The 142,520-nt window shown below is 49.8% G+C and overlaps 4 protein-coding genes across 23 annotated transcripts in view; 2 read left to right on the top strand and 2 right to left on the bottom strand.

Annotated features, from left to right (window-relative positions):
- FBXO17 (F-box protein 17) overlaps window positions 1–18,135 on the bottom strand; it is a 26,933-nt gene extending 8,798 nt beyond the window's left edge. For 11 of the 17 annotated variants that reach the window (XM_082438078.1, XM_082438092.1, XM_082438091.1 and 8 more), the window contains exon 1: window positions 17,950–18,084. The gene's annotated coding sequence lies outside the window, so the exon portion shown is untranslated. Of the gene's footprint in view, window positions 45–17,933 lie in introns of all 17 variants that reach the window. The other 6 variants (XM_082438088.1, XM_082438082.1, XM_082438089.1 and 3 more) reach the window with 5 other exon arrangements.
- A 33,196-nt stretch (window positions 18,136–51,331) lies between these two features.
- On the bottom strand, window positions 51,332–54,668 carry LOC309648887 (F-box only protein 27-like; the record flags this gene model as incomplete). The annotated part of the gene is made up of 3 exons (XM_082438112.1): window positions 51,332–53,920; window positions 53,997–54,111; window positions 54,317–54,668. The coding sequence occupies 3 exons, from the start codon at window positions 54,666–54,668 to the stop codon at window positions 53,821–53,823; spliced, it is 567 nt and encodes a 188-aa protein (XP_082294238.1). The 3' UTR covers window positions 51,332–53,820.
- A 23,611-nt stretch (window positions 54,669–78,279) lies between these two features.
- ACP7 (acid phosphatase 7, tartrate resistant (putative)) lies at window positions 78,280–92,634 on the top strand. The gene is given in 17 exon segments (XM_082437194.1): window positions 78,280–78,724; window positions 78,726–78,745; window positions 83,512–83,712; window positions 84,028–84,210; window positions 85,313–85,339; window positions 85,342–85,435; window positions 85,657–85,719; window positions 85,818–85,882; window positions 85,885–85,907; window positions 85,911–85,931; window positions 86,015–86,122; window positions 86,217–86,274; window positions 86,366–86,397; window positions 86,399–86,434; window positions 86,553–86,624; window positions 89,700–89,837; window positions 90,972–92,634. Coding segments are annotated over 17 exon segments (1,338 nt in total). The 5' UTR covers window positions 78,280–78,638; the 3' UTR covers window positions 91,083–92,634.
- Window positions 92,635–95,767: 3,133 nt separating this feature from the next.
- Window positions 95,768–141,708, top strand: PAK4 (p21 (RAC1) activated kinase 4). Of its 4 annotated transcripts, none has more exons than XM_082438045.1 (10): window positions 95,769–95,946; window positions 130,007–130,080; window positions 131,421–131,678; window positions 134,559–135,020; window positions 135,213–135,653; window positions 137,015–137,148; window positions 137,405–137,531; window positions 138,675–138,800; window positions 140,065–140,199; window positions 140,722–141,708. In XM_082438045.1, the coding sequence occupies exons 3-10, from the start codon at window positions 131,475–131,477 to the stop codon at window positions 140,875–140,877; spliced, it is 1,785 nt and encodes a 594-aa protein (XP_082294171.1). In that variant the 5' UTR covers window positions 95,769–95,946; window positions 130,007–130,080; window positions 131,421–131,474; the 3' UTR covers window positions 140,878–141,708. The 4 variants fall into 4 exon arrangements, with proteins under 4 accessions (XP_082294174.1, XP_082294171.1, XP_082294173.1 ...); XM_082438047.1 differs by lacking the exon at window positions 95,769–95,946 and adding an exon at window positions 118,968–119,072; XM_082438046.1 differs by lacking the exon at window positions 95,769–95,946 and adding an exon at window positions 120,648–120,837.
- Window positions 141,709–142,520: the final 812 nt, after the last annotated feature.

The raw sequence follows: 142,520 nt of genomic DNA, 5'->3' as shown, positions 1-142,520 counted from the left end.
GCTGTTCCTTCCTCCTCCCTCTGATTTCAGTGTCAGGGATCGGTCTTTTTTTTAAAAAATAAATTTATTTATTTTTGACTGCATTGGGTCTTTGTCGCTGCGCATGGGCTTTCTCTAGTTGCGGCAAGCGGGGGCTACTCAGCTACTCTTTGTTGGGGTGCATGGGCTTCTCATTGAGGTGGCTTCTCTTATTGCGGAGCACAGGCTCTAGGTGCGTGGGCTTCAGTAGTTGTGGCACGGGGGCTCAGTAGTTGTGGCGCGTGGATTTAGTTGCTCCGCAGCATGTGGGATCTTCCCAGACTAGGGATCGAACCCGTGTCCCCTGCATTGGCAGGCAGATTCTCAACCACTGTGCCACCAGGGAAGTCCCAGGGCTGAGTCTTTGAACCTCCTGTATTCTCCATGAGTACTCCCTTTGGGATCTCATCCACTCTTATCACCTCTCACCTGGACCATCACTGTCTCCCTGCTCCTTTCCCCAGCTGTCAGGTGTGAACACCTGAGTCAGGTCCTGTCCCTGCCCTGCTCAGAGCCCTTCTGTGGCTCCACCTCACTCAGGGTCAGGGCAAGGTCCTCAATGCAGCCCAGAAGCCCCACACGATCTGTACCCATCACCTCCCTGCCCTCATCTCCCCCTCACTCACTCTGCCCCAGCCACACTGGCCTCCACACCTCAGGACCTTTGCACAGGCTGTTTCCTCCACCTGGAACCAGAGCATGTCTTTGCTCACCTCCACATTCCCTTCAATCTTTGCTCAAATGTCAACTTCTCCATGAGACCGTCCCTGGCCACATTATTTACTATTTCAGGGCCTCATGACCATCACCTACTCCTCCTACCCATTTCCTTACTTTATTCTTCCCTAAAGAAACCCACTTCACAGATGAGCAAACTGAGGCATAGCAAGGTGAAACACCTTTATTTAACAAGAACTCAGTGATTAGCTCAAGACCTAGTGAGAAACTCATTTCATTTCCCCATCAAGGCAGAAGAGCTTAGTGATGAAATGCTCATGCCTGGGTCCAGCCAGCCTGGGTTTGAGTCCCAGCTAAGCCTCTTGCCTCAAGAGCAAATCACTTCATCTTTTTATGCCTCAGTTTCCTCTTCTGAAAACGAGGATGTTAACCTTACCCACTTCATAGGGTTATTGTGAGATGAAACGAATTAATATTTGTAAAGCGCTTAAATAATCGCTGGCGTCTCATAAATAAAAGTGGTATTGATATAATATTAGAGACTAAATTATGTTAGTTGCTATTATTATTACACACTATAAAAAGATGGCGAGCAACCATTTAGCTACAATATTTTCATCTGGTGACATTTACTGAGCCCTTACTAAACCACCCGTGCTGAGCGGTTAAGCTGGATCATCGCACTGAATCCCATCATCGTGTTTTAATGGCCAAAACAATCCTTGGAGGTTGCCCTGGGTTAAAAGGCTTCAATGATCTAATGCTTGTTATATTATCTAATGCCAGTAAGTGCCCCATTCATGTCAGCTGCTACTATTTTGAAATAAACTGATTAAGGTCTTGTTAAGGATTAAGGCCCTATCAAGCCAGTGGTCCGTGGACGTGGCACAAAGCCCAATTCCCCTTCACCTCCACAACAGAGAACTGAAGTTGTGGAGACACGCTTTAGAGACTAGGGTGTGCTTTGCCCCAGGTGGTTATTAGCTGCATTAATAATTAGCTGCAATTTACAAGCGAATCCACCAGCTTGCCCGGTATGGATGTGAAACTCACCAGAGTGTATTTCCCTGGGTCGACTCTCCTTAGGAATGTGCCGATCACTGGCAAACAGGGGATCCCTGGAGCTGGGGGTGGTCCCCTCACATAACAAGGGCAGCCAGACTTCACTGAGGGGCAAGGACCTTCAAGTGATGTACCATACGAGCCCTGGGTATTCAAAATGCTTGTGTGTGATGCTCTCCTGAGGCCCACGAGGTGCCTTGTAGCCAACATGTCCAACACGGCTGAATGCCAACTACTGGCTGGGTCAGAATGGCACGGCACTGCCTGCTGCTAGGGTGTTTGGGAGTGTGTGTGTGTGTGTGTGTGTGTGTGTGTGTGTGTGTGTGTGTGTTTGGTGGGGAGGATATTGTATTGGTTGTCACAGTGACTGGGGCATGCTACTGATATTCGGTTTCCAGGGACCTGTGATGCATGGCAGACATCTTCCCCAGATGGTTATAACAACGTATCCAAACTGACGTGCTCTTTTCCAGGAACTGACCATTCTCCATTAAGGGGTGGCGTCCACAGCCCTCCCCTTGACATGGGCAGGCCTTTGGGACTGCTTCGCCTTTCAGAGCATTGCAGAAGTGACATTGCTAAGGGATTTCAGAGGCTGGGTCAGGAAAGAGGATACAGCCTCTGCCTGACTCTCTGGGGATGCATGCATGGGGAGCTGTGAGTCCAGTGGTGTGCTCCTAAACGTTTAACAACTGGCTCTGTAGGGGAAAAAAAGAAAAGAGTCTGGGTGTGTAGCATTTACTGACTTCTGTGGTGTGAATACACCTTCCATGGCTGACAGCAAGCTACCAACCCGACGTCCCTGGACTTTGGAGTTGGAAAGAGCTGTCCACAATGTGCTCCCAGGATCCGGTGTGAGCCAGCTCCAGCACACCACCGCCTGAGTCACCACGTAAGTCTGGCTGCCCTGAAGTCGTCACATTGGAGATACACAGGGAGACAGACATGCTTGGGAGCCCCAGCTGTTTGGGTGTCCCCAGCCAAGGTGCTACACAGAGGAGTGAATGAGCCCTCAGATGACCCAGTCCCAACCACTGCCTGATGGCACCTGCACAAGAGCCCCTGAGAACTGCTTAGCTGAGCCCAGTCAATCCCCAGAGCCATCAGAATGATAAAGGAATGGTTACTGTTTTAAGTCATTGCATTTTGATTGGTCTGTTATGCAGCACTTGCTAAATGTAACGATGCTCAGTGACCTGTATTTCAGGGGACAGGTACCACTCACAAAGGGTGGCCAAGAGAATTCCAGTCAGCATTAAAAGTTCCATCTGGAATGGATAAAGAAGATGTGGTCCATATATACCATGGAATACTACTCAGCCATGAAAAAGAATGAAATAATGTCATTTGCAGCAACATGGACGGACCTGGAGCTTATCATACGAAGTGAAGCAAATCAGAAAAAGACAAACACCCTATGACATCATTTATATGTGGAACTAAAATATGACACAAATGAACTGATCTGTGAAACAGAAACAGACTCACAGACACAGAGAACAGACTTGTGGTTGGTTGCCAAGAGGGAGGGGGGTAGGGGAGGGATGGACTGAGAGTTTGGGATTAGCAGATGCAAACTATTATAAATATTATAGAATGAATAAAACACAAGGTCCTACTGTATAGCCCAGGGAAGTATATTCAATATCCTGTGATAAACCATAATGGAAAAGAATATAAAAATGAATGTATATATATATATGTATAACTGAGTCACTTTGCTGTACAGCAGAAATTAACACAACATTGTAAATCAACTCTACTTCAATAAGTTAAAAAAAAAGTTCCATCTGGGCAGAGGAACTTTGCCTTTAGAAACATTTAGAAAGGTTTTTTTTTTTTTTTCTTTCATCCTGTTTCTTGATCTGAGGGCTGGTTACATGTGCGTTCGTTTGTAAAAATTCATCAGGCTGTATAGCTTGTGCACTTTCTAGAAAAGGTTTACTAGAAACGATAACAACAATAAAAACAGAGATGGTAGTCCGTGGAAAAGAACCAAAAGATGTCCAAAAAGCTCTCCCCAGTGTTATCAAACAAAAGATAGGATTATTATTATTACTATTATTTTAAAACATGGAATGCTTCACAGATTTGCTTGTCATCCTTGTGCAGGGGCCATGCTAATCTTCTCTCTATTGTTCCAATTTTAGTATATGTGCTGCCAAAGTGAGCACGATAGGATTATTTTTAAATTAAGGACCCCATGAGAGTATTAAGAGGTAGCTTCTCTCTCTCCTCAGTGGTTCCTCCAATCAAGTAGGGTCTTTTTATAGTGATGGAAAATTTTGCACAAAAATACCTCCGTGATTCAGTGGTGATACCACTGCCATGGTTTGGTGGCATATACTTATAATAACCGTTATTTTATGATTATTTTTTATGGCTCTGGGGACTGACTGTGCTCAGCCAAGCAGTTCTCAGCGGCTCTCATGCAGTGGTCCTCAGGCAGGGGCTGGCGCTGGGTCACCTGAAGGCTCATCACGCCTCTGTCGAGCACCGGAAGTGGGGACTCAAACAGCTGGGGGCTCCCCAGCATTTCTCCGTCTCCACGTGGTCTCCCGCTAGCGCATACTTTTCCCTGAGTAGCCACTCTTTTTTTTTTTTAATGCTTTTTGCCACATAAAAGTAAACACTTTATTTTCTTTGTTGTTGTACAAATCACGATGATGGGATTGTCCTTCTCTCTCTCTCTCTTTTTTTTGGCCGCGCGGCGCAGCATGTGGGATCTTAGTTCCCCTACCAGGGAATCAAACCCTGGTACACTTTGGTACTTGAAATATCATGTCGTTAACTTTTGTTTTATGAATTTGGAAGACTGAACAGTTACTGTGAATGGTAATATTTCAGTATCGGTCTAAAAAAATACATGGGTATTGTCCTTGTCTCCCTTTCTTAGGAGTCAGTGTTTATTCACTGTATAATTATTTCAGCTTTGGGAATTTCCTGGCGGTCCAGTGTTAGGACTCGGAGCTCTCACTGCTGAGGGCGTGGGTTCCATTCCTGGTCAGGGAACTAAGATCCCACAAGCTGTGCAGCGTGGCAAAAAAAAAAAAAAAAAAAAATCAGCTTTTCTGGATGCTTGAATTAGCTTTTCTGTCTCGTTGAATTTTTTCAGAATACAATCATGGGGGTAGAAAAGACCCAACTGTCAAAGATTCAGTGTCCGGGCTTCCCTGGTAGTACAGTGGTTAAGAATCCACCTGTCAGCGTAGGGGACACAGGTTTGAGCCCTGGTCCAGGAAGATCCCACATGGCTCGGATGCCACAACTACTGAGGCTGCGCTCTAGAGCCCATGAGCCACAACTACCGAGCCCGCGTACCGCAACTACTGAAGCCCGCGCGCCTAGAGGCCATGCTCTGCAATAAGAGAAGCCACCGCAATGAGAAGCCCGCGCACCGCAACGAAGAGTAGCCCCCATTAGCCGCAACTAGAGAAAGCCCACGCGCAGCAACGAAGACCCAACGCAGCCAAAAATAAAATAAATTAATTAAAATAAAAAAAGATTCAGTGTCTGTAAAGCCTATTAGGACCCTCTGCCGAGGGCAGGGAGCAACTGAAGGTTTCCTGGGCTGCTGCTCCCAGCAGGATAGCTGATGGTCAGGAGCTCCCACTATGGAGGCAGACGATCAACGTTCAAACCCTGGTTCTGCCTCTTCTTGGGCAGGCCATCACTTAGGCATGTTGCTGGCCTCTGAGCCTCAGTTTTCTTGTCTGTAACATGGGGATAACTATTGTTCTACCTCAAAGGATGGATGTGAGCAGTGAAAGACAAATATCCCTAAGCCATGCCTGGGACTCAAGGAATAAGACTCAATGGTCATAAAAGAGCTATAGGCTTTCGCTCTTTGGATGAGGATTTGATAATCTGAAAGAATTAGGAACCTAGTGAGATGCCCTCTGTGGATCCCCCTTGGGGAGAAGGGAAATGGGAGAGGGGGGTGGGCACACATCTACCTCATCACCCTTTCAAAACTCTGCCAACTACCCAGGGCACCCATGTTGAACTTGAACTCCTCAGGGAGAATGCATGAGCAAACCACCAAGCCAAAGCCAGAAACTACTTCCAATAACACCCCATGGAGAGATATGCACCTGCATAAGCTGGGGAATCTTGGTGGTGGGATTCGTGGTGCATTTCTGCTGTGTGTGTACACGTACATGTTCCATTTCTATTTGCACACAGGGAGCCCTGTTTCCCAGAATGGGTACCTTTTTAAAAAAATTACCTTCATGGATGTATAAATTACATCCAATAAGATGCACATACTTCAAGTGCACAATTTGTGTTCTAACAACTGTGTACAACTGTACAACCATGCCCACAGCCAAGATGTGGGATATTTCTTTCACTCTAAAAGGTTTACCCCTTCCCAGTTAAGCCCCACCTTCATCCCCGCCACTAATCTGCTTTATGTCACTATAAATTAGAGTTTTCTCTTCTAGAATTTCATATAAATGGAATCATATGGTGTGCCAGTTATTAATTTACTTCCTCACAGTTCCAAGTTGAGAAACTGGAATCTGGGCGTGTAAATCTTTTCCCTTTGCCGGCTGACATGTTAAGTTTTTCCAGTAGAGGGAGCCAGAGAGGCACTGCAGGAGGAAGTGCTGTGTTCGTTTCTGCTGTACAGCAAAGTGAATCAGCCATATGCATACATATATCTCCGTATCCCCTCCCTCTTGAGCCTCCCTCCCACCCTCCCTATCCCACCCCTCTAGGCGGTCGCAAAGCACCAGACTGATCTCCCTGTGCTATGCGGCTGCTTCCCACTAGCTGTCTATTTTACATTGGTAGTGTATATATGTCCATGCCACTCTCTCACTTGCCCCAGCTTCCCCCTCCCCCCACCCCGTGTCCTCAAGTCCATTCTCTATGTCTGCGTATTTATTCCTGCCCTGCCACTAGGTTCATCAGTACCATTTTTTTTTTTTTTTTTAGATTCCATATATATGTGTTATTTTCAGTGAGGTGGATGGACCTAGAGTCTGTCGTACAGAGGAAGGGGTTTTGCTTCCCACTTCCAGACTGCCGGGACAGGCGGCTTCTCCTGCCCCGTTCCCAAGCGTACACGCATGCTTCTCCGGTGTCCGGCAGTCAGCAGTATCCCTCAGCCAGCACCCTCCCCTGGCACCCACCTCAGCTGGTTTCCTAGCTGAGTGCCTCTGGTGAGATACTTCCTTGGGAACTGCTTTCCCTAGCATCCTAGAGGACTGACTTCTGGCAAGTTCCAGAGGGTGGATTTCCAGCAAGCTCTACAGGTGCAGCACCAAAGGGATTCTTTTGCCCTTTAGTGGGTCATCTCCAAGTGTTCTCCAAAAACACCAGGGATTCTGCGGCTGCCACGGATAGCCTGGGACTGGCATCCTTCTCAAGCTGTCTGTCTTAGATCTTAGGGGTAGTGGCTGCTCCTTGTATTTGCTATTTCTATATTCTTTAGCATTCTCTTATTTCTTAGCAGCTAATCCCTCTAACTTGAATCCTCTGCTATAATTAATAATTCTGTATATTAAACATTCTCCCTTCAAATTCCTGTGTGGTTCCAGTCTCCTGATTGGACCCTGACTGATAACTATAGAATGTGCCCCTGTGTCTTCTTTCCTTCCACATAACATTCTGTGATTCAGCCACATCGTTGCATGTATCAATCAGTAGTTCACTCCTTTTTATCGCCGAGTAGTATTCCATTGAACAGATTAAACCACGATCTGTTTACCCACCCACCATGATGGACATTTGGGTTGTTTCCAGCTTGAGGCTATTATGAATAAAGCTTCTATGGGGCTTCCCTGGTGGCACAGTGGTTGAGAATCTGCCTGCCAATGCAGGGCACACGGGTTCGAGCCCTGGTCTGGGAAGATCCCACATGCCACGGAGCAACTAGGCCCGAGAACCACAACTACTGAGCCTGCGCATCTGGAGCCTGCGCTCCACAACAAGAGAGGCCGCGATAGTGAGAGGCCCGCGCACCGCGATGAAGAGTGGCCCCCGCTCGCCGCAACTAGAGAAAGCCCTCGCACAGAAACGAAGACCCAACACAGCCAAAAATAAATAAATAAATAAATAAATTTAAAAAAAAAAAAAAAAAAGCTTCTATGAACATTCACATACAAGTGTTTGTGTGGACATATGTTTTCATTTCTCATGAGTAACTATGTAGGAGTGGAATTCTTGGATCACATGGTAAGTATGTATCTCACTTTACAAGAACATGCCCAATCATTTTTTCAGCATGATTGTGCCATTTGTGATCCCATCAACCATGCATGAGAGTTGCAGTTGTCAGTACCTTGTATTGTGAATCTTTTCAATTTTAGACAGAATGGCTTCCTTTTCATGCCCCGGGGAGATTTTCCTCTACCTGACATCCTCCTTTATTAATTTTTTTTTTTTTTTGGCCTCACCTTGCGGCTTGTGGGATCGTAGTTCCCCGACCAGGGACTGAACCCGCGCCCTCAGGAGTGGAAGTGCGCAGTCCTAACCCCTGGACTGCCAGGGAATTACCCTCTCCCTTATTAATTTTAACTCTTTACTCTTGAACTGTGGTGCCAGTGTTGTTTCTAACCTGAGACAAATGGTTACAGAAAAATCGTCAATAAAACAAGATCGAAAATTCTTTGCTCTTTAGAATTATTTGCATGTACAAAGATTTGGTGTGTCTTCTCGTTCAAGAAGGCAGACTGAGCTATTGATAATCAGAGCCTCTACTGGCCTGTAAGAGCTTTTAGGTAGATTTTTAAAAAACGGTACCCTTTCTGGGTGAATGCAAGCCTGGGGTAGCAGGGCCTGGTGATCAGAGCAAGGGCTAGATTCAAGCCCCCGGCTGGCCTCATAATAATAATAGCTGGTTCTGTGCTAGATGCTCTCAAAACAGAATCCCAGGAATCCCAAGTTCAAATGCCTACAAGAGACAGGCAGTATCCAAAGTGAGACCAACTTGGTGGAAGCAAACCGGAGAGAAGAGCCCAGCCTGGAGGCTGTGGCAGTGCTCACTCTGGCTGATTTACTGCCCAGTAGGAAGGTGGGTCCAGTTTGGCTACATTTTCCAGTTTGTCAAGTGATCGGAAATCCCTGTTTTTATGTGAAATCACCCAATTTTTAAATGTTAGCAGTGCATTTAAAGAAAAAAAAAATAAAGGACAGTGTGGGCCAGGTGAGACAGATCTGCAGACCCAGGAACTGATTGGGGGTAGCCTTTTGTGGCTTCTGTATTATCCCAGTTGATCTTCACACCATGAGGAAACTGAGGCCCAGAGAGGTGAAATGATGCACAAAAGGTCACACAGCAGTCAGAAGTGGAGTGGCGATGGGAATCTGGGTAGTCTGGTTTCCCTCTCAAAGGGCATCCTCCCTACGTACAGCAAAGAAATTAAAAAGCAAAGTGAACAGGAGGGGGACCATCACTAAGAAAGAAATGTCGATAAATTTCTGCAAGACAGAAAGCAGAAAGAAGTGTAGGGGCTAGGACAGAACTCAAGGTGGGGACAATGGAGCCTCAAGGACCCCCAGAGGCTCTGGACCCAGAGTCGAGGATCCAGAGGGGCCCAGGCTGTGGTAGAAGTGCAGGTCAGGAGTCGAGAGGGCAGAGTGAGGACAGAGGTTAGTCCATCTTTGAAAACCTGTGCCTATTGGCTCCCTGTTCCTTCACCTTCCTCCCCCATGCTTTGCCACACAGATCTCAAGCTGCCCAACATTCACATACAGGAAAAACAAAACAGTACTGGATGACTGTTCTTTGAAAAAATTGCATGAAGCATCCAGGAAGTGCCCAGGGTGCTGGTGTTCCTGAGGATAGCCTTCCCCACTCTGGCATCTGGGAGTGAGCTCCCAGCAGCTTGGTTTCCCCCAAGTTATCACTGACAAGTGCTGCCTCCAAACACAGGGTTCTCAGTCATACCTTCAGCTGGACAAAGAGGCCAGTGGGAAAGCAGGACCATATTTACGAAAGCCCCAAATTTCATACCAGTTACTTAAATAAGTCACCCAGCCCCTTGTTCGTTTGAAAATGTGATTGGACAAGCAGGGATCACCAGATGCTTAAAGAAAACCAGCAGCCTGAAAAAGAACCAGTAAGATAAATATGCAGGGCTTCCCTGGTGGCGCAGTGGTTAAGAATCCGCCTGCCAATGCAGCGGACAAGGGTTGAAGCCCTGGCTCCTGAAGATCCCACATGCCGCGGAGCAACTAAGCCCGTGCGCCACAACTACTGAGCCTGCAAGCCACAACTATTGAGCCCGTGTGCCACAACTACTGAAGCTCGCGTGCCTAGAGCCCGTGCTCCACAACAAGAGAAGCCACTGCAATGAGAAGCCCGCACACCACAATGAAGAGTAGCCCCGCTCACCGCAACTAGAGAAAGCCGCGCACAGCAACAAAGACCCAGTGCAGGCAAAAATAAATAATAAATAAATAAATTAATTAAAAAAAAAAAAAAAGATAAGCATGCAGAGCAAAAGTGAACTGACCCCAGAGGTAACAGAGACAGTTCAGAGGGTCAAAAGAATGTAAAGGAAAAGAAAAACCCTAATTAGTACACTCAGGGCCGGCTTCAGGCTTCATGGGTGTGTGACCTGTGGAGTTGTACTTAGAAGGGCTCCATGCTTGTTTAATGGTCTGCTACTGCCAACCTGAAATTCTTAATCGTTTTTGAACAAGGGGCCCACATTTTCATTTTGTACTGGGCCCTGCAAATTATGTAGCTGGTCCTGAGTACACATAGATTTGAGAAGAAATTCAAAGCAAAACAAGAACAGGATACTAAAAAAGGAAGAATGTCTTTAAAAAGAAAAAAAAACGGAAGACTGTTTTCAAGAAGAAAAAAAAAATTCCAAGAAATAGATGGGATGAGTTAAAAACAGGAAAATCCTTCTCTCAAAAGAGAAAAAGTAAAGCTATTAAAAAAAACTTCAGGAAAAACAAAAAACCGTTTAAGAAAGTCATGGCACAAATATGATATACACTAAACCATATCCATGTTATATCCATTTGATAAAGTACAAGAAAAAGGAATCCATTTGACCTGGAGTCTAAGGGCATTCTCCTTATACTAGCTCTGTTGATTGGTTTTCATGGGAAAAATATTGTTTTTGTTTTTTTAAGATATAATTAATATTGTGTAAATTTAAGATGTACAGCCTGTTTTTTTTTTTTTTTTGGCCGCAGCACATGGCCTGTGGGATCTTAGTTCCCTGACCAGGGATTGAACCTGGACCCCCGGCAGTGGAAGCAAGGAGTCCTAACCACTGGACAGCCAGGGAATTCTCCAGCCTGTTGATTTGATACATTTATATACTGCAATATGATTACCACTGTAGCATTAGCAACGCCTTTATCACTTCACATAATTACTTCCTTTTTTGGTGAGAACATTTAAGATCTGGTCTCTTAACATAAAGATTGTCTTTTCAAAAAAGGACAATCCTTTGGATTGTGTTAGGAAATCTACATGCAAAAAGATGAATTTAGGCCTTTACCTCACACCATACACAAACATCAACTCAAAATGAATGAGACCTAAATGTAAGAGTTAAAACTATAACATTTTTAGAAGAAGACAGGAGAAAAATCTCATGATCTTGGGTTAGGCAAAGATTTCTTAGATACAATACCAAAAGTATGATTCATAAAAGAAAAAATGGATTAATTAAACATCATCAAAATTTTAAACTTCTGTACTTCAAAAGACACCATTAAGAAACTGAAAAGACAAGCTACAGATTAGCAGAAAATATTTGCATACCATATATTTGATAAAGGACTTGCATCTAGAATATATAAAGAACACTTAAAATTCAATAATAAGACAATCCAATTTAAAAATTGATGAAAGATTTGAATAGACATTTCACTGAAGAAGAAATACAAATGACTAATAAGCACATGAAAAGATGCTCAACATCATTAGTCATTAAGGAAATGCAATTTGAAATCACAATGTGATGCCACTTCATGCCCACTAGAATGGCTATTGTCCAAAAGATTGGCAAGGACAGGGAGAAACTGGAACCCTCACACACTGCTGGTGGGAATGTAAAATGGTACAGCCTCTTTGGAAAACAGTTTCTCTAAAAGTTGAACATTAAAAAAAAAAGTTAAACATAAACTTACCATGAAACCCAGCAATTCTACTATTAGGCTATCTACCCAAGAGAAGTGAAAACATACGTCCATGCAAAGACTTGATTGCAAAAGTGCATAGCAGCATTATATCTTTGGAAACAATCCAAGTGTCCATCAACTGGTGAATGGATAAACAAAATGTGGTATAGTCATACAGTGGAATACTGTTCAACAATAAAAGGAATGAAGTACTGGTACATGCTACAATATGAGAATGAACCCCCAAACAGTATGCTAAGTGAAAGCTCCAGACACAAAAGACCACATATTGTATGATGGATTCATATGAAATGTCCGGAAAAGACATACAGAAAGATTAGTAGTTGCCTGGGACTGGACATGGGAACAGGAAGTGGTCACAAATAGGCACAAGGGATATTTTGGAGGTGATAGAAATGCTCTAAAACTGTGGTGATGGCTGCAAAACTCTGTAAATTCTCTAAATCACTGAATTGCACACTTAAAAGGGCTGAATTTTATGGTATGTAAATTGCACCTCAATAAAGCTGTCCAAAAAAACCCAAACCCGGCAAACTTTACAGTTAAAGCATGTAAGACTTAAATAGGGTAACAGAACAGACTGTAGAAGTAATCAACCTTGACAGTGTGAAAGCAAGTGTACAACTGACAAAAGATGGGAAAGGAAAAGGTGGGAGGAGGGGAAGCCAAGACGCTTCTCTCACTCACTTAGTATCATGGGAATCAAAAGTTGCCAGAATAAGAAATACAAGTGAAGCATAAAATTTAAGGTTACAAAGGTAAATAAGAAATGATCTTTTAAAAAGTACAATTATTAAAAATTAGTGGAGCAAATACACAGTGAGCTAAACACCATCTTTCACAGCAGACAGTAATAGACGACACTGAATTTCCCTATTTCTCTGTCATTTTCAACTGTCATCACCCTCTCAGTTATTCAGCTGTCTTCTGGGCCACAGCATGGGTGAAATGGGAGGCAAAGTTACTTCTGATTCTGGTATATTCTAGTTTAAATGTCATAAACATCATGCGTATTAAAATCAACCAACCAACCAGCCAACTAGTGCAATGTCACCATAATTTACTTAAAATGCCACCAGTGAGAACTCCCATACACACCTGACGAGAGTAAAAATTGGTGGAACCACTTTGGAAACAAGTTGGGAATTCTTTAATTAATTAATTTATTTATTTATTATGTGGCCGCACCACAGGGCATGTGGGATCTTAGTTCCCCATCAGGGATTGAACCTGCCCCGCCTGCAGTGGAAGGGCAGAGTCTTAATCACTGTACCGCCAGGGAATTTGTTGCGGAGCACGGGCTCTAGGCGCGCGGGCTTCAGTAGTTGCAGCACGTGGACTCAGTAGTTGTGGCTCGCCGGCTGTAGAGCACAGGCTCAGTAGTTGTGGTGCACGGGCTTAGTTGCTCCGCGGCATGTGGGATCTTCCCGGACCAGGGCTCGAACCTGTGTCCCCTGCATTGGCAGGCAGATTCTTAACCACTGCGCCACCAGGGAAGTCCCAAGGCATTTTTTACTGAAGTCAGAAATGTGCCTTCTCCATGACCCAGCAATTCGACCCCAGAGCCAGGAAACACATACTAGGATATTCACAACAGCACTGCCCCTAACAGCTCCAGCCTGGAAATGACCCAGGTGCCCATCCGCTGTAGGGTGTATAAACAAATTAAGGCCGTCACAGAATGGGATACTAAGTAGCAATAAAAAAGAGTTAACGACAAGTAAACACAACAACACAAATGGACCTCAAAAGCATAATTTTGGGTGAAGTTGCCAGACACGACAAGTCACCCAGAGCGCGAGTTCCAGGACAACCAGACAGCTGGGTGGCCTGGGGCAGTCCTGTCTACACCTAGTGTCCCAGGGTAATTAGGGTCATTGTTAATAGTGACCCTTATCACTTCCAAAATTCCCTGGTTTAGATGATAAATTATATATTCACACCAGTGGTTCTACTCTTAGAAAGTCTACAAACAAGCTAGACTAATCAATACTACTTATGGATGTACACACATATTAAAAGGTACTAATATCATATTAAAAAAAACAAGCAGGGAGACAAGCATTATAAAAGTCAGGGCGCTGGTTCCCTCTGTGGAGATAGAGAGGGCTACTAACCAGAGAAGCATCTGGGGGCTGGTAATGTTCTCCTTGTTGACCTGGGTGCTGGTTATATACTTTATAGTTATTTGTTAAACTGTACATGTATATTTTATGTACTTTTCTGTATGAGTGTTATATTTCGCAATTTAACAATTATTAGTGCTATCAGTGAACACCATGATTATTTAAGTCAAAGAAGGAAACAGTCACACTGCATCTTAGTGCAAATAATAGTTCACATTTGTCGATGCTTTCTTTGTGTAAGGCATCCTGAGAAATTCTTTACGTGCATCATCTCATTCCCTGGGGGCAGCCCTGACATTTCTGGGGCATCACAGGGCTAGCCGGGGACATTGGTTTTGGGAACTGCTGGTGACAGCCTGCAGAGGAGGTGGCACTGGGGAGAGGTGAAATGTTGCCAGTTACACATTCAGTCAGCCCTGGGTTAGCCCCAGCCCTAATTCAAACTTCTTCGTGAATTTGGGCATATGGCTTTCCCTCTCTAAGCGTAGATTTCCCCTCTGGAAAATGGGAAATGTGCAGGTCCACATCTCCTGTCCACAATCCCTAAATCCAAAAGCTCTGCAAACCAAGTCTTTCACAGACCCATCTGGTGGCAGAGCTGCCTGGAACTGATGGAAGGTTTTATTTATGATATGAACTTGCATTTCACTGAAGCAATATCAGTGTGTTTGATTACTCTCCAGCCCCACTAGGAATCTTATGTAATGTACAGGATGGCTCCTTATGGCTTGCCTCATATTCACTTCCCAAATGCATTGGGCCTCAAAAGTTTTGGCTAAGACACTGTGGACTTGTAGTAACTCTCACTTCCCATGGTGACGGGGAAATTCAGTGAGATCAAGGCCTGGCCCTCGACAAGTGTTAGCTGCCATTGTGAACGTCGTGACTATGATTAGCACTTAAGTCCATCTTATGTCAGAATCACGCAGCCATTGAAACCATGACTGGAGGAATGTGGGCTAAGGGGATCCGTGCTTAGGGAGTAACGAAACACAGCAGGACATGAAACTGCACCAATGGCAAGGTCAGAGCCATTCAGTGAATTTTAAAAAGGTAAAAGAAAATGCCAAGGTTGGGACTTCCCTGGTGGCGCAGTGGTTAAGAATCCACCTGCCAATGCAGGGGACACGGGTTCGAGCCCTGGTCTGGGAAGATCCCACATGCCGCGGAGCAAATAAGCCCATGCACCACAACTACTGAGCCTGAGCTCTAGAGCCCGCGAGCCACAACTACCGAAGCCCACGCGCCTAGAGCCCGAGCTCTGAAACAAGAGAAGCCACGGCAATGAGAAGCCCGCACACCGCAACAAAGAGTAGCGCCCGCTCGCCACAACTAGAGAAAGCCCGTGTGCAGCAGTGAAGACCCAACGCAGCCAAAAATAAATAAATTAAATTAAAAAAAAGAGAAAAGAAAGAAAATGTATCTCCAGAAAAAAAAAGGAGTAGAAGGAAGGGCCCAAGAGCAGTGATGATGTTATGAGTAGTTATTCCCAGGTGAGCAGACCATGGTAGTTAAGAAAAATCCTTCACAAAATACTAACAGCTACTGTTAACTGCACACTAACTGCTCTAGGCATGTGGAAAGTGCTTTACAAGATCTCACAGAAGGCTCAACAACAACCCCATGAGGCAGGCGCTATTTTTCAGCTGGGGAAACTGAGGCTTGGAGGAGGGAAGCAACCGACCCAAGGTCGCCTGACAAGCAAGGTGGCATGTTGGGGATTTGAACCTTGGGGTGGAGGACTCCAGGGTTTGTGCCACTGTGCACGTCTTCATCTCTGAGTTTCTAAACTGTCTTACTTTATTTACGTCAAATTTTACCATAAAAATGTCACCATACAGAAAAGTTGAATAGTTAAAACGAATATCTCAATGTGTTCCATATTTTGCCATATTGGCTTTCTCTCCCTCCCTCTCTTTTGATGAACTGTTTTTTTTTTTTTTCTTTTTTGATGGTCTTGAACCACGTGGCATTTTATTTGAATTGCATTTTACATTTTCTATCTTGGTATGCTGTGACTCCAGAGGACTAGCTACTGTTGCCAAGGCAAGATGACTGTGGGTAGCTGCAGGGATCCACAGGGGTTTTTGTTTGTTTTTAAAATTTTTTTTTATTTTTTAAATTATTTTTTATTGGAGTATAGTTGATTTACAATGTCTCTTTTGATGAACTATTAAACATGCATCTTCTAAGAAAGAATAAGGACCCTCTATAAGTCTATACTAACACTTAACCCACTAAGAGAAATCCATTCTACCGTCTAATCTTCACTCCATGAACACTTTTTCCCGTTGTCCCAAGGTCTTCTGGAGCTGTATCTTCCTAACAAAGATGGGGCTCACACACTGCTGGGGGTGCGCATGTCTCTCTAATATCTTTTAATCTAAAACACTGCCCCTGCCTTTTCCATTTTTCTTAAAGGGATTATATTTCTTTTATCAAAGGAAAAAAATAAGGCAAACTCTTTTCTATTTGATTTGTGAACCATATGCATAACTTGATTGAAAAATTAGCATTTAAATACATATAAAAACTTTATTAAAAATATTTTAGGGACTTCCCTGGTGGCACAGTGGTTAAGACTCCGTGCTCCCAATGCAGGGGGCCGGGTTCGATCCCTGGTCAGGGAACTAGATCCCACATGCATGCCTCAACTAAGAGTTCGCATGCCACAACTAAGGAGCTCGCAAGCCGCAACTAAGACCCAGTGCAACCAAACAAATAAATTAAAAATATATATATATTTTAAAGTAGATTCCTCAGCCAGGCCATACAAAAATGGGAGTCAACAGATTATATACATATATATATATATATATATATAACAAATATATATATAGTTATATATAGATATATTTAATGGAACAAGAAAACAAAAGTTTACAAAAATTATTTCATGTTACAAAAGTGCCAATAGAGAAACTAAAAGGAATGTCATGATTATATAGGAAGGAGGGAAACCCTGGAGATGATGAAAGCTGTCTCCATCTATTTTTAGCAAAGGATTAACAGACATTGTCTCAAAGTTGATAAACTAAGAAATAACAATGGAAGAATTTGCTTTAAAAATTTGGAAGTAACTACCAGAGTAATAAAAAGCAGAGAAAGGTTTAAAACCATGCACCACGGATCACAAGTTACTTTTGCCATTTCTGAAAAGTAATTTAATTACACAGTTTTAAAATTGGCTGCGGGGGAGGGTGCGCTGTTTAAACGATTTATATTTCATGCAAAGCTTTGTCCTATTTGTCTTTTGTTCTTGTGTTACTGGGACATTTAAAAAGTTGTTATTATTTATTTTAAAAGTAGGTTGATAATATTGTAAATTTGAATATTGGTAATATTCAAAATAGGGGGTAAACAGCTGCTGTCTAAAGTTGAAGGAGCAAGATACGGAGCGTTAACAAATATTACTGAACACTGCAAAAGTTAACTTAGAACAAAATTGAAATTGGGTGGAGCGGCCGCAGCTAAAAACATACTGTGCCCAAGTTGCTAAATCGAGAAACGGCGCTCTAAGATCTTCTGATTCACAGATTTTTCTGCCAGTCAGAGGAAACAAAAACCAGAATTGGTAAAAAGTGGTCTGGCCTTTCACCAGCTGCAGTGAACACGTGTTGGTCGGGTACGTTTTGGAGGGGGATTTATTTAATGGTGGCCTCCGCGGGCCAGCAGCCGAGCGGAGAGGCGAGGGCTTTAGAGGGCTGCTTTTTGCAAAGCCCTTTCCGAACGATCTGGGTCTTTCAAACGTGCGATTGTGTAACTCTGGACTTAAAGGGGCAGAAGCTGGCTGAGGCAGACCCGGAAGGGGCACTAGGGCGCAGGACCCTTGGGACACGCCCCTCCGGGCAGGGCCTGGGGCGGAAATCCTTCCCGGGGCGCCTCAGCCGCGAGTGGGGACGGGACACCGGTCCCGACCTGGGTCCCTACCTGTCCCGGCGCTCACCTGGCGGCCTGCTCGGAGGCGGCGGCGGGCTAGGATCCCCTTCCCCACCCTGCTCTGAGAGGCAGTCGGGGGGCTCCCCGGGAACGGCCCCGCCCAGGGAGCCCCGGGACCCGCGCTCTGGGCAGTCGGTCCTCTCCGTGGCGGACGGCTGTGAGATCCCGCGGGCGGGCGGCTGCGCGAAGCCGGAGCGAGGGAGGGGCGGGGTCTGGGAGGCTGTAGGCGCCGGGAGGAGGGCCCAGCTGCCGCAAGGCTGGCGGGAGGGGACCCAGCCCCCGCCCTCGCGCATCTCAGGGCCCGCTCCTCGGAGAGTCTACATTTTCTCCACGTGGTTACCTGCTGCCCAGGCGCCCCGCGATCTGAAACCCGGGTTCCCCGGCGCTTAGCGCAGGCACCTCCAGTGGGCGAGTCCCACCTCCCGGGGAGCCTCCCGCCGTGGGAATGGTCCAAGCTGCCCCCACCCCCACCCCCAAATCCTGTCTTTCCTACTTATTCCCGCCACCTGCCTACAACCGCCTCCGCCATTCACAACATCTCTCCCACCATCTGTCAACTTTTAGTAAATGGCCGAGCTGTGACTTCGACCCTGGGCCTGGTGTGAAACACTTGGATGGAAGTTTCTATCCACAGGGATTCTCTCGAATTTACATTGTGTCCCCAGGATAGTGTCTCAGAAGCCCAGGCTTGTTCTTAAGTTGAGCCTCTCTGCCACACATACTTCTCCGGGGCGACAACCTGGGCGCTCCTACATCAGAAACCTGCCCCCTCCCCTAAATTGCAGACAAGGTAATTAATCCGAGATTCACAGTAAGGATGGGGCCAAGACCCATTTCTCTCTTGACCTCTGCCCTTGGCCCTCCACAGTTTTTTTCGGATTGCCCTATATTGCGCAAGGAACCTCAAGGACTGGTCTTAGCCACCCCAGAGCCAGTCTTCTGAACTCCAGGCTTCCCACAACCTAGGAAATCGTCACCAGTCCCAGTTACCCCAGCGCTCACTCATCGGAGGCACTCTGAAACCGAGAGAACATGTCTCTGTACTTAGTAGAGCGTAGGTTCCTCTGTCTCCCGGCAGAGAGACTTCAGGGAGAGGCAGAGTGACAGGTAAGGAAAGAGTTTACAGTATTAGTATAGCACGCTTGTGAGGCCTACAAGCCGATGGGCAAGTGAGTGCCACGCCTGGAGAACTTAGTGGGCTACAGTTTTATAATCAAAGGAAAAGTGGAGAGGGGGAGAAGACCACCTTCTTCCTCATTCCTGAGTAGATGGCGAGCTTCCATCATCAGCTCCTCCTCCATGTCAGGTGGGGGAGTTTTCTTGTCCCTACATGGTCAAGCCAGGACTGTCATGGCGCAATGGAAATGAGCAAAAAGGCGGTAACGTATGCTAAAAAAATGGTAAATCATCTCAGGTTTCAGTATAATGTCACCCTTTCCTTATATTTTTGTTTTCAGTGCGCCCAGAGGAGCATGTCCTAGGAATCATTAACCTACTGTGCTCACTGGGCAAGACATGGGTCTCATGCCACCATAGTTTTGTTGTTTGGGGGCATGTCTCATGCTTCTGTTGCATAGTTTTGTTGCTAAGCAAGGCTGCTTGGTTTTGTGGTTACGCAAACATGCTTTCTTGAGTGATCATTAACTTACAGGGGTCTCCCATACTTTTTTCTCTACTTAAAATCCCCTAGTGGGATTAACTAATCACCTACTTTGTCCCTTTACTCTGTCCCTATCAACTATGCTAAATGCTTTATATGCATTATTCCATGGACACCTCTCCTGAGAAACTGAGGCCCAGAGATACGTAGGCTTTGCATGAGGTGCAAGTCACTTGCTTGGTGGTCACACAGGAAAGGGTTTAAGCCTCGGTTCCTCAGGTCCCCTCTGCCGGAAGCCTCAGAAAGGCACCACAACGCCATCGTGAGGACGGCGTGAGGTCCGTGCCTGCAGTGCCCAGTAAACGTTCAGCTCTCATTATTTGTACCATCTGCCTTTCGAAGCATTTTCTGCGGCGGGTTGTAAAATTGTTGTATTATTGGTAGCGTTTTTAGTATCGATCCACACACAGTCCCTTATCTGAAAGGCCTAGGACTAGATGGTTTGAATTCCGGATTTTTTATTTTTTATTTTTCAAATTTAGAAGGCAGTAGAATGCATATAACATATATACAGCATTCTGCAGTATTCCCAGTAGGATCAGGGCAGCATTCCATGATCACGTGATATTTCTGCGTTAAATCGTGTGTAGAAAGAAATACTTAGTGGAATAGTTATGAATACCTGATGTCAGTTCAGTCAGGTCTTATTTCTTGAAGAGATTGGGGCCTAATTTATGAAGAAAGTTTGTGGGTAAGAAACTATAACAATGTTTTTAAGTTGTTATTTATTTATGTATTTATTTATTGGGCCTCACTGCACAGCTTGTGGGGTCTTAGTTCCCCGACCAGGGATGGAACCCAGGCCCAGTGCAGTGGAAGTGAAGAGTCCAAACCACTGGACCTCCAGGGAATTCCCTAGTTTTTTTTTTTTTTAATAAATTTATTTATTTATTTATTCATTTTTGGCTGCGTTGGGTCTTCGTTGCTGCACGCTGGCTTTCTCTAGTTGCGGTGAGAGGGGGCTACTCTTCGTTGTGGTGCGCGGGCTTCTCATTATGGTGGCTTCTCTTGCTGCAGAGCACGGGCTCTAGGTGTGCAGGCTTCAGTAGTTGTGGCACGTGGGCTTAGTTGCCCTGCAGCATGTGGGATCTTCCTGGTCCAAGGATCGAACCCATGTCCCCTGCATTGGCAGGCAGATTCTTAACCACTGCACCACCAGGGAAGTCCCCTTGACTGGGTCTTGAATTGGTGATTTCCTTTGGGTTCTGTCTTGCTCGGGGCCGGTTTTCTTTTCCTGTCTGATGATCTAGCTTGTTCCTTGCCATTCTCAACTGAGGAGCAAAGCTGGTGTCTGGTAGGTGATGGGACTGTGCTTCCTGTTGTAAATGTTGGGCTGTTTTCCCGCCGGGTCTCAGGGTGAATGGGAGCTTTGTGTCTGGGTGTGGGGCTTGCTGCCGGGCTGGCCTCACATGTGGTGAGAGACCAGAAGCCCCACTTCCGGCTGCCCCTCCCCTCCTCCACAAGCGCCAAAATAGGACTGGCTTTTTCCAGAAGCTGACACCTAGCCTAGTTACCACCTCAGGCTGGCAGAGAGCTGGATCTCTTTAGGGAAGCGCCCTTCGATTCTTGTTTTCCTGCCCATGAATGTTGGGTGGCCTGTGCCCTGGGGAAGGGGGGGAGGAGAGGGTGCCGGAAGCGTGGAAAAACTATCATCTGAGCCTGCCTTGGCCATTTTTCTCACTCCTGCCTACTCCCTACAACCCGGGTCATGCTGGGCTCCCTCTTCCCTGCAGTCCTGTCCTGAATGCGATGACCTCTTCACTCTGATTCATGTCCCCAAGCCTCTACCAGGTTTGTCTACCAGAAAACTGTGGGAATCTCTTAAATGTGGGTGGTCTCTGTAGTAGGCTGAATAAAGACCCCTTGAACATATCCGTGCCCTAATCCTTGGGACCCGTGAATATTGCCGAATGTGGCACAAAATATTTTACAGACTTCTAACCTCCAGAACTGTAAAAGAATAACTTTTGTTGTGTTAAGCCATTGAGTTTATGGTAATTCGTTACAGCAGCAACAGGAAATGAATCCAGTCTCCTCCCCATCCCTTTGTACTGTCAGCTTATTTCCTTTTTTATTCCATTACTTTATAGAAATGGGAGTGTATCATAACCTCTAAGGTGCTAAGACGGTGGGCTCTGGGTCAGACTTTATCTCCTGGTGACACCGCTGATTACTGAGTGACCCGAGGCAGGTCACTTTGTTGTCTCACTGTGTTGTCATTTTCCTTGTGGCATGAAGGTCAAACTGGATGACGCAGAAGTCGCCTCCAGCTTCTATCAGGCCTACAGATCTGTTTTGTTTAGCTTTCAGTGTTTCAAAGTTTCTCATTGTATTTATTTTGAATTGGATAATATATTGACATGGTATAAAAATTTTAAAGTATAAGAAAGGTTTCTAGGGCTAATCTCTCTTCTACCACTGCCCTCAGCTACCCCAGTTTTCCCCTTGATTCAGACATGTTCTTGCAGAGATTTTCTATACATGTACAAGGAATAATGCAGACACACACTCTCTTCAAATAAACAATAACATACCATATACTCCCTGTTTGACACTTTGCTTTTACCATATAATATATATTAAAAAAATTCTTTTCCTTTATGGTGTATTACAGGATATTGAATATAGTTCTCTGTGCTCTACAATAGGACCTTGTTGTTTATCCATTCTATATATAATCGTTTGCATCTGCTAATCCCAAACTCCCAATCCATCCCTCCCCCACCTCCCCTCATTTAATATACTTTGATGATCTTTCCATATCATTACATAGAGAGCTTCCTTATTTATTTACTTTTATGTATGGGGGTACCCCATGTTTTACTCTCATCCTTTAATGATGGAAATATAGGGTATTTCTAATATTTTGTTGTTACCAACAGTGCTGTCATATACAGTGTGTGTCGTCATAGTATGTGTATATTTCTAAAAGTGGAACTGCTGGGTCACAAGATATGTGCATGGTTGTAATTTTAAAAAGGAACAATGACAAGTGTTACTGAGGGTGAGGGTAAATCGGAATCTTCATACACTGCTGCTGGTGAAAACATAAAATGGTGTAGCTGCTTTGGACAACAATCTGACAGTTCCTCAAAAAGTTGAACCTAGAGTTCCCGTAAAACCCGCAATTCCACTCCTAGGTATATACTGTAGAGAAAGAAAAACTTATCTCCACACAAAAACTTGTACACAAGTGTTCATATCAGGATTATTCATGATAGCCAAAAGATGGAAACAGCCCAAGTGTCCATTAATTAATGAATAGATAAGCATAATGTGATATTTCCATGCAATGGAATTATTGAAATGGGATTAGTGAGCCAGAAAAAGAAATGAAGTATGGATACATGTGACCACATGGATGAACCTTGAAATCATGTTGATAAGCCAGACGCAGAAGACCACATGCTGTACTGATTCCATTTACATGGAAATGACCAGAATAGGCAAATTTACAGAGGCAGAAAGTAGACTAGTGGTGGCCAAGGGCTGGAGGAATTGCAGAGAACGGGGAGATGATAATGTTCTGGAATTAGGTAGTGGTGATGATTGCACAAGATTGTAAATATACTAGAAACCACAGACTCAAACACCTTAAAATGATTAATTGTTTTGTTATGTGAATTCTATCTCAATAAAAAAGTGATACTCACGAAGAAGTATGTGCATAAAATTTTCTTAGCTACTGCAGAATTACCCATTACTCACCAGTAATGTATGCAAACAGCCATTTATCCATGCTGCTGGATTTGCCAACAACCATGGGGCTTGCGTGTAAACAGGAATACTAACTAATCTTTGTTCTTTGATAAAATCGTTAAGCAGTTATTCTTCTATATCAGAATTCCCTAACCAATTAAACACTCCTTCCAAATGCAGTCACTTAAACCCGTCACAAATCTAATATCAGATCTTTGCAAATGTTGTAAATACCTTAACGAATAGATGAGGCAATTGTGTGATATTATAATGATCATAAAACTAATTACTTGTACTGACACATGTCACAAATGTGCTGACACCATGGGTTTGAATTTGCTTCTTTACGATGGCTGTTCCAACGTGTATTCTTCTTTCCTGTTGGGAGTATGATTTTTATTTGCCAATGTAAAGAGTCAGAGTTATTGCCTCAGAGCTGCTGAGGTTTTGGGTGGGGGTGGAACCAGTTTCGGGGTGGCCGTTGATTCAGGACCAGTGATGGGATGGGAGAACACCCACCACGGAGGCCCACTGGCGTGGTCTTTCCTCAAGGCTGTCCGCGGCACTGGCCCTGAACAAGCAGGTAGGCTGGCACTCTTTGTTCTGAGCAGGATCTGTTTCTTTTTCTTCTTTCTTTCTTTTTTTAATGTTTATTTGGCTGCGTCGGGTCTTAGTTGCGACACGCGGGCTCTTCATTGTGGCGCGTGGGCTTAGTTGCCCTGCAGCATGTGGGATTCTAGTTCCCCAACCAGGGATTGAAGCCGAGTCCCCTGCATTGGAAGGCGGACTCTTAACCCCTGGACCGCCAGGGAAGTCCCTGAGCAGGACCTGTTTCTATACAGTCAAATCCAAAGCCTTTCGTCAGTGTGGCTTAATAAAACCCCAACTTATTTTTTTTTTTAATTAATTAATTTATTTATTTTTGGCTGTGTTGGGTCTTCGTTTCTGCGCGAGGGCTTTCTCTAGTTGTGGCAAGCGGGGGCCACTCTTCATCGCGGTGCGCGGGCCTCTCACTATTGTGGCCTCTCTTGTTGTGGAGCACAGGCTCCAGACGCGCAGGCTCAGTAGTTGTGGCTCACGGGCCCAGTTGCTCCGCGGCATGTGGGATCTTCCCAGACCAGGGCTCGAACCCGTGTCCCCTGTACTGGCAGGCAGATTCTCAACCACTGCGCCACCAGGGAAGCCCCAACTTATTTTTTTTAATAAATTTATTTATTTATTTATGTTTGGCTGTGTTGGGTCTTCCTTGCTGTGCGCAAGCTTTCTCTAGTTGAGGCGAGCGGGGGCTACTCTTCGTTGCAGTGCACGGGCTTCTCATTGCGGTGGCTTCTCTTGTTGCGGAGCACGGGCTCTAGGCACGCGGGCTTCGGTAGTTGTGGCACACGGGCTCAGTAGTTGTGGCTCGCGGGCTCTAGAGCGCAAGCAGTAGTTGTGGCGCATGGGCTTAGTTGCTCCGCGGCATGTGGGATCTTCCTGGACCAGGGCTCAAACCCGTGTACCCTGCATTGGCAGGTGGATTCTTAACCACTGTGCCACCAGGGAAGTCCTTAACTGTTTAATTTTCTTTGGACACCCAACAGAAGCTTCTAAAAAGCGAAACCTTCCCAAGTACTTAACTCTTACAATAAATTACAATAGTGTCAAGATCTTTTAAATATTCTAGTACCATTTACTCTGTTTGAAAAACTCCCTTTCACGTTTCAGTGACAAATTACAAGTCTAAAATAATATATTACTCAATTTCACACTTCAAGTTGGAAGACTTACATTTACAGGACACACTGGTCACATTTTCTCCTATGCCAAATTCTCTTAAACATTTCAAATATATTAAATACCAAATATCCCAGATGATTCTTAAACATAACACAAAAGTATTAATTCTGTGGGTTCACCTGACTTTCTCTGATTGTAAGCCTTCTTACAACTAACTGGGCATTAAAAGACACTCTTAAGGAAAATTTTACTAGTGAGGTGAGGTTGATTCTTGGCCAGGAATTTGGAACTGGAACAGGAGCTCTGACTTGCTGGTTATGAAAAAACCCACGGGGCCCTTTATAAATAGTTACCAAAGCAAAGCGGCTTCACAGGCTACCAAGTTCTTGTCCCCTGGGTTGCATCCCAGGTCGGGGTGTACCATTACCTGCCATGTGTGCCATTTCACAGCCAGTGAAATCAGAGGAAGTCTGCGGCACTAGACGGGTTGTTCACATCCGGATTGGCATCAGCTGGTCTGTCCACTGCCCAGCTCTATTCTGCATTCTTTCCTAAGACTCACTGTTGGGCCTGGCCATAACCCCTGGAGATAGCTAAATGATGTCCAGTGTGTTAATGGCATCATGTAGCATCCCTTTGCCTGGCTCTGCTCCTGGCCAGGCTGAAGTCAGGGCTGTGACCCGGAGATGAACAGGGATGTCTTAGAAGGTCCCACAGGGATTGGAGATCAGAGATTTGGAGATTGTCCCTGGGATGGATCAACTCTCACTATTATGTCAACGGAATGGGTGTGTGGCAAGGGTACAACAGCCTGGAATTAACCACCCTGGGTGTGGGGGGAGCAGCTGAGCTCAAATTGTTTTTGTTTTTGTTTTTGTTTTGGCAGTGCCATGTGGCTTGCGGGATCTTAGTTCCCTGACCAGGGATTGAACCCGGGCCATGGCAGTGAAAACGCTGAGTCCTAACCACTAGACCGCCAGGGAATTCCCTAGGTTCAAATTCTTAAAAACCCCAGAGGCGCCATGGCCTGGAGGAGGGGATGCAAGGGGCCGACGTGGAGGAAGATCAGAGATCAGGCTCTTGGGGGGGCGCTGGAGGGGGACAGTGGAAGGGTGGGAGGACGCTGGCCAAGTGAATTCACAGCCCAGCCAAGAGGGGGTGAGGAGGCAAATGAATCAGCCTGGACATGAGCACCTACCGCATGCAGCACCTACTATGTGCGGAGCGCCTTTCTGGGTCCTGCTGTCTCCGAACTAGATGAATCATAACTGAGGTGAGAGGTAATCCTGCCCAGGACCACAGCCAGATGGTGGCAGAGATGGGGCCGATTTTGCATGTATTTTGAAGGGCTCCAGAGCACGTGGGATCTTAGTTCCCCGACCAGGGCTCGAACCCGTGTCCCCTGCATTGGTAGGTGGATTCTTAACCACTGGACCACCAGGAAAGTCCCGGATTGAAATTTTTTATGACTGTTTAAATGTTAAAATAAGGATGCTGCTAAGTGTTCTACGAACCCCAGGACAGCCCCTTACGGCCAAGGATCAGCCAGGCCAAGACGGCAGTAGTGCTGAGGGTGAGAAACCCTGCCCTAGAGACACTTGTGCCCATGACCCCAGAGGCATGTACGAGAACGTTCATTGCAGCAGTGAGTAATAATAGTCCCCAAACTGGAGACAACACGCATGTCTGTCAAGAGTGGAAGAGACGCACATATTGTAGTTTATTCACATAATGAACAAAATTAACAAGCGATAGCTATTTCATCAAAATGGGTGAATCCCACTTCGTTGCTGAATGAAAGAAGCAGGTCACAGAATACATGCTGTATAATTCAAAAGCAAATATATATATATATATATACATATATATATATATATGAAATACATAGATACAAAACACTAAACACACACACACACACACACACACACACACATACCAAGAGATTATTACCAAAAATCAAGATGTTGATGATCTCTGAGTAAGCTGGAAGGGGAAAGACGGGGAAGGACCCACAAGGGGCTTCTAAGGCACTGGCAATGTTCTATTCCAGAACTTAGTTGGTGGACACATAAATATTTATTTTATTTTTGTTTAAAAATAAACACACATGGGACTTCCCTGGCAGCTCAGTGGTTAAGAATCCGCCTGCCAATTCAGGGGACACGGGTTCGAGCCCTGGTCTGGGAAGATCCCACATGCCACGGAGCAACTAAGCCTGTGCACCACAACTACTGAGCCTGCGCTCTAGAGCCCTCGAGCCACAACTACTGAAGCCTGTGTGCCTAGAGCCGGTGCTCCTCAACAAGAGAAGCCACCGCAATGAGACGCACGTGCACAGCAACAAAGAGTAGCCCCTGCTCGCTGCAACTAGAGAAAGCCCGCGCGCAGCAACGAAGACCCAACACAGCCAAAAATAAATAAATAAATAAATAAATAAATAAATAAATAAATAAAAATAAACACACATAACATCCACATTTTTGACACGTAGGGTTTCCTAGGAAACAGACTTTGAGGTAGAGATTTGCAGCCCAAACAGCTGGTTTCTGGGAAGAGCTCTCTGGGGCAACATTTATAAGGAAGAGAGGAGGCAGGAAAGGCACAAGGAGAAGTTGACGTGGTTGCAGCAAGGCCTCAGTCCATCCCACAGGGAAACTGGAGTGGGATGGCCTTCTGGGTTGTCCCTAATTGAGGCATGGAGCCAGGCTTTTTTTTTTTTTTAATGTATTAATTAATTTATTTTGGCTGCGCAGGATCTTCGTTGTGGCATGTTTAGTTGCGGCATGTGGGATCTAGTTCCCCGACCAGGGATCGAACCCGGGCCTCCTGCATTGGGAGCGCGGAATCTCACCCACTGGGCCACCAGGGAAGTCCCTGGAGCCAGGTTTTTGTCCCCTCATTGACCAGCCATGGAATATGGGCTGCTCCTAGGAAAGGGACATAAGCTTGAGCGAGATGGTTCTCTTCAGCTGAGGGCATTGCCCAGAAAGACGCTCAGCTCTAAGCCATCAGCTGCCAACACCCCTGACAGCTGGTGGAAAGAATTCCAACATCCTGAGAGGGGATTTGGGTGGCATATCATAGCAACCAGTCCACTTTCCTACCTATGACAATTTCACATCAAAAAAAATTTTTTTTAATCTACTAATGTGACACACCATATTATCAAATTAAGGGAGATGAAACATTAGATGGAGTTCAACACTCATTTATAACAAAACCTTTGTGACCAACTAGAGATAAAAGGGAAGCATCAGCGTGGTATAAGGACCCCACTGGAAACCTTAAAAAATCCAAGTTAATTAGAAAAATTCCCTGTAAAGAACAAAAACGAAATTTCAGCCAGTCTGCTGGATTAAAGATCAACATACAAAAATATCATTAAGACTCCTCTAATAATAGCAATGACCAATTAGAAAATATAATTCTTAAAAAAGATTCCATTCTCTTATACAACAGAAAAGTAAGGTGCATAGCCCAAATGCCAAGAAAAGACGGTCAGGTTCATTTTGGAGTAAATTATGAGACTTCATTAAAGGATGACAAAGATGACCTCAACAAGGAGACAGATGCTATGTCACAGAGTAGTTAAGATGAATGAATTAGACCAGACACAAAAGGACAAATATTGTAAGATTCCACTTTTATGAGGTGACTGGAATAGGCAATTTTATAGAGACAGAAAGTAGGATAGAGGTTACCAGGGGCTGGGGGTGGGGAGGAAGAATGGGGAGTTATTGTTTAATGGGTACAAAATATCTATTTGAGATGATAAAAAAGTTCTGGAATGGATAGTGGTGGTTGTACAACATTGTGAATGTACCTAGTGCCACTGAATTGTATGCTTAAAAATGGTTCATGCTATGTTTATTTTACCACAATAAAATAAAGAGTCTCAGGGAAACAACTCCTGAGGGAACCATGTAAAAACAATTTTTAATGAATTAGATACACATAAATCCATATGGATACATGTAAGGACTGTAATGTTGAGTGAAAAAAGCAAGTTGCAAAAGATGAGTATGAAAATATGACATTCTCTGTGTTCATTAGAATTTGGGTTTGGCTGTGTAAAATAGACACTCGAAATCATAGTAACTTAAACAAGATATAAGTTTATTTTCAAATGGGACCTAATGAAACTTAAAAGCTTTTGCACAGCAAAGGAAACCATAAACAAGACAAAAAGACAACCCTCAGAATGGGAGAAAATATTTGCAAATGAAGCAACTGACAAAGGATTAATCTCCAAAATTTATAAGAAGCTCATGCAGCTCAATATCGAAACAACAAACAACCCGATCCAAAAATGGGCAGAAGACCTAAATAGACATTTCTCCAAAGAAGATATACAGATTGCCAACAAACACATGAAAGAATGCTCAACATCATTAATCATTAGAGAAATGCAAATCAAAATTACAATGAGATATCATCTCACACCGGTCAGAATGGCCATCATCAAAAAATCTACAAACAATAAATGCTGGAGAGGGTGTGGAGAAAAGGGAACCCTCTTGCACTGTTGGTGGGAATGTAAATTGATACAGCCACTATGGAGAACAGTATGGAGGTTCCTTAAAAAGCTAAAAATAGAACTACCATACGACCCAGCAATCCCACTACTGGGCATATATCCTGAGAAAACCAGAATTCAAAAAGAGTCATGTACCAAAATGTTCATTGCAGCTCTATTTACAATAGCCAGGACATGGAAACAACCTAAGTGTCCATCGACAGATGAATGGATAAAGAAGATGTGACATATATATACAATGGAATATTACTCAGCCATAAAAAGAAACGAAATTGAGTTATTTGTAGTGAGGTGGATGGACCTAGAGTCTGTCATACAGAGTGAAGTAAGTCAGAAAGAGAAAAACAAATACCGTATGCTAAAACATATATATGGAATCTAAGGAAAAAAAAAAAAAGGTCATGAAGAACCTAGGGGCAAGACAGGAATAAAGACACAGACTTACTAGAGAATGGACTTGAGGATATGGGGAAGGGGAAGGGGAAGCTGTGACAAAGTGAGAGAGTGGCATGGACATATATACACTACCAAACGTAAAATAGATAGCTAGTGGGAAGCAGCCGCATAGCACAGGGAGATCAGCTCGATGCTTTGTGACCACCTAGAGGGGTGGGATAGGGAGGGTGGGAGGGAGGGAGACGCAAGAGGGAAGAGATATGGGAACATATGTATATGTACAACTGATTCACTTTGTTATAAAGCAGAAACTAACACACCATTGTAAAGCAATTATACTCCAATAAAGATGTTCAAAAAAAAAAGATATAAGTTTATTTCTCTCTAAGGGCAAATTCAGGAGTAGGCTGTGCAGGTTGGGCATGGTGGCTCTAGGATATAAGCTGCTCCTGGCTTCTCATTCTGCCAATATTAATTAGGATGCGGCTGTTGTCCTCATGACCCACGATGTAACTACAGCCATCGCGTCTACTTTCCGAGAAGCAGGAATGCTGAAGAAGGTATAGAAAGGGCATGCTGCCCCCCACCCTAAAGTCATATCTTAGAAGTTGTGCACATCACTTTCCCTACATTCCACCAGCTGACACTTAGTCACATGGCCACATTGGCTGCAAGGGAAGCTGGGAAATATAGCTTTTATTTTAGGAAGCCTTGTGATCAGAGATATCAAGGGCAGAATGGACATTGGAGGACATCAAGTAGTTAATCTCACATGGTCCATGACAGAGACTGCTAACTTCATCAGTTTCCTCATATCCATTTTCCCTTTCTTTCTTTTTTTTTTTAAATTTTATTTATTTATTGGCTGTGTTGGGTCTTCGTTGCTGTGCGCAGGCTTTCTCTAGTTGTGGTGAGTGGGGGCTACTCTTCGTTGTGGTGTGCGGGCTTCTCATTGCGGTGGCTTCTCTTGTTGCGGAGCACGGGCTCTAGGCGCGCAGGCTCAGTAGTCGTGGCGCATGGGCTTAGTTGCTCCGCGGCATGTGGGATCGTCCTGGACCAGGGCTCGAACCTGTGTCCCCTGCATTGGCAGGCGAATTCTTAACCACTGCGCCACCAGGGAAGCCCTCCATTTTCCCTTTCTTCCTTTTACTATTAAAAGCCCCCAAGTTTTAGCTGGCCACCCAGCCACAAACTACTTTTCCCAGTCTCCTTTGCAGCTAGATGTGGCCATGTGACTAAGTTCAGGCCAATGGGATATGGGATATGAGTAGAGATATCGTATGTGACTTCTAGCTCATCTCCTTGAAAACAAACCCAATTTCCCATACTTCCCCTTCTCCCCTTACCCACTGGTTGGGACAGAGCAATTTTAGCAGCTTTCTTGGCTCTGGAGATGGAAGACACATGTTGAAGATGGTAGAAATAAGCCAAGGATAAGAGCCATCTACCTGCCCCAGACCGCCCACCAACCTATAAATTATTACATAAGATATGAGCTTCCATGTTGTTGTCGATACTGTGTGTTCAAGTCTGTTACAACAGCCTAGGCTGCATCTTAATTAATATAGAAATTGATACCAGAAGTGGAATGCTGATGTAGAAAATAAAACTCGAAGACATGTGGCATTGTCTTAGTGATCATGCAGCAGGTGGCAAAGGCTGGCTATTGTAGGATGAGAACCAGTGACCTTTATTGTGCCAGGAGAAAACATTTTGTAGAACTCTCTTCTTTGACAATGAGGTTAGCAGCCCATTGTTCACCTGAGCTTGTAGCCCTAGGGAACTGGTTGGAAAACTCAAAGTATTGTTGGTGTGTATACTGCCCATTTTTGCTTTTTGCAATATCCTTATAAGAGAGATGAGCTCAGGCAGGAACTGGCCAGTTTGTAAGTAGAGATGGAAGGAACTGGACTCTACTAAGGGATTCTTCTCTGCCTGTGGCCTGTAGTCTGAGATAACAAGGCTCCAGACAGTCACCACCTAGTAAAGTTGGACAAGCTAACACTCTGTGCTCCTGTCATTCAGACCCCTTCTCAAAAGCTTCCATACAATGTCTCCATGAGACAGTAGAAGGCAACCCAGATGCAAACATCATATGGAAGATGCTGGCATCACACTCAAGCTAGTGATTCAGCTGGCCTGAAGGTTGCGACCCTTTAGTCAAGGGAGAGAGGGTTGGGCTGCTCAAAGAGTCAGAGAGATAAAAAAGGAAGTTCCTCATATTTTAGAACAGCAACTAGAAGAGATTTGGGGCTGTGGCTACATTCACATAGAACTGAATGGGGAACTGTGAAGAAAAGAGTCAACACAGCTGGCCTGGGGTTTCTATCTTTAGAAGGACCTGCTTACAAGATTGGCTCTTGGAACTTCCCTTGTGGTGCAGTGGTTAAGAATCTGCCTGCCAATTCAGGTGACACAGGTTCGAGCCCTGGTCCGGGAAGATCCCACGTGCCACAGAGCGACAAAACCCATGTGCCACAACTACTGAGCCCACGTGCCACAACTACTGAAGCCCGCGCGCCTAGAGCCCGTGCTCCGCAACAAGAGAAGCCACCACAATGAGAAGCCTGCGCACCACAACAAAGAGTAGTCCCGCTAGCTGCAACTAGAGAAAGCCCGTGCGCAGCAACGAAGACTTAACGCAGCCAAAAATAAATAAATTTTAAAAACACACACACAAAAAAACTTGTCTTAAGTATCAGTACCATGCAAATATTAAAAAAAGAAAAGAATGAGGTATACCTGTATTGCCTCCTGGGATACAGGGGTCAGATAGAGGAGGTGTGGCTCTGGATTGGCTCATTAGCATATCAAAGGGAGGCTCAGGCTGGGTTCTTCGCTACTGAGAAGAATCGGCCAGCCCTGGGAGGGGTGGTCTCTCCCCAGCCAGAAACGTCTTTTAAAAGCTGTCAAAATGTCATAATGAAACCGAGTGCGGCCCTTTTGTCCCCGTTTCTTGTAAGCAAGACTCCAGCCTTCATGACCTTCCCTGAGTTCCAGAGGGACAGTTGCTAATCAGGGGAGGAGCAGCCAAGAAATCACCTGAGGCGAGATTGAAGGGACCGGAGAAGCTCATCAAGATTACAAGACCAAGACTTCCCTGGTGGTCCAGTGGTTGAGATTCTGCACTCCCAGTGCGGGGGCCTGGGTTCCATCCCTGGCAACTAAAGAAAAGATCCCGCGTGCATGCCGCAACTAACAGCCAGTGCAGCCAAATAAATAAATGTTTTTTTGAAAAAAAGAAAGATTAGAAGACCGAACACCTGAGAGACGAGACTGAAGGAGTGCAGGTCCTACACACACCCTAATCTTTTCAGAGACCCCACCTTTGAATCATTGTTATAAAACCCCTCCTCAAATCCTCCCAGGTTGGGACACAGTTTTTTGAGGCAGAAGCCCGCTGTGGCCCCCTTTGCCTGGCAAAGCAATAAAGCTATTCTTTTCTACTTCACCCAAAACTCTGTCTCGGAGATTCGATTCGTCACTGGTATACAGAGAGGCTGAGCTTTTGGTAACAGTAATACAGAGAAAACAAACTATTGTGTATGTGTATAAAATACATACGTATTATATATATATATATATAAAATACATATGTACGTATATATATGTATACATTGATCATTGATTTTTTAAAATCATACATGCAGATGAAATACCCAGAAAATACAAATATCCCTTTTCCTTTGAGATATAATTGAGAGGTAATATTGTATTGTAGATTTCCCTTTTTCTTTTCCTCCTTGGAAGTTTACTCAAATCCCTAGAAGGAAATTCAGCATTCGGGGTTAACATCATGACCACCTGAATAGGTAGGGTTGCTGCAGCCTCCAGGCCTAAGAGCTGGAATGTTTTCTTTCTTCTTTTTCTTCTGGCTTATCTAAAGCTTCGATCCAGTCTTGGGAATGGCTTTTAACCTATTTTCCTTCTACTTGGAGAGGAGAGAACAATGAAAACTTTTAAACTTTTTAGTTCACCTAAAACCCATCTTTGGGAAGTCTGGCCCTTTTCTCTTCCCACCTAGAATAGGGAGCAACTACAAACTAATATTTATTGTCTTTAACGCACCCCAAACTCCCACCTGGAGGAAAGTGGGAAAAATCAAAGGCATCATCAGGCTGCATTATCTTCTTCACTTCCGGGCCAAAGTTAGCCAGGGGGTCCTGTGGGCCAACTCCCCAGGGGTTGGACCTATTGTTTTAATTGCATAGGTAACTTCTACCTCTCACAACATGTTTTTGAACCCAAGTTCATGAGCTTGACACACAGTGAGGCCAAACAAACGGAAACATCAAAGTTTGGAGCACAGAGAGATTTACTGCAAGGGCCAAACAAGGAGAACAGGCAGCCCATGCTCAAAAGACTTGAATTCCTTGAGGTTTTCAGGGAAGAGTTTTTTAAAGGTAACATTTGGACTGAGAGCTGCAGGGTGTATGACTTTCTTCTGATTGGCTGGTGGTGAGGTAACAGGGTGGTGTCCAAGGAATCTCAATCATCAGTCTTCTGGTTCTGACAAGTCTGGGGTCTCAGTATGTAGTTGCCATCCTCTGCCTGCATGGGGGCTTTAGTTCCTGCAGAAGTACTCAAAAATATGTATGAGATTGTTATGTATATCCCTTGAGGAGGAAGTAGGACTCTGTTTTTTTCCCTGCATTAGTGTTCCTTGACTCCTTTTCCTTTCATTCTGCATTCCCTCACTTCCCTAGTTAGTAACTGTTTGAATCTGCCCTTTGGAACTGTTGACAAAAATAGTCAATAAACAATCTATAATAGGAATAGAAAAGAGTTTATTTGAGCCAGACTGAGGACTATAGCTTGGGAGATGCCCTCTCAGATAACTCTGAGGAACTGCTCCAGAGAAGCATGGTTTTCAACACGGTTTAATAACTTGTCAGAACAAAGAACACCAAACAAGTCAGGGATACATTCCTTCAAGGTTTAAAAAAAAAAAAAAAAGAAAAGAAAAGAGAAAAGAGAAGAAAAAGATCAACATGTACACAGTGAGTCAGTATGGCCTTGGCAAGGGAGTCTTATCATGGAAGCAGTACCAGCATTGGCGTCCTAGGAAGGGAGGCATTTAATCTTTATTCTTAATATGGACATTTTTACTTCTGATCAATGCACCTTTTTCTTTAATAATTAAAGCAGATGTACAATGTATTTTTGATAGGTCGTAAACAGGCTGTTTTAGTTAGCATAAAATTTGAGTTACATCATGTATAAGCCACGATGTCTTTCCCAGACCTCAATATGTGAAAATTTCTTTCATCAGAAATCAGGGAAGGTCTAGGAGGCTGAAGCCTTTTCCCTACAAACAAGAAGGGCCTTGGAAAGACTTTTTACTCGGGAGGGCCCTGCGGGGTCCTCCTCAGTTTCAATCCCCCCTTTTCTTTGATACTCCTCATTCTTGAGGGGAATAGGGGTGGAACAAGAAAAGGACTAAAGTTTTGGGTAGAGAGGTTAATCATAGACTTGGTAGGGGTTACAGTTTTAGGGGGACTCGGTTTCAAACAGAGAGCAGCTCAGCTGTTTCAAACCATGAGCAACTCCATGGCCACCAGGCCCTGGGGTTTCACCATTCCCCACCCCCTCCCTTTCTCCCAAACAGGGTAACCATACTTTAGGTAGCTAGGATCCTTCTAGAAGTGCCACCCCTGCCACAACTGTGCACATGTTTGTGTGGCCCCAAGATTACCCCCATGGTTGGATATTTGCCAGAAGGACTTGGGGGACTCAGCATATAGTTGGACTCACTCCAGGGGTGCAGTAAGGATGCACGGTGGATCCTAAGGGAAAAACACACAAGCAGAGACTGGAAGAATCCATGTGCCTCTTCCTTCTGTCCTCTCCCTTCCCCGGGGGGTCACGTAGAATGTTCTCTTCTCCCAGCAATAAAAATGCAGTCACGTGTGTGTGATGTCCAGGGAATCTCATGAGGGACCCAGCACCCTAGGGTTTCACTGGGCCCTGGACACAGAGGACCCTCTCTGCCTGGCATGTACCAAAATTCCAGGCTCCCCATATGAAAGCAGGTGTTGAGCAGAAACCATAGTGTTTGCACAGTCTAAGAACAATGAGCCTTCTTATCAGTTAGGAAATGGTGGGACAACTTCCAAAATTCAAGTTCCCAGATTCCAGCCCACCTTGCAAACAGGCTTTCCAAAGAAGAGAGACAAGATATGTTAAGCCTTTCTGTTATTTTATCAATGTGACCTTCATTATTCCAATTGTAGTTATGTAGAAGAATGTCCATATCTGTAGAAAATACACATGAAAGGATTTTGCAGTGATGTCGATGGTGCATCAAGTTGGAAATGTACTAAATGTTTCAGGGGGGAAAAGCTCTATGTGCTATAACTACAATGTATCTTTAAGTTTGAGATTCTGTCAAAATAAAAATATATTAAAAAATACATTAAAAAAACATATAGAAGAGGGGACAACTGATGGGGGTGTGGATTGAGGACTGGCCATAAGTTGAAAACTGTTTCTGGGTAATAGATACATGGAGGTTACAAAACTTTTCTCTCTACATTTACTTATATATAGAATTCTCCAAAACAAAATTTAAAAACCCTGTCAGCAAAGATGTCTTCTAAATGTGGTTATTTCTGGAAAGGAAGGGAAATTGCACTGGAGGCCGCTTTGTATTTGTCTATAACATTGTGTTTCTACACACACACGCAGAAGATGAGAAATTCAGGTAAGCAAAATAGGAGGTACAAAAATCACCTCTATCCACTGTTCACCATTGCAGTCACCCTGTAACGCTTTAGTTCATATTCTTATTATGAATAGATATATCCAGAAGGTAATCCTGAATACAAATACAAGGAAATATATGTATCTAAGTAAATATATGTATAAGTTTAACTCGGCATATATGTACACACACCTACAAATACGCATATATGTACAGTACAACACGTAGGCGTATATATGTGAAAATTAAATTATAAGGCTGTTTCTTCAGGCAAATGTCTCCATCTTTCCCTCCCTGTAAATGCCTGTTTCATATTCCTCCTATCCAAATCTCTCCAGTTGACCCAAAATTATCCAAATCACTCCAGAGTTGAAGTGTCCAAACCAGTATCTACTCCAGGACCACACGCTACATGTGGTCATGACTCTTAGGTCTGTTTCAACCTGTCACACTCCCCTTTTGATGATACTGGAAAAACACTAACCCCTCTAGCTGTGTCTCCCTGCCAGGTGGGTGGGGCAGGGTAGTTACATCAAAGGCAGCAGCAGGCTTCATCTGCATTACATCAGGAGACTGGAACTCCTTAGGGATCCTGCAGCAGTGAGGCTAGCCACGACCCCTGGACTGGGGTGGGGACAGCCGGATCCCGCCATTGCATGGTCCCCTCTCACCCTCATCATGACTAGAATGTCACCAATGTGGTGTCACTGTGACACTGTACCCACATCCACCACCTGCCTAATGCTTTTAATCCTAATTGATCATCTTTGACTCCATGATTTCCGTAGGGCTTGGGAAACAGGGTGCTAACACTTCCATGCTCTCGACTGGAGAACACCTACTACTGGTGTTTTCTTCTGTACAGTTTTCCCTCCTCAACTGGGACAACTCCTTACTCTGAACCAAGTAGTCACCAAGGCTGTAACATTGTATTTCTATTAAAAAGAGCTGAGACACTTTTGGCAAAATGATACATTTATTACCTATGCTCGGCAGATATATTGCTCATTTATTCTCTCCATGTTTAAAAAGAATTTCAAAATAACAAAATAATTATATACCCCATACAATTCAGGGTAGGGTTGGGCTCGGGGGACTGCTTCATTTTTCACAGGGTGGGCAGAAACCTGTCTCCAAACATGTTTTGAGCTAGTTTAACTTTCAGCTCTGAGTCTTGGTCCCAGTCTTGAAATCACAGAAGGTTGGGGCCTGGAATTTTCTCAGCCATAGGGCTGAGGTTCCAGTTCACACAGGAGGAGAGGGCTTCCTGGAAGGGACCAATAAAGCCTCTGATGCAGAAACAGGAGGAGGCAAGGGCAGCGGGCACTGGGGCTGAGCCAGAGGGGCCTGGCATGGGGGGAGGGGGAGGAGCTCTCTCCCGGTCCAGCATTTCGCCGTGCTCACCCCTGCGTCTCCACTCAGTAGAACAGGGGCTGCCTTAGAGCGGCAGCAGCCGGTAAATCTGGTGCAGGAACTTTCTCCTAGTAGCTTCCAGAACCTGAAGACGGGGCCCAGTAGGAACTTCGACTGGATTCATGAGATCCCAGGATGTCAGGGAGCTACAAGCCCTTGATTACTGAGATGGCCCTGCCAAGGGGCCTAGCTTCTGGAAAGCACGGTCAGGTCGTTTTACAAGGACAGCCCACGACTAGGACAGACGGACCCGCACAATCACACTGGAGTTGAACAGATAGATTAAGTACGGCTGAGAACAGAAATCAATATCCCGGACCCAGTGTTCAAAAGACACAAAGTGGACACCTATCCTGAGGTTGGAGAACACGTGGCTGGCCTGTAGGCAGAAAAAGAAGTAAGCCTCATTGTGCCATGGCCTTCCCCTCAAAAGCTGAGTTGGGGGGCTTCCCTGGTGGCGCAGTGGTTGAGAATCTGCCTGCCAATGCAGGGCACACGGGTTCGAGCCCTGGTCTGGGAGGATCCCACATGCCATGGAGCAGCTGGGCCCGTGAGCCACAACTACTGAGCCTGCGCATCTGGAGCCTGTGCCCCGCAACGGGAGGGGCCGCGATAGTGAAAGGCCCGCGCACCGCGATGAAGAGTGGCTCCCGCTTGCCGCAACTAGAGAAAGCCCTCGCATGAACTGAAGACCCAACACAGCCAAAAATAAATAAATAAATAAATAAATAAAGTAGCTATAAAAATTAAAAAAAAAAAAGCTGAGTTGGGGGCCTTCTGACAGGTGTATTTTCCATAGATGGCTGCAACAATGTCTCCAGTTCCATATGCACTTCTAGAATCACGCCACTCCTCACCCAGGGGTGGAGTCTAATTCCCGTCCCCTTGAATCTGGGCAGGTTTCCTTATAACCAAGAGTGTGGTGGAAGTGATGATGAGTGATTTTGCCAAGTGACTTCCAAGGCTGGGTCAGAACGGCAATGCCGCTTCTGCTGGTTTCTCCAGAAGCCTCATGGTGGAGGCTTGAGCCACCAAGAAGCAGTCTGATTGCCCTGAAACCGCCATGCTGTGAGGAAGCCCAGACTAGACCAAACAGAGAGATCCCATGGCCAAGCTCTGAGACTAAACCAAGAGGTGCTTGGCCAGCCACCAGCTGCTGTACACACACTCACACCCCAACATGCCTTCAGCTCCAGCCTGTGTCTGAAATGCAACTACATGAGAGACCAGAGCCAGAAACTCCCAGCAGAGCCCTACTCGTAGAACCCACGAGAGGTGAGAAAATGAGTATTGTTGATATTAAGCCACTAAATTTGGGGGTGGTTTGTTATGCAGCAATAGATCAACAGAGGCCCCACTGTCCTTTCCCACCCCCCCGTCAGAGACTCACCTCAAAGGAGAAACTGTTTCTACACTGGGGGATGGGAAAAGGCAAAGGAGAGCAATGATACAGGATGGCCTGGCTGGCATCTAGACGTTGGACAATCAGCCGATATAAACTGTCAGTGTACTGTTGGTCTGTCCGCCTGTGGGAGAAGGGAGACCTTGAAGGCTGGATTCGTTGCCCGATCTCTTTGGGGGTTTGCCTGCTTCACCTGCATGGCTTTCCCATGTATGCAAACCCAAAATGGTGCTGGAGTCCTGGGAACTAGCACCATCAGTGTCACTTGGGAGCTTGACCCCTCTGCATATCCAGCCGAATCCACCTGCACGAAACACGCTCCCCAGCTGGTCTGCATGCACATTCAGTTCAGAAGTAATGACCTAGAGCCGTGCTCTTCAGGGTACCTCCTCCCGTCGTATTATTCCTCAGTCTATGTTTCAATGGTGGCAAAAGATGTCATTTCCAATGTGTACAGTGTTCATGTTTTAAGATACAATTTTCTTATCAGCCATGTAGAAGGACCCAGGGGCATCTAAATAAATTGGTGATGGGATATCCAGCAACATTCAAAGAAACAACATCCAATGTAGATGGATAAATTTTTGATGTTAGAAATTAAAATTTAAAAACTTAAGAGTAATGGGCTGTATAAGTACACAAACAACTACCTTTCACATCACCCCACTTCTTAGAATCAGATGTCCATTCTACTTCTCCCACAGTATTTTGTCCTAATTTAGTATTAATATATTTTTATGTTCTTATGACTTACCTTTCACACTGTTCTGTGCTAATCACACACACACACACATTCACACACACACAAATAGCCTGCCAATAGGATTTGGTGGGGGCTGGCCACATACACCTAGATAGTCACATAATGGGGGTGAGCCACTCCAGGAAGACCAACAATATGACTTAGGATGCAGTATGCCGTATCAGTTGACCGTGATAAAGCCCCAGCAAAAACTCAGGTGAGCTTCCCTGGTTGGCAATATTCCATGCATACTGTCACCCATGGATGCCAGGACAGTCATGTGTCCTGACTCCAAGGGAAGAGGGCAATGGAAGTCTGCTGTTGGATACTTCCCCTGGTTGCTGCCCCATGGTCTTCCCCTTGGCTAATTCTAATCTGTACCTGTTCCCTGTAATCAACTAATTGTATAAGAGTTTTCATTCCGTTTTGCCTTTCTAGTCAATTACTGAGCCTGAGGGTGGTCTTGGCATTGTGCCCCCTAACCTTGCAGTTGGCTCTAAACTTCTCACAGATGTTAATGCCTGGCTCTCTCACCCCAGACACTCCGATTTAATGGGTATGGAGTGTGACCCAGGCATTGGGAGTTTTCAGTGTTCCTGGGTGATGCCTGGCAAAACGTGAGAGTTACTGATTATCACAAACAAAAGGTACACCATTGCTCGAAGCAACACAAACACGCTACAGCAGTTGGATGAATGAATAAATTAAAAACAGAAGTTAGTTGTAAATACATCTGTAATAGAGGCGGGGCAGGCATGAGCTATAGCAGCCCTGCTCAGCCATTAGTTGGCGCCACAGTGGGCCCCTCCCCTTCTTGTGTATAAAAGGAGCCCAGATTCGGACTGAGGGAAGATGGTTTTTTGAGACTTTAGTCTGTCATCTTCTCGGTCTTCTAGCTTTCCAATTAAAATCGTTATTCCTGTTCCAACAATGCGTCTCCAGATATACTGGCCTGTTCTGCGGCGAGCAGACCGAGCTTGGGCTCCGTAACACATCTGCTGATGAGATGCACATGAGGAAGTGGGAAGATTATGGTGCCTTGAAAGTGAATGTGGTAAGGCCAAAATTTCAAATGATCACCTTGCCTGTCTCCCCAGAAGTCTTTACATCTGGGGACCATACACTATACTGAAGGGCTATTTCTGTAAAACTGGAGAAGGACCGAGAGATAGGAATTAGGAAAGCATAGTTATATGATGTTCCCACTATTGATGTGATCTGTAGCTGAGTAATTGTAGAACAGGGAACATAAAAGCGTAGAGAATTTGGAATTTGCCTCCCTTAAAATCATCTGGGTCATGTATCCCTTGGAAAGTCTTCATGGACCCCAGTTTCAAGACCATCACTACAGAACACAAGTTCTGGAGTCAGACAAGTATGAGCCTCATGCCAGTTCCTGCCAAGCCCTAGCTGTGCCACCAGGGGAAGTCACCTCCCCTTTCTGAACTTTGCAATTTGATGTTTCAAAACACACTTTCCCACAGGATCAAGGATCATGAAGGGTGCTGAAAGAGCTCACAGTTCAAAGCACTGGCTAGGTACCTGACATATAACCCAATCTTACAAAGATAGGGAAACTGAGGCACACTGTGACTTGCCCAAGGCCACAAAGCTGGGAAGCCAGGGTTTGAACTTGGGAGGTTCTGGCTCCAGAATCTGACCTTTAGCCAAACTCTCCTATCTTGCCTCCTCCTAAACCAAGGGGCATCTCATTCACAGACAAGACGGAATTGGGCCCAAGTCCTCTGTATAGGATCCAACCAGGCATCTTCCAATCCAGGTCCCTTTGGGGGTTAGGGGAGGGGTTCAGGGAATGTACTCTGCTAAGTACTAAAGCTCTGATGGTGGTTAAGTCTCATTTCCCTACCTGCTTTATCCTAAGGGGTTGTTAGGAGGTCTAAATAAAGTCACCCATGCCAATGTCAGCTGTCCGCAAAAGGGCTGTTTTATCATCACACTCACCAGTCAGAGACACAAATCTCCATCTTTCCACTGTCCAGGAGTTCTGGCCACAGACCCTCCTCCTCCAGGTCCAACACTTCCTTTTTGTGACACCACCTAGGAAAGAGGGAGAAAGGTCAAGAGGCCAGGCAAGTACTCACCACCGCCCTGGCCCTTGGGGAAGAAGGACATTCACCTGTAGGAAGACAAGAAGCTGGTCTGCCTATAGGCCCTGGGCGTGACCTCCCAGTTTTCCTCTGCCCCCCAGGCATCTCCTCCACTCAGCGCGGTCCATTTCAGGAAGGCTTCTGTTAAATAAAAAAGGTTTGTGACCAAGTTCCTCGCCAGCCCACTCGCCCAGGGACATGCCTCTCGGCTTTCCTGTGCCTGCCCCTCAGCACCTTCCCACTGGCTCCCATGAGGACCCCTTTCCTGGGCTCCCCACCTTCGCCCTTGGGGTTCCGGAGGAGATTGCGTCCTATGGGTGGAGCTCGCAGAAGCGGCCCAGGACGCAGGGCCTGGGGTCGTCGGCGGGGGGGCAGGCAGGTGCGGAGGACGGGCCACAGGGCGGCGTGGTCTCAGGCCAGGATGTTCAACCACAGGGCCTGGCAGTCCACCAGGGCGCGCCAGCGCCGGCAGTGCCCGAGCAGCACGTGAGGGGGCACGCGGCTCAGCACCATCTCGAGCAGCTCGGTGGGCAGTTCGCTCAGACCCAGCGGCTCCTCGGTTTCGGGCTCCCCAGCGGGGACTCGGGCGGGCAGGCCCCCAGAGGTCGAGTTGTCCATGGTCTTCTCACCAGGCCCAGCTGCAACGCGGGGGAGCCAGTGTCATACTTCAGGGTGTCAGGGATCTGCAGCCTCTACCAGCCCCACCCCTGCCAGCTACCCCCAAGACTGTCACCCCCTAAGCCCCCTCAGCCACCTCCCCATCCTCACCACCCCCAGCCCCATCCTCAAGGCCCCAAACTCCCAACCCATCCTTGCCAGCAGGCGATCTAAGCCCCTCTCTACCATTTGCATCACAGCCCCCGGCAGCCAACCTCCTCTGCGACCTTGCAGACCCCCGAGTCCTACCCTGCATCTCAGCCAGTGCTCCTCGCAGGCAAGCCTTCATCTAGCGTCATGGGCCCCCATCGCTACCTCTGCCCTTTTTATGCGCCTGCCCCTCCCTTCTTAATACCCAACACCACTGCCGGCCACCTCCCCCTCCCATGCTCCTTCTGACTCCACAGTCTCTGCCCGCCCCTCCTTTCTTACTGTCATGCCCCCTCCTCCCTCTGCCTTGCCCCGACTTACTAGCCAGCCCCTCCTGTGCCCACCTCCTGTATCCTCCAGACCCCCGCCTCCTTCAGGCTGTATTTGGACTGAGAGGGAACTGCCCAATCAAACCTCCCAGAGTAGGGGCTGCCAGGAGCCAGAGTCTGTAGCTCTTCGTCCGGACCAGTGGCCCTTTGGAGTGTCCCTAATTAGGCTGTAAGGCCCTTGGTGCTGAACAACTGCTGCTATTTCAGTAAGACAGGAGGCCTCATATCCATTAGCTCCTGTAAAAATTATCAGATTTAAGGACCCAGCATCTTGGAGATCATTGCACAGGAGAAAACAGGCTCCAGCAGGAGCCAGATGCATTTCTATCTGACTCCCTAAATGAGTGCTGTAACCAGTAATAACCCCAGTCAACCTTCATGGAGTCTTTTACTACCAGTCAGGGTAGCAACCCCTTGATGTAGGTATGGCTGTGTCCCCGCTTCACAAGTGAGGCCAAGTGACCTGCCCAAGCTCACACAGCTAGTATGTGACAGAGCTGGGATTTGAACCTAGCCAGGCTGGCTCAAGAATCCTTGCTTTTAACCTGTATACCAACTCTATGCAAGAAACATAAAAGGGGAGCTACCCATATAATTTTCAATATCAGCAAGTAAAACTAGGCGTGGATTCTTGCCCAAATGGAACTTACCTTCTAGGGGGAGAGACATGGTGAACAGGAGGCATAGTAAGCAAATTATATACTGTTGGGAAATTATTAAAAATAAAATCCCCTGGGACTTCCCTGGCGGTCCAGTGGTTAAGACTCTGCTTCCATTACAGGGGGCATGGGCTCGATCCCTGGTCAGGGAACTAAGATCCCACATGCCACTGGGCTTGGCCAAGAAAAAAAAAATTCCCTGCCAATCCCCCCAAATCCTCTCCACAAATATAGAAGAGAATAAAACAGTTTTTTTTTTAATGGACTAAGCATTAAATCAGACTGTAATTCACATGGGCCATGATGAGCAGTAGACGTGACATGAAAGTTGTGTAGTATGTTAGAAGGTGATCAGTGCTCTGGGAAATAGAGCAGGGAAGGGAAAATGGGGCCATAAGCAGTCTGGGAAGGGAGGCCCTGAATTCTGAGAGATGGATTGACTATTATACAGGCCAAATTTCTTTGCAATATGTACACTGTCAAAAAAATTTTTACTATTGTTGTTTTCTAACATATCCCAAAGTGGAATAGTGTAAGGAGCGCCAACAGTTAACTCCCGACCGATCTGGTTTCATCTCTACTCCCACCCACTTGCTCCCCCAGGCAATTTGAAGCAAATCTTAGAAACCACACCCTTCTGCCCTTGGCAATACATTATTTTTTGATGTAATGTTTAAGCTATGGGAATCTCTTTGATAATGAGATTATTAAAATTGATTATGACCCAATCTTGAGTTCAAAAAGTGGTTTAAAAATAGTTTAAAATCTTCAAGTAAGATTAAAGGGCAGATACTGACAAGCAAATTTTCTTCTCCATTCTTTTTTTTTTTTTTTTTTTTTATTTTTACAAGAGATAGATAGAATGACACCAAGCATTGTACATGGATGACCACAACAAAAGCAACAATGATTGCAATTACCAAACATGAAACACACTCATACTATGTCATAATATTGACATTCAGTCCAGTAATCCTCCACTGTAACAGCTCCTTTACTTTGCAGTGAAAATTGAGTTGTATATTCTTTGCCTCTGAGTCCTTGTGGGAACTTCTCCATTCTTTAATTTCCTCCTCAGAGACAGTCTCTGTTAATTCTTGGAATTACATCCCATGAGGTACTCTGATTAAGAAGGAAACCAAATATAATTGGGTTCCAAAAGGGCTTACCACCCAGAAGATAATGATTAGAGAGTAATAGCTCCCAGAAGAGGAGGGTGTACAAGGCACCCCAGGGGCCTTTTGGGAAAGTTATGGGTGCATTTTGGTGTCACAGTAATGGGAGTGCTATTGGGAAGCCGTGCACAGGACAGTGCCACCCAGGGGAGAACTATCGTGGATTCCTCCTCCTAGCCAATGTCCTGTGTGTTTTCATGTAGGAGGAAAGCTCCTGGATGAACAGCCACTCCCTGGAACTCTGGCTGGCATCATGTACAATTGGAACAAAGCCAGTGCTTGTGAGCACTTAACTTTTAAATGGCCCGGAGGGAGTTCTTTTGACATTCTAGAGAAAGTCAGCTTGATAAAACACCTCTTCAAAATTCTGACCTCAAGAGAATAAAAGTATTCCTCTGAGAAAGCTTGAAGTTATAACTCTGATTAGGTCCTTGAAATGTATATTGCATCTATATTCATCAAAGATATTGGCCTGTAATTTTCTTTTTTGGTAGTGTCTTCGTCTGGTTTTGGTATCAGGGTGATGATGGCTTCATAGAATGACTCTGGGAGTGTTCCCACCTCTTCAGTCTTTTGGAAGAGTTTGAGAAGGATTGGTATAAGTTCTTCTTTGTATGTTTGGTAGAATTCCCCAGTGAAGCCATCCGGTCCTGGACTTTTGTTTGTAGGGAGTTTTTAAATTACAGAGTCTATTTCACTTCTAGTGATAGATTTGTTCAGATTATCTATTTCTTCGTGATTCAGTTTTGGTGGGTTGTATGTTTCTAGAAACTTGTCCATTTCTTCTAGGTTATCCAATTTGTTGGCATATGACTGTTCATAGTATTCTTTTATGGTTTTTTGTATTTCTGCAATATCAGTTGTTATTTCTCCTCTTTCTTTCTTTTCTTTTTTTCCCTTTATTATTATTATTTTTTGGCTGTGCTGCCCATATGTGGGATCTTAGTTCCCCATCTAGAGGTCGAACTTGTGTCCCCTGTAGTGGAAGCTCAGAGTCCTAACCACTGGACCACCAGGTAATTCCCATTTCTCCTCTTTCAATTCTTATATTGTTTATTTAAGTCCTCTCTCTTTTCTTCTTGGTGAGCTGGCCAGAGTTTTGTCAATTTCACTTACCCTTTCAAAAAACCAGCTCTTGGTTTTATTAATTTTTAAAAATTAATTAATAAATTTATTTATTTATTTTTGGCTGCATTGGGTCTTTGCTGCTGCACACGGGCTTTCTCTAGTTGTGGCTAGCCGGGGCTACTCTTCACTGCGGTGTGCGGGCTTCTCATTGCGGTGGCTTCTCCTGTTGCAGAGCACAGGCTCTAGGCACATGGGCTTCAGTAGTTGTGGCTTGCAGGCTCTAGAGCACAGGCTCAGTAGTTGTGGCGCACGGGCTTAGTTGCTCTGCGGCATGTGGGATCTTCCCAGACCGGGCTTGAACCCCTGTGCCCTGCATCGGCAGGCGGATTCTTAACCACCGCGCCACCAAGGAAGTCCCAGTTTTATTAATTTTTAAAAAAAATTTTCTAAAGTGTATTTTATTTATTTCCTCTTTGATCTTTATTATTTCCTTCCTCCTGATGAGTTTAGGTTTTCTTTATTCTTCTTTTTCTAATTCCTTTAGGTGGTAATGTAGGTTATTTACTTGAGTTTTTTTGTTTATTTGTTTTTGGAGGAAGGCCTGTTTCACTATGAACTGCCTTTGCTGCATCCTGTAGATTTTGTATGGTTGTGTTTTCATTGTCATTTATCTCAAGGTATTTTTAAATTTCCTCTTTGATTTCATTGTTGACCCATTGATTTTTTAGTAGCATGTTGTTTAGTCTTCATGGAGTCATTTTTCCTTTGGTTGATTTCTAGTTTCATGCTGTTGTGGCCTGAAAAGATGTTTAAAATAATTTCTATTCTCTTAAATTTGTTGAGGCTTGTTTTGTGTCCCAGTATGTGGTCTATCCTAGAGAATGTCCCATGTTCACTTGAAAACACTGTCTATCCTATTTTGTTTTGTTTTTTGATATAATAAACTGAAAATATCAAGTAAGCCTAACTGTTTTATTGTGTCATTCAGGATCTCTATTGCCAAAAACAGACCTTTCTAGGCAGATAGGCCAAGGTCTGTTAATCCTTTCTGTTATTTCATCAGGCAGTTATTTAATCAATGTGACCATCATGATGCCAATGGTTGTTATTTTATTTATGTAGGAGAATGTCCATACTTGTAGAAAATACACATGAAAGGATTTTGCTGTGCTGTTGATGGCGCATCAAGTTGGAAATGTAATCAGTGTTTCACAGGGGAAAAAAAAGTTCTATGTGCCATTCCTACAACTTCTCTATAAGTTTGGGATTGTGTCAAAATAAAAATATATTAAAAATATATATATATATAGAAGAGGAGAGAATTGATGGGGGAGTGGATTGAAGACTGACCATAAGTTGATAACTGTTTCTGGGTAATAGATACATGCAGCATACAATACTCTTCTCTCTACGTTTGTTTATATTTAGAATTCTCTATAACAAAATAAAAACCCTGTCAGCAAACATGCCTTCTAAATGTGGTTATTTCTGGAAAGGAAGGGAAATTGCATTGGAGGATGCTTTACATTTGTCTATAACATAGTATTTCTACACACACATAGGAAATGAGAAATTCAGATAAGCAAAATCAATAGGTACAAAAATCTTCACCACTATATGCTGAGCACCATTGCAGTAACCCTGTAAAAATTTAGCACATATCCTTATTTGTCTGAATATATATATATCCAGAATGCAATCCAGAATACAAATATAAGGATATATATACATATATATATATATACGTATATAATTTAAATTTGCCATATATATACACATACCTACATATATGCACATATGTACAATATAAATAGAAGTATATATTCATCCAAATTAAATTATATGGTTGCTTTTTTTTTGAGCCAATTGTCTCCACCTTTCCCTTCCTGTAAATGCCTGTCTCATATTCCTCATATCCAAATTCCTCCAGTTGACCTAAAAATATCCTCCAGAGCTAAACTGTCTGAACCAGTATCTACTCCAGGACCACACACTACATGTGGTCATGATTCTTAGGTCTGTTTCAACCTGTCACACTCCCCTTTTGATGATACTGGCAAAACACTGTCCCCAGTGGGTGTGTCCCATGCTTATACTGCAGGTGGGTGGGGCAGTTCAGGGTAGTTACATCAAAGGCAGCAGCAGGCTTCATCTGCATTACATCAGGAGACTGGAACTCCTTAGGGATCCTGCAGCAGTGAGGCTAGCCACGACCCCTGGACTGGGGTGGGGACAGCCGGATCCTGCTATTGCATGGTTTTCTCACTCTCATCATGACTAGAAAGTCACAAATATGGTGTCACTGTGACACTGTACGCACATCCACCACCTGCCTAATGCTTTTAACCCTAATTGATCATCTTTGACTCCATGATTTCCTTAAGGCTTGGGAAACAGGGTGCTAACATTTCCATGCTCTCGACTGGAGAACAACTTCTATAGGTGTTTTCTTCTGTACAATTTTCCCTCCTCAACTGGGACAACTCCTTACTGTGAACCAAGTAGTCACCAATGCAGAAACATTGTATTTCTATTAAAAAGACATGAGACACTATTGGCAAAATAATACCTTTATTACCTATGATTGGCCGATATATTCCTGATTTATTCTTTCCATGTTTGAAAAGAATTTCAAAATAACAAAATAATTTTATACACCATACAGTTCAGGGTAAGGCTGGGCTCGGGGGACCACTTGATTTTTCACAGGGTGGGCAGAACCCTCTGTCCCCATACATTTTTTTGAGGTAGTTTGACTTTCAGCTCTGAGTCCTGGTCCCAGTCTTGAAACGCCATGGGGTTCAGTTCACCACCCGTGGGGGCTGGAATTTTCTCAGCCATAGGAATGAGCTTCTAGGAGACCAGGGTAGAGGGCACTGGGGCTGAAACAGAGGGCCTGGTGTGGGTGGAGGTGAGAAGCCCTCTCACGGTCCCGTGTTTCCCTGTGCTTATCACCGCGTCTCCACTCAGTAAAACAGGGGCTGCCTTAGAGCAGCAGCAGCCAGTAAATCTGATGGAGGAACTTTCTTATAGTAGCTTCCAGAATCTGAAGACAGGGCCCAGTAGGAACTTCGACCGGATCCAGGAGATCCCAGGATGTCAGGGAGCTACAAGCCCTTGATTACTGAGATGGCCCTGCCAAGGGGCCTAGCTCCTGGGAGGCACGGTCAGGTAGTTTTCAAGGACAGCCCTCGACTAGGACACACAGACCTGCACGATGACACTGGAATTCGTCACAGAGATTCCATACTGCTCATTTCTGAATTCCAAGTCCCAGATGCAGCATTCAAAAGACACAAAGCGAACGCCCTTCTTGAGGTTGGAGAACACGTGGCTGACCTGTAGGAAGGAAAAGAGGTAAGCTTCAATGTGACATAGGCTTCCTCTCAAAAGCTGAGTTGGGGTCCTCAGGTAGGTGGTATTTTCCATAGATGGCTGTGACAATGTCTCCACAGGTACTTCTAGAATCATGCCACTCCTTATCCAAGGATAGGGTCTAATTCCTGTTCCCTTGAATCTGGGCAGGTTTCCTTGTAACCAAGAGTGTGGTGGAAATGACGCTGAGTGACTTTGGCTAAGTGACTTCCAAGGTTGGGTCAGAAAGGCAATGCAGCTTCTGCTGGTTTCTCCAGAAGCCTCATGGTGGAGGCTTGAGCCACCAAGAAGCAGCTGACTGCCCTGAAACCACCATGCTGTGAGGAAGCCCAAACTAGACCAAGCAGAGAGATCCCATGGCCAAGCTCTGAGACTAAACCAAGAGATGCTTAGCCAGCCACCAGCCGTATACACACTCACATCCTGCCCTGCCCTTCGGCCCCAGCCAGTGTCTGAAGGCAACTACATGAGAGAATGGAGCCAGAAGCACCCAGCAGAGCCCTACTTATAGAAACCACGAGAGGTGAGAAAATGAGTTCTGATGCTATTAAGCCACTATATTTGAGGGCAATTTTTTATGCAGCGATAGATTATCATAAGCCTCACTGTCCTTTCCCACACCCCAGAGACTCACCCGAGGAGAGACGCTGTTTCTCCACTTCCAGATGGGAAAAGGCAAAGGAGAGAAATGATCCAGGATGGCCTGGTTGGCATCTAGAAGTCGGACAGTTAGCTGATATATACAGTCAGTTCTTTGTTGGTCCTTCCGCCTGTGGGAGAAGGGAGACTTTGAAGCCTGGACTTGCCGTCCCATCTCTTTGGGGGTCTGCCTGCTTCCCCTGAATGGCCTTCCCACGTATGCAAGTACAAAATAGTTTTGTGATCCCCAGGACTGACAACATTAGTGTCACTTAGGAGTTTGGCCCCTCTGCATACCCAATGAATCTGTCTGCACTAAACTCTCTCCCCAGCTGGTCTGCATGCACATTCATTTCAGAAGTAATGACCTAAAGCCGTGCTCTTCAGGGTACCTCCTCCCATATTATTTCTCATTCTATATTTCACTGGTGGCAAAAGATGTCATTTCCAATGTGTACAACTGTGATGTTTTAAGATACAATTTTCTTATCAGCCATTTACAAGGATCCAGAGGAATCTAGATAAATTGGTGATGGGCTATCCAGCAATATTCAAAGACACAACATCCAATGTCCTTCAACGGTAAATGGATAGATTACGGTATATTCATGTAATGGAATATTATAAAGCCATGTAAGTAAACTAACTGTAGCTACATACAATTATGGATGAATTTACAAATGTGTTGATTGAAAGAAGCCAGATACAAACTGTATACTGTATGACTCAATATGTATTAAGTACCAAAATGGACAAGACTTATCTATGGTGACAGAATTCAGGATGGTGCTACACTTGGGTTGAAAGTGATGGGGAATGGTGCATGAGGGATGCTGAGGGTGGGGTTTGCTGGAAACATTCTGTTCTTGATTTAGCGAATGTATTCACTTCGTAATAATTCACTGAGTTGCACAACCAAGACATGTGCATTTTTGATGTTAGAAATTAAAAATTTAAAAACAAGAGTAATAGGTGGTATAAATACACAAACAAGTAAGTATCTCCTTTTACAGAGATTTCACATCACTCCACTTCTTGGACTTAGATGTCCATTCTACTTCTCCCACAGAATTTTGTCCTAATGTAGTACTAATATATTTTTAAATTCTTCTCACTTACCTTTCATACTGTTTGTGCCAACCCCCCCCCCCCGCCCACACACACACTCAAAGAATATAATTAGAAATTTAAAATTTTTCCTGTGACCATAAAACTCTAAGCATTAACATTTTTTCTTTTGGATTAAATTATTTCCTACTAGCGATTCCCAGACATTGGTGCAGATTGGAATCATCTGGAATCTTGAAATGATACCTTATAGAAAAGCATTTAGACCTGTCCAAAGGTAACGTCTTTGCTGTCCACTACTGGGAGGTAATCTCTGGACCCTTGGACTGTTATGTCTGACGGGAGTATCTTTGTTCACCTGGGGACCTTGGGTCACATTGAATAGCCTGCCAATATGATTTGGTGGGGGCTGGCCACATCCACATAGATAGTCTATAATGGGAGCAAACCACAGCAGGAAGACCAACAATGTGACTTAGGATGCCTCACGCAATATCAGTTGACCTGGAGGCTGAGATGAAACACATAATAAAGCCCCTATAAACTCAGGTGAGCTTCCCTGGTTGGCAATATTCCATGCGTACTGTCACCCATGGAGGCCAGGACAGTCATGTGTCCTGACCCCATGTGGAGAGGGCAATGGAAGTCTGGTATCCCCTGGATGCTGCCCTGTGATCTTCCCCTTGGCTAATTTTAATCTGTATATTTTCCATGTAATAAACTAATTGTATAATAGTTTCCATTCAGTTCTGTCTTTCTAGTCAATTACTGAGCCTGAGGGTGGCTTTGGGAATCCTCCAAACTGGCAGTTGGAAGGTGGTCTTGACACTGTGCCCTTTAACTTCATAGTTGGCTCTAAACTTCTCACAGATGTTGATGCCTGGCTCTCTCAGCCTAGACACTCTATTTAATTGGTATAGAGTGTGACCCAGATATTGGGAGTTATAGATATTTTGGGTGATGTATGACAAAACTGGGGAGTCACTGATTATTACAATCAACTGGTACACCATTGCTCAAAGCCACACAACCATGCTACAATAGTTTGATAAAGGATTAAATTAAAAACAAAAGTTGATTGGAAATACACCTCCTAAAGATATGGATTTGCAGAGGGAGGAAGTTTACGGTGCCTTGATTGAAAGTGAATGTGGTAAGGCCAAAATTTTAAATGGTCACTTTTCCTGTCTCTCAAGTAGTCTTTACATCTGGGGACCACGCAACACAGTGAGGGACTTTCATTTTCTGTAAAACTGAAGAAGGACTGTGAGATAGGAATTGGGAAAGGATAACTATATGATGCTCCCACTATCGATGTGAACTGTAGTGAGTTGTTTTAGAACAAGGAACATAAAACTGTAGAGGACTTGGATTTTACCTTGCTTAAAATCATCTGGGTCCTGTATCCCCTGGAAGGTGCTCATGGACCCCAGTTTCAAGACCATCACTACAGAGCACAAGGGTCAGACAAGTATGAGTCTAATGCCAGGTCCTGCCAAGTCTTAGCTGTGCCACCAGGGAAAAATCACCTCCCCATTCCGAACTTCTCAGTTTGAGGTTCCAAAAATAATTTTCCCACAGGATCAAGGATCATGAAGGGTACTGAAACAGCTCAAACTTCAAAGCACTGGCTTTGTGTTTGACATATAACCCTATCTTATAAAGATAGGGAAACTGAGGCACACTGTGACTTGCCCAAGGCCACAAAGCTGGGAAGCCAGGGTTTGAACCTGAGAGGTTCTGGCTCCAGAATCTGACCTTTAGCCCACCCTCCTACCTTGCCTCCTCCTAAACCAAGGGGCATCTCATTCACAGGCAAGACTTAGTTGGGCCCAAGTCCTCTGTATAGGACCCAAACTGGCATCTTCCAATCCAGGTCCCTTTGGGGGTTAGGGGAGGGGTTCAGGGAATGTACTCTGCTAAGTACTAAAGCTCTGATGGTGGTTGTCTCATTTCCCTACCTGCTTTATCCTAAGGGGCTGTTAGGAGGCCTAAATAAATTCACCCAGGGACTTCCCTGGTGGCGCAGTGGTTAAGAATCCACCTGACAATACAGGGGACATGGGTTCAATTCCTGGTCGGGGAAGATCCCACATGCCACGGAGCAACTAAGCCCGTGTGCCACAACTACTGAGCCTGCGCTCTAGAGCCCGTGAGCCACAACTACTGAAGCCAGTGCGCCTAGACCCCGTGCTCCGCAACAAGAGAAGCCACAGCAATGAGAAGCCAGCAAACCACAACGAAGAGTAACCCCTGCTCTCCACAACTAGAGAAAAACCCACGTGCAGCAACGAAGACCCAACGCAGCCAAAAATAAATAAATAAACAAACAAACAAACAAATAAATAAATAAATAAAAATGGGCTGTTTTTATCATCACACTCACCAGTCAGAGACACAAATCTCAATCTTTCCACTGTCCAGGAGTTCCGGCCAGAAGCCCTCCTTCTCCAGGTCCAACACTTGCTTCTTGTGATACCCCCTAGGAAAGAGGGAGAAAGGTCAATGAGGACCAGGCAAGTACTCAACAACCGCCCTTGGGGAATAGCGACACTCACCTGTAGGCAGACAGGAAGCTGGTCAGCATATAGGCACTAGGTATGACCTCCGAGCTTTCCTCCTCCGCCGCCCAGCCGTCTTCACTGCTCAGCACCGTCCATTTCAGGAAACCTTCTGTTAAATGAAAACGGTTTTCCCCCACGTTCCTTGCCATCCCACCCGCCCAGGGATAAGTCCCCTGGGGTTTCCCGCGGGGACCTGCACCTCCCGCCCCTCCCTTGGAATCCAGTTCCACGCCACCCACGGAGTCCAAGCGCCCCCAGCATCCGGCCCCTCCCACCGGCTCCCTCGAGGAGGACCCCTTTCCTGGGCTCCCCACCTTCGCCCTTGGGGTTCCGGAGGAGGTTGCGTCCTATGGGGCGGAGCTCGCAGAAGCGGCCCAGGACGCAGGGCCTGGGGTCGTCGGCGGGGGGCAGGCAGGTGCGGAGGACGGGCCACAGGGCGGCGTGGTCTCGGGCCAGGATGTTCAACCACAGGGCCTGGCAGTCCACCAGGTCGTGCCAGCGCCGGCACACCCGGCGGCAGCGCCCGAGCAGCACGTGAGGGGGCACGTGGCTCAGCACCATCTCGAGCAGCTCCGTGGGCAGTTCGCTCAGACCCAGCGGCTCCTCGGGTTCAGGCTCCAGCGCGGAAACACCGACTAGCCAGTTCCTGGAAGCCGAGGCACCCATGGTCTCCTCACCAGGCTCGGCTGCCACTGTGGGAGAGCCAGTGTCAAAACGTCAGGGACCTGCAGCCATGACAGCCCGCCCCTGCCAGCTACACCCCAAGACTGTCACCCCCCAAAGCCCGTCAGCCGCCTCCCCATCCTCACCACCCCCAGCCCCATCCTCAAGTCCCCAGACTCCCAGCCCGTCCTTGCCAGCGGACCACTGCAGCCCCCTGCAGCCAACCCCTTCTGTGGCCTCACTGACCCCTTGGAGTCCTACCCTGCATCTCGGCCAGTGCTCCTGGAAGGCTGGGCTTCACCTTGTTTCATGTGCCCCCATCTCTAAGTCTGCCCTTTTTATAGGCCTGCCCCTCCCTAACACCCAGCACCACCCACACCCCTGCCCCTCCCCCGCCCCTCCCCCTGCCCCACCTTACCTGTCTCCCAGTCTCTGCCTGCCCCTCCCTTCTCACTGTCGTGCCCCCTCCTCCCTTCACCTTGCACTAATTTACAAGCCAGCCCTTCCCACCCCCCCCACCCCCCGTATTCTCTAGATACCCCCTCCATCGGACTGTATTTAGACTGGGGGGTTAATATGGAACCGAATGCCACACGGAAGACGTTGTCGGACATTAATCAATACAAATGTTCTAGAAATTATATGAAGTTCCTAAAATTTGAAATATCCTGTTATGTGGTCAGTCATAATCCTAGTTATTATCTTAAAATGTTGTATGTCACAGAAACAGCCAAATTTCCTTGACAATTGCATTGTAATCGGTCTTCAACCATGCTTTTTAAGTCTTTTGTCATTCATAGACAGTTATTGTCTTACTCTGATGCTTTTACAAACATGCTTGTAGATGACTTGCTTTTACACTACAAAACTAAATTAGACTTGGTAGCAAAGGGACTTTCACTTTGTATGATGGTTATTTCAGAAATGACTCTCTTATTTATTTTTATTTATTTATTTTTGGCTGCGTTGGGTCTTCCATTGCTGCGCACAGGCTTTCTCTAGTTGCGGCGAGCGGGGGCTACTCTTCGTTGCGGTGCGTGTGCTTCGCATTGTGGTGGCTTCTCTTGTTGTGGAGCACGGCTCTAGGCGGGTGGGTTTCTGTAGTTGTGGCGTTCCGGCTTAGTTGCTCTGCGGCATGTGGGATCTTCCCGGATCAGGGATGGAACCCGTATCACCCTGCACTGGCAGGCGGATTCTTAACCACTGCGCCACCAGGGAAGTCCCAGGAATGACTTTTATGGACGGCTTCTGAGGAAGTGGTAATAGGGTCTCCTTTAACTGTCTCACCATTAGTTGAGTCTCTTCTAAACTCTCAGCACACTCAGCACAATTCTATAAGCGAACTAACTTCTTATGAAGTATTGTTGCTTTCTGCACCTAATACTACCCTGGTTTTCCTTTTTCTTTTCTTTTTTTTTTTTTTTTGGCTGCACAGTGACAGACTTTTAGTTCCTGACCAGGGATCGAACCTGGGTGCCCGGCAGTGAAAGCACCAAGTCCTAACCAGGGAATTCCCTGGGAATTCCCAATATTACCCTGGTTTGATGTAATAACATTAATCTTGCAACTTTGCTTCCAGCATCACAGCAAGAAAAAAATCATGATTGCATTTTGTTAACAGATTATATTCTCGCTCCCAGGAATGACTTACAAGAAGTCCCTGTTGATAATGCTGATGTAATTAGATTTACAGATGGGTCGTACTTAAGGGATGAGCAGGGACATTACCGAGCTGGATATACAATAACGCCCACAGTGGACATAATTGAAAGCTCTTATTTACCAGAAACAAAGTCAGCACAACATGCCAAATTAATTTCCTTAACTCTAGGATGTCAATTAGTTAAAGACCAGGTAACAAATACTTATACTGACAGTTACTATGCTTTTGTAGTGGTACACAACTTTGGAATGCCATGAAAACAATGAGGCTTTTAACAACTTCAGGGCAACCTATAAAAAAGATAGAAAACAGGATGCCGAGTTACTAATTGCTATATAACTGCCAAAGCAGTTAGCAATTATTAAAACACCAGGGCATTCCAAATCTGACACTATGGAAGCTAAAAGGAATCAGCTTGCTGATGCTGCAGCCAAACAGTTAGCTTTAAACATTCATCCTGTCCAGCCTTGAAAATGTCCACTCTTCTCCATTAACCCTGCTAATCCAGTAAAAGATTTCTTTCTACAGGTTCAAGAAATCACCACTAATGAAGAGAAACAGATATGGCAACAAAAAGGAGGTATTTTGATCCCACCACACAAATATGGTTTAGATATGATAAAACAAAACAAAACAAAACAAAACAAAACAAAACTTACAGTGTCTATTGAAGCCCAATTTGCCGATACTCCAGCATGTACATTCTTTACCCCACTGGGCGTCTGAGAAAACGGTTTTATGGGGAAAACAATATTTTGGAAACTTTCACCCATGATGGTTCAAAGGAAACATATTACATTATTGGCAGGCCTTATTGACATACTTAAAAAAAATTGGGGGACTTCCCTGGTGGTCCAGTGGTAAAGAATCCGCCTGACAATGCAGGGAACACAGTTTTGATCCCTGGTTGGGGAACTAAGATCCCACATGCTGCGGGGCAGCTAAGCCCGTGTGCCACAACTATTGAGCTCACACACCTCAACTAGAGCCCGCGAGCCACAAAGTACAGAGCCCACACACCCAGGAGCCTGTGCACCACAACTAGAGAAGAGAAAACCCGCATGCACCAACTAGAGAGAAACCCGCGCACCGCAATGAAGAGCCCGCGTGCTGCAGCGATAGATCCCACATGCCTCAGTGAAGATCCTGTGTGCCACAACTAAGACCCAATGCAGCCAAAAATACATTAAAAAATAAATAAATAAAATAAATAACAAATAAATCTTTAAAAAAATTGGGATCTACTTTTACAAAGAGCTCCCAGGAGGTGGAAAGGATCATGGATTATAACCCAGGGATTTTGCTTATTGGAAAGGACATCAAATAAAAGATTCTTTGCAGCCACGATGGAAAGAAACTTTTCAGATATTATTAACTAATCCATGCACAGCCAAACTGAGACACATTAATTCAAGGATTCACATCGCTCATTCTCCACCTGAATGGACTTTGACGGCTGTTTCTAGCACCTGACTTCAACTAAGACAGGCATCACCAAGTTAGGAAGAGAAGATGACAACAGCAGTAGCAGACAGCTGACCCAAGAGTCTGAGCCAGGCCTGAAAGACCCATCCTACCAGTTCAAATGTACTGTTACCAAAAGTCTATCTTGAAATCAAAATTAAAAGTTGTTTTTTTATTTCTAGCCATGTTTTTGCCCCAAAACCCTTTAGTAATGCTATCACAAAGTATTACTACTGGGGGCAATTTAACTGATTGTTGGATTTGTCATTAAATTCCTCTGTCAATAAGGCCAATAGAAGCCCCTCATAATTCTCATCATTGACTTTTCAGATGTTCCTATAATCTACAAAAAGTTTCCCCATCAACATATAGCTCCAAGTTTACTACATTCAATTAATTTATACAATTCTGAAGTTTCTGGGATGAGACTGTGATGTTGCAAAAGCAAGTAGCTCTTGATTTTTAAAACTGCTTTGCAGGGGGAAGTGTGCTAGAATCCAGACAATGTTGTACTTTCATATCAGATGAGTCCTCTAATATACCCATCTAATGACTCTCATGCAAAATAAAAATTTCTACACTGAAGAACCCACTTTCTAGTCTAAATGAAATCTTTGGTAAATGGTTCAGTTTTGGGCATTCATGGCTTAAATCTCTACTTCTGACTTTGTTACTGTTATTGGTTCTGGCGATTGTGTTCTATATCATTTATAGAGTAATAATCTCTTGTACATCTCAGTGTATATATATTCAAAACTCCAACGAAAATAATGATGTCTAAATGACTTGAAACTATTGATCATATCTATTGTTCTATATAAAAGGGCACGCACAATGCACATACAGGGTAAAATTGGCATAAGTCCTATTGGAACTGACTGATAAAACTGACTATCAGTCCTTGTGAAGCATTCTACTAGCATAACCCCTAAAAGGAAAAGAACTGGGCTGTTAAGACTGGCAGCAGGGCTTCCCTGGTGGCGCAGTGGTTGAGAATCTGCCTGCCAATGCAGGGCACACAGGTTCGAGCCCTGGTCTGGAAAGATCCCACATGCCACGGAGCAACTGGGCCCGTGAGCCACGATTGCTGAGCCTGCGCGTCTGGAACCTGTGCTCTGCAACAAGAGAGGCCGCGATAGTGAGAGGCCCACGCACCGCGATGAAGAGTGGCCCCCGCTCGCCGCAACTGGAGAAAGCCCTCGCACAGAAACGAAGACCCAACACAGCCACAAATAAATAAATAAATAAATAAAATTTAAAATAAATAAATAAATAAATAAAATAAAATGAGTTAAAATATTACAGATAAACAGAACTAGTATTTAAAAAAAAAAAAAAAGACTGGCAGCAAAGGACATGATGGATCCAGGGCAGGTAAGCAACCACCATGGCATCAGAGGCCAAATATTTGATCACCTAATGCTTTCTATTGGAATATTAATGATCAAAAGGGGGAAAATGATGAAATAAAATCTATATTTTGAGGCAGGAAAAGAAAAAATTAAACATAAAATTGTCTCTGTGGTTTTTTAGGCCTCCTGCCTCCCTAATGTGGGATGTGTATATGCATTACACACAATCAGAGCTCCCCAAAGTGCTTGCTCAACCGAAAGGTCAATTTTTTTTCTTCTGATGCTGGTAATGTAACTTTCTAAAAAATAGTGTTCTTTCCCAGCTCTGTAGGGGGTCATGGTGAGTAGCTGCTTGCTTTGTACATTCTTACCTGGACTAGGTACCCTTGGTGAACTTTATGTAAAATATCAGTATGTTACACTGATGTGTAATGCTTTGCCTAGAAAATGTGTACGACTGTACCTTTGACTTCTAAAAGGCAGAAGAGTTCTCAGAGCTTTGTGAGAATCTGCTTCCTGGGTTATAATCCTCAGTTTGGCTTTTTTGCATTTTCATCTACAGGTGCAATTAATTGGAGCTCTCTTACCTGTGGGAGTGATGACATGGTACTATCACATTGGAAAATTGTTTGGCAGCACCTACTAGAGCTGAATATATACCTACACCATGACATGTATTCATGTAAAACAATAAAACAGCCAGTTATTTAACTAGGAAAACAAGGTTATTCAGAAGCAGTGAAGAATTGCAGTTTGGGATATGAAAATATGGTGAATCACATGCAAGTCCTCTAAAGCAAAGGAGAAAGAATTCTTTTATAGAGGAGAGGGCATGTTTTGAGGGACTGTTATAAACAAAAAGTCCATTGGAGGAAAGGAGATGTTCTAAGTATAGAGGCTTTTTCATTGGCTGAGTTGTGACAGTCTCTCATTGGCCGAGCTGTTGCCAGGCAAGGAGAAAATCTTTCTTCCTCCTGCTGGCTGTAGTAAAGTAGTGTCACTTCCTGCCAGAGATGCAAGGTAGGTCTCTTCCTTATGGGATCTGACATGGAGGGGTACCTGTGTGACAGCTCTCCTTTCTGGCCTCCCAACTCCATTTTATTTTATTTTTATTTTTTAAATGTATTACTTATTTATTTTGGCTGTGCCAGGTCTTAGTTGCAGCATATGGGATCTTTAATGGTGGCATGCGCGCTCTTAGCTGCAGCATGCATGTGGGATATAGTTCCCTGACCAGGGATCAAACTGGGCCCACTGCATTGGGAGCGCAGAGTCTTACCCACTGGACTGCCAGGGAAGTCCCCCTGACTCCAATTTAGCGAGGTTTCTCTTTGTTAATTTTCACATGGGCAGTTGTACTCCCAGGTATGAGAAATGTGTGCACATAAAGATAGATACTAGAGGACTTCCCTAGTGGCGCAGTGGTTAAGAATCCACCTGCCAATGCAGGGGACACGGGTTTGATCCTTAGTTGGGGAAGATCGCACATGCCACAGAGCAACTAAGACCGTGCACCACAACTACTGAGCCTGTGATCTAGAGCCCTCAAGCCACAACTACTGAGCCTGTGTGCCACAACTACTGAAGCCCATGCGCCTAGAGCCCATGCTCCGCAACAAGAGAAGTCACTGCAATGAGAAGCCCGAGCACCGCAACAAAGAGTAGACCCCGTTCGCCACAACTAGAGAAAGCCTGCCAAAGCCAGACCCAAAGCAGCCAAAAATAAATAAATTTAAAAAAAAGATAGATACTAGAATGTTCACTGCAGCTTTATTGATCAGAGACTCAAACCAAAAATGAACCAATGTCCACCCACAGCAGATGAATAAATCAAGAGTATTCAGCAAAGAGAAGAAACAAGCTACAGCCACTTGCAAAAACATGGATGGACTTTAGAAGCCTAAGGTTAAGGGAAATAAACCAATGCAAAGGAGTAAGTGCCATGTGATTCTGTTTAAAATACCTCAGGAAAGACGCCATCAGTGATGCTAAAAGTCAGGACAGCAGTTACCCTGAAGGCACAAGAGGCCGTGTCTGATTTCTCAGTCAGTGGCTGTTTATAGATGGGCTCGGGTTACACTTTTCTGTGTGCACATTATACTTCAATAAAAACTTAAAACACAAACATAAAAAAAAAAGTGAGCTTGTTTCAAAGTTAAAAAAATTTAAATTCCATAAATGATCCAGCAATCCCGCTTCTGGATAAATACCCAAAAGAATTGAAAGCAGAGTCTTGAAGAGATATTTTTACACCCATATTCACATAAATATTCACAACAGCCATAGGTGGCAGTAACCCACGTGTCCCTTAACAGGTAACTGGATAAACAGAATGTGGTGTTTACACACAGTGGAATATTATTCAGCCTCAGAAAGGAAAGAAATTCTGATACGTGCTGCAGCATGGACCTTGAGGACATTAGAGAAATAAGCCAGGCACAAAAAGACAAAAATTGTATGATTCCACCTATAGGAGGTTCCTAGAATAGGGAAATTCATTGAGACCAGGTAGAATGGTGGTTGCTGGGGGTTGAGGTGGAGGGAATGCAGAGTTATTGATTAATGGGTCCAGAGTTTCCACTGTACAAGGTGAAAAGAGTTCTGGAGATGGGTTGCACAACAATGTGAACATACTTAACATTATTAAACTCGAAAATGGTTAAGATGGTTAAATTTGACATTTTACAATTTAAGAATATTTTTTATTAAAAATTTTTTAAAATTCGATTTACAAAATCTTAAGGTGGCTCAGAATAAATCCAACAAAAGATATGCAATATTTTATGAAAAAATTTATAAAACTTTATTGAAGGGCATTAAAGAAGAGTTAAGTATTGACACACAAGAGGACAAGATCTCCAGGGAACAATATGGACTAATCCAAAAGCACATCCTCAGGGCAAACATGAAGCTTTGGGTTGATGAGTACAATATATCATTTCCATAAAACTTAAGAACACATAAAAAAAATGCTATATAATAATTGTGAGACAAACATATGTAGAAAAAGGAGAACGTAACCCAAAGCATGTGCCTTCCCTGGACAGTGGTTGGAGGTGGGGAGTGGCATTGGAGGGAGGGGGCAGATATGGAGTGTTTGGTTTGTCCCAGCTAAGGTTTGAGACCTGGCAGTCTTGGCTTCAGAACTGATGCTAACGGTTCCTCTAGGCTCCATGCCAAGTTCACGGACTGCTGGTGGAGAAGGGCCTGGGGCTCAGGGCACCTGCCTCCACCTGCCCCCCGAGAGCCAGCTCCTGGCTGATACTGGCTGCCTCCAGTCACCGCCTTGATCAGATGCCCCGCACAGCAGGTTAGAGACGGGCTCAGGAGTCTCCTCCCTGTGGACCTGGGTTCAGCTGTGTGACTTTGGGCAGGCTGCTGCCCTCCCCAAGCTTTTTTTCTAATTTTTTAAACTGGGATGGTAGCAAGGCCTACATCAAGGGGGAGTTGAGAAGAGTTGATGAAATAATGCTCCTAAGATGAGCAGCAAAGTGCCTGGGATGGGGGAGGGCACTGTTATTACTGATGTTATTATTATCTTTATGCTCCCCGGGTGAAAGGGTCAAGAAAGGTTGGCTGTCATCCAAGGGGGATCCCCATAGCCCTTGACCTCCCCATCCCATGCAGAGACAGAGTCCGCAACAGAAGTCTACTTCTCTAGGGAAATGGCAACCGCATCCCCACTAACACCAACCTCTCCACGGGGTGGCGCAGTGCTGGGGTTCAGACCCCTCTGAGCTGGGCAAGTCACTTGCCTTCTATCAGAAGCTCAATTTCTTCCTGAATTTTCTGTGGGCGGTCACATTTGTTCCCAGAGGTGGACACCAATTTCCTGACATGGCCCATAACTGTCACCCCTCTGCAGCCCCATGCAGAAGAATCTAGACCCTCGACTGGACCCAGGAGATCCCAGGATGCCAGGGAGCTACAAGCCCTTGATTACTGAGATGGCCCAGCCAATGGGCCCAGCTCCTGGAAGGCACGGTCAGGTCGTTTTGCAAGGACAGCCCACGACTAGGACAGACGGACCCGCACAATCACACTGGAGTTGGGCAGATAGACTCCATATTGTTCAGACAAGAACTCCACGTCCTGGACCCAGTGTTCACAAGACTCAAAGCGGACGCCCTTCTTGAAGTTGGAGAACACATGGTTGACCTGTAGGAAGGAAAAGAGGTAAGTCTCATTGTGCCTTCAAACACTGAGTTGGGGGCCTTCTGACAGGTGGTATTTTCCATAGATGGCTGCGACAATGTCTCCACAGGTACTTCTAGTTCCACATGTACTTCTAGAATCACGACACTCCTCTTCCAGGGGTGGAGCCTACTTCCCATCCCCTTGAGTCTGGAGGGGTTTCCTTGTAACCAAGAGTGTGGTGGAGGTTATGCTGAGTGACTTTTGCTAAGTGACTTCCAAGGCTGGGTCAGAAAGGCAATGCAGCTTCTGCTGGTTTCTCCAGAAGCCTCATGGTGGAATCCTGAGCCACCAAGAAGCAGTCTGACTGCCCTGAAGCCACCATGCTGTGAGGAAGCCCAAGCTAGACCAAGCAGAGAGATCCCACGGCCAAGCTCTGAGACTAAACCAAGAGCTGCTTGGCCAGCCACCAGCTGCTGTACACACACTCACACCCCAACATGCCTTCAGCTCCAGCCTGTGTCTAATGCAACCACATGAGAGACCAGAGCTAGAAACTCCCAGCAGAGCCCTACTCGTAGAACACACGAGAGGTGAGAAAATGACTGCTGTTCATATCAAGCCACTAAATTTTGCGGCAATTTGTTATGCAACAATAGTTCATCATAGGCTCCACCATCCTTTCCCCTCACCCCTCTCAGAGACTCACCTCAAAGGAGACGTTGTTTCTCCACTGCCGAATGGGCAATAGGCACAGAAGAGAAATGATCCAGGACGGACTGGTTGGCATCTAGAAGTTGGATAATTAGATGATATATATTGTCAGTGCCTTGTCGGCCAGCCCACCTATAGGAGAAGGGAGAGCTTGAAGGTTGGACTTGCCACTCCATCTCTTTGGATGTCTGCCTGCTTCACCTGAATGGCCTGTGCATGTATGCAAATCTAAAATGTGGTCCCCAGGACAAGCACCATCAGTGTCACTTGGCAGCTTGGACCCTGTGTATACCCAATGAATCCACCTGCACTAAACACAAGCTCCCCAGCTTGCCTGCATGCACATTCATTTCAGAAATAATGACCTAGAGCCGTGCACTTCAAGGTACCTCCTCCCATAGGCTTGTCCAAATGTATGGTCTTTGCTCTCTGCTTCTGGGATGTAATCTCTGGACCCTTGGAATGTTATGTGTGACAGGACTAACGTTGTTTGCCTGGGGACCTTGGGTCATACTGGACAGCCTGCAAATATGATTTGGTGGGGGCTGGCCACGTCCACATAAATAGTCTATAATGGGGGCAAGCCACTCCAGGAAGACCAAAAATGTGGTTTAGGATGCCCCACTCAATCAGTTGACCTGGAGGCTGAGATGAAACATATAATAAAGCCCCTATAAACTCAGGTGAGCTTCCCTGGTTGGCAATATTCCATGCGTACTGTCACCATTGGAGGCCAGGACAGTCAGGTGTCATGACTCCACAGGGAGAGGGCAATGGAAGTCTGGTGTTGGATACTTCCCCTGGATGCCGCCCTGTGATCTTCCCCTTGGCTAATTTTAATCTGTATCTTTTCCCTGTAACAAACTAATTGTATAAGAGTTTTCTTTCAGTTCTATGTCTTTCTAGTCAATTACTGAGCCTGAGGGTGGCTTTGGGAATGCCCCTATCTGGCAGTTGGAAGGTGGTCTTGACATTGTGGTGGTCATTAACTTTGAAGTTGGCTCTAAACTTCTCACAGATGTTGATGCCTGGCGCTCTCATTTTAGACACTCCTATTTAATTGGTATGGAGTGTGACCCAGGCATTGGGAGTTGTAAATATTTCTGGGTGATGTATGGCAAAACTGGGGAGTCACTGATTATTACAATCAACTGGTACACCATTGCTCAAAGCCACACAAACATGCTACAATACTTTGATAGAGGATTAAGTTAAAAACAGAAGTTGATTGTAAATACATCTTCTAATGAGATGGATTTGCAGAGGCGGCAGTTTATGGTGCCTCGATGGAAAGTAAATTTGGGAGACTTCCCTGGCGGTCCAGTGGTTAGGACTCCACGCTTCCACTGCAGGAGGCACGGGTTCCATACCTGGTCAAGGAACTAGGATGTTTATGTTTTGGCGTGGAGTGGCCAAAAAATTAAAATAATAGGGACTTCCCTGATTGTCCAGTGGTTAAGACTCTACACTCCCAATGCAGGGGGCCCGGGTTCAATCCCTGGTCAGGGAACTAGACCCCGGATGCCGCAACTAAAGATCCTGCAGGCAGCAATGAAGATCCCGTGTGCTGCAACTAAGACCTGGCACAGCCAAATAAATAAATATTAAATAAATAAATAAATAAACAAACAAGCACCTGGGTTTCCAAATTCCTCATCCCTCATTATCAGGTTGGGCAGAGAATGTACCATTTAAAAAAAAAAAGTTAATTTGGTAAGGCCAAAATTTCAAAGGGTCACTTTGCCTGTCTCTCAAGTAGTCTTTCCCTCTGGGAACCACACAACACAGTGAGGGGCTTTCTTCTTCTGTAAAACTGGAGCATTATGAGATAGCAATTGGGAAGAATAACCAGTGATACTTCCACCATAGATGTGATCTGTAGCTGATTAATTTGAGAACAGGGAACATAAAAGAGTAGAGGATTTAAAATTATCCGGGTCAGGTATCCCTTGGAAAGTCTTCATGGACCCCAGTTTCAAGGCCATCACTACAGAGCACAAGCTCTGGAGTCAGACAAGTATGAGCCCCATGCCAGGTCCTGCCAAGCCCTAGCTGTGCCACCAGGGGATGTCACCTCCCCTTTCTGAACTTCGCAATTTGAGGTTTCAAATCACACTTTCCCACAGGATCAAGGATCATGAAGGGTGCTGACAGAGCTCACAGTTCAAAGCACTGGCTAGGTACCTGACCTATAACCCCATCTTACAAAGATAGGGAAACTGAGGCACACTGTGATTTGCCCAAGGCCACAAAGCTGGGAAGCCAGGGTTTGAACTTGGGAGGTTCTGGCTTCAGAATCTGACCTCTTAGCCCACTCTCCTATCTTGCCTCCTCTTAAACCAAGGGGCATCTCATTTACAGAGTTGGACCCAAGTCCTCTGTATAGGATCCAACCTGGCATCTTCCAATCCAGGTCCCTTTGCAGGTTAGGAGAGGGTTCAGGGAGTGTACTCTGCTGGGTACTAAAGCTCTGATGGTGGTGAAGTCATTTCCCTACCTGCTTTACCCTAAGGGGTTGTTAGGAGGCCTAAACGAGGTCACCCATGCCAACATCAGCGCTCAGCAAAAGGGCTGTTTTATCATCACACTCACCAGTCAGAGACACAAATCTCCATCTTTCCACTATCCAGGAGTTCTCGTCAAAATCCCTCCTTCTCCAGGTCCAACACTTGCTTCTTTTTGTGACACCACCTAGGAAGGAGGGAGAAAGGTCAAGAGAACAGGGAAGTACTCACCACCGCCCTGGCCCTTGGGGAAGAGGGACTTTCACCTGTAGGCAGACTAGAAGCAGATCTGCAAAGGGGGCCTAGGCATGGCCTCCCAGCTTTCCTCCATAGCCAGGGCACCACAACCGTGCACAACCATCGATTTCTGGAGGACTTCTGTTAAATAAAAAAGGTTTGTGACCAAGTTCCTGGCCAGCCCGCCAGCCCACGGAGAGAACCCATGGGTTTCCCATGAGGCCATGCCACTCCAGACCCTCCCACAGGTTCCCTTGAGGATGCTTTTCCTGGGCTCCCCACCTAGGCCCTTGGGGTTCCGGAGGAGATTGCATCCTATGGGTCGGAGCTCGCAGAAGCGGCCCAGGACGCAGGGCCTGGGGTCGTCGGCGGGGGGCAGGCAGGTGCGGAGGACGGGCCACAGGGCGGCGTGGTCTCGGGCCAGGATGTTCAACCACAGGGCCTGACAGTCCACCAGGGCGCGCCAGCGCCGGCAGTGCCCGAGCAGCACGTGAGGGGGCACGCGGCTCAGCACCATCTCGAGCAGCTCGGTGGGCAGTTCGCTCAGACCCAGTGCCTCCTCGGTTTCGGGCTCCCCAGCGGGGACTCGGGCGGGCAGGCCCCCAGAGGTCGAGTTGTCCATGGTCTTCTCACCAGGCCCAGCTGCAACGCGGGGGAGCCAGTGTCATACTTCAGGGTGTCAGGGACCTGCAGCCTCTACCAGCCCCGCCCCTGCCAGCCACCCCCAAGGCTGTCACCCCCTAAGCCCCCTCAGCCGCCTCCCCATCCTCACCACCCCCAGCCCCATCCTCAAGGCCCCAAACTCCCAACCCGTCCTTGCCAGCAGGCGATCTAAGCCCCTCTCTACCATTTGCATCACAGCCCCCGGCAGCCAACCTCCTCTGCGACCTTGCAGACCCCCGAGTCCTACCCTGCCTCTCAGCCAGTGCTCCTCGCAGGCAAGCCTTCATCTAGCATCATGGGCCCCCGTCTCTACCTCTGCCCTTTTTATGCGCCTGCCCCTCCCTTCTTAATACCCAACACCACTGCCGGCCACCTCCCCCTCCCATGCTCTTTCTGACTCCACAGTCTCTGCCCGCCCCTCCTTTCTTACTGTCATGCCCCCTCCTCCCTCTGCCTTGCCCCGATTTACTAGCCAGCCCCTCCTGTGCCCACCTCCTGTATCCTCCAGACCCCCGCCTCCTTCAGGCTGTATTTGGACTGAGGTGGAACTGCCCAACCAAACCTCCCAGAGTAGGGGCTGCCAGGAGCCAGAGTCTGTCGCTCTTTGTGCACACCAGTGGCCCCTTGGAGTGTCCCTAACCAGGCTGTAAGGCCCTTGGTGCTGAACAACTGCTGCTGTTTGGGTCAGACACCTGGGCAGGAGGCTTTGTATTCATTAGGTCGTATAAAATTCTCATCACCTTTAAGGATCCAGCCTCACTAGCTTGGAGATCATTGCACAGGAGAAAACAGGCTCCAGTAGGAGCCAGATGCATTTCTATCTGACTCCCTAAATGAGTGCTGTAACCAGTAATAACCCCAGTCAACCTTCATGGAGCCTCTTACTACCAGTCAGGGTAGCAACCCCCTGAGATAGGTATGGCTATGTCCCCACTTCCCAGGTGAGAAAACTGAGGCCAAGTGACCTGCCCAAATCAAACAGCTAGTAGGTGACAGAGCTGGGATTTGAACCTAACCAGGCTGCATCTAGAATCCTTGCTTTTAATCTGTATACCAACTCTACCCAATAAAAATAAAATGTGTGCTACACATATAATTCTTCAATATCAGCAAGTAAAACCAGACATGGTGTCTTGCCCACATGGAACTTACCTTCAAGGGGGAGAGATATGGTAAACAGGAGACAGAACAAACAAGTTATATACTGATGGGGAAATCATTAAAAATAAAATCTGCCAACCCCCCAAATCCTCTTCACAACTGTAGAAAAGATTCAAAGAGTTTTATTATGGAATAAACATTAAATCAGACTGTAATTCACATAGGCCATGATGAGCAGTGGATGTGACGTGGAAATTGTGTAGTGTGTAGTGTAGGTGATCAGTGCCATGGGAAGCAGAGCAGGGAAGGGGAAAAGGGCCATAAGCAATGTGGGTGGGGAGATCCTGAATTCTGAGAGATGGATTGACTATTATATGGGCCAAATTTATTTTCGATACATACACTGTCAATAAAATTATTACTATTGAGGTTTTCCAACATATCCCAAAGTGGAAGAGTATAAGGAGCTCCAGCAGTTAACTCCCGACCCATCTGGTTTCATCTCTACTCCCACCCACTTGCTCCCCCAGGCAATTTAAAGCAAACCTTAGAAACCACACCCTGCTGCCCATAGCAGTACATTTTTTTTTTTTTTTTGGCCATGCTGCAGAATGTAAATTGGTGCAGCCGATATGGAAAACATTATGAAGGTTCTTCAAAAACTAAAAATAGAGTTGCCATATGATCCTGCAATCCCACTCCTGGGCATATATCCAGAGAAAACTATAATTCCAAAAGATACCTGCACCCCAATGTTCATTGGAGCACTATTTACAATAGCCAAGACATGGAACCAACCTAAATGTCCGTCCACAGATGGACGGATAAAGGATAAAGATGTGGTACATATATACAATGGAATACTACTCAGCCATTAAAAAAAAGAATGAAATAATGCCATTTACAGCAACATGGATGGACCTAGAGATTATCATACTAAGTGAAGTAAGTCAGAAAAAGATAAATACCATATGATATCAGTTATATATGGAATCTAAAATATGACACAAATGAACTTATCTATGAAGTAGAAACAGACTCACAGATATAGAGAACAGGCTTGTGGTTGCCAAGGGGGAGGGGGTTGGGGGAGGGAAGGATTGGGAGTTTGGGATTAGCAAATGCAAACTATTTTATCTAGAATGGGTAATCAACAAAGTCCTACTGTATAGCCCAGAGAACTGTACTTAGTGTCCTGTGATAAGCCATATGGCTAAACAAACAATAAAACCCCGAGAAGAAACCAGTAACAATCACAATAAATCCGTGTTAGTGAGACTGTGGAGTGATGAAATAAAATGTATATTTTGAGGCAGGACAAGAGAAAATTAAAAATAAAATTCTCTCCGTGTGCTTTTTTGGGCCTCCTCTGTCCCTCCCTAATGTAACGTGTGCCTGCATTATGCAATCAACCAGAGCTCCTCAAAGATGGCAGTGCCTGCTCAATTGTAAAGATCATTTTTTCCCCTTTCTTCTGACGTTCGCAATGTACCTTCCTGAAGAATAGAATTCTTTCCCAGCTCTGTGGGGGTCATGGTGACTTGCTGCTCGTTTTGTACATTCTTACCTGGACTAGGTATCCTTGGTGAACTTTATGTAAAATATCATACGTCATTTTGTTGTACAATCATTTGTCTAGAAAATGTATATGACTGTACCTTCGACTTCGAACAGGCAGAACAGTTCTCAGAGCTTCCTGAGAATCTGCTTCCAGCATTATAACCCTGTTTGGCTTGAAGAAAATTCCTTTTTTTTTTTTTTTTTTTTTTTAATGTGGGATCTTCCCGGACCAGGGCTCGAACCCGTGTCCCCTGCATTAGCAGGTGGATTCTTAACCACTGCACCACCAGGGAAGCCCTTTTTTTCTTTTTTAACTTGAGAGTTTATTGAATTTTCATCGACATTTTCTTGGCGTAGGCTGCAGGATATCGGAGACACCCACCAAAGGACACCAGGAGCCCCCCACCCTGAAACTTTGAGCCCCACCAGCTTCTCGGTATTCCTCAGGTGCTTCTCCAAGTTCTCCTGATATCCGGACATCATTGCTTAAATGCTGTCCTGAATTTTATTCCATCTCTTTTTCTTGGGACTTGGAGTCCTGAAGGGGTTCAGGTACATTTCCTAGGCAAGGACCTAGGGGGAAATCTGGAGCGAATTGGGTTGTCTTGTCCTTTTTTAAAATTTGGCTTAAATTGGAAAGATTATGTGTATATGGTCTGAACAAACTGTTTGCTAGTGAAATGAGACACTGAGTCTGCTCAGCTCTGAAGGAAAAGGGACAGCTGCTCCTGCTGGCCACGAGGTGGTCTGAGGTGACTGAGAACCTAGGGGAAGTGTCTGAGAGTCAATCCTCGTGACCTGTAGCAGTCCCACAGAGGATCCCACTACAACCATTAAGTAAACTCTGCTTGTCATCGGGGCGTAATAAAGGCTGATCATGTGCCCCGAGCACCCCTGGGAGTTTTAGACCACTGGAGGGAGAAAGTGAGACACGTAAGAGAGTCGAACCAACCCAAGGATAGAACTCCCTTGGTGAACAAGACTCAGAAGCAGCACGCATTCGCTCCATCACAACCGCCCTCAGAAAGTTGTTCAGATCATATCTGAATTAGGCTGCCAAATTAATAATGGGAAACTGTGCCTCAGAGGCCAGACAGCTCCTGGATGGGCAGCCACTGGCGGGAACTCTGCCTGGCTTCATGTACAATTGCAGCAAAGCCAATGCTCGAAAGCACTTATCTTAACTCTTAAATGGCCAGGAGGGAGCTCTTTTCACATTTTAGAGAAAGTCAGCTTGATAAAACACCTTTTCAAAGTTCTGACCCCAAGAGAATAAAAGTATTCCTAGGAGGGACTTCCCTGTTGGTCCAGTGGTTAAGACTCCACGCTCCCACTGCTTGGGGGCACAGGTTCGATCCCTGGTTGGGGAACTAAGATCCCGCATGCCGTGAGGTGGAGCCAGTTACAAAAAAAAAAAAGTATTCCTAGGAGAAGGCTTGAAGTTATAACGTTTATTACATCCTTGAAATGTAAACACAGCCCACATCATCTGAGGATACAGCCTTAGCTCAGTTAGTAGAACTTAAAACTGAAAGGAAGGAAAAACAGGGAAAGAGGCTTTTTAAGTTCAAGCAGGAAAATTATGAGGTCTCTGTGTCTGTCTGGATGTATCTATGTCTGTGTGTATGTTATAAATATGCTATGTCCCTACCTCCAGACGGTGTTATCAGAATTAATTTGTAAAAGAGCTCTGTTTAACGGACTTAAAAGCAAGTGCTTACAAATCAAATATTTCTAAATGTTACCAAAAATTAACCCAAATTTTTAAAAGATCACGTGATCTAGAATTAATCTTTAATGACCAAAAACAAGTTTAAATTGATGGTTTAATTAATATAGACATGTCTTTAGAGTCATCAACGTTAAGTATAATACTTTTATTGTACCTAGGGTTACTGAAAGTCAATAAGCTCATGTTATTTATGTTATAAAATTTGTCAACAAATAATTAATGGTATGATGATATTTTCACAAGTAATAAAATAGAGATAAATGGAATAAAAGCTTTTGGGTGATGCTTTAAGAATAATATGTTTTATTGTATGTCTACCTGCAAACAATTTCTCCAGATTTTTGGCAGCTTGAAACTTTAGAGTTCTGCTAACTCAAATTAAATGTTGCAAATTCATTGAAGGTCTAGATCATTTTTAATAAGATAAAATACTAAAACGTTAATTGCTAAAGAAGTCTCTGTTTACCTACTCTTGACCTCTTATTACAGAGAGACTACATATGTTTGAAACTATTAATAGATATGTTTTGTGCTTTATTGAAAGATTGTACTATGAAATGGCATATATTTCTAGAAATTAATTTTTAAAAGGGAATACTGAGAAGAGAGTTTTATGCATGATCAAGACTAAGTTTAGATTGAATTTAATTAAATAAATGAATTTTAATATTAAAGGTAAAATGATGTAAAACTAGAATTTGGTTTTTTCTCTGTTGAGAGGGCAAAGTTTTCCTGAAATATGGATCTGCTTTTGATAACAGATTGTAAAGTTTCTTTACCAGTGACTTCCTGCACTTGCACATCCTCAGGGCAAACATGAAGCTGTGGGTTGGTGAGTTCAATATATCATTTCCATAAAACTTAAAAAATAAAACAATGGTATATAATAATTGTGGGCCAGGTACTTCCTTGGTGGCGCAGTGGTTAGGAATCCACCTCCCAATGCAGGGGACGCGGGTTCGAGCCCTGGTCCGGGAAGATCCCACATGCGGCGGAGCAACTAAGCCCATGCGCCACAACTACCGAGCCTGCGCTCTAGAGCCCGTGCTGCGCAACGAGAGAAGCCACTGCAACGAGAAGCCCGCGCACCGCAACGAAGAGTAGCCCCCGCTCACCACAACTGGAGAAAGCCCACACGCAGCAACGAAGACCCAACACAGCCAAAAATAAATAATTAATTTTTTAAAAAGATTAAAAAATAATAATAATTGTAGGCCAAACATATGTAGAAAAAGGAGAACGTAACCCAAAGCGTGTGCCTTCCCAGGACGGTGGCTGGGGGTGGGGAGTGGCATTGGAGGGAGGGGGCAGATATGGAGTGTTTGGTTTGTCCCAGCTAAGGCTTGAGACCTGGCAGTCTTGGCTTCAGAACTGATGCTAATGGTTCCTCTAGGCTCCATGCCACGTTCACAGACTGCTGGTGAAGGACCTGGGGCTCAGGGCACCTGCCTCCACCTGCCCCCGGAGAGCCAGCTCCTGGCTGAGACTGTCTTCCTCCAGTCACTGCCCTGATCAGATGCCCCGCACAGCAGGTTAGAGGCGGGCTCAGGAGCCCCCCTCCCTGTGGACCGGGGTTCAGCTCTGTGACTTTGGGCAGGTTGCTGCCCTCTCCAAGCTTCATTTTCTCATTTTGTAAACTGGGATGGTAGCAAGGCCTGCATCAAGGGGGAGTTGAGAAGAGTTGATGAAATAGTGCTCCTGAGGTAAAGGGATGCCACCTGACTCAGACGTTCACAGGCGTCCTCTGCTGCTCGTAGGAACAGACCTTGGAGGCAGGAGGAGAGAGAGAGATGATACAAGTGTCAGGAGAAGCAGGTAGACTGGACCAGGGCAAGGTCACTGGGGAAGGGCCAAGTGGACGGGTTCTGAAAAGATCGGTAATCGGAGCTGACGGGATTTGTGGAGAAATGGATGTGGGTTGCAGAGCCACCCTGAGGGTGTGTGGACTTTCAGGCTAATATTTTTTTCTATGGAGTCCCTGTCTATCAGATGATTTGATGGAAAAATGTGTTACAAAATTCATGGACCCATGTGAGGTATAGTGGTTTACCAATGAAGATTTAGAATAATAGGTAGAGAAGAGGTACTTAGGTATTTGCTTATCTTTCAACCCCTGCCAGTGAGATTCTTTGGGATGTCCAAGTACCTATTGCCAGATGTGTCCTGTCTGGCTAATTTAATAGCCCTCATCATCGCCCGAAAGAGGCAGTGATGCTGTTATTACTCACTGTTCTTGCCTCTGCTGATCTCAAAGGCCATTTATTTAGCTCTGCTGACATTGGTGCTCATGACACTGCCTCATCCATTGGGCCATCGTGACCACCAGCTTCTGGTGACTCTCAAAGGTTTGACTGGGCTTCGTTGATCATGACCACAAATGCAATTCTTAACCAGAGAATGCAGGAAAGTGTGAGCGGGAATTTCTCTGCTTGTGTTAAAGGATCATGTGTGGGATTAATAGGGTGGATGTAGGACTTGTCTTCTGACCAGCTCTTTCTTACACTCTTTAGGCCAGAATCCCTGAATTCCTAGAGTCTTTCAACCCTGACCATGTCCTTGCTTCCATAGGATGCAGGAAGGAGGCAGGAGGGAGTTTGTGGAAACCTGGGAAGATTTGTTTCCTCACCTGGGTGGTGGGTACACAAGTGTGTTTGTCATAATTCATTAAGTGGAACATTTATGTTTCAGGTACTTTTCTATATGTATGTCATATTTCATAATAAAAAAAGTTTAAATAGTTAAAAATGACTTGGAAAAGTAGGTTCATCATAGCCTTATCTTACAAACTGGGCAGACTGGAGGTCTAGGGTATGATAGTAATTGGAAGGGATGTGTGTGGCACTTGCTCTGTGCTGGGCACTGTTCTAAGTGGTTTATATCTATTACCTGGTTTAATCCTCACAACAACCCTTTAAGACAGTTACTATTAATATCCCCATTTAACAGATGGAGAAACTGAGGCACAATGAGGCTCAATAATTTCCCTAAGCTTGTCAATGCTTGAGCTAGATCTAAATGCAGGCCATCTGGCCCCAGAGTAGATGCTCTGTTCACCACACAAGATTCTTCTCTCCAAGGAGGGAATAAGAAATAGGGAAATGGGAGTATATTTCTCAAAACACAAAGGTATCTAAAAAGAGAAACTAGAAATGATTCTATGGCTGTCCCGAGGGTAGGGAAGGGCCATGTGTATGACCAGGACAGGGGAAAGGGGCCGTAAGTGAGCTGTGACTCCTCTTCCACTACATCAGGGACAAAAAGGTACAATCCCAGTAGGGTTTTTGTTTTTTTCTTTAATCTTTTGGCCAGGCAGCGAAGCATGCGGGATCTTAGTTCCCCGACCAGGGATCGAACCCGCACCCCCTGCAGTGGAAGCGCAGAGTCTTAACCACTGGACCGCCAGGGAAGTCCCCCAGTGGAATTTTTTAACCTGAGTTGGCAGATGGAATTCAGGGGCTGCATGAACTTGTATTGGAAAAACAATTTTCCTTTGACAACCCTTCAACTCAATAGTCCTCAAAACGTGGTTTGGGACCCAACCTATTTTTATAATAATACTAATATGTGTTCCTCCTTTTCACTCTTTGGAGGCTACCTGACCTGTGATGACATCATCGCTGTGATGGCTAATGAAATGTATGCACGTGTATTCTTGCGTTTTAAAAATTTCCCAGTTTGGACTTCCCTGGTGGGGCAGTAGTTAAGAATCCACCTGCCAATGCAGGGGACACGGGTTTGAGCCCTGGTCCGGGAGGATCCCACATGCCGCAGAGCAACTAATCCCATGCGCCACAACTACTGAGCCTGTGCTCCAGAGCCCGTGCTCTAGAGCCCGTGCTCCGCAACAAGAGAAGCCACCTCAATGAGAAGCCCGCGCACTGCAATGAAGAGTAGCCCCTGCTCGCCACAACTAGAGAAAGCCCGCGTGCAGCAACAAAGACCCAATGCAGCCAGAGATAAATAAATAAATAAATAAATACCTCCCAATTTTGGGAATTCCCTGGTGGTCCAGTGATTAGGACTCAGTGCTTTCACTGCCAAGGGCCCAGGTTCAATCCCTGGTCGGGGAACTAAGATGCCACAAGCCGCGCAGCACAGCCAAAAAAAAAAGAAAAAAGAAAAAAACACTTCCCCGTTTTATTTTCTTACATGGTAAATATTAAAAGATATAACCCACACATACCAAAGCTCTCTGGGGTCCTCAAAAATTTTTAAGAGGGTAATGTTTATGAACTGTTGCTGTAATTGAAATTTACCAGGTCCTTCTGCCATGGTGGGTGGGGGCGAGTGTTGGAAGGGCCAACCACAGGACAGTTAGCAGATTTCTGGCTTTGTCATGAGAAGAAATTACAGCTGTTTTCAAACCCCACTGTAGTCGTCACAGGACTCTCAAACATCGTCTATACACTCAACAAAATTTCTAAATTACTATAATTTTCGGACCTGTCCCTAGATCTTGAAGTTTAATGCACTGATAAAGAAGTACATATATTACCATATTACATATCCAAAAAAAATTGTGTACCCGTAATTCAATAACATCCGTTTCCTTTGTATCCTGTGTTTTTTTTTTTTTCTTTTTAATGCATGTAAAAACATGGTTTGGAGAAGGGCTTCACCAGCCTGCCACAGGTGACTTTAGCAAAAAAACGTTCGTAACCACAGCTCCTGGAAGACCACCAGAAAAACTAGAACTAAGGGGAAGTTAAAATTGCTGAGGGTGAGCAGGGTCTTGAGGGTATTTGAGTATGGCCAAGAGAGTTGCTTTTTATTACATTTTAAGCTGTAATGGAGACTCCAGAAGGTGGGGGAAAAAATCCAAACAGTGCAAAAGCCCATCTTGAACCACCCCTACACCCTCAGTGTCAGTCTATGGAATCAGGGTCCCCAGTCTGCAGACACTGCTATACCTGAATTGACAAAGCCAAATCGTGGAGTCATTTTATCCGCAGACAGGAAGACGAGACAACTAAAACCTGGACCCTCTGACTTTTCCTGCTGCTCTGGGAAAATACCCAAGGGTATTTTGCAGCAAGCCACTCACAACCTTTAAACAGCTCACAAAGGTTCACAGAGAAAATTCTCACTTGCTCCCACCTAGACCCCAGGGCAATTTCTGGAACTCATGCATTAATAATAATAAAAATAACAGCTGATTCTTGTCCAGCCCTTACTCTGGGCCAGTTCCTGTTCTCAGCGTGAAATTTCATGTGTCAACTGGTTTAATCCTCACAGTGGCCCGTAGTGCCCATACTGTTACCACCCTCATTTCACAGGTGAAGAAACCAAGGCCCAGAGAGGTCGAGTAACCGGCCTCGGGCGCACAACTCAGAAGCAGCGCTGTCTTTCGGTGCACTTTGATTTTCTGTTTTCAGCATGCCCGGGGGCCTGAGGAGGAACCGGCGGGGACTAAGCTTGCAGGGTGAGGAAGGCGGAAGGAACTGCCGAGAATACAAAGCAGGCGCCGCGGGAAGGGATGGGAGAATGTCCCCACACCCACCTCGGTCGCAGGCGCAGGTGCCAGCACACCTGGGCACCTCGGGATCCGGCAGGGCCAGAGCTGGGGCCCGGTGTCAGTGCCCTGGGGGCTCCGTAGCTGCGGGGTGGGGCTCCTGGGGGACGAGCATAGACCTCCTGTCCGGGCGCTCACCTGGAGGCCGGCTTGGATGTGGCGGCAGCAGCTTATCAAATTTACCTAGGTCCCCCTTCCCTCGCCCAGCCCGGGGAGGCGGGGGGAGGTGGGCGCGTGGGCATGGGCCGCCCAAGACCGGCCGGACCTGTGGAACCCGGGGCCCCAGCTGTCTGGGGAGGCCGTCACCTGGAGAAGGCAGGCTCTTCCGGGGCTCGGATTGCTGTGGGCGGCGGGATGTCTCAGCGCCTACAAACTCTTAAGATACCGCTGTCGCACTGGTGCCCCGAGACGCGCATGCTGGGAGTTGGCGCCCCAGAGGGTGAGCCAGGGACCTGGAGGGAACCTCCAGCCCCAGCTCCCGGCCCCCAGACTGACGGTCCCGGCCTGGCTCTGCCCCGGCAGACAGGCAGGTCCTCGATGAGCTGGAGACCGAACTAGAGCGGGAGGGGAAGGGCTGGGGAGAAGGAGGGTGGGTATACAGGTGCAGGGCCAGGGGAGACAGGTGGAGATGGGGAGGAACTGGGGTCACTAAAGGCAGAATGGGATGCTGGGTAGGGGGCAAGGAGGACGGGGTTGCTCCAGCTGGGGTGGAATTCTTGGGTGGCCTGGGGATGGAGGGGGGGATTGGGGTTACTACGATGGAAATGGAAGGTTGGAGGATGGAGTAGAGGGCAATAAGGTCTCTGAGGGCAGGGTGGAATGCTGGGGATGGGGTTGCCAAAGGCAACTTCCTACACTGAGACCCCCCAGCCCCACTCCCAAGCCTCTTGCATTGAGAGTGAGCGGTGGATAAGAGCAAGGGCTCTGGAGCCAGGACCCCTGGGTTCCAATCCCCGCTCCACCACACCTGAGCCATGCAACTGAATCACTTCATTGCTCAGCTTCCTCACCTGTGATATGGGGCTGATGGTCACAGTGACCACCACACAGAGGAATGTCGTCAGGCTCCCATGAGTTAATCTATGTAAAGTGCTTAGCAGCCATCGAGGCTCAGAGGGCATTTGCCTCTCAGTAGTGATGATTGTTTTTGTTTTTTCTCCCGCATCTGGATAACCATCCCTGTGAAGACCTCCCTGCCGTCCTCCCTCCCTCTGTGTGACTTTGCCTGATTCCCCTTCTTTCCCCATCCTCCCCAGCCGCTCCTGCTGTTCTGAAGGGATCTGACACACTTTAGACCCTTCCCCTTCCCCCTTTCTGCTCCCCACCTTCCCTCTACCATGTGCTCCCTTCGCCCCTGCTGGTCCTGCTGCTGTCTGCTCCTCTTTTTCTCCCTGGGGGTCCAGGGGTCCCCAAAGGCTCCCAGCGCTGCCCCTGTCCTACCCAGGTAAGTGTCTGCGACCTCTCCCTGGGCATTTCCCAGTGAGGCTCAGGAATCCCACACTGATTGCTATGGGAGTCTAGGCTGGTGGTTCTTCCTGAGCCTCATTTGTCCACCTCTGTTAAATGGGAATTATAAGCAGCGGCGCATCTGGCTGTGTGGGAAATGATTCTGGAGCCCAGCCCATAGTAAGCGCTCTCCTAAGGGGGCTGCTGTTGTCCTCGCTCATTGTGTTCCCACAAAGCTCCCTCCTGGTCCTTGATCTTAGGGTGGAAGTGCAAGGAGGTAGTAAGACCTTGGACTCTGGACCCTCTGCACCCAGACTTCCTGGGTTTTAACCCCAGCTTTGCTGCTTACCTGCCGTGTGAACTTGGGCAAGTGACTTAACCTCTCTGGCCTCAGCCTCCTCATCTGGAAAATGGGGTAATATTAGTGCGACCTCACAGTGAGGAGTAAGTGAAATATCACCTGCGAAGCAGCAAAAGGGAACTTGGCGTGTGGCAGTGGTTGTCACACGTTTTTGTCTCAGGACGCCTTGGCACAGCTAAAAAAATTATAAGAACCTTAGAGAGCTTCAGTTTATGTGAGTTATATCCATAATAGCTGCCATAACAGAAACTAAAACGGAGGCATTTAAAAATATTGGTTCAATCATTAAAAATGAGCAATAATAAACCCATTCAGTAGTAAGGTAGATGACATTTTTCATGAAAAATAACTACACTTTAAAAAAGAAAAGGAATATAGTGAAGAGAGGCATTGATTTATATCTTTTTAAGTCTCCTTAATTACTCCTCCTATCTGTGACAATTCCTCAGTCTTTGCTTATTTTTTTGTGTCCTTGACACTTTTTTTTTTTTTTTTTTTTTTTTTAAATTTTATTTATTTATTTATTTATTTATGGCTGTGCTGGGTCTTCGTTTCTGTGCGAGGGCTTTCTCTGGTTGCGGCAAGTAGGGGCCACTCTTCATCGTGGTGCGCGGGCCTCTCACTATCGCGGCCTCTCTGGCTGCGGAGCACAGGCTCCAGACGCGCAGGCTCAGCAATTGTGGCTCACGGGCCCAGTCGCTCCGCGGCATGTGGGATCTTCCCAGACCAGGGCTCGAACCCGTGTCCTCTGCATTGGCAGGCAGATTCTCAACCACTGCGCCACCAGGGAAGCCCCCCTTGACACTTTTAAGGTCGTTTCTTAAGGGTTAGTTGCAATGAGAATCTGAAACCACATGAATGAACTGGCTTTGGCATTTGCTAGCTAAGTGACCTTGGACAAGGCACTTTGCCTGGAGGCCTCTGTAAAATGGAACAAAAATAAAACCCATCTCACTGTGAAAACCCAGTGAGATCACAGCTGTCCTTTGTTTGGCCTACACAATAATGATAATAATAACAAATATACTCTTACAAGTGATTCAGATGGAAGACTCATTTAACCTCTTATTGGACCTTAAGCTGTAAGTACTATTGTTCCTCCCATTTTACAAAAGAGTAAACTGAGGCTCAAAGAGATGAAGAGTCTGACCGCAGGTCACATAGTCTGGAATTTGAACCCAGGCAGGCTGGCTCAAAAGCCTGTCATATTTGTTTTTAAAACTGTAAATTTTGTACTAATTTTAGATTTAACAGAAATTTTGCAAAAATATTAGAGTTCTTATATCCCCCTCACCCAGTTTCTCCTAATGTTAACATCTTGACATTTTGGAGTACTGAGCTGTTGTCTTTCTGATTTTGTTTGGGTTTTGTAGGATAGTCCTCACTTGGGGGTTATCTGCTATTTTCTCATGATTGGAATTAAGCGTATTGAATTACGTATTTTTCTGGCAAGACTGTCCTAGTGGGATGTAGTGCCCTTCTCAGTGCCTGGTATCAGAGTGTTCATGACACTGACATGTCTTATTGCTGTCACTGGTAATGTGAACCTTCATTGCTTGGTTAAAGTGCTGCCTGCTGGGTTTCTCCACTGTAAAGCTTTTATTCTTTCCTTTGTATAAATATCTTTGTAATAAATATCTAAGGGAAGATTCCTTAAGACTGTGGAAATCAGGTCTCTCCTGAAATTTTTGTGCACTAATTTTAGCATTCATTGGTGGCTCTTGTCTGCAACAATCATTAGCATGGGGTGTCCCTAATTGTGATTTTGTAACTTTCTAATTCCCTCTCTCTGTCTAATTGAAATTTTACTGTAAGGAAGGGCTATCCCTCCCCCCCTCTATTTATTTGTTTGTTTGCTTTGATTATTTATTTATTCAGCATGGACTCTCGGATATTTATTTTATCCCACAAGTTAAACTCAGTACTATTGCTATTTATTTCGTGGCTCAAATTGTCTCTGATTTGGTCTTTTGGAATTCCTCCAGCTTGGCTTCTGTGTTCTTTCCACAACCCCACTCCCATCATGTCTTCAGCACTGCCTCACCTTGTGGCACCACCAATTATTCCAGACTCATCTTGTATATTTCCTACCCGATCTCTGGAATCAACTACTTCTCCAAGGAGCCCTGGTTCCTTTGATGGGAGAACGGGTATTTAGAAACTAAGATCTGAGCACTAGGTGTGCTCACTGCTACTGAGGCATTGCTGCTCCTAGGCCCTCTCACAAACAGAGCTTGACAATATATGTGGGTATGTTGATATGCATATGTACACACCTATATTTCTGTATATATATGAATGTGTATATATATATATATATATATGTATATATTTATATATAAAATACCATGAGATCATACTGAAACATCTGATTTCAGTCCACCATCAAGGGTTTATTTTAGCCTTCTTTCCTTATTTGTAACTTCTTTCTCCACCATTGAGAAACCAAGCTCCCCCTATCTACAATAGACTTATTTATTCGTTCAGTGCTAGAATAAGCATCAAGTGGTTTCAGAATCGTTTGCCTGTATCCCTGTGAGGAACAATTACTAGATGATGGCATTTATGTGCAGTCCTTTTTCTCTGTAGTCTTACTGTCCAGTCAAAACACGAATGCTCACTGTGACTTTTCTTCCCCAACACTTCAGTGTAGTTATTTGTCTTTTAATATAGTTACAGCCATTTGTTAGTGTTTATGTTCCATATTGGCTTTCCCCACAACCTGGGTGGCTTTAATTGTTAGTTAATTTTTGGGGGTGTGTGGAGGAACTATGAAACAAGACTGTAGCTCTGGGACTCAGGATTATAAGAAAAACACAGACTCAGAGAAGTGTCCTCCCTCTGCATCCCGACTACCTACTCCATTCCCAGTCCCCCTTTTTTCTACCCTTCCCCCATCCATCCCGTGTAATCCATCTCGTAAGTTTCTGGTGTATTCTTCCTGTATTTCTTATGTACAAATAAATAAGCAGGTACTTGTGTATTTTCTTATATCCTCTTATGTGAGGAGTAGCTGACTATAGATACTCTTGTGTACTTTGCTTCTTTTAACATTATGTCCTGGGCGTCATTCACCCGTTCCTAGAATTTGTCCTCTTTCTTTTTGACAGCTGCGAAGTGCTCCACGGTATGAATGTTACATAGTTTGTTCAGTCATTCTCTTATGTATGGGCATTTCTGTGGTTTCCGATATTTTGCAATTACAAACAGTGCTGCAATGAATACCCTGTGCACGTGCGTTTTTGTACGCATGTTGCAGGAGGAAGACCTCAGGCTCTTTTTTTAAAAAAAATATATTTATTTATTTATTTTTGGCTGCTTTGGGTCTTCATTGCTGCGCGCGGGCTTTCTCTAGTTGTGGTGAGCGGGGGCTACTCTTCGTTGTGGTGCGCGGGCTTCTCATTGCGGTGGCTTCTCTTGCTGTGGAGCACGGGCTCTAGGTGCGCGGGCTTCAGTAGCTGTGGCACGTGGGCTCAGTAGTTGTGGCTCGCGGGCTCTAGAGCGCAAGCTCAGTAGTTGTGGCGCACGGGCTTAGTTGCTCCGCGGCCTGTGGGATCTTCCGGGACCAGGGATCGAACCCCTGCCCCCTGCAATGGCAGGCGGATTCTTAACCACTGCGCCACCAGGGAAGCCCACTCATGCTCTTAACGTCATCCTATACCACACGGTATTTTTAAAACCTTGATTTGGTTGCTGACGTTTAAGAATTAGGAGCTATCACTTAAAAGTTTGTATGTCTACTCTTACATGCTTTGGGAATATAAAAACCACCATATAAAGATTTGCTCTAGAAGTTGACAGATTGAGTGGTACCGGGCCTACTTCATTCACAGCAGCCATCCCCAGAGCTGAACGATGGCTCCTCTCTGAGACAGGGCAGGCTCTACGCTTTGCCACATACCCCACGTCTCCCTGCTGCCTTCCTCCTTACAGCTGGCCCTTGTTCCCATGTATATTACCTAGCTGGCCTCTAGACATCTGAGTTTACAACCCCTAAACTATGTCATGTGTAAAATATGTGGAACAGGCCTGCACACAGTAACGATATTAATAATAATATTCATTCACTCATGTAACCCTGACTGTACTAGGCACTGTTTCAAGTACTTTACTTTTACTTATTCATCTAAGCCTCACAGAACACTATAGGGAAGACACTATTATTATTCCATTTTACTGAGAAGGAAACTGAGGCTCAGAGAGGTGAGGTGACTTGCCCAAGGAAAGCACAGCTTGGAAATGGTGGAACGGGGATTGAACTTGGAAAGCTCCAGAACCTGTGATCTTAACTACTAAATGTTCAAGAGCCCCTCAGTCTCTCGTTATTGCCCCTCACTCTCCGCACATCCCTCCCCACCCCTGCCCAGGCCCCACCGCCCGACCCCCATTTCCTTTCTCTCCAGGTGAGCCAGGCTGGATGACGGTAACTTGGACCACATGGGTCCCAACCCCCTCGGAAGTGCAGTTTGGGCTGCAGCTATGGGGGCCCCTGCCCCTCCGGGCTCAGGGCACCTTCAGCCCCTTTGTGGATGGGGGCATTCTCCGGCGGAAGCTCTACATACACCAAGTCACACTGCAGGGGCTGCTGCCCGGGGTCCAGTATGGTGAGAGGGGCCCGGGGCCCAGGTGTTATGGGGGGAATGGGAAGAGAAGCTACTATTGGGCTAGGGGCTAGAAGCTACTATTGGCAGGTGGCTCAGGTGGGCTGGTACCCCTTCTGCTTATCTGCAAGCCTACTGTATAAGACGCTGGGATGAAAATGGAAGGCTGGGGACCTGGGGTGAGGTCAACAGAAGGGGCATAGGGCAGACCCATTCCATCCCCGCACAAGTTGAAGACGGATGACGGTGAAGGAGACATCCTGGGGCGCCCCTCCACCCCACTCCCCAGCCGACTGTGACCTTTTCCTTTCCCCTCAGTTTACCGCTGCAGCAGTACTCAGGGCCGGAGCCGTCGGTTCCTCTTCAGGGCCCTGAAGAATGGGCCCCATTGGAGCCCCTGTCTGGCTGTGTTTGGGGACACGGGGGCTGACAATCCTAGGGCCCTACCCCGACTGTGCAGGGACACCCAGCAGGGCAGGTATGACGTTGTTCTTCATGTGGGTGAGGCATCGGCCAGGGTGCGCCTGGAGGTTTGGGGTCGGGGAGGGGGAGCTTGGGTGGGAGGCAACGCCAGGACCACGGAGGGGACCTGGGCCGGGGCTAGCGTGGCTCTGAAGGATGGGGGGTGAGACTGGCCACAGAGACGGTGCTGTGGTCACCCAGGCTGCCCAGGTTAAAATCAATCTTGACGCTTCGAGCTACGTGCGTCGGTTTTCTCCTCTGTGTTATTGTTATAAGGGCTAAGACTGGGTTAGAATTCATAGGGCTGTTGTGATGACTAAACAAGGCGATATTGCCTGTCCTGTTGTAAGTGCTACATAAGTGTTGTCATGATCATTTCTGTTGTGATTTGAGAGGACGGGAACCAGACGGGAGATGGAGATTGGGGCCGATATGGTTCAAAGCCGTAGTAGACTCTGGAATTAAGCTCCCAGGGTTCAATTCCTGGATCCTCACTAACCAGCTCTGTGACCTTAAACGAGCACTTAACCCCTCTGGGCCTCAGTTTCCCTATCTGAAACGGGGATGATAATAACATCCACCTCAGAGGGTGTTTTGAAGATTCAGGTGATCGAGCATGTAAATAAAGCATTTGAAAATGTGCCTGGTACAAAACCAGTACCTGACTAGACTATGTCAGTCTTTTTTTTTTTTTTTTTTTTTAAGTCACCCTTATATATATATTTTTTGTTTATTTTGGCCCCTCCGAGCGGCATGCGGGATCTTAGTTCCCTGACCAGGTATCGAACTCGTGCCCCTGCAGTGGAAGCGCCGAGTCTTAAACCACTGGACCACCAGGGAAGTTCCCAGACTATGTCAGTCTTCACGTTGTTATTACTCTGAGAAGGGATGAGGTGGCGGCTGGTGTGCTCAGAGCACAGGAGGCCGGCAAGGTCCTGCAGGGGTCCTCAGGGACCAGAGGCTCAGGAAATGGTTCCAAGCGCACACGCGGGTGGGTGTGAGGTAGGGATCGGAGAACCGGGATGCCTCACGGTGGGGGCGACCGGGACTTGCACAGCCCGCACGTGACCAACCAGGTCTCTCAAATCTGGAGAAAGCAGAGCCACGTCTGGGTCCTCATTCTCTCCTCCACCCCCCCCAGGAGACTTTGCCTGCAGCATGGATCAGGAAAAGCTCGCATCAGGGACAAGTTCATGAATCTCACTGAACCTGTGGCCGCCAGCCTGCCATACGTGACGTGTCCTGGGAATCACAAAGAACGCTAGTGAGGCCTGAGGGCTTCGGGGTGGGCAAGGGCCTGGCCAAAGAGAACAGTCCTTCCTAGTGTCTCACCTTAGTCTCTCGTACTGCAGCAGCTCATTCGTGGAAGTGAGAGGAAAGGAGATGAGGGCTGGGCTGGGAGCCGGGCCTGGCCTGACAGTGGGAGGTGGGGGTGAGTGGGGGCACCCAGACCCTCCCCCCACCGTTTTACTTCCTTTTATCCAGCAACTTCTCCAACTACAAAGCTCGCTTCAGCATGCCAGGGAACAGAGAAGGCCTGTGGTACAGGTAACCTGGGGGGAGCTGGGGGACTGGCCTCCCTCCCCTGAAGGATGGGAGATGCAGGAGAGACCCCAACTTTTACCCCTGCCCTTTGAACCTTCCAGCTGGGATCTGGGCCTGGCACACAGCATTTCCTTCTCCACTGAGGTATATTTCTTTCTCCATTACGGCACCACCTGGTAGAGAGACAGTTTTGATGGCTGGAGAGCGACCTCCAGGTAACCTGTGGATGTCCCCCTTGGACCTGCCTCGCCTCCCCCTCCTGCAATCCCTGCCCCTCACACTGCGCCCTTCTCTGCAGAAAGCCAATAAGAACCGGACAGCCCCGCCGTGGATCATTACCATGGGTCACCGGCCCATGTACTGTTCCAGTGCTGATTTGGATGACTGCATCTGGCATGAAAGCAAGGTGAGGACCCCCTCCCTGGGGAAAAGGTGCTGAAATCCAGCGGTTGTGGGGGTTGGCCTGAGTCACTCCTCACCTCCTTGCTCATCCGGCCCAGGTTCGCAAAGGCCTCCTCGGCAAGTTCTATGGGTTGGAGGATCTTTTCTATAAATACGGTGAGTGACCCCAGGGGACTCCCCAGCCCCAGGCCCCACATCCCATCTCTCCTGGATTCAGGGACCTGACCCCCGTCTTGCTTTGTATCAGGGGTCGACCTGCAGCTGTGGGCTCACGAACGCCTCCTATGAACGCCTGTGGCCAATTTACAACTACCATGTGAGGCCTGGGGTGGGCTGAGACCCATGTGGCTGGTGTCAGTGGACCACCCCCTCAACGTCAGACCCCCGGGGCCTGGCTGGGTATGACAGGCCCCTCCCCTTTGTCCCTTCTCCAGGTATTTAACGGCAGTCGAGAGATGCCCTACACCCACCCTCGAGGCCCCATCCACATCATCACCGGATCTGCCTTGAGCAGGGTGGGGGGAGGGGAGGTGCTGCTTTGGCCTCTGATCTATTGAGGGCTGCACTTGTACCAGCCCGGGTGCCTCATCCTTTATACAGCTGCTATCTCTTAGGCGGTTAGATGCACCTAGTATCAATAGCATGCCCATTGCACAGATGTGGAAACAGAGGCTCAGACAGTAAAATACTCCTTCAGAATCACAGGATCAATAAGTGGGGGGGGCAAGGGGTGCTTGCCCAGGTCTACTGGATGGATCCAGGGCAGAGGGCTTATTATTATCATTGTAACTGGACTCCAGACTTTATTCACATTGCACCAGCTTTCCCACTAATGACCTTTTTCTGTTTCAGGATCCCACACTGTATTTAGTTATTGTGTCTCCTTAGTCTCCTCCAAACTGTGATGGTTCCTCCGTCTTCCCTTGTCTTTCATTCAGGCCAGTTGTTTTTTTCAGAATGCCCCTGGATCTGCGTTTGTCTGATATTTTCTCCTGCCAAGATTCGGGTTATGCATTTGGGACCACACAGTCACAAATGATGGTCTGTCCTTCTCAGCGGGTCATACCGGGGGGTCCACGTCCTCACTGTGTCTCATTCCTGGAGGGATTTCTCTGAATCACCTGTTTAAGGAAGTGTCTGCTGGGTTCTTCCTCTGTAAAGTTGTTATATTTCCCTTTTTAGTTGATAAACATCTTGGGGGAGAAGCTTTTAGACCCTGCAAATGTCTTGTTTCTCCTCCAACTTTCACCTGCTGATTTTTGAACCCATCAGTGGGTCTTGTCTGTTACAGGGATTACTGGGGTGTTCTACTGGGGATCTTCTATTTCCCTCATTCCTCCTCGATTTATTAATTAGCATCCTCCTATGAGGAAGAGTTGTCCCTTCTGCCCCATTTATTTGGTTAGTTAGTTATGGATTTATACTAGTACGGACTCATGGGTAATTATCTTCTCCCGTGGGCTCTAATCCAATACTCCTGCTGTTCATGCTGCTGCCTAGATTGCTCTAACTTTGGCCACTGGGAACTCTTCAGATCAGGCCCTGTGTCCTTTCGATGTGTCCCTGTCGTTTCGTGGGCTCTCTCTTACTTTCTGGCACTCCAGGGCGCTCCAGGATCATCTTCTGTCCCCCTACCCCGACCCGCCGAGCCTTGGGATCAGTCACTTCCACAAGAAGCAAGGGCTTATCTTTTAAGCTGTTTCTTACAAATTAGTGAGATCAAAGTAAGAACCTCTCATGATAAAAATTCAAACAGAACAGAGGGCAAGAGGTAAAACTCTCCACACCCTTCTTAGTCCCACTCTCAATGGTTACATCTCGGGTGGCATTTGAGAATATTTTCCATGTATGCAAATGAGGCATTGTCTCAATAGAGATGTGTTACGGCATCACCCACTTTTTAAAAACCGCTTGGATCATGCTTCATACCCTAGCAGTTCTCAGCCTTGGTGCACGTTAGAATTACCTGGGGAGGTTTTAAAACTCCACTGCCTGGGCCCAACCCCAGAACAAACACCAGAATCTCCGAGGGCTCGGCCCTGGCATTGCCACCCCTGTGCGGCCACCACCTGCAGCAGGAAATAGAATGTTGTCAGTACAGGTGGCTCCTCATAGCAGTAGATGATCATTATTCTGGCCTTAATCAGTGCAGATTAGCTTTTTTCTTTCATTTTAAATTTTGAAATTATTTTAGACTTACAGAAAAGTAGCAAAAATAATACAAAGACTTTCCATATCCCCTTTACGAAGATTTCCCAAATGTGAACATTTAACCACACTTGTTTCAATCTCTAATTTTGTCTCTCTGTCTCTCTAAGTGTGTGTGTGTGTGTGTGTGTGTATACATTTTACTATTATTTTCAGATCCGATGAAGAGTACGTTGCAGAAATGATGCCCCTTTATCTTTCCATCTGTATTTCCTAAGAAAACGAGGACATTCTCTTACATCAGTACAGTATAATAATCAGATTCAAGTAGTTAACATTGATAATATACCATTATCTAATCTCATTCAAATTTAGCCAGTTGTCCTATTCATGTCCTTTAAATTAAAGAATTTTTTTTTCTGGTCCAGAATCTAGTCTAAGATCATACATTCTACTTCCGTGTCTTATCTCTCTCCCTTCCTTTAATGAGAAACATTTCCCCACTCTTTCTTCATTCTTCATGACTTTGAAAAATTTGAAGAGCGTAGCAAAGTTGTTTTGTAGACTATCCCTCAGTTTGGGTTTGTTTGATGTTTGCTGGTGATTAGATTGAAGTTACACATTTTTGGTAAGAATAGACAAAAGCGATACTGTGTTCTTTTCAGTGCACCCTATGAGGAGGTGCGTGGTATCTCTTTAGCCCCTTTAAGTCTCAGTTTACACATCTTCTCCACCATAGTTACGATTTTCCCCTTTAAAATTAACAAGTGTCTCCTGGAGGTGCTTTGAGACTACACAAATATCCTGATATTCCTCAAATTTTCACCGCTACTTTGACCATCCATTGATGGTTCTGGCTTCAATCAGTTATTATGATGATGGCTGCAAAATGGTGAATTTTTTTTGTTTTTGAGGGTGGTGGTCCCTCATCCTTTCTGCTCACATTACCTGGCTTTCTACTGCAAGGATAAGCACTTCCTCTCTCCCAGGCAGTGATGATTTTAATAGCTTTCGTGGAGAGTCTACTGTGCAGCGAGGATTGAGAGCCACCAATTTCTTCTATTCTGTAAATTGCATTTTCCCCTTAACCATACGTCTTGGCAATTTTTCTATACCGCCTCACTTTGTGATGGCTACCCTATAATTTATTTAACTGACCCCCACTGATGGCCATTTGGCTGGCTTCCAGCTCAGGGCTTTTAGAGAAAATGCTGCAGTGGACAGTCTTGTACAGCCATGCACTGTTCTAGAAGTCAAAGAACCAGGAAGCCTGGTTGGGTCAAAACACTCAACTGTGAGCATTATCAAGGTCAAGTCTTAACTGACTTTGTCTTCCTTGGGGGTGGCAGGGTCCCGGCCTGGCAGGTCTTTTCTGCTCCCCAGTGGGTACTCCACCTGCGCCAGCCCTGGGTCTAAATGATTCTCTCCGGCAGGGTTGTGAGGAGTGGCTGACCCCCTTAACCCTCTTCCCGCGGCCCTGGAGCGCCGTTCGCATCAAAGAGTACGGGTACACATGGCTACACAACCTCAATGGGACCCATGTCCACATCCAGCAGGTGTCTGGCGACCAAGTCAGTGAGCAGTGGCCCAATCACCTGCCTGAGTAACCAGGCCTTGCATGCTCTGGAGCCAAGTGGTTTCAAAAGTGGACGTGAAAGCTGGAAATCCTGGGTTCAAATCCTGACTCTGCTATTTACCAGCTGGATGACCTCAAGCAACTTTGAGCCACAGTTTTCCCATCTGCAAAATGGGGATGTTAATAGTTTCTACCTCACAGGATTGAATAGGGGTTGAATGACTTATTATATATAAAGTGCTTAGAACAGTTTCTAAAACACGGTTGATTCTATAGGTATTTATCAACATGAAGCAGGGGAAGAAAAAGGTAGGTGGTGGGAGACAGGTAGAGGGAAAGCAGTATGATGTGTGTGTGGTAGGGATGGCTTAAGGTTAGATGGACCCAAATAATCATGGCTCACCTTTCTTTATTTCTGTCATTGTAGTTTTATAAAGGTGCTAATAACTATGATTGATTGAACACCTGTTGTGTTCCAGACTCTGAACTAGATGCCTTATATTTAGTCCCTTTGATCACCACAACAATACCATGGGACAAATTTTCTTTCCATTTTACAGCTCAGAAAGGGGAGGTAATTTTCCCAGGGTCACACAGCCAGAGGGTGCAGAACTAAGATCTGACCCCAAAGACCATATTCTTTTTATGATAAATAACTATTTACTGAGTAGCCCATACACCACAGGCAGGCTCTTGTGTAAGTTATCTATTCAGTTCTCCCCATTTTATGGAATATAGAAGTTAGGCTCAGAGTAGGGTCATGTGCTGAAGGCCACATAGGGAGTGGCTTTGCTGGGATATAAAGTGAGTTTGTCTGACGCCAGGGTTTGTGCTCTAATAATAATAGCCTACACTTACCCAGGCCTTGCCTTGTGCCAGGTTCCCTTTTCAGCCTTTTCCAAATATCTCACTTAATTCTCACGATATCTGTGATGTAGGTACTATTACTATCATCCTCACTTCCCAGTTGAGGAAAACTGACACCGAGAGAGGTCTAACAGCTCACCCAAGGTCACAGAGCCTATCAGAGGCAGAGCTGGGATTTGAACTCAGGCCACTCGGCCCCAGAATCTGGGCTTTCAGCCTTCATTACCTCCTTTTTTTTTTTTTTTTTTTTTGTCCCTTGCAGGATGGGAAGATTGTGGACGATGTCTGGGTGGTGAGACCCCTGCTTGGCCGTATGATGTACCTCTGGGGATGGAGACAGCTTTCATCTGGAACCCTGGGCCTTGCTACCTAGGCTGGGGTACCCAGGCCCGGGAGGGGGTCAGGGAGGTCCTCGACTCCTCTACCTTCCTAGGCCCCATGTGGGGTGGATGCAGCCCCAAGGGAGCTGGAGCAGCTCTCCCCTCCCCGAGAAGTGGGGGTCCCAACCTGCTGTGTTGGGAGAGCACCTGTACGGGCAAAGTGAAGCAAGACAGGTCTTGGGTGGCACAACCCTGCCCTCCTGCATAGCATTGACTGAGCAGAGTGTCCACAGGGCCTCAGGAATAAAGAAGCTTATGGCTGTGTCTCCGTGGACTCTGAACTTCTGCTGGGGATGCCCCACTGGGCCGACTCCTCTCCTGACCACCGAGCACGGGCCATCACCAGCCCCAAGTCAGCAGGGGGGGCATGGCTGTCATGACACCACTGTCCAGCAGGTGGCGTCGGTGACTTTCTCCTCCAGGCCGGCCCTCAGTGCCAATCAGAGGCCTGTCTCCAATGGCCCAAGGAGCGCTAACCAGTGTCCTTCATGCCTCAGTTTCCCAGCCTGACACTGACTTATTCTGGAAGGGGGGAAGGGTTAACACTCCTAACTTCCAACTGGGGCAGCTGACAAGCTTAGGAGCTCACGGAGCTGCCATTTTCCTCCCTTTTTAAATTTTTCCCCCTCCCTCTGTTTCCCTTCTTCCTTTCCTGTATTCAATCAGTATTTATTGAGCACCTGTCATGTGCCAGGACCTGTTCTCCGTGCTGTGAACAACACAGAGATGTCTGCCCTCATGGAGCCGACATTCTTTCCAGGGTATCGGACAGCAAACACAATAAATAAGTAAAACATATAATGGTAAATAGTGATAAATGCACAGAAAAAGCAGGAAGGGGGATAGAGAGTAGTGGGGGGCAGTGGCAGTTTTCGCGAGGGTGGTCAGGGAGACCTCACCGAGAGGGTGATGTTTAGATCTGAAGGAATCTGAAGGAGGAGCCATAGTTCAGGCAGAGGAACAGCTAATGCACAGGCCCTGAGACAGACGCACGCCTGTCCTGTCAGAGGGGCAGAGGGAGTGAGAGGAAGAGTGTGGATGAGGGCAGGGAGGTGACTGGGGCAGATCGTGTGGGGCCTTGTGGGTCACAGGGAGGACTCCATCCTTTATCCTGAGTGACATGGAACCAAGGGAGGGCTCTGAGCTGGGGATGGACAGGATCTGACTCCAGAGGTCCTAGGCAAAGGCTGGGCTCTGGCCCCAGGGCTGAGGGCTCCCCCGAGAGAAGCCTGTGAGCCCCTAGCTCTGCAGGCTGATGGCACACGTATTCCTCCATTGTGCCATGCAGTTTCAGCCTCCTCACATCTTTTTCCCGCCCAGGCTCCACTAGGCCCAAGGCTCCTTGCAGTTTCTTTTTTTTTTTTTTTTAATTTACTTGGTTGTGCCGGGTCTTAGTTGTAGCAGTCGGGTTCCTTAGTTGCGGCAGGCAGTTTCCTTACTTGTGGCTCACCGGCTTCTTAGTTGTGGCTCGAGAGCTCCTTAGTTGCAGTTCACTGGCTCCTTAGTTGTGGCATGTGAACTCTTATCTGCGGCATGTGGGATCTAGTTCCCTGACCACGGATTGAACCTGGGCCCCCTGCATTGGGAGTGTGGAGTCTTAACCACTGGACCACAAATTTGTAAATGCTCTTTACATATAAAGGACAGGAAGCTTTGCTTGCCATCTATATATTGCCACTAATCTTTTTCCTTGATGTATTGAAATTTATCATTTTTATGAGGCCAAGTCCTCCTCGCTCTCCTCACCTGTATCCATCTATTGGGGGTCACCTCCTCACCAACCCCTCCAGGAAGCCTGCTATAGGTGGCTCTTCGGGCCCGATTTCCTCTCCCAGGGCCCTGAAATAGAAGGGCCTGATTGCCCATCCTGAGGAAACCCTTGGAGCAGATCTGCCACTGGGCTTGTTCCAGGGCTCTGATCTCTGACTGAGATCCCCAACTAAGTTACAAGAGGGCTTCCCCAAACATGGCTTCTAGAGCCTGATGCCCTGCAATGTGTGCAGGGCATTAAAGAGGCAAAGACTAGATATATGTATATGTGTAAGTGAATCCCTTTGCTGTACACCTGAAACTAACACAACACTGTAAATCAACTATAGTCCAATATCAAATTAAAAATTAAAAAAAAGAGAGAGAGACGGAGGCTGTACCCGGCCATCCTCCCATCACTGTGACTTGAATAAGTGCCATCGTCTCAGCTACTAGACTTGCTTGTTTTGGGGGGGGGGGGGTGAGGTGGCATTGCAGGGTCTTAGCTCCCCGCCCAGGGACCAGGGATCGAACCTGTGTGCCCTGCAGTGGAAGGGCGGAGTCCTAACCTCTGGACCGCCAGGGAAGTCCCAAGACTTGTTTTTTTTTAAAACGGAGACTCAGTAAGGCATAAAGACTTCAAAAGAGCACAAGAACAAGATTGTTTAATGCTGGCAAGGGTACTTTAAAGGGCATATTCCCTCTGAACACTGGCGGGTGTGTGAATTGGATCCCTGCAGCACAACTTGGCAATGTGTGTCCCAGGCCGTGGGGAGGCAGCAGAGGGCAGTTAGCGAGAGCCTTACTTGGGCATCAAAGCTGGGGATGAGCCCAGTGTGTGGTTTCGAGCAAATGAAGTTACTTCTCTAAGCCTCAGTTTCCTCCTCTGTGAAGCAGGGATAATCACAGCCCCTGCTGATTAAATTATGCAACTTAGCACCATGTATAGTACACAGAAATGTTTGAAGCATGGGAACTGTTACTATTATTAAATCTTAAAGATGTACATTTCCTTTGACCCAGCAGTTCCATCTGTGGTAATCTATTCAAAGGAAATAATTAAAGATGTGCACAAATATTTAACTGCTTGGATTTTTGGGGTGGGATAAATTATTTATAATAGCAAAATATTTATCACAGTTTAGATGTTCAACAAGAAAGAGTGGTTCAGACAAATTAGCATTCATTGATAGAATGGCATCTTATGCAGCCATTAAAACAAATGTTCTTGAAGAACATTTAATGAGCTGGAAAGATACTGGTGATACTTATAAACTTGTTTTAAAAAGATACAAAATTCTTTATAAATGTGTTTCCAATTCTGTTTTAAAAGGTAGGTAGGGGGCTTCCCTGGTGGCGCAGTGCTTAAGAATCCACCTGCCAATGCAGGGGACACAGGTTCGAGCACTGGTCCAGGAAGATACCACATGCCGCGAAGCAGCTAGGCCCAGGCGCCACAACTGCTGAGACTGTGCTCTAGAGCCTGCAAGCCACAACTACTGAAGCCCACGCGCCTAGAGCCCGTGCTCTGCAACAATAGAAGCCACGGCAATGAGAAGCCCGCGCACCGCAACAAAGAGTAGCCCCCGCTCGCCGCAACTAGAGAAAGCCTGTGCGCAGCAACGAAGACACAACACAGCCAAAATTTAAAATAAATAAATTTATTTAAAAAATAAATAAAAGGTAGGTAAATACACAGAAAAAAACGACATTATGCAATCACTCATTCATTGCTTCTGCAGATATTAATTAAATGTCTACTATGTGCTAGACACTGTGCTGGGGCAAGGGAGATGCACTAAATATTTAAAAGTACCTCTGAGGAGGTGGATTTACAACTCATCCAACCATCCATTCAACAAATGTTTATTCAACAAATGGGCAAGTACAGTGAACAAAACAGACAAAAATCAATGCTCTCATGGTGCTGACACGACAGCAGGGGAGAGAGCCAAAAAACAGTAACTATGATTATCTAATCATCTAGTATGTTAGAAGGTGATTTGAGCAACAGAAAATAAGAAAAAGCAGACAAGGTAAGGGGTTTAGTAGCACGTGAGAGGGATGTTTGCTGCATTAGTCAGGATGGGCAGGAACAATCCCACTGATAAGATGACATTTGAGTAAAACCCTGAAGGACAGAAGGGAGGTAGCCATGACGATACCTGGGGGAAGAGTCTATTCCAGACAGAAGGAAAAGGCAATGCAATGACCTTGAAGTGGGAGAGCACCTGATTTTTTTTTTTTTTTTTTTTTTTGGGAAGAGCAAACTGGCTGGAGCTCAATGAGTGCAATCACAGAAAAAGATGTCCGAGTTTAGATTACGGGGGCTTTTTTTTTCCCAAAAAATCTTTTACAAATAAATACTAAAAACAAGCAAACAACAAAACAAAAACAAACAAAAATACCTTATAAAAAGATTAAATCAAACTGTGCCTTGATTCCGGGCCAAGTTCCCGGACTCAGACAGACTGACAGACGTCGTCCAAAACTCATTATTTACTTCCTGTGATCCCGAACCAGCTCGTTCGCCCCTCTAAACCTCAGTTTTATCTGTAAAATGGGTATTAACATACAATACGGCTGTTGTGAGTATTCAGCGAGAAATTTCACTTGGCGGGGTGTCTGACACATAGTAAATGCTTACGAACTGTTTCTGGTCATTATTACCATTACTGCCTTCCACCCCCTAACTCCTTTTGAGGGAAGGTGGGAAGCTCTGTTACCAGAGGATATCCATTTTCCCCTTTAAGAATCCAAGTGGGCTGGGAGCCAGCCTCTCCGCACCCTTTCCAAATTTTCCAATCCCTGCTTGGCATTTTCCTCCCGAAGGTCTCCGATTGGACTATCAGCACCAATCAGAGGCTGGAGCGGCGCTGCCCGGAGCCCAGCTCCGCCCCTGAGCGGGCCCTGCCCCCGGCCCAGTCAGCCCCGTTGCTATGGGGACTGGTGGACGGCGAGGGGGGAAAGCCCCGGATGTTCGTTGGGGATTCAACATGGCGGCGGCAGTGGCAGTGGTGGCGGCGGCGCAAGAGAGCTGAGGGCGGCGTGAGGGCGCCGAGTTCCGGGCCGAGCAGCTAGGCCGCGAGCGACTGCGGTGCCGAGCCGGTAGGATAAGCGGTCTGGCCAGGGGATTGGGGTGCGCCGGGCGGTTGTAGAGCGTTTAGGCGAGTAGGGGGCGGGGCCGCTGGGGTCAAAGTTCACTTGTGGAGGGAAGGGTCGCGTCCTGGGGGTCGTGGGTCTACGCTGAGCGGGAGGGAGGGAGGTGTATAGGAGGTCAGAGGTCAAACTAACGAAGGGGGCGTGGCGAAGGGGGCGCAAAATTCGAAATTTGAAGTGGGAATTCGTTGGAGGGGCACGGGGTGAATGTCAAAAAAGGGGGGTCAAATTAATAATTCGATAGAAGGATGTGCCTACGAGGGCCAGAGGTCACAACCGTGGGGGCGGCGGGTTGGAGTTAAGCAGCAGCCAGTGGAGCAATTGTAGGAGATTTAGGTTGGGGGGCATCTTTATGGGATCAAAGGTGGGGCGTGACCAAAGCGAGCAAAAATCATAATCTGATGGCCCGACAGATGATGTTCCCAAGGGTCAAAAGTTAAAACCCAAGTGGGACATATTGCTGGAGAGGAGGGGTAGGACATTCAAGAAAGAAATCAAAGGTGCTTTCTGGTGGGGGAGAAGGAAGCCCCCCTCCCGCAGATAATGAAAAGAATTCCAAGCACTCATAAAGCACTATGTGTCAGACCCTGTTCTAAACGCTTTCCATGTATTTAATCCTGACCACAACCTTATGGGCTTGGTGCCATTATTAAGAGGCTAAGTGATTTGCCCAGGGCCACCTCATGAGTAAGTTTTGCAGCTGAGATTGGAACTCTGGAGTTCTGGGCCCAGAGTTCTATGCTCTGCTGCCTCTCAGATACTCATAATGTTGCTTAATACTTAATGAGGGCTGACACTGTGCTCAGCGCCTGGTCTTATTGTACTACAATCTAGACACACCCACTTTACAGCCACAAAAAGTGAGGCTCAGAGAGCTTCTGCTAAGTGACAGAGGCAGATTCCAGGCTGGATCTGAATGATTCCAGACCTCCTGCCTCTGGTCTCCACACTGTAGATTGCCAGAGGTCTGTTCGTGGAAGCAGGGGGCTGGGCAAGGCTGGGCCTCTCCCTGGGCAGGAACAGATTGTCTGTTTGGCCTCCGTGGAAGGGTGTGATTTGGGAGGAGAGGGTCCCCTGGGCCGATGGGATGGGGTGTTTGTGGGTGGCACGGAGTCCACGTGAGTCTGGCAGGCTCCTGTCTGGGGAGGGTGTTGTTGGGTGGTGCCCTGTACAAAGTTGGGTGTTCTCTGCCCTTAAAACCCCAGCCTCTCCTCACGATCCTCAGTCACTGCCACATCTTTTCTCCCTGCTCTCCCGCATCCCTCCCCGAGGTCCAACCACACTGGCCTGTTTGCTGTTCTTCAACTCTGTAGGCTCATGCCTGCCTCCCGGTCTTTGACCTTCGTGTTCCCTCTGCTTGGAATCTCTTCCCCACTCTGCACCCTCTCACTCACGAGCCACTCACTCACAGCCTGACCAGGACCACCCTGCCCCCAGACAGTGTTTTGTGGTATTTTGGCCATGCTGTGTGGCATGTGGGATGGTTCCCGGACCAGGGATCTAACCCAGACCTCTGCAGTGAAAGCGCTGAATCGTAACCACTAGGCCACCAGGGAACTCCCAGCCGCCCTCCACACACACTCTTTATCTCACTAGTGTTCTCTCCCAGCCCTTCACTAGGTCTTTAACTTATTTATCAACACGCAGTTTATTGTCTGCCTCCCACTAGAATGTGGGCCCCTCACAGGCAGGAATTTCTCCATGTTGTTCTTCCCCTGAATCCCGACTTGAAGCACTGCCTGGTCCACGGAGGGGGCTCGGTTGGTGGTGGTTGAACGTTGGGCATGGTGCTGGGTGCTGGGTCTGCAGCAGTGGACAAGACACACAGAGCCCCTGGCCCCTGAGGGCCCTCAGTGTCCCTTGATGGGAGCGGACACATGGCTACATCTCTACCAGCAGTGACGTGGCCTGCGAGGACATGCTCAGAGGACCAGGAGAGTGCCCAGACCCTGCGCCTGGTACTCTGTCCCTTGGAAAGTCCCCTGGGCAAGCTCTGAAGGATGAGTAGGAGGAATGGGAAAGGGTGCACCAGGCAGAAGAAAAGGCGTGAGTGGGAGGTCAGGGATGCAGAGTTGGGGGCTTGTTGGCAGCATGTAGCCTGTGTGAGACCCCTAGGGTTCCTGGCCTTGGAGGAGGGTGGGCAGTGGAGCAGGGGCAGATGAGTAGCTGCCCTGTGTGTGTGGAGCTCCGAGACACCACTGGGGAGTGGTTCAGAGAGCGGACACTGGAGCAAGGATGCCTGGCTCACATCCGTCACTCACAGGCTGTGTGACCGTGGGCAAGTCGCTTAACTTTTCTGGGCCTCAGTTTCCTCCTCTGCAAAATTGGCATAATGATAGTGACTACTTCATAGAACTGCTGTGAGGATGCAGAGCATAAAATGCTGGCCCAAGGCCTAGCACACAGTAGGTGCTGTGTAAGCACTGGTCTTGAGGCCGCTGCTGCTACTGCTACCTGAGGAGGGCCTCAGAGGTGGTGGCCGGGCCTCTCTCCACCTGCCTCCTGGCTTACTCTGGCAGCTACCCCTCCCCCACCTGGCTCTGGCAGGGTCACTGGGTGGGTACAGGGCCAGGCAGCCCTATGAGGCCAGCCAGCCTCGGGCCCTCACGGCAGCAACTCGCTCAGCATCTCAGGGCTTGGCACAGATAATGGGGGAATGATAGGGCTTTGGCACTAGACACCCACATTCGGGTTCCTGCCCCATCACTTACCAGCCATGGGACCTTGGGCAAGTGATTTCTTATTTGCCAGTTTTGTTCCCGTGATACATTTTAGACTAGGGAAAAAAGTAGAGCTTTCAATGTAGCAAAACACCCACGCTTCCAGTGTCCAGCCTGGGACAGAGCACGCAGTGGGTACAGTTAAAGGCCCCTCTTCTCTGCCCCGCCCTCCTCTCCCGTCCTCCCTCCCAGCGGTAGCCACTGGGCTGGATTTGGTGTCCAACCTTCCTCTGCAGGTTTTCCTACTGTTCCTGCCCTCCGATGGATTCACGAACAATAGAGTAATAGCTCTCAACCCTGGCTACATATTGCAGTCACCTGGAGAGCTTTCAAAAATACTGCTGCCCAGGCCCACCCTAGAGATTCTGGCCTGGTCTGGGGTGGGGCCAGCATCGGCACGTGGTTCTGATGGCCAGCCAGCGTTGCCCACTGTTTTACAGTTTTACGGATCATATAAATGGTACCACAGTAAACAGCCTGCCTCTTCTGCTCTGCGTTAGTTTGGCTTTTTCTCCATGTGGACGTGTGTCGGTCTAGAGCAGGTCATTCGTTTTCCCTTTCTGCGTTTCTTTTTGTATTGGTGACACACAGGAGTTACCGTTCACCTTTCGGTGGCCATTTAGGTGGTTCCCACTGGGACTGTAACGAACAACACTGCAATGAACATTCTAGACATGTTTCCTTGTGTACCACGGCCAGAGTCTCTCTTAGGCATATGTCTCGCAGTGGAAATGCTGGACCTTCCAAATTGCTCCCCTAAGCGTTTGTACCAACGTGCTTCCCAGCAGTGCTTGAGGGTTCCCTTGCCTCCGTGTCCTGCTTCGGGCAAGTCTGCGGCCCTTGCTGAAACAATTTACTCAGCCATGAGGTGGTAGGTTTTATGCCACCTGCCTGCCCCCCTCACCCCAGGCTGGTTGGAAACAGGGGGATGGTTCATGTGACGGGCTTAGCTGGGGCCTGACACCTGCTGAGGCCTCACACCCAGAGGAGAAGGCAGGCTGGGCTTTGACCTTCGCCCTCTAGGGTATCCAGGACAGTGGCTGAAACTTTGACCCAACTCTCCTTGGGGATCATCTCCCAGGACTGACATTTGGGAAGGGAAACGGTACTGACTTAAACCTCCTCAGGAAGGAGGCAAAGAGGAAGGAGATGCAGCTCGGGAAGGGATGGGCAAAGCCTTGATACACTCGTGTGTGTCAGATCACTGGTCCCAGTGGTGACCAACACAGTCCAAGCCCTGCCCTCGTGGGTTACAGGACAGTGAAGGAGACAGACCTGTCCCCAGACAGTGCCGGCCCACAGCGGTTGCGCTGGGATGGGGATGCACGAGTAGAATGGTTGGGGCTGGGATGGGGGGTGCACGGGGACGGTAGGAATCCGGAGGAGGCGTCTGACCCAGCCTGGGGAGCCAGCACAAGGGCTTTCTGGAGAAGGAGACATCTGATTGATGAGAGGGAGCCAGGCCCTGGAAGAGCTGGAAAGAACAGAACAGGTAGTAGGTATGGAAAGTGCAAAGGCCCTGAGGTCCAAAGGAGCTTGGGATGTTCAGGTTCCACCAAGGAAGCCAGCGTGGCAGAGCTGGCAGTGAGGTCAAGGAGGTGGGGAGGTGTGGCAGATACAGCAGGGGGTGACAGGCTGGGGTGAGGAGTGTGGACTTCATTCTGTGTGTAATGGGAGTCATTGGAGGGCCTTAAGCAACATCTGCTTTGCCTTTTATAAAGATTGCTCAGGCTGCCATGTGGGGAGCAGATCAGGGAGGGTGGGGGCCGGGAGACCTGACGGGAGACTGCTGGGATAGTCCAAGCAGAAGAGAGTGGGTAGCATGAGGGTGGCGGTGTTGGAGGAGGGTCCCGTGTGCTGGCCAAGATTGTGAGTCCTTTACCCATATGGACTCATTTGATCTTCACAACAACCTACGAGGTAGGTACTGTTATCAACCCCTTTTTAGAGGTGAGAGAATTGAGACCCAGAGAGATATGTGACCTGCCTAGGGTCACACAGCAGGCAAGTGGCAGAGGCAGGACTGAACTCCAGGCCTTCGGGCTCCAGAGTCACTGCTTGTTGCAGTTGCCCTGCAGTGTTTTGGAAGTGGTCTTGATAAGACAAGGCTACTTCCTGTTCTTCCAGGCTCCTGTTTAGATAGAAACTCTTCGGGGGCCTGTTCAGCCTGGGTGGTTTCTGGGCACTGGGTCCCTACTTCCCTCAGGACCTCCCACAGCCCCCTTCCCTTTCTTGTCCACTGCCTCACCCCTCCTTGTCCTGCTGGCTCACAGTGAGCCAGACTTCCTGGCCAGACGCCGGTCGGGGTGTCCCCAGCAGCTGTTTCTCCCATCACCCAAGCCGGGCGGCCACAGATGCTGCCAGCAGGAAGCAGTCTCCTTCCAAGTCACAGCCAGGGAAATGGGACCCTTCCCGGCCCAGCCACCCATCCGGGGCTGGGGCTTATTGTCTGCCAGCTGCCTTGGCCCACAGGAACGCTGGTGGAGGGGGGCAGGGAGCGTCAGAAGGGGAGCTTTCCCAGGTCCCAGGGGAGCCAGCTACGGCAGATGTGTCAGAAGCCACCACTCACTGCAGCCTGTCTCACAGGACCCTCTGGTCCTGCCCAATGGCACCTTCCCTGCCAGGGCCACACATTCCGCTCACACGTCCCTCAGCCCGACCCCCTACTGGAAGAGCCAGAGCGTCCCCGGGCCTCACCTTCCTCACCTGTTAAATGGGCTATCGGGAGGATTGGAGGCGACCGTGCTGTCGAGTGCTTAGCACATTACCTGGTATATAGTAAGCTCATGGTACGTGTTCCCCTCTGGGCTGCAGCCTCCTCTTCGCCTGCTCCCAGCCCCTCGTGATTCTGTGCTAGCCGCCAGCTCCCTGAGTGCCAGGCGCCAGATGTGTGCTTTATGAGCATCCCGCCGTGGCTCGGCCTGGAGCCCTGAGGAGGAGGTGCTATTAACCTCATTTCTCTTTTCCTGCATTTTAATTTTAAGAAGGCCCATTTTTGCCCTGTCTGCATGTATTCCTATTTGCAGTTGAGAAACCACGCACAGCGCAGAAGGGTATACAGCGATAAAGTCTCTTTCCCACCCCAATGGTCGGGCCCCTTCCCAGAGACAGCATTGTTCCCGGTTTCTTTTCTTTCTTGGGTGTTTGTTCCTGCACATGTTCTCCCCCGCTTTTGTTTTTGCTCACATGGAGCCGACTTCCCATGTTTGTATTCTGTCCTGCCCCTTGCATTTTTCACTCTTAAGTTCTGTGTCAGGATGTAGAGGGCTTCCTCGTGCTTTCTGTGGCTGTGTGAGGTTCCATGGCATGGTGTCCCTCCCCACGCGTGTGAGCTGTGGGCACACCTCTGGAGGTGCTCGGGGGTCTGAGATGTGTGCCCCGGTAGCTCTGCTGGCAGTGTCCCGGTCTGCCTGAGAGCATGCTCCTGTTTGCACCCCACTCCCAGAGTCTGGTGGCGCCAGGGTCTCCTCGCGTTCTCACCATGTGGATGGGTGTTACCTGATACTTTTTGACCTCTGCCAATCAGGCAGGTGCCAAGTGGTCCTTATTGTGGTTCTGATTTTTGAAAAATTATTCTTGTTATTTATTTTATTTTAATTTTGGCCGTACCACACAGCATGTGGGATCTCAGTTCCCCGACCATGGCCCCTGCAGTGGAAGCTCAGAGTCTTAATCACTGGACCACCAGGGAAGTCCCCTGATTTTAATATGAGTAAAGGGGAGCATCTTTGTGTTTGTTGAAAGCCATCTGGACTTCCTTTCCTGTCTATTTGTGATATTTTTGCTTTCCCTAAAAAGAGGAAACTGAGGCATAGGCTGGAAACCCCACAGCGAGTGAGTGGCAGATTTGGGACTCAAATCCAGGCCTGCCTGGCTCCAATCTGGAGCTCTTAACCTGTTGGATGCAGTGGAGATTGAGGGCATAGACTCTGGAGCCAACTTTGCCACTCTTAGCTGTGTGATCCCAGGCAAGTCAGTTCACCTCTCTGTGCCTCCACGTCCTCATCTATAAAATGGGGATGATAATGATACCTCCTTTATAGGGTTGTTTTGAGGATATAAATGCATACTCATCAGACAGAATGCATAGTAAGTGTTCAAAGATGGATAGCTGCTAGTATTAGTACTCATAGTATTACTCTATATTATTAGTATTAGCAGGCACTGTTTTGTGTGTTTTGAGTGAACGAACTTATCACATCCTCCTAGCAACCCCAAGATGTAGATGTTCTTGTTTTTTTGGTGGTTGTTGTTTTTTGTTAGCGGCATGTGGGATCTTAGTTCCCGGGCCCCCTGCAGTGGAAGCCCAGAGTCTTACCCACTGGACCACCAGGGAAGTCCTATATGTAGATGTTCTTATTATCCCTCTTTTAAGGGGAGGAAATGGAGAACCTGGGAGACCAGCCTGGTGTCAGAGCCAGCAGGGCTGGGGTTTGGCCCCGGGCTCCCTCTGCCACCCGCTAACTGAGCGGAGGGATTAGAAAGCTCCTCCCTTCCCAGCCGGCTGCAGCGGAGCTCTGGAGGGCACACCTTGGCAGGTGGGGACGCCGGGCAGGGGCCCCACATAGAGAGCCTCCCTCCTGGGCCCTCTGCTCCCGCCCCGGCGCCCCAGCCCGGCCCTGGAAACTCCTGATAAAGCGGCATTGTGTGGCAGTTTCGGCTTGCTTCCCCTGGCGGCTTTCGGCCACTCCCACACATGGGGAAGCCGCCTCGGCCTCCTCCCCCTCCCCCGCCCCTCCTGCCAGCCCTCCACGCAAGTGCTGGGAATGGGGAGGAAGTAGGGCATTGCGGGAGGGCTGGGCTCCTACCGTCCCCCAGGTGAGGACAACCCCGCAAGTCCTGTGCGCACGCATGCGCGCTCTTTCTCTCGCTTTCTTTCTCCCTAGGGACCCCGCCTCTGCTGCCTACAGCCACCTCCCCAGCTCCCTTCTCCCTCCCTCCAAATCTGGCCCCGGATTATTTGTACATTTATGTACCTTGATAATTCCACCTCTTTAAACGTTCCACAGTAGTGAAGGGTAACATGCCTATAGAAAAGTGAATGAGTGCCCATGTCAGTTTAACAGGTAATTAATTATAAGGTGAGCAGCATTTCACCACACCTGGGCGAAGACTGCGAACACAGCACCCCAGGAGCCTCCCACGCCCTCTTGACCACAACCCCAGTAGAGGCCACCTCCCTGACCTTGGGGGTCACCAGGCCCCCGCTTTTCCAGAGGTTTTACCAGGTGTGCATCCTGAGTTATAGCCTGCCGCCTCGCCTGCCCGGGGACTCCACATAAATGGACTCCTGCAGCACATCCTCGTGTGGGTCTGTCCTCCCTCATCCGTGGTCTGTGAGGCACAGCCATGTGGTTGTGGGTGTGGGTGGTTCGTTCGCCCTCGTTGCTGGGCAGCCTTCTAACCATAACTTACTTCTCCGCCCCTGCTGCGCGGGGGTGACCGTGCTCTTTGAACGCATCTGCTGGGGCCTGTGTGCACGCACTTCTCCAGGGATCACGTCCGGGCTGCGGTGCTCAGCTCAGAGGGTCGCGTCTCACCCGCTTAGCAGAGCCCGCCGCGCAGCTGTCCAGAGCGGCCGTGACTGCGCGCCCGCCCGGCAGCGGCTGCTCCTCCCCTGCGCTGGGTCTCTCAGACTTCGTAACCGACCTTGGAACACTTTATATTCTCTTCTCCTACGGAAGTGACATGTGTGCTTCCTATTGCCGAGGCGAGTCCTCTTGTCCTTTTCTCCTCCCCGCGTTCCTCTCCATGCCAGCTCTTACCCATCCCACCTGTGGGAGTCAAGTGCTTACTCGTTGGTAAGCCCTGTGCTGGGGCCCCGGGCTCCAGGACCCGGAGGTGAACACAGCAGGCTCCCTCGCTGGGCTCAGTCTGGCAGGCGACCCAGACCTTGACCAAAGAGTGACACGGAGACAGGTAAAGTAGACCAGACTCCCAAGCCCCATCTTCTCCCAGCACCCCTGCCTCGTTCACGGGCACCCCACCCGTCCTCTCGATGGGGCCGGGAATCTGGCGTCATCCTGGCTCCCCTTGTCCTCGTCCTCCACATCCACGACGTCGAGAAAGCCAGCTGTTCTGCCTTCAAATTAGAACCTGGCGCCTCCCACTCCTTGTTGTCACCGCCTGGTTCTAGCCACCCTCCCCTCCTGCCTGGACCGTGCTGGCAGCCTCCTCGCTCCCCCGCTGCCCCCACAGTCTGTCCCCATGCCCAGCCAGGGGCTCCCTGCCCTGCTGGGCGCCCTCCCGTGGCTTCATCTCTTTTGGGAAACGCCTCCAAGGCCCCGCAAGATCCTGGCCCAGGTTCCCTGCTCGCCTTCACTCCTCTCCTGCCGCCCAATTCCTGGAACATTCCAGGCTGGTCCTGCCTCAGGCCCTCTGTTCATGCTTCTCCCATGTGTTTGCAGCACCTCGCATCCCTGCATCCAGGCAGATCTCCCTGACTCCCGTCTACAGTAGCGCCGTCACTCTCTCTCCCCACCTTCCCCTGCTTGGTTCTCCGGGTCCACTCGGCATCACTGCTGTTCCCTTATGACTGTGGGCGTGTGGGTTAGTGTCCTCTCAGCCCGCCCCCCGCCCCGCCCCGAATAACTTAGCTTCATGGCGGTGGGGGGGGGGATTCTTGCGTCCCTTGTTGTGTCTCAGGGCTTGGCTTGTAGTCGTCGCTCAATAAACACTGGTGGGCGGAATGAATGAACAAGCCGTAATAAGCGGAGAGTGTCACTGCCAGAGTGTGTGATGTGGGGGGGGTGTGCTTCCCCCACCCGCCCGCCCCGCCCCCAACGTGAGAATTACAGGGCAGGCTTTCCTAAGGAGGAATTGCCGCATGAAGGATGGACTCAGGGAGGAGGAGGGTGAACAGCAGGGAGCTGCCTGTGCGGAGGTCCCAGGCGGGAGAGCGCAGGGCGCCTTCCAGGAGTCAAAGGAAGACTGGCGTTCTCCCACTGCTCTGGATTCCAATCTTGACAGCCATGCGGGCCTCTTCATGTCTCAGTTTCTTCCTCTAGAACTGAGGCTCCTCTGGGTGTCCTAGGGCATGTGTAAAGTTCTGCTCCTAACATACTTATCCTAGTGCCTGGCATAGAAATATGAAGGTGATTGGTTTATTACCTTTTTTTCCAACAAATACTCTGGAGTTCCTGGCCCTTTGTGGCCTCCAGGGATACTGTGGTAGATAAACAGACCCAGTTGCTACCCAGATGGAGCCTATCTCTTGGACTCTCAACCTTCTGGCCACACCCCCGACCTCCCAGCTCAGAGGCAGGAGAAGGCCTGAAAAGACCTTGGGCCTGGGGAGTCCTTATTCCTGAGGCTGATTAATAGGGAGAACTAATCGCGGGTTTGCACATGCCAGGCCCAGTGCCCGCACACAACTCCCATGCTGTTTCTACTCAGTCCTTCCTGGAAGGATTCGACCCGTTTCAGAGATGAGGGAGGTGAGGGTGGCACCAGTGGTGAGTGCTGGGTCCATCCTGCCGGCTGGTGCTAACCTGATGTGGTGGTATCTCCTCGGGGTGTTGGAGCAGCTTTTCACATGCTCCTCAAACATCTGGAGCGCCCCTCCTATGAAGGGCCCATTCGGGTCACTTGCCTCTTTTTCCTCTAGCTGGCTGTACTTTTTTTTTAACCACTAGACCGCCAGGGAATTCCCTGTCTGCATTTTTATTTAGAATTTCTGTTAGTTAAATTCTAGATTCTGGTCAAGAACATGTGTTTCCTAGATGGTACTCCTGCCTTCTCTCAGTCCATGGCCTGTCTTTTCACTTTTTTTTTTTAATATTTATTTATTCATTTGGCTGCATCAGGTCTTACTTGCAGCACACGGGCTCTTCATTGCAGCACTCAGGCTTCTCTCTAGTTGTGGCACGTGGGCTCTCTAGTTGCGGCCACGGGCTCAGTAGTTGTGGCGTGTGGGCTTAGTTGTCCCGCGGCGTGTGGGATCTTGGTTCCCTGACCAGGGATCGAACCCGTGTCCCCTGCATTGGAAGGCAGATTCTTAACCACTGGACCACCAGGGAAGTCCATTCACTTTTTTTATTGTGTCTTTTGATGAACAGAAGCCTTTAAGTTTAATGCAGTCAGTTATCACCCATTTCCTTTATAGTTTTATAGTTCTACTTTTCACATTTAGTCTTCCTTTGTGCTGGAACTGGAGTGTGTATGTGTGTGTGTGTGTGTGTGTGTGTGTGTGTGTGTGGTGTGAGATAGGCACCCAGTTTCACATTTTCCATCTGGATCCCCAGTCATCCATGTACCATTTATTACAAACCAGCATATCTCCCCTGCCACCTGTGTCATAAATTCTCTCTCTGTATAAGTGGGCCTGTTTCTGGGTACTTTCTTCCTTTCTCATGCTTGGTTTGCCTATTCCTGTGTCAGTACCCCACTGTCCTAATTTCTATAGTTGATAGTAAGTCTCGATGGTGTGGAGAGCAAGCCCTTCCACACGTCCTTCTTCCCAAGTGTCTAGGCCATTTGACTTTTCATAATTCCATTTAGATATGAGACAAGCATCTTGCCACACACACAGACGTGACACTGAGTCTCCCAGTCCATGAACGTGGTCTGTCTCTCCATTTATTTATGTCTTCTCTGATGTCTTTCAGCAAAGTATCACACTTTTCCAGCCTGGGCCTTGCCCACCGCTTGCTGGATTTATTCCAAGGCACTTTGTGATGTGGCAGGGGGAGCCTGTGGCCTCCTCTCCCACGAGGCGCCTTGTTCACTGGGCTTGGCTTTGCTGGGTGAGGCTCTCACAGCAGAGGCAGGAGCCCACCTCCCCCATTCCCTGCTTTCTCCCTGGCACCGCCCCTGGGCCCTGGCAGAGGGCAGGCAGGGTGCCAGAGAGGAGGTTGTAATTTTCCTGAATGATTTCAAGGGCTAATTAAAGGTTTTCCTTGACTAATCAGCTTACGATTTAATTATCGGGAAACAGGCTCAGGGATGCAGGAAGCAGCACTGCTGGGGTCTCCTTACAGCGTGGCGGGAAGGAGCCAGGGCCCAGCCCTTACTCCATGGCCATGGCAGGATCTGGGGATACCCCGGCACCCCCAGGAGGCCAGCTGCGGTTCTCCATCCCTGGGAGAGAACGGAGTGGAGGGCAGCAGATGCCGGTGAGGTCAGAGTAGGTCCCCGCCCTGCTTAAAATCCTTCTATGGTTCCCACTGCTGGGGTGGTGGGGGACCCAGTCCCGCCTCTGGTCAGCAAGGCCCTGTCCCCCTCCCTTGCTGGCTGCACTTCAGCCTCTCTGGCCTTTTTTTAGTGCTCTCACCTCATTTATTCTTTGGGTCCTGGCCTAAAGGTCACCACCTCTGGGAAGCCTTCTCAGGCCACTCCTGCCCCCAGAGCAGGTGATAAACTCTGCCAGCCACAGGCTGGCTGTCAGCGTCACTCCCTCCACCACTGATAAGTGCTTCGCGCCTGGGCTGCGCCCTGTGGTCCAGCATTGGGTTTGCGGAGGACCCAAGAGGAGAAGGGGTTCAGGATGGGTGCTCTGAGGAGAGGGCTGGGCGCGGGCTTCAGGCCCGGAGGACTGAGTGATTGCTGAGGCCTTCCCGGGGGAGGTGGTTGGCAATCTGGCCAGTGACCTGACCAAGGAAGGGCTCTTGGGAGTTTGTGAAGGGGGAGGGGACCTGGAGATGGCCGTGCCAGGCCTGGCTTCATTCCTTGCATTCTTCAGCAGGCCCCAGACTCCCGGTGGCTAAGGTGGGGGAGGGTGGGCAGCCAGAGAGGGGGGCCTCCTGGGCGCTCACCCTGCCCCGCCCTTTCCCTTTCAGCCCCTCAGGCCTACACCCCCATCAGTCTGTCTCACTTTACACCACCCCTCGAGGACGCAGGCCTGGGACTGTGTGTCCAGGCCCCCCACCCCTAATCCCGTGCTCACCCCTGGCCACACGTTAGGGTTACCTGGTGCAGGCATCCATGCGTGGGTCCAGGGTCAGACCATTTGAATCCGAATCTCTGGCTGTGGGGCCTGAGCATTGGGTTTTGTGAGGTTTTTTCAAAGCTCCCTGGGTGACTCTAGGGCAATTCTGAACCGAGATGAGAGCCACTGGCTTACAGAATGATAGAAAACATGTATTAGCTTTTGCGATGTTTGGGCACTTTCCTGGGTTTCTGACATGGCGTGATTAAGTCATGTCACCTCCGTAAGCACACTATAGGAAGATATGATTATTATTCCCATGTTACTGACAAGGGAGCTGAGGCCCAAAGAAGGCGTCCGTGCCTGGCGGTGCAGCCCCTGTCGCTGTCCTGTCTTCCCATCCCTGGGCCCTCCAGGCCCCTGTCTGAGTAGCTCTCTCCTGTCCCCGCCCCGCTCCTGTCTTTCGCTACCTGTGTCTCTGCCTCCTCTCTCTCCCTCTTTCCCTCAATTTCTGCTTCCCTCCTCCCCTGAAGAGGCTTTCTTAGCTTCCCTGTTTAGAGCCAGGATCCTGCTGAAGCCACAGAGGGGAGATGGTTTCTACAGGCCCAGGACAAGGACGGGAAGGATGCTGACGTCACCGCACTCCAGCCTCCCTTGCTGCTCCTGGCACCCGGCGTGGGAGAGGGTGGGAGGCAGGGCACCCGTCCCGCTGATGGTCAGGGGCAGGGGGTACTGGGGCTGGCTCTGCAACCTCATGGGGAGGACCATCCGGGGGGTGGAGCCTAACAAATCCCGTGGGCCCCAGGTCTGGTGTTGTCATCTGTTGCTGGTGACCATTTCAGGCTCCCGGGGGGTGGCTCACGGTTCAATTTCAGGAAAGGTTTGTGCTAAGATGTGAATATTGCATTGCAGGAGCCGTTATTATTTGATGGGAACGAGGGGGACCAAGAGTCCAGTGCCCCTGTGTGTCCCCAGTCACCAAGGGCTCCCTGGCCTCCTCTCCCCGACCCCATCCCGGCAAGGGCTGGGCATCCAGCTCCCCTGCCGGCCTCACCGCCTCCAGCAGAGCTTCCTCTGTGACCTGAGGCCAGGCCCTGAGCCCTGGGCATCTCTGCACTGGTTCCCATTTGGAGCAGGAGGAGAAGGATTCTTGTTGCCTCCCAGGGTAGCTGCGAGAATTAAGTGAGTCAGCGTGTGTGTAACGCTCAGCACAGGGCTGTCATCATTATGTCTGGTTACTGGTGCCGTGATTACTGTTACAGTTATTAGAGGCAGGATATGTGTTTGGATTTAGCAATTAAGGTTCACGGGGTGAGCGATCCATAACTCTTCACTGTTATGACTAGGTCACATTTCCTTTTGCAAAACATTTAAAACCTTTGTCTAATTGAAGTGTCCACACATGCTCTGAAGAATGGTCTGATGCCCTCCCCACTTCCCCGTCCCCGTCCCCAGCTTCAGCAGTTATCAGTCACCACCAGCTTTTTCATCTGTACCCCATCCCCACCTCCCTGATTCTTTTGAAGCAATTCTCAAACATCATAGACTTCAGCCATAAGTATCTCAGATTTTTTTGCCTGAGAGATAAGGAATCTTTAAAAACACACACACACACACACACAATACCATTGTCACAGGAGAAGAAGAACCAATACTTCCTTAATACCCTCACATTTCCCCAGTTGTCTTATCATCCTTTTTCAATGTGTTTGTTTGACTTGGCATCCAGGCAAGGTCTGCTTTGCGTTTGGTTGATAGGCCCCTTAAGTCTTCTGTAGTCTGTAGGGTTTCCCCTGTCGGCTCTTTCCTGTGCTTGCTTATTGGGTCCTTGATCCATCAAAAACCCTGGTCCTCTCTCCTCTGGAAGTTTCCACACTCTGGATCTCACTGATGCATCCTTGTGGTGTCATTTCACATGTTCCTTTGTCCCCTGTACTTCCTGTATATTGGGCCTTAGGCCTAGAGGCGCTATTGGATTCAGGTTCCCTTATTTCATAGGTGGTGCTCTGTAGGAACATCAGGCCAACATTTGTGTCTGAGTGACTATTTTAAAATAAATTAAGTTTTGGTTGTTTTTTTTTTTAAGTGAGTGGATTGAAAAAAAAATGCTTAAGTCACTCCTAGTAAGGCTGGTACCCAGCTACAGCAGAGCAGAGCAGGAGGAACCCAAAGGCCTGACTTTCAGAACGACCGGGGCCTGGGAGCAAAGGGCTGTGTGTGAGCCCCTGGCTTCCAGTGAACCATCGTCATAAGTGCACAGCTTTGGGCTCCTGCTTTGCTGGGACCAGAGGCCCCCAGCTGAGAGCCATCCCTGACCCCGAGCCGCACCCCCATTCTTCAGCCTGGCCTGGTGGTTAAGCTTTAGGGACTCCTGCCCCAGCTCTGCCCTTGGCCAGCAGGGCCACCCTGGGAAGCTTTCCCATCCCCCACCTGCTTCCTCCTCTGTAACATGATGCTGGTAGGGGGACCACACCTCCCTTGGAGGGCTGTGGTCAAGAGGCCTGGGCTCCAGGAGCTGCTGTTCTGCATTTAGTGTAGACTCTCTTTGACCTCAGCCGGGCCACTCTCCCCTTCCACCCTCCTTCCCTTCCTGCCACGCCAGCCTCCTTGGCTGGCCTCCTCGGGCATTCTGGAATGTGCCAGGCAGGCTTCAGTCCTTGGGCCTTTGCAGTTGTGGTTCCTTCCACCGTGAAAGCTCTTCCCTAGATCTGCACGTGGCTCCCTCACTTCCCCTGCTCTTGCTCAAATGCCACCCCCTCAGAGACACCCCTCCCCCCACCGTCCCCTCTCCCACTTGTTACGTACTTTTTTGTTTACTTTTGTGTTGTCTTAACTCCCTCACTCACTAGGATGTCATCTCTGGGAAGGAGGGACTAGCTTACTCACTGCTGTATCCCCAGTGCTTAAAACAATGCCTGGCACATACTGAGTGCATAATAAAGAATTGTTGAGTACAGACCGAATAAGAGCCTGAACGTGGTTAAGTGAGTGGACTCTGGCCTGGGTCAGACCTGCCATGGAATCCTGGCTCTGATACATGCTGTGTGACCTTGGGCCAGCACCTCCCCTCTCTGAGCCTCACTTTCCTCCTCTGCAACATGGAGGCATTCACAGCACCCTGCTCACTGCCTTGTCTTGCACTAGTGTGGTGCGCGCACGTGAGGCTCTGTAGCTGGCCTCGCTGGTGTCCTGTGTCTCCAGCGCAGGGCACAGGTGAGCCAGCTAGGGCTGTCCCCACCCTGGGGACTCTACCAAATCTTAACTAACTCCTTCCACTCTGGGTGACCGGCTGTGGCACCCCAGGGTAGGGACGCCGTGGATAGATACGTCCCCGTCGCCAGAAAGGCTCCACGGAGAGTGTGATCCGCGCAGGACATCAGAGTGCTGGGCACGTGGAGAGACCTGGGTGTTGGGGCTGAGGCGGAGTCTGGCTGCTTCCAGGCCTTTGTCTCCTTTGCAGGAAACAGGCCAAGAGCTGCAAGGGGCCAAGGAGGGCTACTGCTCTGATCGCGGCAGCAGTTACAGCCTTGGGAGTGTGTGTGTGTGTGTGTGTGTGTGTGTGTGTGTGTGTGTGTGTGTGTGTGTGTGTGTGTGTGTGTGTGTGTGTGTGTGTGTGCGCGCGCGCACGCGCGCGCGCGTGTGTGTGCGTGTGTGTGTGTGCGTGTGTGTGTGTGTGAGAGAGAGAGAGAGATGGACAGAGAGAGAGCAAAAGAGACTGTCTGTGGACACCTGCAGGTATGGAGGAAGCTTCCAGCTGTCAGAATTGCTACCCCTGGTGTTTCCTGCACCAGAGTGTAAAATATGACACATGCACAGAAAACTGCGTAAGACCTGCCTGTTCAGTCTAGTGAATAATTATAAAGCACACGCCTTTCTAACGACCACCCAGATCAAGAAGACAAGCATTGCCAGCACCCTAGAAGCCCCCTCCTTCGTGTGCTCTTTCCAGGTTTATCAAATAAATTCAGCCCTGTTTTCTTCCTTTTAATTGTTGCCTGTTCGTTTGTGAATCATGAAAGATTACAGTTGCCCTCAAGAGATCAGAGAATCACCTGCGGGACTCCCTTGGGCCTGTTGCCCAACTCAGAGAGAAAAACGCTTGCCACGGTTCAAGTCCCCTGGGTCCCCTCCCGCAGGTACTCGCTGTGCTTCCTTGTTGCTTCCATAAACGTATCCCGTATTGTTCTGCAGGTTTTAAAACTATGTAAATGGTTCCAGACCACCAGCACTCAGCTGCGGCTTGCTCTCAATAGGGTGGATAAGTGAAGTCGCATGCCAGTGGGAATGCTCCCCAGCATGGGTCAGATGGAAGCCCCTCCCCATAGCCAGATGAAAGCAGCCCTGCCCCGGTGGAGCCGCAGGAGGGCGCTCTGGGGCTCCTCTCGGCTTGCCACCCCCTGCTCCAGCTGGGTGTGACACCACTGCCTCAAATAAAGGTGGGTACTCCCTGTCCATAGAGGGCACTGCCAGCTTCCCAGGTTGACAACTGGGATTCAGCTATAGGCCCTTGACCTGTAAGGGGCCTTCCCTGACACCTGTTAAGGTGTGAAGGGGGTTCTGGTACCATCCCAGGTCTGTCAGTTCCGCGGAGGGGCCTTCCCTGGAGAAGGGTGAGACCCCCCCCCACGTGGGAATGGATTGGGGGCTGGGTGCAGGGAGGGTCTCTTCTCTTCCCCTGCCTCCTCTGCCCCTCTGCTTCCCCTGTTAGCCAGTCTCATCCAGCCTTTCATGGAGAAGCCCTGTGGGGTGGAGATGACTATCAAAGGCTCTGGATCTGAAGGCCTGGGTTTGCTACCCAGCTCCGCCACCTACTAGCTGGGTGACCTTGGGCTCGTGGCTCCCCTCCAGCCCCCCCTCAGCCTCATTTTCCCCATTTGTAAAATGAGATTGTTATAAAGGTTATTTTATCCATGTAAAGCACTCAAAAGAGAGCTAGCACATAGAAACCTCTTAACAAGTGTTAGCTGAGAGTATTATTGTCATTATTGTCCCTCACTCTTTCACTGTGTGCCTCCTCTGAGTCCAGCCCTGTGCTGGCTGATGCCTGGGACAGGATGGTGACCTGTCTGTCCGAGGCCCTGCCCTCATGTCCAGTGATGGGAGAAAGACACAGCACTAAGCAGTGACAGCCCAGAGTGACCCTGAGGAAAGCACAGGCCTGAGTGTCATGGCTTTGGTGGAGGAAGCCCCGAGAACTTGAAGCAAGCCCTGGCTCCACCCTAGGAAATCAGGGAAGGCTTCCTGGAGGAGGAGACATCTGAGCTGAGGGCTGTAAGAGGAGTAGGAGTTAGTGTGTGGAAAGCTGTGCGTTCCAAGGAGAATGAATAGCATCTTCTAAGGTGGGAAACGGTCTGGCATTTTCAATAAATTATTAATATTTTTAATTAAGCTTTTCATTGTGAGATCATTGTAGATTAACTTGGAGGTGTAAGAAATAACACAGAGAGAGCCCCTGTGCCCTTTACCCAGTTCCCCCAGTAGTAACACCTTGCAAAATTATGGTTAGTACAAGACCACAACCAGGATATTGACACAGATACAGTCAAGATATAGAACATTCCATCACAAGGATCCCCCCTGATGCCTTTTTATAGCCACATCCCCTCCCTGGCCTGTCCCTAACTCCTGGCAACCACTCATCTATCTGATCCCCATTGTTATAATTCTGTCATTTCAGCGTTATGTAAATGGGATCATACTGCACGTCACCTTTTGGTGTTGGCTTTTTTTCTCTCAGCATAGTTCTCTGGAGATTCAACCAGGTTGTTGCCTGTGTCAATAGTTCATTCCTTTTTCTTGCTCAGCAGTGGATGTGCCATCGTTTATTGAACCATTCACCCACTGAGGGACATCTGGGTTGTTGCCAGTTTGGGGCTATTAGAAATAAAGCTGCCATAAACAGTCTCATACAGGTTTTTGTGTGAATGTAAATTTTCGTTTTTCTGGGGCAAATACCCATAAGTGCAACTGCTGGAAAGTAAGGTAGATGCAAAACTGCCAAACTGTTTTCCAGAATGGCTGTTCCATTCTACATTCCCACCAGCGGTGTGTGAGTGATCAGTTTTTCTGTGTCCTCACCAGCATTTGGTGTTATCACTATTTTTTATTTTGGCTGTTCTAATAGGCATGTAATGATAACTCATTGTGGCTTTAATTTGCATTTCTCTAATGGCTAATGATGTTGAACATCCTTTCATGAGCTTATCTGCCATCTGTGTATCCTCTTTGGTGAAATGTGTCACGTCTCCTGCCCATTTTCTAATTGGATTGTTTGGTTTTTTTTACTGTTGAGTATCGAGAGTTCTTTATCACTTCTAGATATTAATCGCTTGTCAGATATGTGGCTTGCAAATATTTTCTCCCAATCTGTGGCTTTTTATCCTCTTCACATGGACTTTTGCAGAGCAGAAGTTTTTAATTTTGATGAGGTCTACTTTATTAATTTTTCCTTTTATGGGTCATGCTTTTGTTATCAAGTCTAAGAACTCTGTGCTTAGCCCTAGATCCTGAAGATTTGTTTGTTTTCTAAAAGTTTTATAGTTTTACATTTTATTTTTAAGCCTGTGCTCCATTATGAATTAAGGTTTGTGCGAGTGTGAGGTTTAGGTGAAGGTTCGTTTTTTAGCATATGGATGTCTGATTGTTCCTGTACCATTTGTTGAAAATGCTCTTTCCTCCATTGAATTGCTTATGCTTCTTTGTCAAAAATAAGTTACCACAGTGAGATACCACTTCACACCTACCAGGATGGCTATTATCAAAAGAAAAAAGGAAAATAACCTGTATTGGTGAGGATGCAGAGAAATTGGATCCCTTATGGATTGCTGGTGGGGATGTAAAATGGTGCGGCTGCCGTGGGAAACAGTTTGGTGGTTTCTCAAAAGGTTAAATATAGAACTACCATATGACCCAGCAATTCGACTGCTAGGTACATATCCAAAAGAATTGAAAGCAGAGACTTGAACAGATATTTGTATACTTTAATGTTCATAGATGCGTTATTAACCATACCTAAAAAGTGGAAACGATCCAAGTGTCTATCAACAGATGAATGGATAAACAAAATTTGTTGCATACACACAATAGAATATTATTTAGCCATAAAAAGGAATGGAGTTTTAATTTATGCTACAATGTGGGTGGACCTTGGAAACATGCTTAGTGAAATAAGCCAGACATAGGAGAGATATTGTGAGATTCCACTTACGTATTCCACCTAGCACAGGCAGATTCATAGAGAAAGAAAGTAGAATAGAGGTTACCAGAGGCTGGGGGGAAGGAGGGAGTGGGGAGCTATTTAATGGGTACAGGGTCTTTGTTGGGAATAATGAAAAAGTTTGAGGCATAGGCCTTGAAGGTGGTTACACAACATTGTGAATGTATTTAATGCCACTGAAGTGTACACTTTACAAATGGTTAAAATATAAATATTATGTATATTTTACCAAAGTGAAAAAAATCAATGTTTTAAAAACCAGTTGGGTGTATTTGTAAGGGTCCGTCTCTGGGTTCTCTATTCCGTTCACCGGGCTCTGTGTTTATCCCCACTGTCTTGATTACTGTGTTTATCCCCACTGTCTTGATTACTGTGCCTGTACAGCTGGTCTTAAACTATCGGGGAAACTACTGGGGAAAGTGAGTCTTCCCATTTTATTCACCTTTTTCACAATTGAGTTCTTCTAGGGCCTGGGCCTGGCATTTTTGGAGACCCTCTCGCACTCCCTTGTGTGGAAGATGGCACCAGGGCTTACCTACTTTCAAAGTCACCCTTGGCACCTGCCTTGCCCTCAGCCCCCATATCTGACTCATCAACAAGCGTTGCTTTTTTGGGGGCAGACGTAGCTCTGGTCTGTGCCCCTCTCTCCGTGTCCAGCCTTCCTGGCTGCTTTCATCAGTCTCCTGGAGCACTGCTTCCGTCTCGTCACTTGTCCGCACACCCGCTCAGGCCCCCTTGATCCCATCCTCCACAGACAAGGCAGCCAGAGTTACATCTCCCAAATGCCAGCCCGTCCTCAGCACCTGCCTCTGCTCCCCCGCCTCGCCGGTGGCCTGGCTCCTGCCCTGCTCCAGCCTGGCTCCCCTGCACTCTCAGCCCTCCAGCCACCCGTCTCCGCTGGAATTTCACACTTCATCAGGCGATGCTGGACTGCAGGCCCCAGCGGGCAGGGACCGTGCTGCACCATCACACCAGCCGGGACTGGACTTGGTGGACGCACATTGGATTTCTATTGACAAACTCCATGAATGTGGGAAGGAGCCCATGGCTGGGGGTGGTGCTGGGGAGATGAGGCTGGAGACATGGGGATAGCTGGGGTGAGTTTACAGAGGTCTCCCTGACCCTTGCAGAAAAATAGGAAAAGGCTTTTTTTTTTTTTTTGGCCATGCCACATGGCATGTGCGATCTTAGCTCCCCGACCAGGGGTCAGACCCCCTGCATTGGAAGCGCGGACCCAGAAAGTTCCAAAATCAAACTTTTTTTTTTTTTTGGCCATGCCGCGCGACGTGCAGGAAGCAAAGGCTTTGAAGAGACACTTAGCAGAAAAGGAATTGTGGTGCTTTTATAAATATGAAAGGATGCACAATTACTAAGTAGAAAAACGCAAATGAAAACTAGGCTGAGAGGGGCCAGATTTCACCTGTCTGACTGGGGAAGATGGGAGAGTTTGACAACACCCTGGGCGTGAGGCCGAGGGAGGGGCTGAGAACGGGCAACTTGGCAGTGCTGAGCTTTGCCCGGCAATCCCACTTGTAGGCATTTGGCCCACAGACATGCTGGCACACCTGTGAAATGACATCTGCACACGGTTATCAGTGCTGCACCCTTTGTGAGAGCAAATGCCTGGAAACCACTGACCTGGCCCCGTGGGGACTGGCTCAAGACATCGTGGCCCTTCCACACAGCTGCTAAAGCAACAAGGCTGTGCTTTGCAGAGATGGAAGCATGGAAATATCACTAGACATATATATATTTTTTATTTTAAATTATTAGCCTACCTAAGGCAAAAATGTATAGTATGACTAGTTACTTTAAAGGGAAGACCTACGTAACCCCCGCCTCCAGTTGAAGACACAGATGGTGCCAGCCCCCCAGAAGCCCATTCCAAGCCCTCTTGCTCCCCGGAGGCAGCTTCTCCCCTGATTTTTGAGGCAGTTGCTGCCTTGCTTTTCTCTTTGGTTTTGCTACCTCTGTATGCATCCCTAAAGAGCATATTTCATTTTGTCTGGTTTTAAACTATTTCTGAACTAAGTCCTAGGATGTATCGGTTTTTGTTTTGCTTCTTCTGTTTAATATTGTTTTTGATATCCATCCACACATAGCTGTGGGTCATTCATTCTCACTGTCGTGTACTGTTCCATGAGGCTAGTAGATCACAGTTCATCGTCCATCTCCTGTAGACGAGCATTTGTGTTGTTTTCAGTCCCTCGCCGATTCAGACTGTGCTGTGTGAACCTTCTCACATGTGTGCCTGGGAGCAGACGTGGGAGAGCACTTGCCAGGTCCCCAGTGTGTCTTCACCTCGACTGGATACTGCCAAACTCCTCCTGGTGCCAGCGGCGCAGAGGAGCCAAGGAATGCTGTTGGCAAAAGCAAGGTGCAGAATCGTATGTGTGGTGTGCTGCCATTTATGGCTTTTTAAAAAGTGTGTAAGCATCTCTGTGTGCGCGTGTGTGCACACACGTGTGTATAAGCTCTCTCAGAAAGAAAACAAACTCTAGTAGAGGTGACTCCAGGGCTGAGCTGGGGTGGGGCAGGGCAGGAGGGCATCGTCCTGTCACTGTTTACCCTTTGGTGCCACTGGCTTTCGAACTATGTTCCATATTATAAAGGGACAGAGACTGAGACGGAGAGAAGGAAGGGAAAGGGAGGGGATAGATGAAGCCTAAATGTGGCAGAATGTTAATAGTTGAGAATCCGAACGATGGATTTTATGGGGGTTCATTGGTTTAGTCTCTAGCTTGGGGTGTGTTTATAAAGTTTGATAATGAAGATCTGTTCCGGTGTGAGCGGCTCTTGAACCGACCTCTCCTTGCCCCTGAGGCCTGTCCCCAGGAGGACCCCTTGATTCCAGTGAGACTTCCTCCTGGAGGAGGAGTGCTCCCTCCTTCCTCCCCCCCTCCCCTGTCCCTTCCCTTGGGACCTAGTTTCCCTGGCTGGTCAGAACTGCCCAGTCCTGACCGCCTTCCTCACCAGAGCCCAAACCAGCCGGTCCGGTTTGGGGAGCCCGCCCCATTTGGCTCCTCTCTGGGTGGTTGCCTGACAGGTGCTCCACCCTGACGGGGGAGGGGGTGGCCTGGGATCTGGGGCATGGTGGGGGCGGGAGGGGCCAGACCTGCCCTGCCGTGGCCCCAGGCCTGGCTGGAAGCCCCTGGCTTAGTGAGCAGGTGGTAGACAGAAGGGGGTAGACGGGATTTCCAGGTGCTTGGAGCCAGTGAGTCGTCCTGGTCCCCGTGATGAAGCCCTGGAGGAGTCGGCATGGGCAGCAGCTGTGGTAGGTGCCGGAGCAGGGGAGTGGGAAGGACCCGGGCACCTCTGGCCACCTGCCGCCCGGGCCACCTGCTCACTCACTGTTCTCCCTGGGCTCCCCGTCAGCGGAGTACCTGCCCAGGGCCCAGGGCCCTGCTTGAATCCGGTCATTGCCGCCGCTCACACGACCACCCGCCCCCCACCCAAGTCAGGGAGCAGTCCTACTCTTCCGTCCGCCCCCAGGGCAGGGAGTTTTGTCTGGTTTGTTCACTGCTGAATTGCCAGGGCCTCCGACAGGCTTGCCTGGTATGTGCCAGGAGTGGGGCAAATGTGTGAACCAATGGGGGAGACAAACAGGTCAGGGATGGTGACAGCCTGAGGGTCGGCGCGGGGATAGAGCCCGGGGTGTCATGGAAGGCTTCCTGCAGGAGGGGCCGCAGTAAAGGGATGAACTGGGCAGCCCTGGCCCCTGCCCCCCACAGGGGAGACAGAAAGAAACAGATTTCGTGCCAGGAGCTGTGCCCCGGGCCAAGGAAGGCATCTCAGAGAAAGTGAGATCTGAAGGGGGGAGAAGGTGTGAGGCAGAGGTGGGGCAGGGCCCGCACAACCCCCTCTAGATTCCCTTTCTCTGAGCGTCCTTTTCTCCTGTTCTGCCATAGGGGTTCTGGGCCCCCTAGCCTCCTGCTCGGAGCGGCTGGTCTAGGACACAGGCGCTGGGACAGACGGCCCACTTGGGCAGGTCACTCAGCCTCTCCAGGCTTCAGTTTCCTCTGTTGTAAAATGGGCCTGATAAAGTACCTGCCCATTTACGGCAGTGGTGAGCTAAAATGACTTAATGTGTGTCGATGCTGAGAGCAGGACCTGGCCCAGAGGAAGTTCTCTGGCAAGTTGGGCCACTTATTTTCAGAAGGGTTAGTTACATCCTGGCAAGACAGCCAGCATAGCGACACGGGAGTCCCAGCCGTCCGCACCCTTCCCTCTCCGCATTCCCGCCATCCAGCCCCGCTCTCACGCCTAGGTATGGCCGGGGCATGGGGCTGGCGGCTGTTCACCGTGCTCTCCCCTGGTGAGGCTGCAAGTCTCGGGTTCATCCTGATGGGTGAGTGGGGCGGAGCAGGAGGGGCCCCCTTCGTTGCACCCTCTGGGGCTCTTGCTGGCATTGCAGCCTGGGTGTGCGGGGAGAGGGGGACACAGCGAGCCCCGGATCTCCAGCCACCCTCCCCGTCAAAGGGGCCACTCATCCCCCGTCGCTGTGTCCTGCACCACAGCCCCAGCCAGTGTTTCACACCTGGCTGCCCCGCCAGCCACTCTCGGGCACTCAGCCCCAAGCTGAGCCACTGCTTCCCTGGCCCCTGGCACCTGGCCTGGCGTAGGGAGTGAGATGGGGGTGTGCGTGTGTGGTGGGAGACTGACCCTGCCGAAGCAGGGGCTGTGGTTGGGTCCCCTGCTCCTGTGTCCCTGCCCAGCCCCTCCCTCCGCTGGGACAGTTGTGGGCCCCGTGGCCCAGGCTTTCCAGGCTCAGCCCCGCCTCCCTCCGTCCCTCCCTCCACCCTCCACCCTTCCCCTCCCCCTCCCATGGGCTGGAGCCACAGCCAAGCTCAACTCCTGCCAGGGCAGGGCCGCGTCACCAGCCACTGCCAGGGAGGCCGGGGCGCAGGGCCCAGCCAGCTCTCTTCCGTGGGCCAGGGGAACCCCTTGATCCCAGCTCCCTGGTCTTTCAGCTGGAAGCATCTGTCTGCTGGCCTGCCCCACTGCGGGTGGCCCAGGACAGAGGGAAGAGGATGGTGGAGGTGAGCTGGCCCAGGCCTTGGGGAGGAGTGGAGGAGGGGGAGGGCTGCCTGGATTGCGGGAGGGCAGCCCGGACACGCGGCCACCTGAGCCAGCGTAAGCACGTGAGCCAGGGGCCACACCTTTCTTGGGGCCGGGGGCGGGGTGGCCGTGTGTGTGTCCGTCTGTGTTGGCGGTGGCAGGTGTCTGTCTGCTGGGGCTTAGCCCACACCTCGGCGCAGGTCCCCCCCCCCCCCTCCGAGCATCTCTGTGGGAGCGCATTCCTGGGGTCTGGTCTGCATGGAGGTGTTTCCAAGGGGCTGTGCCTCCCTGGGCCACTGGTGACCCTGGAGTTGGCTGTGGGCATGCCTGGGTCTGTGTGCGGATCTCATGGTTTAACTCTGTCCCAGGAGGGTTCCTAGGTGTGTGGAGGGTCTTGGGGTCTGCCTTCCTAGTGAGTCCAGCCATAACGGAGCATTTGTGGGATTATGTGTATGCAAGCATGTGGCTGTGTTTCTAGGTGGTGGCTAAAGTCCGTATCGTTGTGTCATTTGGTTCCCCCAGGATCCTTGTATGTGTCTCTGGGTTTCTCCGGAGTCCCTCCATCTCTGGGGTGTACGGGTCTTTACATTGTGGAGGGGCTCCCGGGTCCTTGACTTCTTGGGGTCCCAGCCGTGGGTCCCCAGTGTTGCGGCCCTTCCGTTCTGAGAACTTCCTCTGAGCCAGACCCGTCTTAAGACTGCTTTCCCCACCTTCTCCCATTGCCACCTCACAGTTGCCTCCGGCCCACTTGCTGGGGCCTGTGTTCCTGAGGCGGGAGCTGAGGCTCCGGGTGGGATGTTCCTTTCTGCGCCCAGGCCCCTATACAGCCGCCAGCAGGGTGCCCGGGTAGTGTGGGGCAAGCGGCTGCTCCGTCTCAGGCTGCGTGGGGACTTTTCCGTGCGACCAGTGTGTGTGTTCTTGTGTGTCTGTGGTTGTGTGGCTGGACGTCTGTGTTGCATGTCTGTGTCAGTCTCTGCGGACAGCTGTGCACTGTGGAGCGACTTCATTTGCTTCTGTGTCTCGGGCGCGCGCGCGCGCGCGTGCGTGTGCGTGTGTGTGTGTGTGTGTGTGTGTGTGTGGAGGGGAAGGACTTAGGTTGGAGGGGCTTGGGAGGCCACTGGAGCCTCTTTTCTGCCTGTTGCCCCCTCCCTCCTTCCTGCCCCACCTCAGGGGAGGAATGAATGAAGTCTAATCTGATTTCCCCAGTCCCTGGGGGCTCGCCCACACTCTCAGGTTTGTTGTGGCATCCATCCCCACCCTGGGCACCTCCAGGGGGTGAGGGACACCAGCAGTGCCCTTTGTGTCTGTGCCCTATTGAGCCTGGCCAGGCGGGGAGGGGGGCACCCGAGCCTGGGGCTGCCACAGGAGCCGCCTGGCCTCCCTGGGGGCTTAGAGCACCTCGGGGTAAAGGAAGCACCATCTCTGCATTCAGCCACACTCTCTGAGCTGTGCCTCGCCCTGTGCTGGGCAGGGCTGGGGACACAGGGTGGCTGAGAGGGCCCCAGGCCCTGTCCTTTGGGAGGGCAGGGGTCATCAGAGCATAATGGGGACCCGTTATGCTCCCCCATCCCAGCCCTGGAGAAGCAAAGTCTTAATCAGAGATAGTCAGACTGGCACATTTGCTCTGGGAGACCGTGCTCAGCATCCTCTGTCCTTTATTTGTTCCTTCCTTTATTCGTTCAGCAGCAACAACAACAGCAGTGCCAGTAATGATAACAGCAGCTAGCCTGTAGTAGTGAGGACCCACTTGGCGGCAGGTACTGTTCTAAGCACTTTGCGTGGGTCATCTTGTTCGATCGTCCAAACACTCCCAGGAGATGGGGACCATCGTTACCCCCAGTTTGCAGATGAGGATACGGAGGCCCAGAGTCACCTGCTCACGGGCACACAGCCTGGCAGTGGTGAAGCGGGCACGAGCCTGGGCTGTCCGCTCTTACTCATCGGCTGCCTTCTGAGTCCTTGTCCGGCACACTCAGTGCAGAGGCCTGTTGAGGGGAGGATGGCACTTATGTGGCCAGAGCACGGAGAGCAGACCGCTCCTCACTTCCCACGTGGCCGACTCCAGGCCCTGCTCCCCAAGGCTGGGGTGGCCCTCCATCTGTGTCTTTTTATGGGATCTCACCCATCGTGGGGAACGCGGATCTCTGGCGGCACACCCCCTGTATGATGTTCTTCCTGCTTCTGGCCAAAATGTACCACCCCTTCCTCCCATTCCCAGCCTAGGCCGTGTGGCGGGGAGGGCCTGGGGAAGTGGGCTCACAGCCGGCGCTCCTTGTGTTTGGAACACACACCAGGTCATTCACGAAATAGCCGGATTCAGTCTCTAAAGAGGCTCAGTTCCTTCACAGGCATCAAGGTCAGACTTCCAGGCAGTGTGGACAGGCCTTGGGGACTCCTGTCTGCCCTCTGCCCCACCACCCTTCCCTGCTCCTCCTCAGGGTCCAGCCTCATCACTTTGGCAATGGCGTCACTCATTCGTTGCACAGATATTTTCCAGGTAGCTGCTGTGTGCCAGGCCCTGCTCTAGCTGCCAGGGGTACGACAAGAATGAGACAGAAAAAGGCCCCTGTTCCTGGGGAGCCCATACTCTGCTGGGGGGAGGGGAAGGAGGGGGGACCAACAGTCAATAGGTATATAATGCCAGATGATAATAAATGCCATGGAGAAGTATAAAGCAGGGGTGCAAATTTTGTCAGGGGGTCAGGGAAGGCCTCTCAGGGGAGGTTTTCTTTGCACTGAGACCTGAAGATCAAGAAAAGGGAGCCATGCAGCTCTGGGCAGAGGAAACAATGGGTGCAAAGGCCCTGAGGCTGGAACAAGCTTGATGTGTCCAAGACTGAAAAGGAGGAGGCCAGCGTGGCTGGAGTGAAGTGCAGGGAGGAGATGGGGCCCCTTGGTGGCAGGGCCCAACTGGGCAGGGCCTTGCTAAGTCACAGTGGGGAGTTTCATCCAGGTGGGAAGCCCTGCAGAGTTTTGTTTAACATTTCTTCAGATTCCCTGCTAACCACAGCAGCCTTTCTGATCTTGGTTTTGGTCATCGGAAGCAGAGTTGTCTCTGTTCATGTTCCTGTCCCATAAACCTCTGAGGTCCTTTGTCTGGAGTTGAAGCTTTGTCTGGAGCCGGGGCTGCTGGGAAGCAGGAGGCTTAAAAGGGCAGTGACAGGCCTCCGTGGGTCAGAGTCGACGCTTTTGTGCCCTGGCGCTGGGCAGCCCTGGGCAGTGACTTCCTCTCTGGGCCTCAGTTTCCTAGTTTGGGAAACAGGAGGGAAGAGGACTCTCCACCCACACACCCAAGAACCACTGGGAGGGTTCACTGCAGCCTGGTCCGCATGCCTGGTGCAGGCATAGGCCAGAGTCAGCGCTGAAACACGTGCGTCCGCTCCATCCACCCAGCAGCCCCTGAGGGGAGACCTGGGATCCAGCCGGTAACCAACCAGAGCATTGCTCCTGGCTGCGCCGAGCCACCGACTTAGCAGGGAGACGGCAGACACAGTCATAACCATATAACATGTTAGGTGATGCCAAGGGCTGGGAGAGCATGGACCGGATGCCAGGATGCCAGGCTCTGGGGGATGCGGCGATGGGCAGGACCAGACCAAGCCCTGCCCCCGTGGAGCTCACGCTCCAGCTGTTGCAAAAGGTGGTGTCAGTCCTCAGCAATCCTGCCGTCTCAGCCTCTACAGGGTGCCCAGAACCTGCCTGTTCCTTCCGCCGCCACAGGCTCCACGTGGTCCCGTCCCCCCCTCTTCTCCTGCTGGACTGTCGCACCCTCCTCCTCCCAGGTGTCCCTGCTCCTGCCCTGCCCCCTCACGCAGCCACCGGGAGCCTGTGCACACCTGCGTCTGGCCACATCCCTCCCCTGCTCAGAGCCTTCCTGTTTCTCTGTCTCACTCAGGTAAAAGCCGGAGTCCTGGGGACTTCCATGGTGATCCAGTGGTTAAGGCTTCGCCTTCCAATGCAGAGGGTGCAGGTTTGATCCCTCCCTGGTCGATCCCTGGTCGGGGAGCTAAGATCTCACATGGCTCACAGCCAAAAACCCAAAACATAAAACAGAAGGAATATTGTAACAAATTCAATAAAGACTTTAAAAATGGTCCACATAAAAAAAAAATTTTTTTTAAAAAGCCAGAGTCCTACCCATGGCCCACAAGTGCCTACACAGTCTGCCCTCCTCTCTCACCTCGCTCACCCTGCCCCAGCCACTCGGCCTCCTCTCTGCTCTTTGACCACATCAGGCATGTTCCTGCCTCAGGACATTTGCACTGGCTGTTCCCACTGCCTGGGTACTCCTCCTCCAGCTGCCCACAGGGCTCCCTCTCCTCTCTCCACTCGGGTCCCTGCTCAAGTGTCACCTCCTCAGCAAGGCCCTCCCTGACCACTTCATTGAAAATTCCCACCTCCCCTCGCCCTCCACACTCTCCTGATCCCTGCTGTATTTTTCTCCTCAGCACTTACCACCTGCCATACTAGCTATTTTTCTGATTTATCTCATTTATTGACTGTCTCCTTTCCCCTAGGATGTGAGCTCTGCAAGGGCGGGGATATTCCTGACGCTCCTGGCCTCTGCTGTCGGCCCTGCCCCGGGCCTGGCAGAGATCAGTCCTCGGTAGACATTGATGATTGGATAGAGAGGTGGGGGGCTGAGTGTGATGGATCATTTGTGGGTAGAGTAGGTGTTTGCCAAGGAGGGGGCTTGAGCACGTGTCAGTCCCAAAGCGTGAGGCAGGGTCTGGGGACAAGGTGCCAGAGGGTTCCTCGGTGGAACTAGGCTCAGGGCAGGAGGAGAATGCGGGGGCGGGGGGTGGGGGGGGGGACACGCAGGTGCGCAGCAAGAGCTGAGCAAAGGTGTGAAGGAGGAACGGTGTGGGGTTTCGGGGGGCAGTGAGAGCCTGCCGTGGGCCGCCACGTTAAGACAGACTCCCCCTCCATCAGAGCACAGCCCAGGGAGGTAGGCGGTAAACTGAGGCAGGGAGGAGGCTTCTGGAGCTGGTGGGTGAAGATCATGGCAGAAGGGTGGGCGGGAACCAGTGGTGGAAGCGCTGAGTGCAGGCTGGGGCCAGTGAGCCCTTCTTCATCGTCCCCTTCCTGCTTTAGTTTCATTTTGGTGACTAGGAAGGGGTGGCCGTTGACCCCTGCCGCATCCTCTGCTCTGCCTCTGCACCCTGGGGCCCTGGCTGAGTCAGCTCCCTCCACTGCTGGGGTGGTGAGGGGGGCAGCTTTATTCAGGGCTGCCGGGGCAGGTGGAGGGCAGGAGGGAAGGAGTTCTCTACACGCGCACACACACATATACGTGCACGCGCACACACACTCCCTTGACCGTGTTATCACACTAGCAGATCTGGCTCTTTCCACGTGCGCTGATTTCCTTGGTGGGGAGAGTGGTGCCGTTTTTTTCTCATGAAAGGTCAGATGGTAGAACACATGAGCATAGGAGGTGACTGGAAAATGTGAGGCTTTTGCTAGGACAGGTCGGAAACTGCCCGTCCCACATGTGAAATAATTCAAAAGACTTTTTTTTGATTGAAATAAACATTTTAGAGTAGGATGGAAATGTGCCTGCATTTGAGGGATCAAACACTGGGCTTCAGAGGCATCTATGTCCCGGCTGGTGGCTGCAGGCTGCACCCTGTCCTCCTTTGTTCCGTGTCGCTGGGGTCACTACTTCACCCTCTGCCTCTGAGTTCCAGGGGTTTCTCTGCCAGAGTTTCACAGGTACTGCCTGGGCAGAGTCTGAGGTGTCTGAGCAGGGGTGTAGCATAGCGGGTACAGGCGAATGTGTTCATTCACCAAGTGTTCCTTGAGTGCCTGCCACGCAGTGTTGTAGGCATTGGGGTACAGTGGGGAGCAAGACAGAGGACAGGCCCTGCCCCGGTGGAGCTGACATTCTGGTGGGAGAAGCAGACACTAAAGAATCTCACACACACAAACACATACACACACAGTATATGGTGAGTGCAATGAGGAAAAATAAAGCAAGGAAAGGGGCATAGAGGGTGGTAGGACAGGAACAGGGACATTTGTGCGCAGACGTGGGTGGAGGGAAGGAGGGAGGGAGCCATATGGAGATCACTGAGAAGAGAGTTCCAGCAGGGGGCGTGGGGGGGCAGTTGTAAGCTGCCAGTGCAAAGGCCCTGAGGTGGGGGCATGTCTGACGTTTGAAGAACAGTGAAGAGGCCAGAGTGGCTGGGGTAGAGTGAGCGAGGGGCCGTGTGGGAGGCGAGCTGATGGGGCAGATCTCTCAGGACCTCGTGGGCCACGGGGAGGAGTTTAAGGATGTTGACTCTAGTGGATCATACTGTCTTCCAGGCCCACCTCTGCTTGGTGACCTTAGTGAGAGATTTCACCTTTGTGAGCCTCAGTTTCCACATCTGCAAAATGGGAGTGAGAATAGCCACTGCACCTAAGTGCCGGGGAGTCGGTGAGCTCAGCATGGGCGTCTGCGCAGGGTCATGGGTCCCCCGTGGTGGTGGTGATGGTGGTGGTGGTAGGGGTGTGAGTGCTGGGGCTGAGCCTCAGTAAACCACATTTGGTGGTGGGGACTGGCTCTTGGACAGCTTTTCTGCTGCAGACCGACAGGCCAAAGGCCCGTGGAAAAGGTGAGTAAGGATCCCTGGGTGGGGGGTGGCGGTGGTCGGAGCCCCACTTTGTGCTGCCTCCCACACTACCGCTGGGGGCCTGGGCAGGTCGGAGGAGCTGGGGACCCTCACCCCCAGGTGGGGTCAGGGCAGGAGAGGAAGAGCAAGGTCTGGGTGTGGATAGAGAGGGTGGAGAAGGGGTGAGGAAGGGTTGGAGGCCAGGACCTTGATGGTAATGACAAAAACAAGCACCACCGCAGGACAGGTGGGTAAGAGCCTGGACTTTGGTCCCCGACTGCCTGGGTTCAAATTCTAGGTGCCCTGGACAAAGGATCTCCCCTCTCTGAGCCTCAGTCTCCCCACCCGTGAACTGGGGATGAGCGTGCCTGTCTCACAGGTTAGCGGTGAGGGTGGAATGCGATTAGACACAGAACACCGAGCAGGCCCGGGCACACACGAGTCTCCGAGGACGCACCGGTTGTGATTCTGAGAACTGGCGGGGCCCCGGGCTCTGTGTTAGACAGGCCTGGAGTCTTGTGTCCACTCTGCTCCCCAAGCTGTGTGACCTGGGCAAGTGGGGTGCCCTCTCTGTGCCTCGTCTTCCTTGTCTGTAGCACAAGGCCCAAAACGGCCCCTCTGTCTGGGGTTGGGCGTGCAGATTAAATGAGGGACTCTGGGTCCAGTGCTTAGGAGAGGAGCTGGCACGGTAGGTGCTCCCCAAGCGTTGGCTGCTGCTGGGATGGTGACTGACATTTACCGCACGCTTCCTTGCTGTGTGCGCTTGGCCTTGGGGCCAGGCCATCAGTGCCTGGGTTCTCTGTGACTCCTTATAAGAACTCCAGGAAGCAGGTACTGTCATGGTCCTCTTTTAACAGCAGAGGAAACTGAGGCGCAGAGCAGCTGAGCTGCTAGCCCAGGGCCACGCAGTGAGCTCCCACGGTGGGTCAGCTCACCCACACTTCACGGGCGGAGAGCTGGGCTCCTGGCCCTGGGCTGTCTGACTCCTAAATTCTGGGCTTGCCTGGGAACCCCAGCGCCTACTCTGCCCGCCCCCTCTGCTGCTGGCGCAGGCCGCTTTACATGTAGCAGCTCCTCTCCCTTCCCTCTGTGGCCCCCATAAAGTCAGCAGCTCGGGGACTTGGTGGGAAGGGGGGGTTCTGGTCGGGGGAGCCGGCAGTGCTTGGAGCTGCCCCAGGGCGGGGCTCCCGCCTGATCATCATAAACACGGTTGGTTCCTCTGTTTGTCCTGCCCTCCAAGCAGCGCCCAGAGGGAAGGGCTGGCCCCAGGCAAATATCCGGAGGTGTGCCCCTCTGTCCCCTTCCCCCGCAGGTCACACAGGCAGCTGGGGGCGGGGCCGGGGGCGGTGGGCAGAGGCGACTTGGGGGTTTACAGCAGGGGTTCTGGCTTGGCTGCCCCGTCTTCCAGGCTGCCTCCTGCCCACCCCGTCTGGATCCTGAGCGCCTCCCTCTCCTGGGTTTAGTGGGGGGTCCTGTGGCTAACCCTGTTCGTGCAGAGGGCTTGGAGCTGACTTGGGGCCCGCAGGTCCTGGGCTGGGGGGCGGAGGATGGGCAGGCGGAGTGAGAGAGGCAAATCTGGGAAGACAGTGAGGAGGTGGTGGGACATGGGGTACACATCTGGAGTGACGGAGCGGAGCGGGGAAGATGGGGGAAGGTCAGCGTGTAGGCATGAGGCTGGGAGCTGGAACTGGGAGAGAGTCGAGGGCAGAGAAGCCTGGAGAGAGGACAGGGTAGGTCAGGGCCTCTGGCAGGTGGGCCAGGAATGGAGGCCTGGTCAGGCGGGATAGGCAGCGTCCTGGGGGCTGGAATGCGGGAGCGACACTGAAGGGGCTCCTGGCTCGGGGGGTAGAGAAGGGGCTGGGGCAGAGGGCCCCCCACCCTGGCCAGGCCTGTTCCACCCCAGAGCAGGCAGGGAAACTGGACCCCTGGGGGAGCCCTGGCTCTGGTCACCTGCTGGCCAGGAGGCCCAGGCCAGTTGAGGCAGGTTGACTGCTGGGTCCCCACCCGCCTCCCACTGGGCGGCTCCTGCTGCCAAACCGGTTCCCCTGGATCGCTGCCCACTGATGGCCCTACCTCTGGCCTGGGGATGGCGGCCTCTTCGTCCTTACCTCACAGAGCTGCTCCGCGAAAGGAGCCAGGAGTGGAACCAGGGGCTGCAGGGGCCGCATCCCAGACACACGCAGGCATCCTCGCTAGGTCACGAGACTTACTGAGCTTGGGCCCGACCCTGTGCTGGGCACTGTGCCAGGCTCTGGGGAGCCAGCCATGAACCAGACAGAAATCCCCACCCAGTGCATTTCTCCTAGTTCTTTGGGTCTTAGTTCACACGGGCCCTCTACTGGGAAACCTCCCTTATCCCCAGCCTGCCATCCCTCCAGGCTGGGTCTGGCGCTCTGTGACCCCAGCACCGACCACTCTGGGCTGTCAGAGGCTGTCTCAGTCACCGCAGTATCCCTAGCACCAACCAGCACAAGGCTGGGCACACAGGAGTGAGCTATTGCTGAATGAATGAACGAACGAATGAATGGACAAATGATGTGTTCTTCCCACTTTACAGATGAGTAACCCGAAGCCCCAAGAGGAGACATCTCGTGCCCAAGGGCACTTCTAGCACAGCCAGCATCAAACCAGGTCTGTGGGACTCAGGGCCCGTGTGCGGGTTGGGGGGCTGCACCTGGGCCCCCCTTCCCCAGACATGGCTAGGAGTCATCCTAATCATCAGAAGAGCAAATGCCGACGGGGCCCTCCCTCCGTGTCCCAGCCCTGCACCCAGCTCTGCTCATATTAACTCATTAATCCTCCAGGCAGCCCTGTGGGGGCTGATCCGAGGCACAGACAGGTTAAGTCACTTGCCCAAGGTCACACGTAGTAGGCAACAGAGAGAGATTTGCACTCTGGCCATCTGACTCCCCTGCCCATCATTTCTCTGGTCCCCCTATGGGACACCACCATCACACATGTCCTCTTTGGCCCCTTTGGTTTTTAAATCAGCTTTCATTGAGCATTTACTCTGTGCTGGTACTGTTCTGAGTACAGGACTGGAGACCACAGGCCCTAAAGACAGGGACTGTTTGGTCTGTTAGTAACTGTTATGAAGTGGCTCTTTCCCCGCTCTGTGATCTTGGTGAGGAACTTCCCTCCTCTGAGCCTCAGTCTCCTCATCTGTAAAGTGGGCCTATAGCAGTGAGGCTGCCTAGGGGTCATGCATAGGACAGGGGCTTGGTAACCATTTGTTGAACAAGTAACCAAAGGTATGTGGTGCTTCCAGCCCAGGGTGCAGGCTGGCAAAGCAGGGATAGTGTCGGTGGGCCTTTAGGAACCAGTCACTGAGCCCATACTGTGTGCTGGGCGTGGCCGAGACAAGGGAGTGGGACGCCAGGAAACTGGGCAGGTGAGACCTGGCCTGGGGCACTGAAAGTCTAGTGATGGGGGTTGTAAACACTGAACTAGTAAACACAAGACTGAGCAGCAGAATTTCCAGAAGTTAAACATGCTACGAAATGTGATGGAAGGACAGTGGGGAATGGGGGCTCTTTTTCTTGGGGTGTTCAGGAAAGGAGTCACCAACGACTCTGACACCTGAAGGAAGGGAGGGAGGGGACCATGTGTGTGGATACTGGGGAAGAGTGTTCCCCACAGAGGGAACAGCCAGTGCAAGTCCCTGAGGTTCGGAAGCCAGTGTGAGCGAGAGGGAGAGATGAGAGCAGAGAAGTGACGGGGCAGGTCGTGTGGGGCGGGCCACCGGAGGACTGAGCTTCTCCCCTGAGTGAGGTGGAGCCACAGGAGGGCTCTGAGCAAGGGGCCTGGCTCGGGTGTTCACGGGGTCCCTTGGGCTGCATGTGGGGGACAAACTGGGGAGGGGGCTGGGGGGAGTGGGGAGACCAGGGAGGAGAGGAGGATGGATAGGACCAGGGCGGGGCCAGAGGATCGAGGAGAAATAGCAGGTTCTGGCGAGCTGTCCCCTCCCACAGGCCTGCCGGCAGGAGCCCAAGTCTGCGCCCTCACCACGCTGAGAGCCTGGCGCCATGTTTGGGAAGAAGAAGAAGCGGGTCGAGATCTCGGCACCGTCTAACTTCGAGCACCGCGTGCATACGGGCTTCGACCAGCACGAGCAGAAGTTCACGGGGCTGCCCCGCCAGTGGCAGAGCCTGATCGAGGAGTCAGCTCGCCGGCCCAAGCCCCTTGTCGACCCCGCCTGCATCACCTCCATCCAGCCTGGGGCCCCCAAGGTATGCTGGTGCCCACCACCGCCTCTCCTGACCCGCGCCAACCCCCTCGGGGTGACCCCAGCCCTCAACCCCACACTTGACCCTGCGGCCAACACCTCCGCCTCCCTTGCTGACCTCCACACAGACACGGCCCAATCCTCACCTTTCACTCACCCCTCCACCCACTGATCCCTCACTTGGCCTCAGCGCTGACCTCCCCCCCCTTACCTTGCTGAGAACCCTACAGTGACCTTGACCCTCCGACAGTCCCCCACACCAGCCCCAAGTCGTGCTCCTGTCCTGGAGCCTCGCGCCCTGAGCTCTATGCTCCGGTCCCCAGCACCACAGACTTGTCCTGGGCCTTCACCGGGCTCCCATCTCAGGGCGAGGGACAGACTTGTTCCCTCATGGCGACTGCCCCAAGTGCTCAGGGCTGGGCTGGGGGAGCCCAGAGGGGGCTCCTGACCAGCCCCAGGGTCCAGGCCAGCCTCTTGGAGTCAGGGACACCGGAGCTGAGCCCTGAGGGCCAAGGATGAGGAGGAGTCATTCGGGCAAATGGTGGAGAGGCAGGGCTTTTAGTGGAGGAAGCGGCCCACGTGAAGCATTGGGGGTTTTTTGGTTTGGGTTTTTTCCCTGCCATCTGAGCAAAAGGGCAGAGTTGGGATTTGAATCAAGGTCCGTTTCCAAGGCCCATGTTCTTAACCCCCTTCCTGTCTCCGTGGTCCCAGTGCCGGGCGTGGCCTACGGTGAGGCTGGTCTGGGGGCAGGGGGTGCGGCACCCCGCAGCCTGCGAAGCCGGCCTTGGAGCACGGACTTTATCCGAAGGGCAGTGGGAACCGGGAAGGGCCACGGGCTCGCAACCCGGGTTGTTCGGAGGGGTGGCGGTGGGCGGGCTGGTCAGCAGGCTCAGCGTGCCCGGGGGTGGGGGTGGGGGGGCAGGGGGGCGGGGCAGGCCCAGGGCTGACTCATCCTGCCCCGCCCCAGGCGGGCGCAAGCTCTCCCCCAGGGTCTCCAGCCGGCGGCCCACTGAGGCATTCATGTGCCCCAGGCAGGGGGCTTTTGGATACTTTGAATTCTCTGCCACTGCCTAAAAAAGCAAGAGACTTCGCATCCAAATCTCTATTTCTGGCTTCTCCTGACAGTTTGGCTGGGGCCACTGGAGGGGCAGCTGCCGCCGCAGGCAGGGTGCCAGCTCTTCTGGGCCCGCAGGCCCCACCCAGCCCACTTCAGTTCCATCCCCTACCCGGCCCTGTGGCTGCTTGTCTGCTGGTTATGCCCGCACTAGGGCGCTTCCTAAAATCTAGCCCCTGCTCGGCCTGCCAGCCACGAGCCCTACCTGGGACTGTGTCTGCCAGGAGGAAGGGGCACCTTAAGTCACACAAAGGTGCCACACGGGCTGGCACTGTCCTGGGGCCCCTGTGGGCACTTGTGTTTGCTGCCCTCGGCTGGAAAACTCCCTAGTCCTCCCAGACCCTCCCCCAACCCCCAGGGACTTCTCGACCTCTTATTCCAGCACCAAAGCCTGACCAGGTGTCTCCCTTGCTTCGCTGGGCCCCTGGGCAAGGCCAGGCCTCCAGGCTGGCAGCCAATCCCAGGAGAGGCAGGGGGCAGGGGCTGGCCCCACAGGGGTATGGTGGCCTGTAGGTGGGTTTTGTGGGATCTGTGTTTCGGCACATTTGAGGTGGTTCTGGCTTTAGGATGTCTGGCAGCCCATGTCCCTGCCTGCCAGTGATTGACAGCACAGGGCTGAGGGGCATGGCCTCTGCTCCCCTCAGCCTCCTCCCAGCCTGCCTGCCTTACTCACTCACTCACGGGTTCAGCAAATGCTTATTGAGCACCTTCTGCATACCAGCCACTGTTCTAGGTGCTAGATGCAGCCAGAACAGAAAGAGACAGGCGGAAACCATGGCGTCCCGCACCATCATTGCACTGGGGGAGCAGGCCATGGACAGATGTGCGCATGCTTTATGTCAGCTGGTTTTAAGTGCTCTAGAGAAAAGGAAAGCAGGGGAGGGGGACAGGGAGTGTTAGGGGCTGGCGTTTCAGACTACGGGTGGTCAGCGAAAGCCTCCAGCAAAGACCTGAAAGGGGGTGCGTTGGGGAGGAGAGCTCAGGGCAAACTTGGGGGAAGATGTTCCAGGCAGCGTGAACAGCCAGTGCCTGAGGTTGGAGTGTGTCCGGTGTGTTTTAGGAGCAGTTAGGAGGCCCATGTGCCTGGAGCTGAGTCGGGGGCAGGGGGAACCCTGGAGGCTGTGACCTGGATCAGGATGGTGGCCATGGCGGGTGAGGGTGGATTCAGGACAGGCTTTACATGGGCATTCGCATTTGCCAGCCCTGCTCCTGGGGCACTCCTGCCCTCTACTTTGGGCCCAAACCTTTCTGACTCTCCCTTTAACCCACCCTCAGCCTCCAGAGGAACAGAGAGCGTGGTTTGGAGTTAACAGCCCTGGCGGGCTGCAGGGGAGGAAGTGCCAAGCTGGGCCCTGGCCCCAGCATCCTGTAATTTGCAGCTCTCCAGGGCTGATTATGGGGTGGCGTGGTCTCTGCCCTTCTTCCCCTGCACCCCACAGGGCAGGGACCACCTCCCAGTCTGGAGAGCAAGGAAAAGACAGGGGTGCATCCAGCTGGGGGGCAACAGCCTGACCAATGGGCAGGTTCTCCTTCCGCTCCCCTCCTGCCACCCATGGCTGGGTGCTGGGGAAGGGGCAGCAGGGGCCTCCCTGGTCCTGCCCCCCCCCCCCCCCACCGCCCAGCCCTGTCGTCATCCCATGGCATTTCTTCATTCCGTCTCTGTCTTGTCTCTGTGTGTGTTGTGTTGTCCTGTCCTCGTGTGTCGGATACACGTCCTGTGTCCCCCTCGTCCTTGCCCGGCCCCCACCCTGCCATTGCCCCGGACCCCAGACCATCGTGCGGGGCAGCAAAGGCGCCAAGGATGGGGCCCTCACGCTGCTGCTCGACGAGTTTGAGAACATGTCGGTGACGCGCTCCAACTCCCTGCGGAGAGACAGCCCGCCGCCACCTGCCCGTGCCCGCCAGGAAAACGGGATGCCCGTGGAGCAGGCCGCCACGGCCAGAGGGGGCCCAGAGAAGGCAGGCGGTCCAGGCCGGGTCGCCGGTCGCAGCGAGGCGGGTGGCAGCAGTGGAGACAGGCGGCGGGTGGGGCCGGACAAGAGGCCCAAGTCTTCCAGGGAGGGCTCAGGGGGGCCCCAGGAGTCCTCCCGGGACAAGCGCCCCCTCTCTGGGCCCGACGTCGGCACCCCCCACCAGCCTGCCGGTCTGGCCAGCGGGGCGAAAGTGGCAGCTGGCCGGCCCTTTAACACGTACCCGCGGGCCGACACGGACCACCCATCCCGGGGCGCCCAGGTAACTGCTCCCCCTGCCCCAGGACCGCCCCACTGTCCCCTTGCCCGGAGCTTCCCCGTTGCCACCCACCGACTCCAACCCATGCCCAGCCCACCGTCCATCTCCATCCTGACCACCATGTGTCTGTCCCGCAGCCGGGGTCCCTGTCCCTCTGGCCCCTCCACTGACAGCCGCCTCTCTTTTCTGTTGCAGGGGGAGCCTCACAACGTGGCCCCCAATGGGCCATCGGTGGGGGGCCTGGCCATCCCCCAGTCCTCCTCCGCCTCCCGGCCCCCCGCTCGAGCCCACGGCCCCCCCAGCCCTGGAGTGCTGGGCCCCCACGCCTCCGAGCCCCAGCTGGCCCCTCCAGCCCGCACCCTCGCCGCACCCCCTGCACCCCCCGCCCCCGGGCCCCCCGGCCCCCGCTCGCCACAGCGGGAACCTCAGCGAGTGTCCCACGAGCAGTTCCGGGCTGCCCTGCAACTGGTGGTGGACCCCGGCGACCCTCGCTCCTACCTGGACAACTTCATCAAGATCGGCGAGGGCTCCACGGGCATCGTGTGCATCGCCACCGTGCGCAGCTCGGGCAGGCTGGTGGCCGTCAAGAAGATGGACCTCCGCAAGCAGCAGAGGCGCGAGCTGCTCTTCAATGAGGTGGGCCTGCTGCCCCCGCCCCCGCCCTTCACCTCTCCTCCTGGGGCTCCTCCGCCCCGCGGTTTTTGAGGGCACATGGGGTGAGGATGGGAGAGGGCCTTCGGGGATGGGGTTCCCCAGGGCTGGGTTCTGGGCCTGGCTCCTGTCCTCACTCGTCACACCTCCCACCTCCCCAGGCTGTCTCCTCTGTCCCCACGATACCCACGGCCACGGCTGTCCTGTTCCTGGCCAGGCCCCGAGCCCCAGCTCCAGGCTCCCTCAGCCCCCTGAGCCCCACCCTCTGCGTGCCTTCCAGGCCCCTCATACCCACCAAGTCCCATTCTGGCCCCAAAGCGTGTACTCCAAACCTGCCTCTCCTGGTTCCCTGTCTCAGAGAGGCCCCGCCACGCCTGTCCCCAGGCCAGAGCTCTGGACCTCCCCGGCCCCCACCCCGGCTTGTCAGCCCTGAGCCTGTCACTCCTTCCCCGTCCCCATCCCCATGTAGCCCATTTGCTGCTCGGCCCTGCCCCCTGGGCATTCCCCACACCACAGCCAAAGGACTGCCACACACCCCTTTACTGCCCTTTTCAGCGCCCCCTGGTGCCCTCAGGACAAAGGCCTGGCCTCTTGGCCGTGCATCTGAGATCCGCCCCCATCTAGGCCTCGCTTCTGTCTGACCTCAGGCTTTGGCCCTTGGGGGCTCACTACCAGTGAGCGTGTTGCAAAGGCAGACCCCTGGCTGCTTCCCGAGAGGAATCTGTGTTGGGAGCAGCCCCCAGCCTCTGATGCAGGAGTCCCAGGAGGATGTCAGGTCCGGGGTCGTCCGACTCTAGCTCTTGCCTCCTGACCTGTCCACACTCCTCAGCTGTGCCCCAGTGTAACGTGGCCCCTGTGGGCGTCGTGTTCCCCCAGCTCCGTGAGGCTTTGCCTTGCTAGGCCTTCCTGCCCCTGAAATCTCTTCCCCCACCCCCGCCCCCGCCTTTTAGCTGACCTGCCTAATACCTGCTTGGCCTTCTGGTCTCAGCCCTGTGCTTAGACGCTCTCGTCCCAGCTCCCTCTCCCAACACCAGCCTGGCCATCAGAGCCACTCGCGGACCAGCTCAGGGCTGGTCAGAGACCAACATCAGAAGTGTGGGGTGTGTGCGGGGCGGGAGCACCCCGGGAATAGAGTGCAGACGTCAGGCCCACGCTGCCTTTGAGGTCTCTTGGCTTTGGCCGTGGGAGGACAGCCCAGGGGGACGCCGATGAGCAGGAGTGATGGGTGGAACCGGACCCGCAGTGTGGCAGGGCCCACACCCAGGCTGAGAGGGAGGCGCGAGGGCTCCGGTGGCGGGGGCTGGCGGTCCTCCCTCCGCCGCGCCGACCCGGCCTCTCACGCCCAGGTGGTGATCATGAGGGACTACCAGCATGAGAACGTGGTGGAGATGTACAACAGCTACCTGGTCGGGGACGAGCTCTGGGTGGTGATGGAGTTCCTGGAGGGAGGCGCCCTCACCGACATCGTCACCCACACCAGGTACTGCTGGACAGCTGGACCCTGTGACAGCCAGCCTGCTGTCTCCCCCGGCTCCCCAGGGTGGACCTGGGTCCCCTCAGACCTCTCCCACGATAGGACTGGCCCCCTCCAGACCCCTTGGGGTGGGGCCATGTCTCCGAGCCAACAGGCTCTGTCCCCATCCGGCCCCCTCAAACCCCAGGGCAGTGTTGTGTCCCCCTTAAACCCCAGGGTGGGGCCCTGTCTGTCCCCGTCACTCACCCACCCACCCCCGCAGGATGAACGAGGAGCAGATCGCCGCCGTGTGCCTGGCCGTGCTGCAGGCCTTGTCCGTGCTCCACGCCCAGGGGGTCATCCACCGGGACATCAAGAGCGACTCCATCTTGCTGACCCACGATGGCAGGGTGAGGAATGGGGTGGCTTGGCCTTCCCCCGCCTCTCCCCAGCTCTCCCTCTGCTAGTAGGGTGTGCTCTGACCCCCTAGTTCAGTCGCATGCGGAGGAGTAAGTTCATTCGTTCCTCGTGCAGCAGTCCAGAGTCAGGGGTCCACGTGAGTGGGGCCTCTCCCACTGCGGTCAGGGGGCTCAGGCTGGCGGGGGCTCTGCCGTCAGCACAGGCCGTTGGGAACTGTAGTCTAGCCCTGGGCCCAGAGAGGGGAGACTCCATTTGGGTGGCCAGCCTCAGCTCTCGGCCACGTGAGAACCTGCTCCTAGCCTGGCATCCAGGCGTGGGCTGTGGACTCCAGTCCTGTCTCCCATCTTCTGGACTGAAGTTCTGAGTCTGAGGTCCATGGATGAGCCTCACAGTGACCGGAACCTGCATTTATATTCCAAGAGTGAACGTGATTTTCAGTGGGAGGGGGCCCTTGACTTTCACCAAATTCTTGTTGGTGATTTGCCCGCCCTCCCCCAGGAAAGTTAAGCCAGTCAGCAGAGGCGGGGGGTGGGGGGAAGGCTCAGTTTCACCGGGAGTCTCAGTTGGGGTCCACGAACACCTAAAGATGTCTGCAGATGTGTTTGGGGGACGTGTGTGAGCGTGCTCTCTGGGGGTAGGAGGATCCATGGACGTCCTCAAGAGTCCGAAGAGGCCCCACGGCTCCAAAAAAGGTATAAATCCTCGGTCTGGGGACGTAGCTGTTGCAGAGGCAGGCTGTGTCCCCTTGTACCCGCCTTGGACAGGGTTGCATCCCTCTCACACCTGCCAGCTGAAGGTGTGCTTCCTGCCGGGAAGCAGGGGCCCAGGGCACAGCGTTGGGAGCCAGCCCCAGTCTGAGCCCCCGCCCAGCCTTTGGTACCCCTGGGACTCGGGCCACTTCCCCCGAGAGCCCCAGCGCAGACCCTGTCACGGAGGCAGATGGTGCGATCTTGGGCAGGTGACACGGCTGAGGGCCCCAGCCAGGAGACGGCAGAGCTCCCCAGAGGCTGTAACCTCTGGGCAGCATCGTGGAGACCCAGCACGTCCGAGGCCAAGGAATCAAATAGGTAGATGCCTCTGCTCACCCTGCCCCCACCAGCACCTCTGACCCTACTGCCTACGTCCTACTGCAGGTGAAGCTGTCGGACTTCGGGTTCTGTGCCCAGGTGAGCAAGGAGGTGCCGCGGAGGAAGTCCCTGGTCGGCACGCCCTACTGGATGGCCCCGGAGCTCATCTCCCGCCTCCCCTACGGGCCAGAGGTGAGCCAGAGGCGGCCGGTCATCCTGCTCTCGGCACTGGTTTACGCTGTGACAGTCCGGAACAGCCAGAGTGCTGGGGGTGAGGGGGCTCAGTCCCTGGGGACAGTTTTGGGGGAGAAGTAGGCATGCCTGCGTGCACTCATTGCTGACTGGGTTCTAATTTGGAGCCAGGCCAGTGCTTGGCAATGGGAACAGAATGCTGAGCAGAAGTGGCCCTGGCCCTGCCTGTCAGCCTGGGGCAGAGGCCACAAACTGGCCGATGTGCTCTGAAGACGCCCTTGCAAGCATTTTAAAAAGAGAGCTCTCACGTGAAAGTCTGAATTTTATCCTCTGTCAGAAAACCAAGAGCTCTGGCCACGGGGAGGCCAAATTCCCACACGGCAGCAATCAGCAGGTGCTGAGGGGCTGCTCCACATTAGAAAGTGCAGGGCGCCTTCATCTTGGCCATGGTCCCCACCCATCTCTATTGCCTACACTGACCTGCTTCACTCCCTGCCGTTACCTGCCTGGTCTTTGAGCTGTGGCCTGTGGCCCTGAGGATTCCTCCACAGTCAGTCAACAAGGCTTGACCCAGGGCCTGGCCAGGGTGCCCTTGGAAGCACGTCTTGGGGGAACCTCAGGCAGGAGTGGGGTCACACTGGGAGGGGAGGCTGGGAGGAGATTCTGAGGGACCATCTCAGTCAGGACTGCCTGTGAGTGACAAAACCATCTCAAACGGATTTAGCAAAATGGAAAGCTGTGGGTCCCTAGAATTTTCCCCTTGTAGTCTTCACTCAGGCAGGTGCTCCCCTGGTCAAAGCAGACATGACCCTGGCAACTCCAGGACACATCTCCCTGCCTATGAGCCCTACTGTTTTCCTGAATATCTTGGTTGAAGTCTCAGGGTTGACTGTGACTGGCTCAGCTTGGGTCCTGTGCCCGTTCCTGAACCAGTTACTGTGTCCGGACTCTGCTGCTTAGGCTACCTGGTCATGCTCCATGGACTGAAGTAGGGGAGAGGGGGTTCTCCAGAGGAACCCAGGGGGAGGAGGGGGATTAGCAAAAAAGAAGGGGATAGATGCTGGGTGGGCAGAACCCTTCAGAGGGCTCCCTGGGTGAGGAGTGCATAGGGTCCGGCAGGCTGGGTATCAGCGAGGGTGTTCAGGGCCCAAGGATTCCAGGAGCGAAGAGGCAAAGACAGAACCAGGGCCATCCCTCTGTGGGTGTCCCTCGAGCACTGGCCCTGCCTGCACAGCTCAGCCCTGCTGCCCCACCCCCACCGCAGGTGGACATCTGGTCTCTGGGGGTGATGGTGATCGAGATGGTGGATGGGGAGCCCCCCTACTTCAATGAGCCACCCCTCAAAGCCATGAAGATGATTCGGGACAACCTGCCACCCCGACTGAAGAACCTGCACAAGGTGGGCCCCTCCCGCAGGCGGCAGGCAGGTTGGGGTGGGGGGACAGGGCTCCACCCAGCCCCGAACCCAAGCAGAGCGCTGGGTGCGGGCAGCACTGGGGTATGGATGGCTCCCTCCCAAGGTGGCGCTTACTGTGCGCTGGGTCACCCCCGTGTCCCCCAGGCCTCGAGTGTCTGTGTGAACTCTGTGCCCTCACCACCCCACATCCCAGAGGTTGTGCTTAGGCTGGCCTGGCTAGATGCACACAGCATAGCCAGATCCAGGAGAGGGGCCTTCCTGGTGGAGGAATTGCCTGGTGAGAAAGGGGTGCCTCCAGGGCCCAGCTGCTGCCAGGTCCTGCCGAACCTTGTAAATGGGGAGGGAATGAGCCCCTGGGGCCAAGCTCCTGGGACCTCTTTGCCCCCTCCCTAGGCAGTAGATGTTGTCAGCCCATTTGACAGAGGAGGAAACTGAGGCCCCGCAGCGAGTGAGCAGTGGAGCTGGCTCTCAGACCCCCTGACCCTCTCGCCCGCCTCCTGACAGGTGTCGCCATCCCTGAAGGGCTTCCTGGACCGCCTGCTGGTGCGTGACCCGGCACAGCGGGCCACGGCGGCTGAGCTGCTCAAGCACCCATTCCTGGCCAAAGCGGGCCCGCCCGCCAGCATCGTGCCCCTCATGCGCCAGAACCGCACCAGATGAGGCCCAGCGCCCTGACCCTGAACCAAAGAGCCCCTTGGGTCACCCCTGCCCTGCCAGAGGCCAGTGGAGGGCCGGCCCCTGCCCCTCCCAGCCCAGGAGACACTCTGTATGGCACTGCCCTCCTTGCTGGGGGGTGTGCGGGACCCTACTACTGAACTGCCGTTTTGATTTTGTGACTTTTAAAAAAACGCAGGGACTTGTGGGAGCACACGAGGCTCCCAGGACCCGCCAACCCTCTGGGACAGGCCCGCCCCAGTGTTGTCCTGTCTCCAGGAAGGACAGGTGGCCTTCCCATCACTGGAAATCTGCAGTGGGGGCCGCCAGGGGTGGAGACAACACTACGAAAGAGGTGTGTGCGTGTGTGTGTGTGTGTGCGCGTGTGTGTGTACACGCGTGTGTGCATGTAGAAGGTCCAGCTCCTCTGTCCTCCAGCCTGCGAGTGCGTGTCTCTGAGACCTCGCCTGATCCACAGCCCCTCCCCCCTGAGCCATTGCGGGGGTCGATCATGAATGTCTGAAGAGTGGCCTTTTCCCTTTGCCCCACACCCCTCTCTGTGGCTGGACGCGGAGACAGGGGTCAGGGCTTCCCACCCACCCCCAGCCTCTGCAGAACATGACTACTGCACCTGGGACAGCCTCCTCTTTTCTAGAAGTCTATTTATATTGTCATTTTATAACACTCTAGCCCCCATCTGGGGACAGATGGTCCCTGTCCCGCGGGGTGGCACTGGGGACAGGACCACTGCTTGGAGAATCAGGTTCCTGCCCCCTCAGCGCAGCCCCGCCCGCCCCTCCCTCAACTTAGTTTTACAATTAAACCAGTTTCTTGTTTTGTGTGTGTGCAGTGTGCATAGAGGCCCCCCCACCCCCGTCCAGGCCGTCTTGGGGAGAGAATTGATGGGGAGGGGCTCTAGGGTTGGGAGGGAGGCCTGGCTGACCCCAGGATTCCAGCCCAGTTCAGGGCCAGGGCCGTGTCTGTGGGTGGGCAGGCGTTCCAGGTCCAAGCAGCCGGTTACAGGGCTGGATTGATGCCCCACCAGGCTTGGAAGCAGCCAGTTTACCAGTCCATGTGCCATGATGACCAGTTTGCCAAATCTGCCATTTGCTGGAAACCTATTTTAAAGGTGGTCTGGAGTGCGTTCATTGGGTAGGAACTGATCCTTGGTGAGCTGATGTTAGGAAACCAGTCAACAGGCAGATGGGCTGCTGGGGCGTCGGCTAAGACAGATGGACCTGAAGCTGCCAGCCTCAGAAATATGCCATTGGCCGTGTCCTGCCCTCCAGGCTGAGGCTGGGTCTCAGGGAGAGGAGAAAATCCGGCCGACAGGAGACGGCGCTGCTTCTGCATTTTGGGCAGTGACTGCCCCAGGCCAGTGTGGGCTCACGTGTGTCCTTCCCAGCACCCTGGGAGGTGTCGGGGCAGCAGCGGCCTCCTGGGGACACTGAGAGACCAAGGAGGGAACTCCCTTCCCAGAGCCCTCCAGGCGTCACCGGCACCAGGGACCTCAGCCTGGTTTGTGGACTGGAAGTGTGTGGAGAGGAGCCAGAGAATCCGACCTAGTCTTGCCTCACCCCCACTGTCAGCCCCCACCCCACAGCACCCCTCTCCACAGACCCTGAGTCCCCCAGGAATTCGGGCACTGT

The sequence above is a fragment of the Balaenoptera physalus genome (assembly GCF_965194825.1).
Source record: "Balaenoptera physalus genome assembly, chromosome: 19".
NCBI lineage: Eukaryota > Metazoa > Chordata > Mammalia > Artiodactyla > Balaenopteridae > Balaenoptera > Balaenoptera physalus.
The sequence above is the reverse complement of the archived record's forward strand: the minus strand, read 5'-3'. Positions and strand labels throughout refer to the sequence as shown.

Bases quoted from the DNA above. Each gene is read 5' to 3' on its own strand.
- PAK4 (XM_082438048.1), top strand. From the start codon at position 131,475: ATGTTTGGGAAGAAGAAGAAGCGGGTCGAGATCTCGGCACCGTCTAAC. The intron at 137,149-137,404 runs GTACTGCTGGAC...CCACCCCCGCAG, and splicing joins GACATCGTCACCCACACCAG to GATGAACGAGGAGCAGATCG. The intron at 140,200-140,721 runs GTGGGCCCCTCC...GCCTCCTGACAG, and splicing joins GACTGAAGAACCTGCACAAG to GTGTCGCCATCCCTGAAGGG.